At 42.8% G+C, this 144179-nt stretch overlaps 1 protein-coding gene across 2 annotated transcripts; it reads right to left on the bottom strand.

Moving 5' to 3' along the window:
- Positions 1 to 25785: 25785 nt before the first annotated feature.
- Positions 25786 to 86182, bottom strand: LOC139583765 (E3 ubiquitin-protein ligase RNF152-like). 2 transcript variants are annotated; one of them, XM_071415206.1, is made up of 2 exons: positions 85996 to 86182; positions 25786 to 31143 (listed from the first exon to the last, which is right to left on the bottom strand). In XM_071415206.1, the coding sequence occupies exon 2, from the start codon at positions 30678 to 30680 to the stop codon at positions 30045 to 30047; it is 636 nt and encodes a 211-aa protein (XP_071271307.1). In that variant the 5' UTR covers positions 30681 to 31143; positions 85996 to 86182; the 3' UTR covers positions 25786 to 30044. The 2 variants fall into 2 exon arrangements, with proteins under 2 accessions (XP_071271307.1, XP_071271309.1); XM_071415208.1 differs by lacking the exon at positions 85996 to 86182 and adding an exon at positions 52837 to 52966.
- Between the last annotated feature and the right edge of the window lie 57997 nt (positions 86183 to 144179).

The following is a 144179-nucleotide window of genomic DNA, read 5'->3' on the forward strand; positions in this document are numbered from 1 at the left end:
TTATTTTACATCTGTAGTTTTTTTTTAGGACAGACAAATCTGGTTTCTTATTATTTATTTTTGACTGTCCTTTTTGCCATTTATAAATGTGTTTTTTAATGTGTTCCTATGGGCTTTAGTAGTAAAGGCCTGTAAAAATATTTGATCAAATACCTAAATGACGTGGTCCCTATGACCATCTTAAAACAATTCCTTATGTCAGTTTAGCACTCCCCCCCCCCACGTCATAGACTCTAAATAATGAATGTGGATTATAACACAATACATCTAAAAAAAAAATTGATGTAACACATTCGTGTGTCTAGTTAGGGATGACACGTGTCACTTTTAACTTAATCACCTTGTTGAACATTTCACACAAATCATGTGTTAAATGTGCCAAGACAGTGATTGTTTTAAAAGTAAAACAACTTGCCATCCCTAACTAGACACACGTGTTAAAAAAATAATGCATATTTTCTAAGAGTATATTTGTGTCCCAAATTGCACCCTTAATAGCACATATTTTGGGACCATTATGCTGCCATAGAGGGCCCTGGTCAAAAATAGAGCACTATATAGTGAATACGGTGCCATATGGGAAGCAACAAGTGCTACCAAGCAGGCAGCGGCACTCACAGTTGATAAGGAAGCAATAAAGCAGTGAAAACATGGACCCCTTAATGTCTTTGCCTTCAAACAATGGTTTATGTGATTTCTGTGGTGTGTGTCTGGTCTTGTATGATGTGTGTGTGTGTGTGTGTGTGTGTGTGTGTGTGTGTGTGTGTGTGTTGTGTGAGGTCAGTGGCTGAGTGAACAGCTATCAGGAGTCTTTGAAGTTCTTTGTAAATGTCAGTTGTTATCTGGTGTTTGTATTTGAGCATATTTAACATGGTCTCATTACATGTCAATATAGTGACATTTCTCCATTGTAGTTATATGTCACATTGGCAGGAGTTGTTGAATATGTATGATGGTTCATGGCATATAGATACATTTTACCAATCTATCTTTGGAATATGGAAGATGTAGAGGAGAGTGCTTCTTGATATCTATTTGTTGAAAGCAGTGTTGGGTGACATTACGCAACGAGGTGAAAAAAAAGCAATATCAATATTTCAAAGAACATTTCTTATGCTATGTCAGGTTGCTGAAAAGATTAGAGGGTGGTGGGGGGGGGGGGGGGGGGGTTGCGTGTGGAAAGGACAAGGTTATTTTTTCTGATTGGGACTCTTGAGAAATTGAAGAATAAGAATGAGGTGAAACAGAATAAGTACATATTGACTTTCTATACAAAAATGATGGTTGGAGTGCCACACATCAATTACAACTCATGCATACAGTAGCTTGTATTTGTCTATAGGATACTTAGGGTGTTTCTCTGACCATTTATTGACTGACCGACCTATAGGCTACGTTCCGAATGACATCCTGTTACCTATATAGTGCACTACTTTTGATAAAGGGCCCATAGGGCTTTGGTTAAATGTAATGCACTATATAGGTAATAGGGACACACATATTGTTCCCTAGCTCTGCTCTACCTGCTGTGGTTTCCATTGAGACAGAACCGGTCTGTGACAGGGTCTGACAGATTACGTCCATATACAGTACACCCTTCTTTCCCCCCCGCCCCCCATCGGTACCCGATAACATCATAAATTATCGCCTGCCATGGACGAGGACCATCTACACTAACCAACACACATCCACTTATCCGCCAAAGATATGGCAGATTTTGGTATTTTGTATTTTATTTGGACCCCCCCTTTAGCTGTTGCGATAGCAGCTACTCTTCCTGTCATCCACAAAAAACATGAAACAGTACATAATAAAGAGCATTAACAGACAAGAACAGCTCAAGGCCAGAAGTACTTAAATGGAGCTGCTGGGTGATGTGGGTAGCTCAATAGTCCCAGCAGCTCCCCATATAACCCAAAGAAACAGGGAACTTTGGATAGTCAACAGGTTAAAAGTGAAAACGATAGAGCCAGGGCCAAGACGATAGTCATATTTACAGTAAATGTCTTGTGTAATATACTGAACTATACGTTTGCTGTACTTGCACAGTTTTTACAAACTTTTTCCTTTTGTAACTTAAAATAGATCATTCATTTTCAATGGCTATATTTGTAATTTCTATATTTAGTTATGGTAGAGTGATTATGTTCTGTATCCCACACATGGGTATCGGCACATTTATTTGATTTTCTTGTTTAATGAGAAAGGGTGATACCTAGTCAGTTGTAAAACTGCATTTTTATTTTATTTTTAGTTTACCTTTAATTTAACTAGGCAAGTCAGTTAAGAACAAATTCTTACTTCAATGAAGCCTAGGAACAGTGGGTTAACTTCTTTGGGGTAGGGGAGAGTATTTTCAGGTCCGGATGAAAAGCGTGCCTAGAGTAAACTGCCTGCTACTCAGGCCCAGATCCTAGGATATGCATATTATTAGTAGATCTGGATAGAAAACTCTCTGAAGTTTCTAAAACTGTTTGAATGATATCTGTGAGTATTACAGAACTCATATGGCAGGCAAAAACTAGAGAAAAAATCCAACCAGGAAGTGGGAAATCTGAGGTTTGCTCTTTGCTTATCCAAGATACAGTAGAAATGGGGTCATGTTGCACTTCCTAAGGTTTCCACTAGATGTCAACAGTCTATAGAACCTTGTTTGATGCTTCTACTGTGAAGTGGGGGCGAGTGAGAGGAGATTGAGTAAGGTCTCTCCCAGAGTGCCATGAGCTGACCATGCTCTGACCATGCACGTTCATGTGAGAGTTAGCTGCGTTCCATCGCATTTCTGGAGACAAAGGAATTCTCCGGTTGGAACATTATTGAAGATTTATGTTAAAAACATCCTGAAGATTGATTCTATACATCGTTTGACATGTTTCTACGGACTGTAACGGAACTTTTTGGACTTTTCGTCCGTACTTTCCGCTGGACTTGCACGCGCGTCGTGAGTTTAGATTGTGTACTGAACGCGGAGGAATTTGGACATAAATGATGGACATTATCGAACAAAACAAACATTTATTGTGGAACTGGGAATCCTGGGAGTGCATTCTGATGAAGATCATCAAAGGTAAGTGAATATTTATAATGCTATTTCTGACTTATGATGACTCCAACATGGCGGATATCTCTTTGGGTTGATTTGTCGTCTCGCCGTACTCAGATTATTGCATGGTTTGCTTTTTCCGTAAAGTTTTTTTGAAATCTGACACAGCGGTTGCATTAAGGAGACGTGCATCTAAAATTCAATGTGTAACACTTGTATTTTCATCAACATTTATGATGACTATTTCTGTAAATTGATGTGGCTCTCTGCAAAATCACCGGATGTTTTGGAACTACTGAACATAACGCGTCAATGTAAACTGAGATTTTTGGATATAAATATGAACTTTACCGAACAAAACATACATGTATTGTGTAACATTAAGTCCTATGAGTGTCATCTGATGAAGATCATCAAAGGTTAGTGATTCATTTTATCAATATTTCTGCTTTTTGTGACTTCTCTCTTTGGCTGAAAAAGTGGCTGTGTTATTCTGTGAATGGGCACTCACCTAACATAATCGTTTGGTTAGCTTTCGTCATATTTGAAATCGGACACTGTGGCTGGATTCACAACAAGTGTATCGTTAAAATGGTGTAAAAAACATTTATGTTGAGGATTTCTGTTGTTTTGAATTTGGCGCCCTGCAGTTTCACTGGCTGTTGACGAGGTGAGACGCTAGCGTCCCACATACTCTAGAGGGGTTAACTTCTCTAGGATAGGGGGCAGCATTTTCACGTTTGGATGAAAAGCATACTCAAATTCAACTGCCAGCTACTCATCCCCAGAAGATAAGATTTGCATATTGTTAGTAGATTTGGATAGAAAACACCCTGACATTTCTAAAACTGTTTGAATCATATCTGTGAGTATAACATAACTTATTTACCAGGCGAAACCCCGAGGACAAACCAATCAGATTTTTTTTTTTGAGGTCACTCTCTTTTCAATTATTTTTCATTGGGAAATGAACCTGCTTGCAGTTCCTACCTCTTCCACTGGATGTCAACAGTCTTGAGAAATTGGTTGTGGTTATTCCTTTGTTTAATGAAGAAGTACGGCCATCTTGAACAAGAGTCACATTAAGTGTCCTGCTAGATTGAAGCACGTGACCAGAAAGCTGACTATAGTTGGTTTTAATCCTGTATTGAACACAGATCATCCTGTCTACAATTTTATCGATTATTAACGTAAAAAAATACCTACAATTGTATTACAAAAGTAGTTTGACATTTTTGGGCAAAGTTTACAGGTAACCTTTGAGATATTTTGTAGTCACGTTTGAGCAATTTGGAAGTGTAATAAATGATGTTTTTATGTGACTTTAACCCATAGCTACAATGCTGACATAATGCCTTTTTACTAAAGTAGATTTTGTTGTAATACTTTGCTGCACCCCACAGATGAACTCGTTCTGCCTGTGCCAGATACTAACCACACTCCCACACACACACAGAGAGAGATGGCTGACACAAACCATTGATGAGCACTGATAAGGCAGGGGGGCGCTCTGACCTCAGGGGGGCGCTCTGACCTCAGGGGGGCGCCCGGACCTCAGGCGCCAGTTGCCGGGTGTCTGCATCAACATCTTGTCAATAGAGGAGACAACCCAGACCAGCATGGCACTCAACGAGCACGCGCATGCATACACACACACACACACACAAACCCCTGTTTCAGGCGGGAGTTCCACGAACAAAGAACATTACCATGAACCAATGAGACATTGATATCAGCCTGAAGGGGACGATCCTCCACTACCGACGACCAGTCAGCAGCACGAGCTGCCAGAATCTTCCTACGTCATTACCTGTATAAAATGTATTGGACACTATGTATGTGGACTCCTTTTTGATAGTTCGCTAGGAACTTGACAAACGGATCTGTGCAGCACGATTTGTCAGATATCATTTACCAATAATAAAACTGTCTTACTATATACCGATCCACCCTGTCCAGCGTTTTAACTTCGTCTCATTTCTCTAGTAACTGTTACATCAACTTTTGACAGAAGCGGTGTTTTTCTGGATCAAACGCGCCAAATAAATTGACATTTTGGATATATATCGACGGAATTAATTGAACAAAAGGACCATTTGTGATGTTTATGGGACATATTGGAGTGCCAACAACAGAAGCTCGTCAAAGGTAAGGCATTAATTATATTTTTATCTCTGCGTTTTGTGTCGCGCCTGCAGGGTTGAAATATGCTTATCTCTCTTTGTTTACAATGATGCTAACTCAGATAATAGCATTGTTTGCTTTCGCCGAAAAGCCTATTTGAATTCTGACATGTTGGCTGGATTCACAACCAGTGTAGCTTTAATTTGGTATCTTTCATGTGTGATTTAATGAAAGTTATATTTTTATAGTAATTTTTATAGTAATTAATTTGAATTTGGTGCTCTGCATTTTCTCTGGCTTTTTGCCAAGTGAGACAGTAGCGTCCCGCCTAAACTCAGATTTTTGGATATAAATATGAACTTTAGCGAACAAAACATACATGTATTGTGTAACATGAAGTCCTATGAGTGTCATCTGATGAAGATCATCAAAGGTTAGTGATTAATTGTATCTCTATTTCTGCTTTTTGTTACTCCTCTCTTTGGCTGGAAAAATGGCTGTGTTTTTCTGTGGCTATGTACTGACCTAACATAATCGTTTGGTGTGCTTTTGCCGTAAATCCTTTTTGAAATCAGACATGTTGGCTGGATTCACAACAAGTGTAGCTTTACTTTGGTGTCTTTCATGTGTGATTTCATGAAAGTTAGATTTTTATAGTAATATATTTTTATAATTTGGCACTCTGCATTTTTACTGGCTTTTGGCCAAGTGGGACGTCAGCATCCCACATATCCTAGAGAAGTTAACTGCCTTGTTCAGGGGTAGAATGACAGATTTGTACCTTGTCAGCTCGGGGATTTGATCTTGCAACCTTTCGGTTACTAGTCCAACAGTCTAACCACTAGGCTACGCTGCCGCCCCATGAAAGCATTCAACTGAAATGTGTCTTCCACATTTAAAAGGTAAGACATAGCTACTATACCTTGCTGTGATGTCACATTGGTTATTTAGACTGAATACAAATATAAGCACAACATGTAAAGTGTTGGTCTCATGTTTTATGAGTTGAAATAGAAAATCAGAAAAATCCATATGCACAAAAAGCATATTTCTCTCATTTTATGTACCCAAATATGTTTACACTCGTGTTAGTGAGCATTTCTCCTTTGCCAAGATAATGCATACACCTGACAGTCGTGGCAAGTCAAGAAGTTGATAAAACAGCATGATCATTACACAGGTGCACCTAGTGCTGGGGACAATAAAAGGCCACAGATGTCTCAAGTTTTGATAGCTCATGCAAGTAGCATGCTAACTGCCGTAATGTCCACCAGAGCTGTTGCACAAAAGTGTAATGTTCATTTCTCTACCATAAGCCGCCTCCAACGTTGTTTTAAAGATTTGGGAGGTACTTCCAACTGGGCTCACAACCGAAGACCGTGTGTAACCACGCCAGCCCAGGACCTCCACATTCAGTTTCTTGGCCTGCGGGATCATCTGAGACCAGCCACCCATACAGTTGATGAACTGTGGGTTTACACAATCAAATAATTTCTGCACAAATTGTCAGAAACCGTCTGATGTGTGCTTGTGGTCCTCAAGAGGGTCTTGACCTGACTGCAATTCGGCATCGCAACCGACTTCATTGGGCAAATGCTCTGATGGCCACTGGCCACTGGCACGCTGGAGTGTGTGCTCTTCATGGATGAATCCAGGTTTAACTGTACCCGGCAGACAACGTGTATGGTGTCGTGTGGGCAATCAGTTTGCTGATGTCAACATTGTGAACAGAGTGCCCTATAGTGGTGGTGGGGTTATGGTATGGAAAGGCATAAGCTACAGACAATGAACACAATTGCATTTTATCGATGGCAATGCACAGAGATACCGTGACAAGATCCTGAGGACCATTGTTGTGCCATTCATCTGCCGCCATTACCTCATGTTTCAGCATGATAATGCCCCATGTTGCAAGAATCTGTACACACGTGTACGATAGCGTGTTCCAGTTCCCGCCAATATCCAGCAACTTCGCACAGCCATTGAAGAGGAGTGGGACAACATTCCATAGGGCACAATCAACATCCTGATCATCTCTATGCGAAGGAGGTGTGTGGCACTGCATGAGGTAAATGGTGATCACACCAGATACTGTCTTTCTGATCCACACCCCTAACTCTTTTTACGGTATCTGTGACCAAGAGATGCATATCTGTAGTCCCAGTCATGTGAAATCCATAGACTAAGGCCTAATGAATTAATTTAAATTGACTGATTTCCTTATTTGAACTGTAACTCAGTAAAATCTTTGAAATTGTTGCATGTTGTGTTCATATTTTTGTTCAGTGTAGTTGTAATTATGTATGGAAGTGTTATAGCTACTATGGATTATTGTTTTCAATCCATGGTAGCATCTAAATTAGCTAGCTAGTGGCTAGAAAATATATATTTAAGTTATTACAGGTATCAATCGACATCGACACCTACCAAGTGTAGTGTGTTTCCAGCCCCACCGTTGTCGAGTATTGGAGCAGAATCCGATCAGTAAGCACAAACTTGAGCAAGGTATTTTTGACAATGTTGTCTGTTCCATCATTGTATTTCCCCTAGCTGGCCAAGAACAATAACGTTTTACCTAATTATAAAGTAGACATCTTATATTGCTAGGAATGTTTGTAGCTAAGAGGTTTAGGATAACGAACTACCAGGTTTTACATTAGTTTTGATGATGCATTCCAAAAGATTAGCCTAATGCAAACATTCATTGTTCATTCTGCCTAATAGCCTCCTTCTCCAATTATCGAAAAAGACTCGCTTCATGCTAAACTGAATGCATTTACGACTGATGGTCATCAAATACAATTCTGTCATAGTTGTTAAATGGTAAAATTGTATTCCAGATTAGGATTGATAGTGAATGTTTGATTTGTTGTCTATCTAGGTCTGCATCCAAGCTGGAGACCGTCCAGAACCACGTACTCGGTTTGCTTTCCCTCCTCCAGGTACAGAAGGCTCTACAATAACAAGTCATGAAGGTGGAGTGTCTATCCATTGAAAAACTGCAAAGGACTACACATACATCCCAAAACTTCAGAGAACAGTGCTGAGAAGAATGGGCTCTCAATTGGGGCTAACAAGGAGAATGATCCTGGGATTAGATTATGCAAGACTCCCTGAAGTGCCACCACCAGCAAAGATTGCGCTGCTACAACTTCGATTAGACGTCGCCACGCAACACAGGATGCAGTTATCATACCTTTGAGTGCAAAGTACTCAGATATGTTGAACGAGGGGGGCCTAAAATCAAACATAAATCATATGTAAATAAGTGAGAAACAAACTTGGGTGAAAAAATGTATATTTGTGCGTTATTTTATATAGGCATTGTTATTATTATTATTGGACTTTAGGAATGGTTTAAGAATGATTTACTAAACGATTCCCAGATATCTATGCTCTTGACGGTTTGCACTTCAAATTAGCAGACCTACAGGATGGTAGATATCCAGGAAGATGGATGAACTACCCTGGTGTAAATACAGTACAAACCAAGATGGTCCGATTACACAGATCAGGTCAAATAAAGGTTTACTAGGGAGATAAACAAGAATACAAGGTAGTCTCTAATCTCAAAATAACAGTGTAAGGAAAACATTCTGATGAAGTACTGAACTGGTAAAGGGGGATACCTAGTCAGTTCCACAACTGAATGCCTTCAACTGAAATGTGTCTTCTGCATTTAACCCAGAGGTGCGGGGGGGGGGGGGGCCTGAAATCAACATCTTCAGCGCCCTTTGCTCAGGGGCAGAACAACAGATTTTTACCTTGTCAGCTTGGGCATTCGATCTAGCTACCTTTCAGTTACTGGCCCAATGCTCCAACCACTAGAGTACTGAACTGATACCACCAAAATCTGTAAAATAACCTACTTTAAAAAACAATGTGTTTTAGGATCTGAACAGTACTTTTTTTTTAATAAATAAGCCAAGACTAACTAAACACTTATGTTTCTTAAACGCGGCAAGGCATTTAGAATTTCAATGAAAACATGTCAGTGTTTAGATAGTAAACACCAAAACATGTTTATGACCGCATAAAGCCAAGTGCTGCAGATGAAGGATCTTGAGGGGATGACTCTAGGGTTTGGATTGGAGTCTCAGGTAGACTTTCAGTATTTAGGCTGCTGTGGTGAAGGCATTGATTCTGGTGTGGTAGAGACTGCATTGGAGATGTAACCAGACAGACTGTCGAGTGTGATGGTGGCAAGGGGGTGGTGGACTTATGTGCGTTGGAGGCCCTTAAGGTGAAGGGAGACTTGCACGCGAGAGGAGGAAGAACATGGACACCCAGTAAGCAACTTTAAAAAGTTGATCCCGGCCAGGTACGTCCGGATGGAGGATGTCCACATGGAAAGGGATGAGCTGGCATGGGTGACAAAGGCGGACATGGTGACCAAGTAATTGGAGGGAAAAGGCAGGTGATAAAATGGTATGGAAATGCTGGAAGCATCTCCAGGCTGGCCAGTAAGAGAACAGGGACTTGGTGCAACGGCTGATAGGATGAAGTGGCGTGACGTGAATGGCAGGAATGGATGGTTCACAGGAAGTTTGTCGTGGAATAAGGAGGGCCTTTGGTTGGTATGGGTACTGCATGCAGGGCCAAGCCCCAGAATCTCTGAAATTGGAGATGGGACAGAGAATCAGCGATGGCATTAAATTGGCCGGATACTTGTGCAGCTCTGAGAAGGAACGAATGGGTGACGAAAAGCCAGGTTATACGTCTTAGGAAACTCCTAGGGCGGGAGGCAGATTGTACACATCATTAACAAGGGCCAACGAAAGGTCGGAATGAAGGAGTATAGACCATTCACACCCCCAGAGTGGCTGCTATGACATTTGGGTACAACTCACTAAAGGGTGAAGGAGGTGGCTGCAGGAGAGGAGGAGAGTTCGGGAGGCCATGTAGCAGCAAACCAACAACTGCTGTAGGAACCCCAGTACCCGATGGAAGGGGCAGCATCGGTAAACAGCTGTAAGTATTTAGGAGAAGAAACCGTCATCATAGAAAAAGGTGATACCGTTCCAATGACTTAGGAGAAAGCCGGTGCCAAAGCCGGAGCTCCGAGAGGCATGAGGGGTTGAAGACCACAGTGTGAAGCAGGGAAGGCACGGAGGAGGCCAGAGAGAGAAGGTAGGACAGGAAGGAGCGGCCTTGATGGCATAACTCAGGTGGCCCAGCAGTGAAAGCAGTTGACGTTTAGTGCAGGGGGGAGATTCCAAGTAATTTGACAGGAGGGAAATGCGCTGAAAGTTTGTTGAGAGGCAGGGAGCCCTGAAAGGAGACTGTGTCCAGCATGATCCCGAGAAATTTGAGGCGAGTGAAGGGGCCTTCTGTCATCTTCTCAGTGAAAAGGTACTTCAAGATGGCTGAAGGTGGAGAGGCAGGAGTGGATGAAGGGGCGCCAATAGTGAGCAAACCATCATTGAGCAAGATCCAACAGAGGGCCTCAGCTAAGGTGTCGAATATTTGAGGGCTGCTCTTGGATCCAAAAGTCAGGCGGACAGAGAAGTAGTACCGCCCCTCCCAGCAGACCCCGAAGAGATGTCGGGATTGAGGGGAAGCACCATGAAGGTGGACATGATGTCAGCCTTGGCAAGCCAGGCTGCGGACAGCACGTTTCCTGGGAGTGAGGGCATGATTGACAGTGTCATACTGCAAAAAGTCAGTACTGGGGATGGGGCTGTTGACACTGGAGACTGAAGATTTGTGGGGGGGTGGCGAGATGGATGATATGCTTCTTGCCAGAGTTCTTACGGGTGGCAATTCCGAGGGGACTGATGCGGTAGGTGGAGAATGGCGGAGAGGGGAAGGGGCCAATCATAAACCCCTGCTTCACCTCCTTAGCCAGGAGGGAGGAGATGATTTCTGACTTGTCTTGTGCAGAGTGAAGGTTGGAGCAGAAGTAAGGAGTAGAGATCAGGCCCGGGAGAAGAAAAAAAAATTCAGGGCATCAAGCAAATATTGGACAAATTAGTGGTCAGGGTGAAGATCCAAGTCCGCAGCCATGGCAGTGATGTTGATGGGGAGGTTGGCCAGCAATAATTTATTTTGAGTTGTTGAGGTGTGGGCGTGGGCACCACTACAAAATGTGCTGAGCTTGCATGTGGAAGCAATGCAGCCGTAGTTATTGAAATTGTTGCAGATCATGCATTCTCCGACGAAAAGCACAGATTGGCTATGGCGGTCCTTCCTCCCGGAGGAGGCAGAACATTGTCTAGAAGGAGGACGTGGTTTGTGCGGAACAGCAAGCAGAGGCAGGGCGGATGAAGGTTCAGGGGCCGCGGAGCACAGGGCAGACATGGTGTGCAGGGTGGGCAGCCACAGAAGTTGCGTGGGAGGAGTGGGACACTTTGCCAGCGATGATGCGACAGTAAAGCTCCACGTCTAGGGTGGCTACCGAGAACCTACGATGCTAGTCGTAAAAGATGTGTCCCTGAAACAGACAGCCAGATCCATGATGATGGATTGCTAGTCGTCCAACTCCTGAAGGCGAGAAGGACGGGCTGACCAAATTAAGTCTCTGTAGTGAGAGAAAGCTGAGCAAAATTCTGGGACAGTGAGAACCTTGAGGTGGTGAGGGTCAGTGGAGCGCAGGGGCACCTGGAAGAAGCCACAGTTGATGATACGGTGTAATGCCTGTGGAGAAGACGTAGTGAGGAGAGCAGCAAGATTTACATCTGCACCTTGTAGGATCTGCTGACGGAGAGGGGAAGAGAAGGGAGGCAGATTGAAGATCCGGGCGTTGGGTGGAGGATGAGCAGGGGTGGCCGTAGAGAGGGAGTGGTGGGCCAGAGGGCGGGGCTTGGATACCGTCGGCAGTGTAGACTGGAATAGAGAGGCAGTTGGTTTCCTGAACTGGGACAGGGTTGCAGCTTGGAGGGCAGCGGTCCCGTGGGAATGCTGGCAAAGAGACAAGGTGACATGAGAGAAAGAGTGGTGGCAGCGGGACCTGAAAGAAAGCGGTTGACACTGGCAGAGAGAGAGGGTGAGCTGCTACTGGATCAGCGGTCACGGGGCCAGCGGGATCTGAAGTGGGGAGGAGAGCCAGAGGCTGTGAAGATAGTGCAGGCAAGGTAGCCAGGAGACCAGAGCGGGCATCCGGAAAACCAGTTGCGACGCTGGCAGAGACAGAGCGTGAGAGGTGGGAGGGGGGGTAAGCAGTTTACTGAGAGAGAGGTGATCTCTGGCATAGAGAGTGGTTGAGACACTGCCTAGGCAGTGGTCACAGGGCCAGTAAGGCTGGAGAGATAAGTAGGAAAAAGAGGCAAGGAAGCCAAGGGGCCAGAGCAGACAAACAATGTGGGGAGGGCACTACTGGCAGAGGAGGAGACAAGGGCAGGGAGGGAGGGGTGGAGAGTGGGAAAAGCTGACGATAAGGTAGAAAAGGCGATGACAAAGTGAGAGATGGAAGGCCAGAGCCACGACATCCAGGAGTTTACTGGCTGCTTCTGGGTGGAAGCCATGTGCTTACCCCCCAGGGAACCCACATACAGGCAAAACAGCTCAGCCTTGTTGTCATTACTTCTTCTGTAGCCTGGAAATGGTCCAGTATGACAGCACTGGACGCCTGGATTTGGATGCCTTAGTGGTAGTAGCGGAAGCAGAGGGGAGAGCTTTTGTAGATGGGTGGGATGGTGGGGGACCAAGCCATCAACGCATGCGGAAAGGCTGGTGAGTTCCGGTGGGTAGGGCGGTCGAGAGATCAGCCTGGCCACGGCATTTTGGTTCTTAGTGAGGCCTGGAACGGTAACGGGGGACTGAGACAACGGACCGCAACAATCTGGTTTGAGATTGTGTGTCCCTGATAATGGAGAATGTTGAACTTCGTCTGAAAACACGTCTGAAAACATCTCAGAATCAGAGTCAATGAGCTCAATCTCCATTGTAAACAAAGTAAGTAAGCTAACTAAGTTAACGTTGAGTTTACTTAGTTAATCAATCGATGCTTGACACAAGGTCACTGATCAGTAAGGAACACCCCTCACCTGGTTGTGTAGGTGTAAATTGAAAGGAGAAACCAAAAACCATTAGACACTAGGCCCTCCATTGAATGAGTTTGACACCCGCCGATTAATTTAATGTGTTTAAATTTAAAGTACACCCTTTATGACCACATATTATGAACTCAGCAAAAAATAACCCTGTCTTTCAAAGATAATTTGTAAAAATCCAAATAACTTCACAGATCTTCACTGTAAAGGGTTTAAACACTGTTTCCCATGCTCGTTCAATGAACCATAAACAATTAATAAACATGTACCTGTGGAACGGTCGTTAAGACACTAACAGCTTACAGACAGTAGGCAATTAAGGTCACAGTTATGAAAACTTAGGCCACTAAAGAGGCCTTTCAACTGACTCTGAAAAACACCAAAAGAAAGATGCCCAGGGTCCCTGCTCACCTGCGTGAACGTGCCTTAGGCATGCTGCAAGGAGGCATGAGGACTGCAGATGTGGCCAGGGCAATAAATTGCAATGTCCATACTGTGAGATGCCTAAGACAGCGCTACAGGGAGACAGGACGGCAGCTGATCGTCCTTGCAGTGGCAGACCACGTGTAACAACACCTGCACAGGATCGGTACATCCGAACATCACACCTGCGGGAGAGGTACAGGATGGCAACAACAGCCCGAGTTACAACAGGAATGCACAATCCCTACATCAGTGCTCAGACTGTCCGCAATAGGCTGAGAAAGGCTGGACTGAGAGCTTGTAGGCCTATTGTAAGGCAGGTTCTCACCAGACATCACTGGCAACAATGTCACCTATGGGCACAAACCGACTGTCGCTGGACCAGACAGGACTGGCAAAAGTGCTCTTCACTGATGAGTCGCGGTTTTGTCTCACCAGGGGTGATGGTCGGATTCGCGTTTATCGTTGAAGGAATGAGTGTTACACCGAGGCCTGTACTCTGGAGCGGGATCGATTTGGAAGTGGAGGGTCTGTCATGGTCTGGGGCGGTGTGTTACAGCATCATCGGACTGAGCTTTTTGTCATTGCAGTTAATCTCAACGCTGTGCGTTACAGGGAAGAATTCCTCCTCCCTCATGTGGTACCTTTCCTGCAGGCTCATCCTGACATGACCCTCTAGCTTGACAATGCCACCAGCCATACTGCTTGTTCTGTGCATGATTTCCTGCAAGACAAGAATGTCAGTGTTCTGCCATGGCCAGCGAAGAGCCCGGATCTCAATCCCATTGAGGACGTCTGGGACCTGTTGGATCGGAGGGTGAGGGCTAGGGCCATTCCCCCCAGAAATGTCCGGGAACTTGCAGGTGCCTTGGTGGAAGAGTGGGGTAACATCTCACAGCAAGAACTGGCAAATCTGGGGCAGTCCATGAGGGGGAGATACACTGCAGTACTTAATGCAGCTGGTGGCCACACCAGATACTGACTGTTACTTTTGATTTTGACCCCTCCTTTGTACAGGGACACATTATTCCATTTCTGTTAGTCACATATCTTTAGAACTGTCTCAGTTTGTCTCAGTTGTTGAATCTTGTTATGTTCATACAAATATTTACACATGTTAAGTTTGCTGAAAATAAAAGCTGTTGACAGTGAGAGGACGTTTAATTTTTTGCTGAGTTCAGATTTCATTATGACTTTAGTTATGGCATAGTTGTCCTCAACATTATAGTCTGAAAGTCCTGGTTCATGGGCAACAACAAACCTGCAAGTCATATTAAACTGGTATATGCAGTGAATAGTAATTCCTGTCAGAATTCAGCCATTGGGAGCCTAGCCAACAATTATAATAATTTATCTCTAACAGCACACACAATGCTTGGCTATTATGTTAAATTAATTAAAAACTAGACTATCTTAACCTCCTAAAATGGAACAACCATCTCAGTAACGGGTGCAATAAATCCAACCCCTCACAGATTGGATGTAAAGTATATGATCAATTAATCAACCAATGTGCATGAGGAAAGATAGATATTAAAACAAACTATTCTAAAAATCTACTTGCAACACAGCATGCTGGTAAATATGATGATTTAGCCCCTCCCACATCATTTTCACTCTAAGAGGGTTAACGGAAATGATCTCTGCAAATCATATTGTGTGTTGTAAGGTGTGTGTGTATTTAGCAGTCTCAACAGTTGAGAAACAACATCATGGATTAAAAAGCTTTCTTGAATTATATGTCCTGTTCATTTGTGCTGAAATGTAGGTAAGGTGACAAACGTTCCTAATGCTGATCTGAATAAAAGGCATGGAAAGTCACATACATTTCTAATGATTAAATGCACTCTAAAAAGGACGATGGGGAAGTAAACACTTTTAAAATCTGAACACAGGAGATATATCGTAGGTGTTGTCCTGGTTGGAAACTGACTGGAAAAAGATGACTTTCATGTTTAATCTGGTATTCTAAACACCTGTGTTTAAGATTATATCACTTAATTGGCAAACCTAAATGCCTAAAGTTTAAGTTTTAAACAATGACATTTGTTTAGGTTATAAAGATGTCACGTCTTATGCTTTTACAGTGTACTTACAAATGTCACGTTGGCATGAAGGATCGGGAGACAGACACAGGAATGCATAATATTTTTTTACATTTAGCTCAAATTACAGTGTGCCGGGGACGAAGACCAAACAATCACGTAACAAAACACGGGGTTGAAACCCAAACAAAAGAGCGAGGAGTACCTTGAATAAATAACACACGCGCACGTCGGTGATTAACACATGGGACGAGACACGTAATCATATGCACAATCCACAAGGGCACAAAAGCCCAAAACACACATCACAGGTACTCACACTCACCAACAGACATAGTAACAATAATCAACAGCACCATGGGGAACAAAGGGCACATATATACAAATACAATCAGTGGGAATGGGGCCCAGATGTGTGCAATGAAGGTTCCAGAGGGATCCGTGACAACCAAATTGAATATTTTTTCTTAATTGGGATCCAAATGAAGAATAAAGTACAGTGTAGTCATGGAAAGTCTTCAACTGTTATGTAAATTTACTTGGTAATAAATACATAGAAGAGTGCAGTGGTGAAATGGCAGCAGAACTTGGAGCTGTCTCTGGTGGTACTGCTGGAAAGTAAATGGTATTGTCCATGTTGTTAGAAGCTTTCTTGTGAAAGTGCCAGAAGTTATTTTTATTGTCACATACAGCAGATAGGTGCAGTGAAATGTGTTATTTCACAGGTTCAACCATACTAGTACCCCTGGAGCAAATTAGGGTTAAGCGTTTTGCTCAAGGCCACATCGACTGATTTTTCACCTTGTCAGCTCGGATATTTGAAACAGTGACCTTTCGGGTACTGGCCCAAAGATCTAACCGCAAGGCTACCTGCCACCCTATACTGTGCTGTGCTGTCTTCTGTGCTGTACTGTGCTGTCATCTGGAGTGAGGACATCAGAGCTCTACAGCCTACTAGGAGTGAAGCCTTTGTATTGCCCTACAGGATCCGGATACTTGTCTCAAACATGCCAGTCACAACAGCTAGGTATCACCACTCTGTTCTTGTGCCAGTGGTCCATACTGCCAAACAACATACTGTCTTTATGCTGCATGGCTGTACTCCTTGTGATCGGTGCCTGGATCCTGCAGATCAGCCAAACGCCAACATGTAATTTCTGGTAGACCGGACAAGCTGCAAAATCCCTTCCTCCAGGCAAAAGGTTTCCATGCACCTCAGCACTTCCTCTCAAGGTCAGTGACCATCTCCTGGCAATTCAGGCAGGTGCACCAACGGGGCTGTCCTCAGTCTGGGATGTCTGGAGATCCTGTGATAGCTTCCCCTGAATGAGGACTGCGGCTCTTCAAAACTGGAATCCCACAGTGAAAACACATGTAAACAACATTGTTACTCAGGAATGTATTGTCATTTCCTGTACATGGTCTATTACAGAAGGTATGGCTGATAATGGTTTTCATGCAGAAGGGTCAAGTATTGTACTTCTACAATCAATAGGCTGCATAACATATTGATAAACAATGGAGCTAATGAAATAACCACTTGTATATACTAAATAAAATTCAGTACTTATTGATAAATATAAAATAAAATGTAATGTTGTCTATGATTGGGCTACATGGAACTCGTACCATTGTTGCACATTAATCAATGATTGTCTATTTCACAAAGGCCTTGTCCGTAATCCCAAATTTCCCGCAGCATAGACTGTTCAGAGAGGATGTTGCTGTACTACTTCATTCCCAGCCGACTACCCATGAGAGCGGTGGCTTCTGGGAAATCACGTTCAAATCTAGAAAAAATACTGCATTCTTGCCAGAGGGGTCTTCAAAACCCCCTGTACACACATAGTTATGCAGTGCAGCTTTAACTGGCTCCATGGCTCCATTGTGGTTGTTGATGTGTGTCATAAGTGAAAGGCCCTCTCCGTGCCTCTCTAAGCAGTGGACATGATTAGGGGCTAACACGCTCTCTCTCTCTCTCTCTCTCTCTCCCTTTTTCTGCCTCTCTCTCCCTCTGAGGGAAAGAGCTGTTTTAATGGAAGAAATGGAGGTGGTTAATTACCTTCCTGACAGAATGTCAATAAATATTTGAGGTGAAAAGAACAGAAAATGGAAGGATGTGAGCCAAGAAAAACATACTAATCAGACCTGTTTGTTTCACTAATTTGAATCCATAGTAAATAGCTAGTATATTTCGTTTTTCTTGGTTAAATTCAGAGAGAAAGGGGGTGGGGTTGTTATAATATAAGACCAGCTAGGCTCGACCGCCATACCGGAAATGTAGGCTGCATATTAAAAACACCTTGGATCTGCAATGTAATTGGTCATTAATCTAACACATCTAGGGTGTGTTGTATGGTTTTCAGCTTTTAACAAATTAATTGCAGGATTAATTGCAGGATTGACACAAAATGTGTTGAAAAATGTACACAAATCATGTTGTGCCAACAAGGTGATTGTGTTAAAAGTAACACAACATGCGTCGTCCCTAACTAGACACACGGATGTGTTAAAAAACATTTTTGATATGTTTTCTGAGTGTAGAAATGGGCGGGGTTTATGACTTTGTGGGTATAGAACAGATTGTTATAGAAGCTAGTGACGACCCTGAAGGATTACAGAACACAAATGTGCGCTGGGAGAGGAGTGCATCTCTTCTATGAATGTGGTAGTGTGTCTAGAGTTGTGATGATTTGAGTTTGCCCCCCAAAGTATTGGTTGTTATTATCTCGCCCTGTCCAGCCTGGCCTCAAAGACATAACATAGTAACGTACTGTGACACTCAAAATAGTATGATATGTGACGTTTGGAAATCTGTGACACTCAAATTAGTATGATATGTTACGTTTGGTACAGAGTAAGGATCTTAATTTAAGCCAGTTTGCTACAGCAGGTAACAATCCTGCAGCAACAGGAAATGTGAATTATTATGTGAATTATTAATGGACATTTCTTGTAGGGGTTGATCCATTTTCGTTATGGCAAATCAAGTCTAACATTTTAATGTGAAAATTACAAACTTTAGAAGCCTTTTTAAACCTTGAATATACCACAAGTTTGCATTTACTGCTGTGCAGGAAAATCCTCAGCAATAAAAATGTGATCAAATGAAGATCCTAAATCTGTATGGTTACAGAAGACAGAAGGTTACATGAAAGGGGGGAGGTTGTATAACGCAAGCGTCTAGCAACCCAAAGGTTGTGTGTTCCAATCACATCACAGACAACTTTAGCATTTTAGCTAATTAGCAACTTTGCCACTACTTACAACTTTTTACATACTTTGCAACTTCCTAGCATTTTAGCTAAACCTTTCCTTTTCCCTAACCTTAACCCCTACCCCTAACCTTAAGCCCTAACTCTAACCCCCTAGCCAGGGTTGGGGAGTAAGGGATCACAAAAAAAACTGAAGCTGTAATGCAACACGTTACCAGCAAAAAATATTGCAATCAGATTACAGATACTTTTGAAAAACTAGATGATTACTTCTAGGATTATTCAGAAATTCTGTTTGCGAAAAAATGATTTGACACCTTTCTGTTTTCTCATTAACATTCAAATCATCTTTGAAAAAAGACGCAAGTTTAAGTTTGTTCCACCTGAGCACAAGTCAGAGACCACTATGTTGACACACCAAATGCATTTGGTGGATCGCGGGGAAAAGAGCAGGAATAGGCTTTTGTAGGCTACAGTCCAAGTTATGTCTTCCAATAGTGTGACTGCTGTCAGCATCCAAAGATTATCCAGTTTAAATAAACGCTTGGAGGTAAGGATGACAGTAGTGGTGTATCCTACGAGCTATACGGATATCCCTTTTATTGATATCTGCTCAGCACATTGATGTGAATCACACTGCTGCTCTCTCAATTAGCTATTTGCGGCTTAAGGATTGTGGTTGTTAAGGATGGCTGTTCACTAATGTATGTGTATTTTAACCCAATAATGGTTGAATTGAAGCAGTTTGTAAACGTGAACAATAGGCCTATAGGAAATGCAGCACATGGCATGAATTTCTCACATAATAAAAACACTTTCTGTTCGTGCTCAAAGCATGCCACTCCACGAGAGCAGAATTTATGTTTCATCTTGAAGCATTGAACCCAATCAGTCCTCCATGCCAACAAAATCATAAACAACATAGTAGGCTAATAAGTCCTTAGATTTTAGGTTATGCCCAGGTAAAACTATTTGTCGAATGTATATTTTCATATTTCCAAGTCCTATTCTTGAAGATCAAGGGGTATTCAATTAATTGTAGTGACTGGACATCTAACAGACTGGTTTTTAATGTAAAGATATTGTATAGCCTAATCATAATATTATCTATAATAGAAAGCAATAGGTTACAAGAAGCCTACATACAGTAATCAACCCATAAAGTAAAATGTAACTTAGCTAGCTAACGTTAGCAACATACGGATTCCATATTCATCACATATTGTACGAAGAGCAAATATGTGAAGAGACACACACAGGCACAGTCACATGCATACACACACACATGATAACATACACACTACAGACACATGTATACATAGATTTTGTGTTGTAGATATATGGTGTCTTTGGTGAAATGGATATATGGTGAAATGGAGGATGAACATCCACAAATTAATACATACCAATGCGAAACGTGACATATCATACTAAATGGAGGGAGACAGATTAATATTTACTATGTTACGTCTATCCCTAAGTTGAGGTTGCACGGTCACATGTAACTAAAGTTGCATATTTATTCATGTTCAGATAAGAACTCACATTTGTATGTGTTAGCAATAGTACTTCTTTATATTCATGCTTGGATTGGGTCATTAAGTTCCTTAGTTTGCCCAAAAACCAGTTTGTAACATTTATACTGCAACTTAAAACATCTTGAGGGTCTCATGTTGGGTGTTCTAGAACAGTGGTTCCCAAACTTTTTATAGTCCCGTACCCCTTCAAACGTTCAACCTCCAGGTGCATACCCCCTCCAGCGCACTCTCAAATGTTGTTTTTTGCCATCAGTGTAAGCGTGCCACACACACACTCTAAGATACATTTATTAAACATAAGAATGAGTGTGAGTTTTTGTCACAACACGGCTCGTGGGAAGTGACACAAGCTAGGGTCTATTTTTCTCCACTTCCTGTCTGACTGACGTGCCCAAAGTAAACTGCGTGTTACCCAGGCCCAGAAACCAGGATGTGCATATAATTGGTATTATTGGATAGAAAACACTTTTAAGTTTGTAGAAATGTTAAAATAATGAACAAGACTATAACACAATTGATATGGTAGGAGAAAATCCAAAGAAAAACCAACCGGAATTATTTTTGTTTTGTGAGAGCCCATGCTCTTTCAATGGAAAACTATGGGTCCTATGCAATTCCAGCTCCCAGATTGCAATTCCTATGGCTTCCACTAGACGTCAGAAGTCTTTGTTAAAGGTTTCAGGCTTGTTTCTTCCCAAACGAGGAAGAATTTTGAGTTTTGGTTCTGGGAGTCAGAGTTGGAAATCAGTCTGTGCGCGCGCGACGAAGAGGTTGCGCACTTGCTAATTTTACTTTTCTATTGAACATACTTCTTTCTGTATGAAATATTATAGTTTAATTACATTTTAGGGTTGGTGAGGATTAAATATCTATTTATTCTATCTTATATCAGCTTTTAACTGATATAAGACACTTGTATGTACCTAGATGTTTAATATCCATAATTTTTAGGATTATTTATTTGAATTGCCGCCCTCCAATTTCACCGGAAGTTGTCGACAGGTGTCCCGTCGGGACGCCTAGCCCTATAGGATCAGGGCACAAATAATAACATTATAATAATCAATAAATATTATAAGAGAGTCCCTGTAATGCTAGATTCCGATCATTCAGGCGAGAAAAAACATCACCCAGATAGGCCAGTCGTGTGAGAAAGTGTGAAGTGAAAATGATGATGTCAGTAATGAAAACTTTAAGCTCGTCTCTCAATTTAAAAAAACGTGTCAATACTTTGCCCCTTGATAACCAGCACACTTCTGTATGTTGTAAAAGCGTTACATGGTCGCTAGCCATATCATTGCATAATGCAGAAAATACGCAAGAGTTCAGGGGCCTTACTTTAACAAAATTAACCATTTTCACTGTAGTGTTCAAAACGTCTTTCAAGCTGTCAGGCATTCCCTTGGCAGCAAGAGCCCCTCAGGGGATGCTGTAGTGTACACAAGTGGCGTCGGGAGCAACTGCTTGCACATGCGTTACCACTCCACTATGTCTCCCTGTCATGGCTTTAGCGCCATCAGTACAGATGCCAACACATCTTGACCACCAAAGTCCATTTGATGTCACAAAGCTGTTCAGTACTTTAAAAATATCCTCTCACGTTGTCCTGGTTTCCAGTGGTTTGCAGAAGAGGATGTCTTCCTTAATTGACCCCCCATAAATGTAAGGGACATATACCAGGAGTTGTGCCAGGCCCGCCACATCTGTTGACTCATCCAGCTGTAAGGCATATAATTCACTGGCTTGTATGCGAAGCGGTAATTGTTTCAAAACATCTCCTGTCATGTCTCTGATGTGTCGTGAACAATGTTGTTTGATGAAGCCATTGTCTGTAAAGTTTTTTTGGGCATTTTCCCCCAGCATTGTCCCAGCCATATCCGTGGCAGCAGGAAGAATTAAGTCATCCACAATAGTATGGGGCTTGCCTGTCCTAGCCACTCAGTAGCTCACCATATAAGATGCTTCTAGCTCCTTCATGTTAATGGTATCTGTTGCTTTTATACACGTCTTACTACTCAAAGTCGTCCTTATTCTTGCTCATAAAACTCCTGTCGCTTATTTTTCAAATTGTCATGTTTATTTTCTAAATGTCTGTGCAAGAGGGAAGGTTTCCCACGGGAGAGTAACGGTTAATGTGATTGGATGTTAATTATTTGACTAGGCTACCTGTATTTGACATTGTGTTGTTATTTCGCCGAACACTAGATGGTTACAAAAAAAATTGGGCAGTGAAACGAGGCTACTCAGGCAAGAAAAAAACCTCACCCAAATGTATAGCCCCGTTGGAAAATATAAATGTACTGTTTGAAAAAAGTGTGGAGATTGTTTGGGATAATCCATTCTAAAATGTCAGTGACATAATATTACATTTTGTGATCATTCAAATTCATTACACTATTTCCAATTACTATTATGTTTGTTGACTTGAAATAAATGTTTATTTTATCTCGCTTTGAGGTGCATTTGTTTCATGTGTGGATCCACTTGGATCCACGTTCAGTTCAATGTTTGCTAAGTGACTTGACTGTATGTACTGAATGGCACGTCCCCCCAAAACGTTTTTCAGAGTTCTTGAACAGACTTTGAGGTACGTTTGCTCTATTTGTTGGGTGTGGCTTGAAGCAATGAGTGACATATTTAAAGGGCAAAGGTGCATTTTGAACACACAACCCAACCCCTCCCCGTTTTTCAACTGGTTGTTCAGAACAGAATTGAATGTTGCACACTTTTTTTTGTATTTAACAGCCCTGCCATTGGTAGGCCTACGTCACAATTTCCGGTTTCAGGCTATTTAAACCATTTGAGCCATTTTATTCTGGTTGGTCAAGAGGGCTGGAAGTATTTAGACAACATGCTGCTGTTGCTTTAGATTTCAGGTATTAGTCTTGAGTCTTTCTGCAGTTTTTGCAGTGTTTGGGTGTTTTAACTTTGTATCCATTATCTTGCTACAGTAGCCTAAGTATTTTGGATCATTTTTGTTAATGTCGATTTTTTTGTCAATACATTTTGTTTTTAACTACAACCATTTTTCCATGGATTCCGTCATCACTTTTGCACTTTGGGCCTACACAAACTTTTTTTTTCACGCTACTCCGTCCGCTCTCCAACTGTATGCTCCAAAACCCAACTAACTAGGTTTCTGGGTCCGTTATTCTTAATAAGAGTATTATTTGGTTTAAAATAACAAGTATTTGTTGAAAAAATAAATGACTCAAAAAGACTGCAGGTGAATTTCAGACAGTTTATTTAATAGATCACTGAAACAGCTGTGTGTGTCTGTCGAACCTGACACAAACAGAAACTACTACTGGAAATTTACATCACTGACTGACAAACACACAGGCACAGACTTGACAACTCTTGGTCTTCTTCTCTCTCTGTCGTACACACTCATACATAACATGTGTTCTAGAGATAGAAAGGTGAATGTGTGGCAAATGGCACTGTCTTTTCTATATAGTGAGCTATATAGGGAATAAGGTGCCATTTGGGACGCACATTGCGTTTCTGACATAGGAGCAGCAGGCATGACTGGAAAAAACATTCCCTGTTAGTCTTCTTACCAAATTACCCATATTCAAATGCCACTTGGTGTGTCTGTTAAGTAAAATAGAGGGCACTTCAAATGATCAGAGCCATGAAATAAACACTGGAATAAAAAAAGTCTCCTATCCAACTTTAGGCTGGTATTCGATTGCTAATTTGGTCAATGCGACAATTTATGCGTCATTTCTGATTCTGCCGACATATGCAGTGTTTACCGTGAATGTGGTGTCCACGAACGTGGAACATTGCCTTAAAAATGTGCATTGCCGAAAAAGCATGATCGGACTGAATCGCAGCATAGCCCTTTCCTGCAGTCAAATGAGTTAGTGGCCTCATGGGTGGAATGTTATTAATATTTTTCATAATTCCATAATTAATAAACAATGATTTTTTAACTCTGAAAATCCAATGTTTCTATGTCAAAACGGGTTTTTATATTTTTCAGTCTTCTGTGATGTATATAAAGTGGAATACTGTGATGCAAACTCAAAATGTAATACATTTAAACTCTATGTCTGACATGGTACAGATGTCTTCTTTTTTAAGCCCACAACCATGTGTGTGAGGTGTATACTTTTGTTTCAAAGTAGATTTGTTTAAGACTACCAAGAAACACTCGGTGTGACCCTGATTTAGCCCACTGCAGTAAAAGGTTAAGGCTACAGGATGTAGTCCTTGGCTTTGTACATGGACTGTTGTTTAAAGTAAACAGTGTCCTCTGAAAATGATTCCAGTTTAAAAACAGGCTTACTGTAGCATGGAAAGAAACATATTAGCACTGTCCTTAATAGCACCCGCTATTCCTATGGGCCCTGGTCAAAAGTAGTGCACTATATACGGAATAGGGGTCAATTTGGGAAACAGAGTGATCTACCCAGGGACGCAGTCCAAAAATCCCCAAATCCCCATTCTAATGTTTCATAGCTTCATTGTGCACAGACACCTTTTAAACTATACTATTTGACATTCCTCTGTACCTTCATTTGCATATAAAACCATATCCTCTACTGACTCCATCCAAGCAAAATCACATCATGCATCTTTTAACAATGGATCTATTGGCAGTACAACACGCGTTTCAAACACATTTGAGTCCATCGGTTCAAATCATTTTACTTGGCTGTATGTATTAATACATAAAATAACACTGACCTAAAGCAGCGGTGGCTGGTGCCACTTTAAATCGGAGGACGGGCTCATTGTAATGGCTGGACTGGAATAAATAGAACGGCATCATACACATACCGTTCTAATAAAGAACAGGGCTCCGGGCAGCCGAGCGGAAATGGAGGAAAACTCGCCTCCCTGCGGACCTGGCATCCTTTCACTCCCTCCTCTCTACATTTTCCTCTTCTGTCTCTGCTGCTAAAGCCACTTTCTACCACTCTAAATTCCAAGCATCTGCCTCTAACCCTAGGAAGCTCTTTGCCACCTTCTCCTCCCTCCTGAATCCTCCTCCCCCTCCCCCCCCCTCCTCCCTCTCTGCAGACGACTTCGTCAACCATTTTGAAAAGAAGGTCGACGACATCCGATCCTCGTTTGCTAAGTCAAACGACACCGCTGGTTCTGCTCACACTGCCCTACCCTGTGCGTTGACCTCTTTCTCCCCTCTCTCTCCAGATGAAATCTCGCGTCTTGTGACGGCCGGCCGCCCAACAACCTGCCCGCTTGACCCTATCCCCTCCTCTCTTCTCCAGACCATTTCCGGAGACCTTCTCCCTTACCTCACCTCGCTCATCAACTCATCCTTGACCGCTGGCTACGTCCCTTCCGTCTTCAAGAGAGCGAGAGTTGCACCCCTTCTGAAAAAACCTACACTCGATCCCTCCGATGTCAACAACTACAGACCAGTATCCCTTCTTTCTTTTCTCTCCAAAACTCTTGAACGTGCCGTCCTTGGCCAGCTCTCCTGCTATCTCTCTCAGAATGACCTTCTTGATCCAAATCAGTCAGGTTTCAAGACTAGTCACTCAACTGAGACTGCTCTTCTCTGTATCACGGAGGCGCTCCGCACTGCTAAAGCTAACTCTCTCTCCTCTGCTCTCATCCTTCTAGACCTATCGGCTGCCTTCGATACTGTGAACCATCAGATCCTCCTCTCCACCCTCTCCGAGTTGGGCATCTCCGGCGCGGCCCACGCTTGGATTGCGTCCTACCTGACAGGTCGCTCCTACCAGGTGGCGTGGCGAGAATCTGTCTCCTCACCACGCGCTCTCACCACTGGTGTCCCCCAGGGCTCTGTTCTAGGCCCTCTCCTATTCTCGCTATACACCAAGTCACTTGGCTCTGTCATAACCTCACATGGTCTCTCCTATCACTGCTATGCAGACGACACACAATTAATCTTCTCCTTTCCCCCTTCTGATGACCAGGTGGCGAATCGCATCTCTGCATGTCTGGCAGACATATCAGTGTGGATGACGGATCACCACCTCAAGCTGAACCTCGGCAAGACGGAGCTGCTCTTCCTCCCGGGGAAGGACTGCCCGTTCCATGATCTCGCCATCACGGTTGACAACTCCATTGTGTCCTCCTCCCAGAGCGCTAAGAACCTTGGCGTGATCCTGGACAACACCCTGTCGTTCTCAACTAACATCAAGGCGGTGGCCCGTTCCTGTAGGTTCATGCTCTACAACATCCGCAGAGTACGACCCTGCCTCACACAGGAAGCGGCGCAGGTCCTAATCCAGGCACTTGTCATCTCCCGTCTGGATTACTGCAACTCGCTGTTGGCTGGGCTCCCTGCCTGTGCCATCAAACCCCTACAACTCATCCAGAACGCCGCAGCCCGTCTGGTGTTCAACCTTCCCAAGTTCTCTCACGTCACCCCGCTCCTCCGCTCTCTCCACTGGCTTCCAGTTGAAGCTCGCATCCGCTACAAGACCATGGTGCTTGCCTACGGAGCTGTGAGGGGAACGGCACCTCAGTACCTTCAGGCTCTGATCAGGCCCTACACCCAAACAAGGGCTCTGCGTTCATCCACCTCTGGCCTGCTCGCCTCCCTACCACTGAGGAAGTACAGTTCCCGCTCAGCCCAGTCAAAACTGTTCGCTGCTCTGGCACCCCAATGGTGGAACAAACTCCCTCACGACGCCAGGACAGCGGAGTCAATCACCACCTTCCGGAGACACCTGAAACCCCACCTCTTCAAGGAATACCTAGGATAAAGCAATCCTTCTGCCCCCCCCCCCTTAAAAGATTTAGATGCACTATTGTAAAGTGGCTGTTCCACTGGATGTCATTAGGTGAATGCACCAATTTGTAAGTCGCTCTGGATAAGAGCGTCTGCTAAATGACTTAAATGTAAATGTAAATGTAATAAATTCCATTCCAGTGTATGAGCCGTCCTCCCCTCACCACCTACCACTGACCTAAAGAAACCCTTTAGGGCCAGACAACTGCTTCCCAAATGGCATCCTATTTTGTAAATAGTCCACTACATTTGACCAGGGCCCATAGGACTCTGGTCAAAGGTAGTGCACTATAACATTATAGGGAATAGGGTGCCATTTTCGGTTGCACCCCTGTTATTACTGTATCGATCTACAGACAATGTAACTGGACTAGTCTGGTTTATTGGCACCATAAATTGACATACTTTAAAAAAATGAAATCTTCAGTGTTTGTCTGATATAACAATACTCAGCGTGGCATATATACTTTTAGATCATTCCTCAATATTCCCAGAAATCCTGGTTGGAACCAATCACAGCCAGGGAGGAAAAGGTTGTAGAAACGAGACATTCCAGTTGTTCTGGGGATTGGCTGTTCAGCTCTTACCTAAGGATAATTGTGGCTATCAAACTGAGATTTCTCACTCACTGACTGCCTTTTTAAGGAGTCCAATATTGAGTTACATTAGTGCCCATCACAGTGGCAGCCCATCAGGTCTGTTAGATTTTTTACAGGGTGGTGGGGATAGATAGAGCCTGTGACCAATGGCACCCTATTTCCTATATCGTGCACTATTGGGAAGCATACAGAATGCTTGGGCAGAGGTTCCATCTTGACCGTTGGTGGTTCCAGCACCAGTTTGATAGCAGCCAGACCCAGTGCAATTATCTGTAGGTAAGCTCTGATCAGCCAATCCCCACGAAACCTGGAATCTCTCATTTCTACAACCTCCTCCTCTCTGGCTGTGATTGGTTCCAACCAGGATTTCTGGAAATATTGGGGAATATTGGAAAAATGTACAGACTTCTGCAACCCTAACAAAGAGCCTAACAAACCCACTGTCTTAAGCACTGATCCTAGACCAGTCTGAACGCATCTTCACACTGTCCACCAAGGTTTCTAACTTGCTGCAATAAGAACTGATTCTAGACCAGGCTACTATTACAGACAGACAGAAGTAAACATGTAAACACAAATAGAAAGAAGGACCACAAGGATAAATACAATCCTTCTGTACACGGCTGCTATACAAAACAGTTCACCCTGTTTGTTTGTGATTACACTCAATTGCTTTAATACAGTAGATACCGGATCATAATCATTTTGTCATCAACAACAAAGACACTGTGTCCCACATTGCACCCTGCTCTCTATATAGTGCACTACGTTTGACCAGGTCACTATGGGCCCTGGTCAAAAGCAGTGCACTAGATAGGTGATAATGTGCCATTTGGAACACAAACATGAAGAAGAAGAAAATATGTATAACTCTTCATAAATCAATGCGATTAGCATTAAGACTTGGACCCTCAAGCCCGCCCACTCCTAACCCCTCCCAGCACCCTCACAGCCCCATATGAAGATCAAAGACAGTATTAGCATGAAGGGAGATCAGTGTGAGAGATAGAGAATGTGACTTGAGACCTGGTTATCACGGACGCCCACCCACATGCTCTCTCTCGCACCGATCTGCCCTTCATGTTAATACTGACCAGAGACCTCAATATTAAAAGCAACGACCATCTGTTCTCAGTGAAGGGCATTGGGGTTAGACAAATCATTGCAACACTACATCAATCATTATTACTTTAGGCTGGCTGGCTACTGAAGACATGTAGTATGTGCTTTCTATCAAATATAGGCTGGTTTATAAGTATATAATACAACACAGAGATCACATATTTCCCTGTTTTTCTTTTTAAAACATTATTGATCAAAATACCACCACATACATACAGTACTGCATTATATATTGGAGCAACACTAGGTAAGCATTCTGTTTTTAGACCATCAGAGAGATTCTGACAAAATGTGAAACACAGCAAGCGCTTCCCCAAAATGTCACCCTATTCCTACATAGTGCACTATATAATAAATAGGGTGCCATTTGGGACACAAACACAGCGAACAACCACCACCAGTATTGATTGATCAGTCCCTCTAGGAACAACCCTTGGCTAGAGGTGGTTTAGTGGATTCCACATACAGTAATTACTGGATTCACTGTCTGTTACGCCTCAGCACTGAGGTCAGAAATAAAGAAAGCAGACCTGGGTTTCAAATACTTGGAAAATCAATTGAAATACCTATCTGTTTAAAATGTCCTGGCTTAATAAACCAATAGAAAAGTCCCAAAACGTCATACCCCACCCATCTGGCACGCCAGGCAGACTTAACCAAATACTCAAGTATTTGAAAAGATTAGAATTTTTGTATTTGATCCCAGGTCTACCAAGAGGTCCAAACACTGTATATTGCAGCTCCAGCTGGAGATACTGTATGTGCTCAGTACTGACACCACCAGTCCCCAGGGGCACAGGGGTCCCCAAATTAGGTCCCCGGGTCCATAGGTCCACAGGATACCTCAAATTTCCACGAGAATTCCATGAGGCTGAGGCCCTCCTTCTGATGGGGGGGGGGGGGGGGGCAGTGTAATGGGGTTTGGGGAGTAGAGGGGTGCATCAAGTTGACGGAAAGGGGTGTGTGTTTTGTGTCTTCGGGAATATCTCCAAATCAATAATAGGAGCAAATGAGTTTCAGTCCCCAGTTTATTTGTAGCAACCCCCTCTCTCTCTGTCTCGGTCGGTTTGTTGTTTTCTTGGCCATCTATGATAGGTATAAAATCCTTTATCCTCATCATAATCCAAGCTGAGGAGGGTGGTGGAGCTACAGCAGGGGGGAGTGGGAGGGAACATGGTGATTGACATGATGTCTGGCCCCTCCCCTCAGCCACAGGAGATGACAGTAAAACGTTTGGAGATGCAGGACATGTTGTGGAGCACGATACCCAGGAGAAAGAGCAGGACACAGGCTACCAGGATCACTGTACACACCCCGGACCACGTGGAGCCCTTCCCCCCTCCACCACCTCCTCCCCCGGCTCCCCTCCTCTCTGCCTCCTCCAGGCCGTCGAGACTCATCCCCAGGGGCTGCAGCTCAGGCATGGCCACCACCGCCACATCCACCTTTTGCTGCCCGCTGCCACCTGGCAGGAACCGGCAGCCCAGTTCACCAGGCAACAGCGCCCTCTCCTTAGCGACGGGCAGGGGCAGCATGTAGCAGCCATTGCTAGGCAGGCGGATGAAGACGGGCGTGTGCTCGGAGGCGTGCGGGATGGCGATGACGGTAATGATGTCAGGGTCATCGGGGAGCTGGGAGACGGAGAGGCCGGCGGGGAGTTTGGTGACGCCACGGCACCAGGGGCAGCGGATCTCTTTCTGGCTGGACCTCATCTGGGTCAGGCACACAGAGCAGCACGTGTGTCTGCAGTCCAGCAGCTTGGGCCTCCTTCGCGGGCTGTAGTAGTTAAAACAGATCTGACACTCCAGGATGGAGTCCTGCGAGAGAGACCGAGTCTCCATTTTGTTATGGATTGTTATTATGGGTCCTTTATAGTAGCGTTCACGTTTCCGTTCACTTCACTTGTGAGAATGTCAGCAATCACGAGAATAGGCTGGTTTCACAAGGCTAGGTGCTTTATAGTTTCAGGAGAAGGGAGAGAACGTGCTCAATTATTATCCTCTTGCGTGAACAAGTGAAACGGTGCTTGTAACCCTTTGATGTAACTGGCTGTTTTTGTGCACTGCAACACAAACCAGGATGACAAAGAAGAATGCCTCTTATTATTTGACTGTAGTAGCAGGAAGCTAAATGATATCCAGACCATCTACAAGGCACTTGAATCCTCCTCAGAGCAAAGCTGTGCTGCTTGAGTTCATAGCCTCTGCTCGGTGTCCTTCCACCCACCTGGCCGTCTCAGTGTTGGTGTGATGTCTCAGTGTCGGTGTGATGTCACGGGATGATCGAGGTCACGTGGTGGTTCATCTGTGAAACAAGAGAGAAGACCGCAGTGTTAACGGGCTGAATAGATTCACGGGGCAGAGAGAATGTACAGTATGTGTGTGTATGTACAGAAGTGCGCATCAACACTGAGAGTGGAGCAGAAATAGGAGCAGGGGCATGGCCAGGGCAGTGTAGTGGGCCGCCAGGCACGTAGGCTTTGCGTGTGTCCCGAATGGCACCCCATTCCCTATACAGTGCACTACTTTTGACCAGAGCCCTATGGGGATTAGGGTGTAGCCTGTGTCCCCCTCAATCCCCCTGGGGCTGGCTCCTCAGCCTGGATCTCTCGCATTCATTTTCACACAGATATATCAGTTAGCTGCCCTGCCCCTATCAACGCTCTGCCTGCCCGCCTGGCTTTAACATCAAAAGGAATCTCACACACACACACACACACACACACACACACACACACACACACACACACACACACACACACACACACACACACACACACACACACACACACACACACACACACACACACACACACAGTTAGCTCTCATCAGACACACGACAGAGAAATAACTAACATTACAGAAACGTGTGAGGAAGCTCATACACGCCACATCATACAGAGCAAAGAGAAAGGAGGTCATCATGCCACAACCACACGTGATGGAAAGTGACATTATCATCATCATCCGTGACATATCCACATCAGACACAATAGGGTAACTCGGGGCACTAAGGCCAGCAGAGGAGATCTGATAGTGGGTGGGATATAAGCATTTTTCATAATATTGCTAATTATTTTTTATCTTCAGCCACAGTAGGAAAATAATTTTGGTCATCACACTGTACACAGAATGCATAAAATCAACATACGTATTAGTTAGCCACAGGCTCTGTGAATGTTTGTTCTCCCACTCTTCTTTTTACATAATCATATTAGCCATTTTAGTTAGGGCAATTCCATTGGAACAGAATTACGCCCAGACTCAAGATTTTTCACTTCAAATGTAAACCAAACAAAAAACACTGATGTCTAAGCTTAACAAACCACACAGCTCTATGCACAAGGACTACTTTAACAAGATGTTACCGTAATTCTGTTACCAAACGTTGCACACTTTTTCCAGATTTTTGTATTTATTTAATGTGTACCTTTTTCTAAGTAGTCAACCATGTGCAAAGAGCTCTATGGTTTGTTCAATTTTGAAATCAATGTTTTTTTTGTTTGGCATTCATTTTAAAGTAAAATAAAAAGTATTAGCATAATTCCGTTAATGTGGAATTGACCTTAATCCATGTAGAATCTCCGTTATGACACTCTCACATTTACAGGTGATTACGTTCTGATTACGTTCCTACTCTTTATTTTTCTGTGAGCTGGGAGTGTGAAATGGAGAGTTGGACTCAAAGCAAGGCAAGATGTTTCTTTCCTCTTCCATCTCTAAGCCCTATAGGGACACTGTAGCTTGTACGGTACTAGGCACATGTCTTAGTAACTGACTGACAGAGGGACAGTGACATGGAACAACCCGTGAAACCTTTTTATTTTCAAGGTGACCATAGATACTATTCATGTCAACAGTATTGTCAAATGATATCTTGTCAATTAAACTCCTCAGCTCTCACAGCTGTTTGCTCACACGTTGTAATGGACTTGCAGCCATAGTGAAGACATCCATGTGACATACCGGTTGTGTCCCAAATGGCTCCCTATTGTCTATGGGTCCTGGCCAAAAGTACTGCACTACTTAGGGAACAGGGTACCATGTCACTGTCCCTCACCCTTTTGGGACAGAAACATCTATTTCTTGTGTTAGGTTTCTAAATCCACTGTAAATGCGACACATTTGCAGCGTTTAGCGTCTCCACCACACACATCCGAAACTCACCCACTTCCTCCCTTCCCCTCTTTCCCTCTCTCCCTCTATCCCTCCCCAGGCAAAATGTATCTTTCTGTTTTGGTTCTGATGTGATACCCCCTTCACTCCTCACTCTCCGCTTGACCTAGTTTCTCTAAACCCTTCTGCATTCTCTACCACCATTTCAAAGTCAAGTAAAATGCAGTAATTTTAGTTACGGGGAAGAGAGAGAGGGGGAAGATACAGAGGGAGAGAGAAAGAGGGAGAGAAAGAAAGGGAGGCAGATGAAGAGAGAAAAAGAGAGCGAGAGAGAGACCTGCCTGATGGGTAAGACAACCAGGGGTATTAGTAAAAACCCTTCATAAGATAAGGATTAGCTTTGATCTGACAAAAATGCTTTGTGGCTCAATATTCCCATACACTCATTATTTCATGCTCCTCTCTTTCCCTCCTTCATAATTTACTCTCTTCCCCTCCATCCTCTGTCATTTACTCTCTCTAAATACATTTCTCGACTGTTAGTCTGTCTACCTTTCTTTAGGTGACTCCTCTCTCTCTCTCTTTCGCATTATAGCGTTGTGACCCATTTCAACATTTCACCTCGTGTGGGAGAGAAAACACACCTCACTGTCACTGAGCAGAACTATAGGAGGTACAGCAAATCTAATTCCTGAGCATCCTCTATAAAACACTTAAAAGCAACTGTGAATGAATTCAAAAAAGTCTTAATACAAGGTTTGGTCCGTCATATCATATGACCGTAGGAAGGGAATATGATTAAGTAATGATGGTGACTTCCCTACTGGCACCTCTATCCCTGTCCAGAGCCCCTTCGGCCCCCTGGGACCACCCGAAAGGACAGACACACTCCCTCCACTGAGCATAACTGGAACACACACACACGCACACACACACACACTCTGTCCCTTCAGTCTCCCCTGCCTCGCTCCACAGCACACACAATCAGCCGAAGGAAAAAGCTCACTCCTCCTTAAAGACAGCGGCTAAAAATAACCAAGGAAAGGACACACACACACTCCCAAAAATGATAAACTGGTTGGAGCAAGTCAGAGAGGGGGGTAAAAAGTAGCAGGGGAGTTGGAAGACAAAAGGGGGAGAGGAGAGAAAGGGAACAGAAACACAGGTTAACACCTGTCATTACAAATAAGAATTTGTTCTAAACTAACGTGCCTAGTTAAATAAAGGTTAAATAAAATCAATCAATAAAAATTACCTTCAGATACTGAGGACTAAGTCCGGGTCCCAAATGGCACCCTATTTCCTTATAGGCTCCAGTCAAAAGTAGTGCACTAAATAGGAAATAGGGTGTAATTTGGGATGTAGATAGACATTAGACATGCATCAAAACTAAATAGTTTCCTTTTCTGAAAGAAAGGCTGGCCTCCTACAAAATAACATACACTTTCACAAAAAGTCATGTACTATGTACATGTATGCATGAAAAGGCATTGATATTACACAACTTACACGGGTGGCCACTTACCAGTACTAAGGCTAAAAACTCTGGCACAGTCAGAAACAGTAACTGTGTAAATTGAAACTAGGGGTTAATTGACATTACATGGCATGAGGCTAGGTCTAGGACAAACCCTTGACTAAGTTGCCAAGTACTTTTACGCTCCACACTCACTCCTAGTTAATCCTCCACTCAACAATTAATCTCAATTAGACACATTTTTTATTATACATCGTAAGTGAAGCACACAGGCGAACAGAGAAGACCACATTTGCCCTTGAGAAAGGTGTATCTCGATGATGAAAAGTGTGTGTGTGTGCCGTGTGTGTCCAGAGGCCTGTGCAGCAGACTGCTGCAGGACACATTATGGTAATTTCCATCTTAAGGACCTAGTCCCCATCAGCAAACACACACACACACGCACACAGTCCCCATCCACAGACGTGCCTGCCAGGCAGCAGTACTATAAACTCTGGCCCACACACCCACATCAGCGTGACCAACAAACACACAATCCACTACCTCTCGGATACATCAGTAAGAGAGCTGAGGGGGGAGGTGTGTGAGTATGTGTGTCCATATGTGTGTGTGTGACCTGTAGAGGGAGGCGATCATACATCTCTCGAGGAGCTTGCATCTCAATCTCCAAAGCCAATATTTGACCACGTCCTTGGCTACCTTTCCTTTCTTATCAACAAACCATAGTGGAAAACTGGAGAGAATAGATCCAACACTAGGACCAGACTTACTGATTGAATTTCCCTGATCCTGAAACACAGACACCTCACATTGTTCTTAATCAATGTCTATCTAGCAGCTGGCTACATTATCATAGATACGGGTAACTGCCAAAATAAAGGAAACACGAACATAAAGTGTTGTAGCCCTTTACACTTGTACCTGTATACAGGTTGAAAATGGTTGATTTGGGCAATGACAAGTGCATAAATTGGAACGCAGTGGCTGTAAAGTAACATGCTATACATGACCTCAGGCTCTGTCTGTATCGGTTTTGACAAGAAGGAGGGATGGGGGAACAAGAAGATCCCCCATGCCTTCAGCTAATTGGGCAACTTTTGCAAATGTGTTGTTGTCTGAGTGCGAGAAATGCTGTACATGTATTTTGAAAGATGAGACATTGAGGATTATAATAAATACCGCTTTGATGTCATACAGGCAAGCCAAACATCCATGTGCACTTCACATTTACATCTCATAAAAATCATATCTATTGTCAAAGTGGAGGATCATTATGTTTGATGTACAGTACCAGTCAAAAGTCTGGACACACCTACTCATTCAAGGGTTGTTCTTTATTTTTACTATTTTCTACATTGTAGAATAACAGTGAAGACATCAAAACTATGAAATAACACATATGGAATCATGTAGTAACCAAAAAAGTGTTAAACAAATCAAAATATATTTTCTATTTGAGATTCTTCAAAGTAGCCACCCTTTGCCTTGATGACAGCTTTGCACACTCTTGGCAATTAACATCCCCCTACGCTCCTTTGAGACCCCTCTCTCAAGTCTCTGAGATCTCTTCTTCTAGCCATGGTAGCCAAAATAATGGGCAACTGGGCATTTTTATACATGACCCTAAGCATGATGGGATGTTAATTGCTTAATTAACTCATGAACCACACCAGTGTGGAAGCATCAGCTTTCAATATACTTTGTAGCCCTCATTTACTCAAGTGTTCCTTTATTTGGCAGCCTCTTATTTTTTTAACTCCATTGCTGGTTAGGACTTGTAAGTAGCATTTCACTGTAAGGACTACACCTGTTGCATTCGGGCGCATGTGACAAATACAATTTGAATTTGATTTGGGATATACACTGAGTGCACAAAACATTTGGAACACCTTGCTAATATTGAGTTGCCCTCCCTTCTGCCCTCAGAACAGCCAACATTTGTCAGGGCATGTACTGTTAAAAGCATTCCACAGGAAGGCTGGCCCATGTTGACTCCGATGCTTCCCACAGTTGTGTCAAGTTGGCTGGATGTTCTTTGGGTGGTGGACCATTCTTGATACAAACCCAGCAGCATTGCAGTTAAACAGGCGCACCTGGCACCTACTATCATACCCTGTTGAAAGGCACTTAAATATTTTTACTTGCCCATTCACCCTCTGAATGGCACACATACACAATCCATGTCTCAATTGTCTCAAGGCTTAAAAATCATTTTTTAAACTGGCGGATTTCATGGGGATTCCTTTAGTATGCTAATTCGATTTCAGCGAGGGCGCGGACATCGGCTCTAAGGGTGTAACCTTTCTCTTTCCCTTCATCAGTCGTGGCTGAACGATGACAACATTAACATACAGCTGGCTGGTTACACGATGTACCGGCAGGATAGAACAGTGGCATCTGGTAAGACAAGGGGCAGCAGTCTATGTATTTTGTAAACAACAGCTGGTGCACGATATCTAAGGACGTGTCGAGCTATTGCTCACCTGAGGAATCGGAGGAACTCTACCTGAGGTAGAGTATCTCATGATAAGCTGTAGACCACACTACCTATCGAGAGAGCTTTCATCTGTATTATTTGTAGCTGTTTACATACTACCACAGCTAGAGGCTGGCACTAAGATAGCATTGAATGAGCTGTATTCCGCCATAAGCAAGCAAGAAAACGCTCACCCAGAGAAGGCGCTCCTAGTAGCCGGGGACTTTCATGCAGGGAAACTTAAATCCATTTTACCAAATTTCTATCAGCAGGTTAAATGTACAAACAGAGGAAAAATAACTCTGGACCACCTATACCCCACACACAGAGATGCATAGGCTGGTCACAAAGCTCTCCCTCGCCCTCCATTTGGCAAGCAAAAATTAAAGCAGGAAGCACCAGTGACTAGATCAATAAAAAAGTGGTCAGAGGAAGCAGATGCTAAGCTACAGGACTGTTTTGCTAGCACAGAATGGAATATGTTCCGGGATTCCTCCGATGGCATTGAGGAGTACACCACATCAGTTATTGGCTTCATCAATAAGTGCATTGATGACGTCGTCCCCACAGTGACTGTACGTACATACCCCAACCAGAAGCCACAGATTACAGGCAGCATCCACACTGAGCTAAAGGCTAGAGCTGCCACTTTCAAGGAGCGGGACTCTGACCAGGAAGCTTATAAGAAATCCTGCTATGCCCTCCGACGAACCATCAAAGGGGCAAAGCGTCAATACAGGGCTAAGATCGAATCTTACTACACTAGCTCTGATGCTCATCGGATGTGGCAGGGCTTGCAAACCATTACAGACTACAAAGGGAAGCACAGCCGAGAGCAGCCCAGTGACATGAGCCTAACAGATGAGCAAAACTACTTCTATGCTCACTTCAAGGCAAATAACACTAAAACATGCATGAGAGCACCAGCTGTTCCGGAAGACTGTGTGATCACGCTCTCCGCAGCCGATGTGGGAAAGACCTTTAAACAGGTCAACATTCAAAAGGCCGCAGGACCGAATGGATTACCAGGACCTGTACTGCGAGCATGCACTGACAAGTGTCTTCACCGACATTTTTAACCTCTCCCTGTACGAGTCTGTAATACCAACATGTTTAAAGCAGACCACCATAGTCCCTGTGCCCAAGAACACTAAGGTAACCTGCCTAAATGACTACCGATCCGTATCACTCACATCTGTAGCCATGAAGTGCCTTGAAAGGCTGGTCATGGCTCACATCAACACCATCATCCCAGAAACCCTAGAACCACTTCAATTTGCATGCCGCTCCAACAGACCCACAGATGATGCAATCTCCATTGCACTCCACACTGTCCTTTCCCACCTGGACAAAATGAAAACCTATATGAGAATGCTTTTCATTGACTACAGCTCAGCGTTCAACACCATAGTGCTCTCAAAGCTCATCAATAAGCTAAGGTCCCTGGGACTAAACACCTCCTTCTGCAACTGGATCCTGGACTTCTTGACGAGCAGACCCAGGTGGTAATGGTAGGTTAACAACACATCCGCCGCGCTGATCCTCAACACAGGGGCCCCTCAGGGGTGCGTGCTCAGTCCCCTCCTGTACTCCCTGTTCACTCATGACCTCACGGCCAGGCATGACTCCAACACCATCATTAAATTTGCCGATGACACAACAGTGGTAGGCCTGATCACCGACAATGACGAGACAGCCTATAGGGAGGTCAGAGACCTGGCCGTGTGGTGCAAGGACAACAACCTCTCCCTCAATGTGATTAAGATAATGGAGATGATTGTGGACTACAGGAAAAGGAGGACCGAGCACGCCCCCATTCTCATCGAAGGGCTGCAGTGGAGCAGGTTGAGAACGTCAAGTTCCTTGGTGTCCACATCACCAACAAACTAACATGGTCCAAGCACACCAAAACAGTCATGACACCAAGACAAGCACGACAAAACCTATTCCCCCTCAGGAGACTGAAAATATTTGGCATGGGTCCTCAGATCCTCAAAAGGTTCTACAGCTGCACCATCGAGAGCATCCTGACTGGTTGCATCACTGCCTGGTATGGCAACTGCTCGGCCTCCGACCACAAGGCACTACAGAAGGTAGTGCGAACGGCCAAGCTTCCTGCCATTCAGGATCTCTATACCAGGCGGTGTCAGGGGAAGGCCCTCAAAGACTCCAGCCACCCTAGTCAAAGACTGTTCTCTCTGCTACCACACGGGAGGTTTCTAAACAGCTTCTACCCCCAAGCCATAAGACTCCTGAACATCTAGTCAAATGGCTACCCAGACTATTTGGAGCGGAATCAGTAGAATGGTATCAAATACATCAAACACATGGTTGACAGGTATTTGATGCCATTCCATTTGATCCTTTCCTGCCCTCAGAAGCCCCTACTGATCTACACTGAATGAAGTGGATATAACACGTGACATCAATAAGGGATTATCGCTTTCACCTGGTCAGTCTGTCATGGAAAGACCAGGTGTTCCTACTGTTTTGTACACTCAGTGTCTATACAGATATGATGACAGGAAGAAATACTGATGAAGTGACATCAATCAATTGAGAGAAGGGTCTTTCTGTGTTGTCTATGCATCCAAGAGCATAATACATGTTATCAACTGTGCTGTCCAAACAAATATCTATATTTTTTGTTAAATCAGACCAATTCAAAGCCCTTTATAGCATTATGTCTATTCATGTCTGCTCAGAATCGTAGCCTGCTGACTGTTCAAAATGCTTTCAGTCAAGACAGTGAGCTGGGTTGTGTGTTGTGCAGAGAAGTAAAACAAGGCAAGCTGGAGTCTAAATCCCCCTATAAAATAACTACTCATCTTTCTTCTCAAGGTCTCTCAGGTCAGGATTAAATCCGATCAGTGGTAGAGCCGCGTTATAGCAGGTTTGACATTTAAAGGTAATTTCCGAGATATGCAACATTCACTGTGAATGAGGTCTCCACGAACGTGGGAACATTGCCTTTGACAGGTGCATAGCTGACAAAGCATATCCGGATTGAATCCCAGCCTTAATGTTGTGAACTCTGTGAAATACATCCAGGTTTAGTATCCTTTCCTTGATGTCAGTCATAGCTTACAAGCAATCAAGATTGCCATTTTTGTATATCTTTGAAACGGAAATAAGAAATATCCTAGTAATATCTAACCAGATCCAACGGATGATACAATGTTTCTGTCTTCTACATGCAATGGCATCCACCTGTTCTATGATGAAATAACAGCGCAAAGCATCCTATTTATCAACAGCATTGCAATCCCTTTGTCTGATGATGAAAGGCAAGTTTAGACAGCACTGATGAGAAGTAGAGATAGTAGGTATATTATCTCTGTGATTAAAGGAACAGTTGAAAGGAGAGGATTGGTGACTCTATCTACTATCTGCCAGACATATTTACTGATTGTGGAGATGTGAAGGAAACTACAACTGAACCAAACAGCTTGGAAAAAGTTGATCCTATTAGAAATTAACTCACAGTTTTTGACTCAAATTTTGCTGACCGTTAAGCATGAACCATATCTGTTAAAAATGTGAATAAGGGTTGTAGTTTCCTTGTGTGTACACCACCATTTTTAACAAAGTGCATACATTCTGCTGCTAACCAGTGGGTATTCTACACACACACACACACACACACACACATACACACACACACTTCACTTAGGACTGGGAATGACATCATTCACACATCGGCAGGCAACGCAGCAATAGTGTATGTGAATGGGAACAGGAAGGGGATACCTAGTCAGTTGCACAACTGAATGCGTTCAACCAAAATATGTCTTCCGCATTTAACCCAACCCCTCTGAATCAGGCGTGTGTGCCCGTGCGCACGTGCACGCTTACAAACACTGAAAGAGACAGCTTGAGCTTCTTACCCCAAGCACAGCACTACAGTGCGAGAAGACGACATACACTCGATGCTCTACTAATGCTTGATCTCTCAATGTCTTTCTGACGCACTCCGCTATCAGACAGTCTTCAAACGCACACCGCTTTTAACACACACATTCACAAACTTTAGGTCTTCAAACACCCACACCACCCCCCCCCTTCAACACTTGTTTTCATTAACACATCATCTATTCTAGTGTTCAATAAGATCCCCGAGAGGCAAAACTTTCCTCAGCAAGTCAAGTCAAACAGATGATATCTAGAAACAGAGGGAAGCGAGTGGAGATCTAACTCATTGCTCAAAGACAAGAACTGTCACATTACTTGAGTGTAATGTTGCTGGCGGTTCATGGAAAGGAAGTGAAGATCTGTTATCGAGAGAGAGAGAGAGAATGGATATTGTAACACATTTTTAGAGTTGCCTGCCCTGAAACGGTTTCTTGTCACCTTATCAAGATCAACACCAGCTACTTTGTCATTATAATCATAGTAACAGTAACACATACTACAACTCTTAACCCTTCCGAGTCCCTCGTCAGTGTAAAACTATCATAGTGGGCAGAACTGGTTGAAATATGCCATTTCAACCAGGTTTTGCAGCAGAAAAGGTGCTATTTCAACCAGGTTTTGCCCACAGGGATATTTCAAGATCATACCGTAGTTAGATCATCTTTGAAATAACACTGCCAGAGATATCAAGCAATAGGGGTGCGCTGTTTTCACTTTGGAAAAAAACGTGCCCAATTTAAACGGCCTCGTACTCTATTCTAGATCATACAATATGCATATTATTATTACTATTGGATAGAAAACACTCAAGTTTCTAAAACTGTTTGAATTATATCTGTGAGTAAAACATTAACACATGTTTTAAATTTGGCAGCAAACTTCCAAATAGGAAGTGAAAAATCTGAAAACGAGGCTCTGTTTCAGGGCCTGCCTATTCAACTGTATTTTATTTATCGATATACATGCACTTCATACGCCTTCCACTAGATGTCAACAGGCAGTGGAAGGTGGAATGGGGTGTCTAGCTTGATCTGAGGTCGAACAAGATCTTTTGGAGTGACAGGTCTGCCATCTTGTCAGTTTTCCAAGGCGCACGAAGGAGCTCCACATTGTCTTCTGAAAAGCGTTCGGTTTACACGGCGAATATCTCCGGCTCTGATTTTATTTGATACATATTAGAAAAACATCATAAAGTAGGTTTTTTCAACTGAGTTTTATCAGTTTATTCAACGTTTATTGGGACTTTTGGAGTTTTCCGTTCTTTGCGCCAAGAGAGGATGGGAATGTTAGCAACCTTGGCTAGCATTGTGGCGCGAATTCGACAGAAGAAATGGACATTCTAAAACCAAACAACGATTTATTCTGGACCAAGGACTCCTTGCACAACATTCTGATGGAAGCTCAGCAAAAGTAAGAAAAAATGTATGATGTTATTTCGTATTTCTGTGGAATATGTAGAATCCAACAGGGCGGAGAATATGTGAGCGCTGTCTCACAATAATGTATTTTGTATGTTGTAGTAAAGTTATTTAAAAAAATCTAACACAGCGGTTGCATTAAGAACCAGTGTATCTTTCATTTGCCATACAACAAGTATTTTTATGTAAAGTTTATGATGAGTTCTTTGGTCAGATTAGGTGAGTGTCCAAAATATCTCCGGACATTCTGGGAAAATGTTGCTACGTATTCACAATGTATAACCACGATTTGCAGCTCTAAATATGCACATTTTCAAACAAAACATAAATGTATTGTATAACTTGATGTTATAAGACTGTCATCTGATGAAGTTGTCCAAAGGTTAGTGATTAATTTTATATTTATTGCTGGTTTTTGCGAAAGCTACCTTTGCGGTGAATAAATGCGGTTGTGTGTTTGGCTATTGTGGTAAGCTAATAGAAATACATATTGTGTTTTCGCTGTAAAACACTTAAAAAAATCAGAAATATTGGCTGGATTCACAAGATGTTTATCTTTCATTTGCTGTGCACCATGTATTTTTCATAAATGTTTTATGATGAGTATTTATGTATTTCACGTTGCTCTCTGTAATTATTCTGGCTGCTTTGATGCTATTTTTGATGGTGGCTGCAATGTAAAACTATGATTTATACCTCAAATATGCACATTTTCGAAATAACATAAATGTTTTGTATAACATGTTATAAGACTGTCATCTGATGAAGTTGTTTCTTGGTTAGTGACTAATTATATCTCTATTTTGTCGGTTTTGTGAAAGCTACCTATGCGGTGGAAACATGGTGAAAATATGCGGTTGTGTGTTTGGCTATTGTGGTTAGCTAATATAAATACATATTGTGTTTTCGCTGTAAAACATTTAAAAAATCGGAAGTGATGGCTGGATTCACAAGATGTTTATCTTTCATTTGCTGTATTGGACTTGTGATTTCATGAAAATTATATCACTGTCCCGTTAGGCTAGGCTATGCTAATCAGCTTTTTTGATGAGGAGGATCCCGGATCCGGGATGGGTATCACTGAAAGGTTAATCAAGATTATATATGTTGTCAAGGGACATGTATGGTGAAAGTAGAGGGCGTCCGCTTAAACAATCACATCAAATACTTCTATTTCCATTCAGGTCTCTCTATAACACACACACACACACGCACACGCACACGCACACGCACACACACACACACACACACACACACACACACACACACACACACACACACACACACACACACACACACACACACACACACACACACACACACACACACACACACCTCTGTTGCCAGACAGTGGAAAAGAGAAAAACAGCCAAACCTAGGCAGGCCTGAGAGTTTTAGTATAATCTCATATGAGAACCTTACCTGAGCAGCTTAGCTCTTCCCCAGGGCTGCAGAGAGCTGGTTTAAACAGCATCATGCATACGCTGACAACAGTCATATATAACTGTATCATGTAGACCCTGACTACTACTGCTATACACTGTACTGTGTATACCCTGAATACCGCTATAGGCAGTGCTGATACTGTGTTATATATGTATACTGTACTGTCTACTGTGCTAATACTCTCTCGCTCTCTTTACTGTAGCACAGCGACAGCAAAAGCACCATAGATCCTTGTGTTGTGAAACTGGTGCAGAGGTAGCTAGCTACTAGAGATAAAATCCATGCTCTGTGTACCGAATACTGAGCCTCCTATCATGTAAAGAGAGCCACCCATAGACATTATTTACTTAACAACTAGCCAGTTTACTAACCAATCAACAGCCAACCACCCAGAGATAATATAGTTAAAGGTAATGTCCCAAATGCCACCCTATATTCATAGAGCCCCATAGGGCTCTGGTCAAAAGTAGTGTACTACATAGAGCATAGATAGGGTCGCAGACAATTTGGGATGCAGACAAAGGCTTATCTTAGCTCAGAGGCAAACAATGGCAGGCTACAGCTATATCCCGTCATTAGTTACTAAGGAAGGGCCTTACCGTGGGCTTCAAAGACTTACACCTACGTTCCAAATGGCAATTTTTGTAGGGGTTGATACATTTTTCGTAATAGAAAATCATCAAATACACTACGAGTTTTACATTTCCTGCAATGTTTCTTTGCAACATGACCAGATGTACTGCACTATAAAGGGAATAGGGCGCCATTTAGGACGCAGCTACACCATCAATGGGGATCAACGGAATAGCAGCATTGATTGGTCATTAATCAGTCAATGCGACCGGATTGTTAGCTCACTGAGTGGATTATAAATGGCTATTTCAGTAGGAAAATCTCCCAGCTTGTCCCTGTGTGCATACAGACAAATACATTCTAAAACAGTCCTTAATTTCAAGGGGAAAAATGTGTCTATACTGCAGTATATTTCTTCTTCTAAGTTAAAATAGCTGATAATTCTTTGAGTATAAACCAATTATAAACCCTAATTCAAGAGTTTCATTTTCTCAGTAAGGCTCTCTTGACAAACATGAATCAAATCATGAGCTAACAACATTCAGCTTTCGCACATGCGTTCTGCCTTTACTTGGTACCACAGAAATAGATTTAAAGAGCACTGCTACTGTATATGGAATAGCTTGGATTACAGTAACTCTCTGCTCATAAATCTATTCATGTCTAGTATGACATTATGAGTGGATCATAGTTCTCTCTCTCTCTCTCTCTCTCTCATATATTGAGGTGAAGAAAGGAGAGAGATATTTCATCTGACTCGTTGGCGTGCAGCGGTGGACAGCTCTGGCTAGTGAAAACACAAACAGATCGATGAGATGATTGGCACCACACGACAATCCCGGCCCTTGGGCAGCCCAGACACTACATCTTCGTCCCAAATGGCATCATATTCCGTATGTAGTGCACTACTTGTGACCAGAGCCCTTTGGGAATAGGGTGCCATATGGGATGCAAACACTCACTGGCACTGACTGAAATTCATCCATCAATATGGGACACACTCATGCCCCCCCCCTCACCCCCTCTCTCATCTCAATCAACTTCACACAGACCATTATGTAGGCCAACTCACACACACAGTATCAAACACACACACGCTATTTAACACCCTCCTAGAACCTTGGGTACACATTCTATCCACCCTAGTACGTACATGAAAATACAGTGATGAAAGCTACGAAAACCACTTATATCTTTCCAGAGGGAACGGCCTCTGTAAGTGAAATGGAAAAACGTAGAAAAAGGCTAACATTGATATATAGTGACAATAAATTAGCTTTGCTAGCGCATTAAATCCTCCACCTTCTGGGACCCTGCAGCTATTAATTCCTTTTTGAGGACAGTCAGCTATCAAGCGTTTTTCTTCCTTTTCATTCCCACTGGAAACATTCCCAGATGTTGGCAAGTCAACAGCCTTTAATATTCCTCTACCCCCTCATCGCATCTCGTATCCCCCCTTGTTTCTGGCAAACTCAAACGCTGAAAAATGAGCGCCGTCTATTCTTCTCTTCTGACAGATGAGGTGGCCTTTGTGATGTACGTGATTTCTCCAAACTGCACGACAACAGGCACAAAGCAGCAACGTCAAAGCAATGCGCTTCCTGACAGATATCCCAGCAAAACTCTGAAGAAATGACCAACCCAAACAGGTAAGAAATTCGAACTCTCGCGGACAATACTGATTCGGTTCTACACAAAGATCAAGTCCATCCTCACCTCCTCGTTCGGGAATGAGTAAGCCCGCTCTAAGGGCAAACTGCAGCAGATTGTCCTATCTGCTAAGAGGTTCATCAGCTGCCACCTGCCCTCCATCGAGGTCCTGCACGACTCCAGGGAAAGGAAGCGTACAGGAAAGATCATTCCTGACCCCTTCAACCCCCTCTTCCAAAAACTCCCTTCTGGGAAACAGTTCAGGGCCCAGTTTCCCAAAAGCATAATAAGGCTAAGTTCATTGTTAGATGAAGTATTCTATATGCAGCCATGACAGAAAGATAAATGTGGTCAGAGACCCACTAAAGCAGCACCGCACCCTCAAGATTTTGAGCCTGCCTGGCAGAGTTGGTCCTAACAGAGCCAAAGCCTCCAGATGGGTGAGCATAATATACAAGGAATTTCTCAAAGCTGCTAATGAGAACCTTGACTACCTTAAACCTAGCCGGTGGGGATTCCGGTGGGGTGCCCCAACCCAGGTAGTGGCAGTGCTGGCAACACTAGCTGCACTAACCAATGGGGAGGGGGTCACACTCTGACAAGGGGGAAAATTATTGTGGCCCTGGTGGCACAACATAATTAAAGGTCTGACTGCACAGAGATGCTTGGGAAAATGGTCACAATGGGGGACCAGCGTGTGTGTGTTTCAGGAGAAAGGGGTGTATCTGAGCTCCATCAGCTAGGACATTGGTTAATCAAATCTCCCCATTCTTGCTCAATTTTGCATGCCTTCTCAAACAGCTACAACTGAATAGGCATTCGCACATCAAGTCCTTTAGGCTCGGGGATGGAACAACTGAGCTTGTTGTTGTTTGTGGAGGAAGGGTGGGGAGTGTGTGTGTGTGTGTGTGTGTGTGTGTGTGTGTGTGTGTGTGTGTGTGTGTGTGTGTGTGTGTGTGTGTGTGTGTGTGTGTGTGTGTGTATCCCACACCTGTTGCTATGGGGTAAAGATGTTAGGGACAATATAGGATGAATCACAATAATTGTTTTCTAAAATAATAATTGCTTGCCAAAAATGTAATTTTTGTAATGGCAATCCTGGTTATTGGTAGCAATCCTTCACATGAACTGCCTACATTATTACGCATATTGTTCATTAATTGTGGAAATTAAGATAAGCAAGATTTTTTGAATGTACACTACCAGTCAAAATTTAAGAGCACCTACTCATTCAAGGGTTTTTCTTTATTTTTACTATTTTCTGACATCAAAACTATAAAATAACACATTTGGATTCATGTAGTAACCAAAAAAGTGTTAAACAAATCAAAATATATTTTATACTTGAGATTCTTCAAAGTAGACACCCTTTGCCTTGATGACAGCTCTGCACACGCTTTGCATTCTTTCAACCAGCTTCACCTGGAATGCTTTTCCAATAGTCTTGAAGGAGTTCCCACATACGCTTAGCACTTTTGGGCTGCTTTTCCTTCACTCTGCTGTCCGACTCATCCAAAACCATCTCAATTTGGTTGAGGTCGGGGGATTGTGGAGGCCAGGTCATCTGATGCAGCACTCCATTGCCTAGTTAGATAAAGGTTCAATAAAATTTTTAAAAACTATCCTTTTTGGTAAAATAGCCCTTACACAGCCTGGAGGTGTTTTGGGTCATTGTCCTGTTGACAAACAAATGATAGTCCCACTAAGTCCAAACCAGATTTGATGGCAGAATGCTGTGGTAGCCATGCTGGTTAAGTGTGAATTCTAAATTCTAAATAAATCACAGACAGTGTCAACAGCAAAGCACCCCCACACCATAACACCTCCCCTCCATGCTTTATGGTGGGAAAAACACATGCAGAGATCATCCGTTCACCCACATGGCGTCTCACTAAGACACAGTTGTGGGAACCAAAAATCTTAAATTTGGACTCATTTCAACCGGTCTAATGTCCATTGCTCGTGTTTCTTGGCTCAAGCAAGTCTCTTCTTATTATTGGTGTCCTTTAGTAGTGGTTTCTTTGCAGCAATTCGACCACGAAGGCCTGATTCACACTGTGTCCTCTGAACGGTTGATGTTGAGATGTCTGTTAATTGAACTCTGTGAAGCATTTATTTGCCCTGCAATTTCTGAGGCTGTTAACTCTAATGAACGTATCCTCTGCAACAGAGGTAACTATGGGTCTTACATTCCTGTGGCGTTCCTCATGAGAGCCAGTTTCATCATAGCGCTTGATGGTTTTTGTGACTGCACTTGAAGAAACTTTCAAAGTTCTTGAAATGTCCCGTATTGACATGACTTAAAGTAATGATGGACTGTCCTTTCTCTTTGCTTATTTGAGCTGTTCTTTCCATAAAATAATAGACTTGGTCTTTTATCAAATAGGGCTATCTTCTGTATACACCCCTACCTTGTCACAACACAACTGATTGGCTCAAACGCATAAAGAAGGAAATAAATTCCACAAATTAACTTTTAAGAAGGCACACCTGTTAATTGAAATGCATTCCAGGTGACTACCTCATGAAGCTGGTTGAGAGAATGCCAAGAGTGTGGAAAGCTGTCATCAAGGCAAAGGGTGGCAATTTGAAGAATATAAAATATATATTGATTTGTTTAACACTTTTTTGGTTATTTCATGATTCCATATGTGTTATTTCATAGTTTTGATGTCTTCACAATTATTCTACAATGTAGAAAATAGTAAAAATAAAGAAAAACCCTTGAATGAGTAGTTGTTCTAAAACGTTTGACCGGTGGTGTATCTGTTTAAAATAACTGTATATAATACAATTGAGGTGAGGCTGTTGGAAATGCTTTTGGCAGTTAATGTGCTTCTGTTCTGTGGGTGGCACTGTGTGCTATTTTTTCAGGATAGGTTCCAGGTCTCTTAGGGGCCCTGGGATCCGGGGGGACCGGGGTGGTCTGCCGGTCACTGGGACGACAACCCAACTTGGGATAGGTGTAGGTTTTAGCGGGTGGAATGGTGGAGAAAAATTTGAGGTTTACTTAGTAACAATGCAAATATCATGGTACAGCTACAGTTGAAGTCGGACGTTTACATACACCTTAGCCAAATACATTTAAACTCAGTTTTTCACAATTCTTGACATTTAATCCTAGTAAAAAATCCCTGTCTTAGGTCAGTTAGGATCACCACTGTATATTAAGAATGTGAAATGTCAGAATAATAGTAGAGAGACTGATTTATTTAAGTTTTTATTTCTTTCATCACATTCCCAGTGGGTCATAAGTTTACATACACTCAATTAGTATTTGGTAGCATTGCCTTTAAATTGCTTAACTTGGGTCAAACATATTCGGGTAGCCTTCCACAAGCTTCCCACAATAAGTTGGGTGAATTCCTCCTGACAGAGGCCTGCTTGCTCACACACGCTTTTTCAGTTCTGCCCACATATTTTCTACAGGATTGAGGTTAGGGCTTCATGATGGCCACTCCAATACCTTGACTTTGTTGTTCTTAAGCCATTTTGCCACAACTTTGTAAGTATGCTTGGAGTTATTGTCTATTTGGAAGACCCTTTCACGACCAAGCTTTAACTTCCTGACTGATGTCTTGAGATGTTGCTTCAATATATCCACATAATTTTCCATTCTTATGATGTTATCTATTTTGTGAGTGCACCAATCTCTCCTGCAGCAAAGCACCCCCACAACATGATGCTGCCACCCCCGTGCTTCACGGTTGGGATGGTGTTCTTCGGCTTGCAAACATCCCCCTTTTTCCTCAAAACCTAACGATGGTCATTATGGCCAAACAGTTCTATTTTTGTTTCATCAGACCAGAGGACATTTCTCCAAAAAGTATGATCTTTGTCCCCATGTGCCGTGGGAAACCGTAGTCTGGCTTTAATATGGCGGTTTCGGAGCAGTGGCTTCTTCCTTGCTGAGTGGCCTTTCAGGTTACGTCGATATAGGACTCGTTTTACTGTGGATATAGATACTTTTGTACCTGTTTTCTCCAGCATCTTCACATGTTCCTTTGCTGTTGTTCTGGGATTGATTTGCACTTTTCGCACCAAAGTACGTTCATCTCTAGGAGACAGAACACGTCTCCTTCCTGAGCGGTATGACAGCTACGTGGTCCCATGGTGTTTATACTTGCGTACTATTGTTTGTCCAGATGAACGTGGTACCTTCAGGCATTTCGAAATTGCTCCTAAGGATGAACCAGACTTGCGGAGATCTACATTTTTTTTCTGAGGTATTGGCTGATTTCTTTTGATTTTCCCATGATGTCAAGCAAGGAGGCGCTGAGTTTGGAGGTAGGCCTTGAAATACATCCACAGGTACACCTTCAATTGATTCAAATGATGTCAATTAGCCTATCAGAAGTTTCTAAAGCCATGATATAATTTTCTGCAATTTTCCAAGCTTTTTAAAGGCACAGTCAACTTAGTGTATGTAAACTCCTGACCCACTGGAATTGTGATACAGTGAATGATAAGTTAAATAATCTGTCTGTAAACAATTGTTGGAAAAATTACTTGTGTCATGCACAAAGTAGATGTCCTAACCGACTTGCCAAAACTATAGTTTGTTAACAAGAAATGTGTGGAGTGGTTGAAAAACGAGTTTTAATGACTGCAACCTAAGTGTATGTAAACTTTCGACTTCAGCAGTAGGTACATGGTTGCAAAGGGCATCAGTGTCATAACAGCGCGATTTGCCAAGGCAGGATACTCTGAGCGCGGCCCAATCCAGAAATCTGGCAGTGGCTTGTGATTAAAATACATTTTCAAAGAACTGCTTGTTGCAATTTCGATGAGGCTCACTTGTTCAGATATCAGTAAGTGGACTGGAGGCAGGGCATGAACGGGATAACAAATCCAGTTGTTTGTGTCATCCGTTTTGGGAAAGTACCTACGTAATTGCGCAGCCATCTCACTCGGGTGCTTCGCTATATCACATTTGACATTGTCCGTAAGCCTGAGTTCATTTGCACACAAAGAATCATACAATGATGTAAAGACCTGTCTGTTGTCCAGAGAACAGCTCCAACTTCTTAATCACAGCCTCAATTTTGTCCCGCACATTGAACATAGTTGCGGAGAGTCATCAGGCGAGAAAAAACATCACCCAGATAGGCCAGTCACGTGAGAAACTCGGGCATCATGCACGCGGTCAGACAAGTGAAAATGATGATCAGTCAAGAAAACTTTAAGCTCGTCTCTCAATTCAAAAAATCATATCAATACTTTGCCCCTTGATAACCAGCACACTTCTTTCTGTATGTTGTAAAAGCGGTACATAGTCGTTGCCCATATCATTGCATAGCGCAGAAAATACGAGAGTTCAGGGGCCTTGCTTTAACAAAGATAACCATTTTCACTGTAGTGTCCAAAAAGTCTGTCAGGCATTCCCTTAGCAGCAAGAGCTTCGGGAGCAACTGCTTGCACGCGCGTTACCACTCCACTATATCTCCCTGTCATGGCCATCAGTATAGATACTAACACATCTTGACCACCAAAGTCCATTTGATGTCACAAAGCTGGGTTCCAGTGGTTTGCAGAAGAGGATGTCTTCCTTAATTGACCGCCCCATAAACGTAACGGACATATACCAGGAGCTGTGCCAGGCCCACCACGTCTGTTGACTCATCCAGCTGTAACACATAGAATTCACTGGCTTATATGTGAAGCATTAATTGTTTCAAAACATATCCTGATATGTCACTGATGCGTCATGAAACAGTGTTGTTTGATCAAGGCATTGTCTGTATAGTTTTTTTGGCCTTTTCCCCCAGCACTGATCCAACATCCGTGTCTGTTGTTTGGTGCTTTCCAGGGCAAGGGGGCAGTAGCTCTTCGGCTGCATCAGATTCACAACTGTCAGTGTCCATGCCAGCTTTCCAGGGCAAGGGGGCAGTAGCTCTTCGGCTGCATCAGATTCACAACTGTCAGTGTCCATGCCAGCTGGGCTAACAACAAATGTAGAATTACTGATGCTAGCATTGGATGTGCTCGTGGAAGCAAAACAACTTGTGTCGTCGACAGGTGTAGGTGTAGTACTGCTGTTAGTAGCAGCAGTGCACTATAGAGAGAATATAGTGCCATTTTGAAAGCAACCACAGCAGCATCAGTCTGAATGGACCCTAATGAATGTAACGGCGAATGTTCTGTTTCCACTGTACGCTACCCTTCGTTCACACACACACTTCCGCAGTGTGAGAGACAGAAATCAGCATAGTAACAAAAGCATTTAGTGGGCTAATCAATGGGAATGACACACTATGAGCTGGTCTTTAAAGAGCCAGGCAAAAACACATTAAGAGGAGTCAATAAAACACACACCGCAGCCCACACACAGTCAATGAAAGACACATAGAGGACCTATAGAATGCACAGTCAGCAAAGCCAATCAATGTGGAGCAGCGGCACACACATAATCAGAGAGGGGGAAGTCATACTATGTCAGTCAGGTACACACACACACACACGTCATACATCCCAGTCCAGCTGCTGTCTGTCACAATAGAAACACGCCTAATTATATCCTAGCTATGTCTCTCTTGGGGATATAACACAGGAGATATATATTCAAATCGAAGGTTGAATCTGAAAACTGAACCTGGGGTCAGAGGACTCCAGATAACCTCAATTTCTCCTGGCGTTTGGAGCAGTCGTTGTCATGGTAACAAGACACCCCCAAAAATTCAGATTGATCAATTCTATGACTTATTAACCAAAATAAAATAGGTATATCCTCTTTAGTAAAAGCCCCATGTACTCCAATGTTAAAAAAAAAAAAATCTGTATGTGTTACAAACAGGGTTAAGAACTTGTACAGAAAGCTGATGGTTATCTGCAGATTCTTTGGGTGGTCAGCTACAACCACAGATGGAGCGGAGCAGGCAGATTGGTTTACTATTTATTCGAACGCAAATGGCAATAGAAATATATACTCACACAGGAAGATGATAAGAAGGAACACCCTGATAGATATGCTATCCTTTGTGAGACAGCGGTGCATCTGTAGCTGTATGATATGAGGCGATGAGACGACGGTGGTTAGTGCTTTGGTGGACGGGAAGGAGGAATCGAGAGATAAAAAAAACACCCGCTCTCTCTCTTTCTCTCTCACTCTCTCATTCTCTCTCAATTCAATGTACAATTCAATTCTCTCTCTCACTCTCCTTTCTCTGCCCCCCAACCTCTATCTCTCTCTCTCTCTTTCCCTATGCCTCCCCCTCCCCCCCCCTTCGTTCTCCCCCTCCCTGTGTCTTTTTCTCTCATTCTCTGTCTATAAATCCTGATCTATACTATCCCTGGTGCCTTACACAATGCCTTGAGAATGTATTCACACCCCAGACTTTTTCCACACTTTGGTGTGTTACAGCCTGAATTTAAAATGGATTCAATAGAGATGTCACTGGCCTACACACCATACCCCATAATGTCAAGCAGTATTATGTTTGACAAATGTTTACAAAAGCTGAAATGTCTTGAGTCAATTAGTATTCAACCCCTTTTTTTATGACAAGCCTAAATAAATAAGTTCAGGAATAAAAACCTGCTTAACAAGTCACATGCATGGACTCTGTGTGCAATAATAGTGTTTAACATAATGTTAGAATGGCTCTGTAAGGTCCCAGAGATTCTATAAGGTCCCTCAGTCGAGCAGGTAACGTCAAACACAGATTCAACCAAAAAGACTATGGAGGTTTTCCAATGCCTCGCAAAGAAGGGCACCTATTGGTAGATTGGCAATTCCGTTGCCGGAGTGGAAGGAAACTGTTCAGGGATTTCAACGTGAGACCAATGGTGACTTTAAAACAGTTACAGAGTAGAATGGCTGTGATAGGAGAAAACTGAGGACGGATCCACAATATTATAGTTACTTCACAATACTAACCTAATTGACAGAGTGAAAAGAAGGAAGACTATACAGAATAAAACATATTCCAAAACATGCATCCTGTTTGCAACAAGGCAATAAAATAAAGTACTGCAAAGAATGTGTCCATAAAGACCAATCTGAAAGCCACACCCCCAATAGACCACATCTCCTGAAAATAACCTATGGATTATATAAAAAAAGACCCATATGCTGGGTCAACCCAGCATGAAAGTGAATAAAAACCCAATTGAGGGTTAAATTATCCCATGTTTGGATAATCCAAATGCGTGACCTGTTGGGGGCGTGGCATTCATATAGTTCATTTTTGGCCAACCGTGAGAGTAAATGTCATTCATGTTCATCATGTTAAGTTTGTTCACTGCAGTTCTCAATTTTCCTTCAAAAGATCTGCACAGTATGTTTCTTAATACAAAATGAATAACATTTCAATATTACAACTATACCAACATTGGGCTATGCCTTGCCACTTTTTTTTTTTTTAAATAGACAAGTCTTTTATTAGCATGATATGACCATTCACTAGTGTAGCACATTCAGTTTCAATGTTTTGGCACCGGTAATAGTATACCACATATTACAGTGTGCATTGATACTGCATGTGTATTCACACAGCCATTCTTACTTTTCTCCACCTTTCTAAAACGTTTTTGTAAAAACATTTCGTTATTTCAGAAGAAAAACATGACAAATAATTCCAACAGGTGTCACGACTTCAACCGAGGCAGGCTCTCCTTCCCGTTCGGGTGGCGCTCGGCGGTCTTCGTCACCGGCCTACTAGCTGCCACTGACTCTTTTTCCTCCCCCTCCTTATGTGTTTATTTGTTACACCTGTGTTTAGGTGATTGTTAATTAGTGTGGCTTTATTAGTCAGCCAGCCCGTACGCTTCCTTGTGCGGGATTGTTCATTTGTACTTTTGGATTCGGGAGTGGATGTATGTATTGTGGACTGGGTTTTGTCTTCCGTGTTTGGACGTTTGTTTATGACACCCAGTAAGTCCGTATTGGACATTTGTTTGCAGGTTGTGCATTACAAAGAAAGCACCGTATTGAAGCTCTGTTGTTCCTGCGTCTGACTTCACACCCCCCCGACACCCAGAGCGTTACAACAGGACATTTGTGCACACTTACAAATGTATACCCTCATGGTACAAAGAGAACATTAAAATCAGTAAACTATCTAATTATCATTATGGGCCAAATTCTTACTTACATGCACATAGCCTTAATTGTTCTCTCACAATTTAAAAAGTTGTAAACTGTTCTTGTACTGTAAACAAACAAAAAAATATATAAACATAATGAAATGCAAGCCTTGTAAGTAAAATTGACAAATATCTCTGGTGCACACATATTTTGTGAATCTTCAAGTGTGATGTGTGAACTGAACAACTCTAGCAAAACTTTTTCCAGCTATTTTTTGGGGTGATGAAGAAGTCCATGCTGGCCAGTGCGAGCCAGGACAGCTCAGCCGCAAGGTCCTCTGCTAGGGGACTCTCTACTAGGCAAAGTCCTGAGGAGTTACCATGGGTTTCACTGGACAACTTGAAGTAGACACCAAAGGCATCAGTGCTTAGGCACATCGAAACTCCTGAGAGAATGAGAAGCTTTCTTCCAGCGCAGTCCATGACCAATGCTGCTACAGCAGCGAACACCACCTGGATTGCTGCTACTACCACCGTAGCAACGTTGCTGTTCTTAAAATGGGCTTCCTAAAAGATATTCTCAGCATAGAACATGATGGCGTTGATACTGGTGAGCTGTTGGAAGAGGATCAACATGATGCCCACTCCAAGGGGTTTGTAAACTCCCGGGTCCTTAAGCTCATGCCTAGACACTTGTGTACAGTTAATTTACACTACAAAAAGTGTTAGGGTCAATTTTAACATGGGTTGACAACAGAATAGATTAACCAGAATGACATTTACTCTCATGGTTGGCCAAAAATAACTATCTGAAAGCCACACCACTACTAAGTATTCTGATCTGACCTGGGGGATCATAGCTCAATAACCCAGCATCAACAACCCAACCTAAAGAAAACAATGGGTTGTTGTGACCCAACTGCCTGGGTCAATGTGTTCTGTCCAATATTTACCCAAATTGGGTTGTTTTTAACCCAGCATTTCTTTACCCAGCAGTTTATCTGCAAACAAGTTAGCTAGCTTGTTGGCTTCGTCTGATCTGTTTTTGTTAATGGCAGCTACAGTGGGGAGAACAAGTATTTGATACACTGCCGATTTTGCAGGTTTTCCTACTTACAAAGCATGTAGAGGTCTGTAATTATTATCATAGGTACACTTCAACTATGAGAGACGGAATCTAAAACAAAAATCCAGAAAATCACATTGTATGATTTTTAAGTAATTAATTTGCATTTTATTGCATGACATAAGTATTTGATACATCAGAAAAGCAGAACTTAATATTTGGTACAGAAACCTTTGTTTGCAATTACAGAGATCATACGTTTCCTGTAGTTCTTGACTAGGTTTGCACACACTGCAGCAGGGATTTTGGCCCACTCCTCCCTACAGATCTTCTCCAGATCCTTCAGGTTTCGGGGCTGTCGCTGGGCAATACGGACTTTCAGCTCCCTCCAAAGATTTTCTATTGGGTTCAGGTCTGGAGACTGGCTAGGCCACTCCAGGACCTTGAGATGCTTCTTACGGAGCCACTCCTTAGTTGCCATGGCTGTGTGCTTCGTGTCGTTGTCATGCTGGAAGACCCAGCCACGACCCATCTTCAATGCTCTTACTGAGGGAAGGAGGTTGTTGGCCAAGATCTCGCGATACATGGCCCCATCCATCCTCCCCTCAATACGGTGCAGTCGTCCTGTCCCCTTTGCAGAAAAGCATCCCCAAAGAATGATGTTTCCACCTCCATGCTTCACGGTTGGGATGGTGTTCTTGGGGTTGTACTCATACTTCTTCTTCCTCCAAACACGGCGAGTGGAGTTAGACCAAAAAGCTCTATTTTTGTCTCATCAGACCACATGACCTTCTCCCATTCCTCCTCTGGATCATCCAGATGGTCATTGGCAAACTTCAGACAGGCCTGGACATGCACTGGCTTAAGCAGGGGGACCTTGCGTGCGCTGCAGGATTTTAATCCATGACGGCGTAGTGTGTTACTAATGGTTTTCTTTGAGACTGTGGTCCCAGCTCTCTTCAGGTCATTGACCAGGTCCTGCCGTGTAGTTCTGGGCTGATCCCTCACCTTCCTCATGATCATTGATGCCCCACGAGGTGAAATCTTGCATGGAGCCCCAGACCGAGGGTGATTGACCGTCATCTTGAACTTCTTCCATTTTCTAATAATTGCGCCAACAGTTGTTTCCTTCTCACCAAGCTGCTTGCCTATTGTCCTGTAGCCCATCCCAGCCTTGTGCAGGTCTACAATTTTATCCCTGATGTCCTTACACAGCTCTCTGGTCTTGGCCATTGTGGAGAGGTTGGAATCTGTTTGATTGAGTGTGTGGACAGGTGTCTTTTATACAGGTAACGAGTTCAAACAGGTGCAGTTAATACAGGTAATGAGTGGAGAACAGGAGGGCTTCTTAAAGAAAAACTAACAGGTCTGTGAGAGCCGGAATTCTTACTGGTTGGTAGGTGATCAAATACTTATGTCATGCAATAAAATGCAAATTAATTATTTAAAAATCATACAATGTGATTTTCTGGATTTTTGTTTTAGATTCCGTCTCTCACAGTTGAAGTGTACCTATGATAAAAATTACAGACCTCTACATGCTTTGTAAGTAGGAAAACCTGCAAAATCGGCAGTGTATCAAATACTTGTTCTCCCCACTGTATAATGTTAGCATACAAGTGACTTTCACTTCCTCTCCAGCACTGGGGCAGCAGGGTCATTCGACGAGGTGGGATTTAACGCAAAAACAAACATTGCCCAGGAGGTCAGCCCAAGGTGGCTCAGGGCTCAACCCCCTTGTTTTCGTTCAAAGTGAAAACACTAGTGATGTTACGCTTGATACCAGAGCTCTGAGGCATGCGTCGAAGTCGCTAAGCAGTTTCCTTCGAAGAAGTGTGCCGATTCCTGTATCACTTTATCAGAAGCATGTGAACAATGACGTTTGAAGCTTTATTTCGTTGAATAACCAACTGATTGGTTTGGAATTGGTTTAGTAGAGGGAAAAAAGGCTACTTATTATTGACGTCATCAATAATAAGTTGGCTTCTCTAAATTATTTTCAAGACAATTGGCCGGAAAGCCTCAATGCTTCAGGAAGCTTCATTTCCCCATCACTAGAAAACCCTACAGAAAAAGTTTGACAACATAGGGCTGCAAAGAACCTGTGGATTCCTGCTTTAACTGCAACAACATCCTCAGTAATGGTTACAGAAACTGTGACTGTAAGTTGCTTTGAATATGAGCGTCTGCCGAAACAAGGCCAAATTTGATCAAAATTAAAAGTCATTTGAGGGTGGAGCTCACTAGAATTATACTCAGCAGTGTGCTTCACAAGTGTTCATGTTTACATTTATATTTTGGGCATTTAGCAACATTTACATTTTGTCCAGAGCGATTTTACAGTCAGCATTAATTTAAGGTTGATTAAAAAAAACACATGTCAGTGAATTGAACTAAGGTATATAAACAAGAACATATAACAGTCATAGCAAGTAAAAAGATCATGTTACTGTAACCAAGAATGTTAGTGTAGTTAAGCGGGCTACTTAGAAAATACAAATTAAACTGTAAATTCTAGATATACAGTATGTTGCATTAGTCAGGCGTTACAGTAATATGCTGTAAATTTGTGTTTCAGTAAAGGTCCTGTAAATCTACAGAAATGTACTGGCTTCTGTGCTGCAAGTATTTTACTGTAAATGTACAGTAACCTACTGGCTACTGTGCTGCCAGTAATTTACTGTAAAAAATTACAGGAAATGTTTTACAGTGTATGTAGGGAATGGGGTGTCATTTGGGACACAGAAATGTTAAGACAAGCCAGACATGGCTTATTCTACGTCCCTGGCCTTTTCCTTTCCACAGCAAATTTTCTCCCTTTCTCTCAGCTCTCCCTTTCTGCTGCTCTTTCTCTTTCATTCATTTCCTCCCTCTCTTGCTCCATCTCTTTCTTGTCATCTGCATTGTCTAATAGGCTTTGGTTCTACAGCCCAGCTGTCTGTAGTGATTAGACGGAATGGAAAGGGGAGGGAGAGAAGAGAGAGAAAAAGACCCTGTAGCAGAATGATTGTTGGACTTGGGATCTGTGGGAAGGAATTCTATCACAAAACCAAGGTACATTTGATTTCCCTATCCTGCTAGATCTAGGCCTATTTGTGCCCCAGCCAACTCCTCAATCGTCCTTGTCTTTCTGGCTACATGTTTGGAATGACAATCAACACCAGAAGAGTTAGCTGAACCACATAGGTCGTGTCTACACTTGACACTAACATGCGACTTCTGCTATCAGAATAAGAAGATCAAATTGAAAAGATGGGTCTCGATGCACAAAAGTCAGTTTGTGGTCTGATTGTGTTCAGATCTGGCTGACCTCTTCAGGAGATGTTCAGGGGTGCATTGTGTGAGGATTTCTCCTCAGTCTGGATGCAAACAGGCTACGGAAAGATCATACAGTGGATGACATCATCAGCACTCCTCCCACAAGTCTCCAGAAAACTTGTGTTTTGGGACCGAGAGGCACCTTTTCATTATAACGTTGGAGGTAATACAATCCTAGCGTGTGAGGAACATGTTCGCTGGCCTCAAACTCTAGCCAGCTAGCTAATATTTAGAAAAACTTTTTGGGGTTTGGCTACAGTTATGCTAACCCGTTTGCAATCCCTTTAGCGTTGCTTGTTAGCTTGCTGGCAAGCTACAGATGTTTGCTGGCTTGTTAGAGCTACAGCAGTTAGCTACTGCCATCAATTGTTGTTGTGTTATTATCATATTTTACCTCTTCCACCGTTTGTAGAATGCATACTGGCATTTGAATACAATACGGGAAAAGGGAATCCGGACACACTGTGGACACATGTAAATGTACAGTTGAAGTCGGAAGTTTACATACACCTTAGCCAAATACATTTGAACTCAGTTTTTAACAATTCCTGACATTTAATCCTAGTACAAATTCCTTGTCTTAGGTCAGTTAGGATCAACAATTTAATTTAAGAATGTGAAATGTCAGAATAATAGTAGAGAGAAGGATTTATTTCAGCTTTTATTTATTTCATCACATTCCCAGTGGGTCAGAAGTTTACATACACTCAATTAGTATTTGGTAGCATTCCATTTAAATTGTTTAACTTGGGTCAAACATTTCGGGTAGCCTGCACAAGCTTCCCACAATAAGTTGGGTGAATTTTGGCCCATTCCTCCTGACAGAGCTGGTGGAACTGCGTCAGGTTTGTAGGCCTCCTTGCTCGCACACGCTTTTTCAGTTCTGCCCACAAAATGTCTATAGGATTGAGGTCAGTGCTTTGTGATGGCCACTCCAATACCTAACTCTGTTTTCCTTAAGCCATTTTGCTACAACTTTGGAAGTACGCTTGGGGTCATTGTCCATTTGAAAGACCCATTTGCTACCAAGCTTTAACATCCTGACTGATGTCTTGAGATGTTGCTTCAATATATCTACATGAATTTCATCCTCATGATACCATCTATTTTGTGAAGTGCAACAGTCCCTCCTGCAGCAAAGCACCCCCACAACATGATGCTGCCATCCCCCCGTGCTTCACGGTTGGGATGGTGTTCTTAGGCTTGCAAGCCTCCCCCTTTTTCCTCCAAACCTAACGATGGTCATTATGGCCAAACAGTTCTATTTTTGTTTCATCAGACCAGAGGACATTTCTCCAAAAAGTACAATCTTTGTCCACATGTGCAGTTGCAAACCGTAGTCTGGCTTTTTTATGGCAGTTTTGGAGCAGTGGCTTCTTCCTTGCTGAGCAGCCTTTCAGGTTATGTTGATATAGGTCTTGTTTTACTGTGGATATAGATACTTTTGTACCTGTTTCCTCCAGCATCTTCACAAGGTCCTTTGCTGTTGTTCTTGGATTTATTTGCACTTTTCGCACCAAAGTACGTTCATCTCTAGGAGACAGAACACGTCTCCTTCCTGAGCGGTATGATGGCTGCGTGGTCGCATGATGTTTATACTTGTGTACTATTGTTTGTACAGATGAACGTGGTACCTTCAGGCATTTGGAAATTGCTCCCAAGGATGAATCAGACTTGTGGAAGTCTACAATTTTTTTCTGAGGTCTGGCTGATTTCTTTTGATTTTCCCATGATGTAAAGCAAAATGGCACTGATTCTGAAGGTAGGCCTTGTAATACATCAACAGTTACACCTCAGATGATGTCAATTAGCCTATCAGAAGCTTCTAAAGCCATGACATAATTTCCTAGGCTTTTACAAGCTGTTTAAAGGCACAGTCAACTTAGTGTATGTAAACTTCTGACCCACTGGAATTGTGATACAGTGAATGATAAGTTAAATAATCTGTCTGTAAACAATTGTTGGAAAATGACTTGTGTCATGCACAAAGTGGATGTCCTAACCGACTTGCTAAAACTATAGTTTGTTAACAAGACATTTGTGGAGTGGTTGAAAACGAGTTTTAATGACTCCAAGTGTATGTAGACTTCAACTGTAGGTGTAGATGCTTGACGCATTCAGAATTCCATGATCAGAACTCTATGATCAGATTACTAGAGCTTCATGAACTGTCAAGACACGGCCAGACAGATCTGGCTAGCCTCGATCTAACATTTCTCGGCTCTTGCTACCTAGAGCTCAATGATTTCGAAACTTCTGTGAAGTGCAGTTGGAATTTTTGAATTTTTTCATCCCCTACTGATCGTCTGTCTGGAGGTAGAGAGAGAGGGTGGGGTAGATAAATAGAGAAGGGGGGGTAGATAAATAGAGAGAGAGCGTACAGGGAGACAGAGAGAGAGAAAAAGAGAGACAAAGAGAGATTGAAAAAGGGCACAGCACACACACCTTGTACATACAGGTAAGCCTAATTGTTCATCTCCAAAACCATTACAGTGCTGTCCAGGCACTAAAGCAATTAATTACTGAATTATACCACTCTAGTTGCTGCCTGCTGCACAATGAATGCAATAGGCCCTGGGGTGCTCTCCTCATTACCAGGTATACACTTTCCCAGTGTGTGTCCCAAATGGCACCCTATTCACTATGTAGTGCATTATTTTTCACCGGGGCCCATAGTACTATGGTCAGAAGTAGGGCACTATGTAGAGAATAAGGTGCCATTTGGGACACAGACACTGTCCTGTACCAGGGAGGGAAGGAAAAGCTTTTAATAATAACATTTAGTATTCAGATTAAACTGCTATATAAATTTATATGCAGCTGTAACCAGAATGACAGGGGCTGTGTCTCAAATGACACCCTATTCACTATATACTGCAGAATATAGGGAATGTAGTGCCATTTGGGATAGAGATATGTGTTAGATATTAGATTACAGTCCACTTAATTCTAATTGCGTGTGTGCATGGCTCACAAGCTTTACAATACACTCTTAGAAAAGGGTTCCCTTTTTGGTTCCAGATAGAACTCTTTTGGGTTCCATGTAGAACCCTCTGGGGAAAGATTTTTTCCAAAGAACCCAAAAGGGTTCTACCTCGAGCAAATAAAGGGATCTTCAAAGGCTTCTCCTAAGAGGATAGCCGGAGAACACTTTTAGGTTTTAGATGGCAATATCTTTCCAAGAGTGTACATACAAATAAAGGAAACAACACCATAAAGTATCTTAAAATCGGGGGTTGGTCCACCACGAGCCAACAGAACAGAATAGCTTCAATGCGCCTTGGCATAGATTATACAGCGCATTGGGAAAGCATTCAGACCCCTTGACTTTTCCACATTTTGTTACGTTACAGCCTTATCCTAAAATGTATTATATTAAATGTTTTCCTAATCAATCTACACACAATACCCCATAATGATGAAACAATTTTTTTTGCAAATGTATTAAAAAAAATAATCAGAAAAAACATATTTACATATGTATTCAGACACTTTGCTATGAGACTCAAAATTGAGCTCAGGTGCATCCTGTTTCCATTGACCATCCTTGAGATGTTTCTACAACATGATTGCATCCACCTGTGGTAAATTCAATTGACTGGACATGATTTGGAAAGGCACACACGAGTCTATATAAGGTCCCACAGATGACTTTGCATGTTGGAGAAAAAAATCAAGCCATGAGGTCAAAGGAATTGACTGTAGAGCTTTGAGACACGATTGTGACGAGGCACAGATCTGCGAAGCATACCAAAACATTTCTGCAGCATTGAAGGTCCCCAAGAACACAGTGGCCTCCATTGATTTTAAATGGAAGAAGTATGAACTTCTAAGACTCTCCAGAATTGCTGTGTTGATGGGAGAACCTTCCAGAAGGACAACCATCCACAAATCAGGCCTTTATGGTAGAATGGCCAGACAGAAGCCACTACTCAGTAAAAGGCACATGACAGCCCGCTTTGAGTTTGCCAAAAGGCAACTAAAGGACTCTCTTACCATGATAAAGAAGATTCTCTGGTCTAATGAAACCGAGATTGAACTCTTTGGCCTGAATGCCAAGCGTCACTTCTGGATAAAACGTTGCACCATCCCTACGGTGAAGCATGGTGGTGGCAGCATCATGCTGTGGGGATGTTTTTCAGCGACAGGGACTGGGAAACTAGTTAGGATCGAAGGAAAGATGAACAGACCAAAGTACAGTGAGAGATCATTGATGAATACCTGCTCTAGAGCGCTCAGGACCTCACACTGTGAAGAAGAATCACCTTACAACAGGACAACGGCCTTAAGCACACAGCCAAGACAACGCAGTGGCTTCGGGACAAGTCTCTGAATGTCCTTGAGTGGTCCAGCCAGAGCCCGAACTTGAACCCAATTGAACATCTCTGGAGAGACAAATAGCTGTGCAGCGACACTGTCCATCTAACCTGACAGAGCGTAAGAGGATCTGCAGAGAAGAATGGTAGAAACTCCCCAAATACAGGTGTGCCAAGCTTGTAGCATGATGTCAAGCAAAGAGGCAGTGAGTTTGAAGGTAGGCCTTGAAATACATCCACAGGTACACCTCCAATTGACTCAAATGATGTCAATTAGCCTATCAGAAGCTTCTAAAGCCATGACATCATTTTCTGTAATTTTCCAAGCTGTTTAAAGGCACAGTCGCTCTTCGTGTATGTAAGCTTCTGACCCACTGGAATTGTGATACAGTGAATTATAAGTGAAATATTCTGTCTGTAAACAATTGGAAAAATTACTTGTGTCATGCACAAAGTAGATGTCCTAACCGAACCAAAAGTATAGTTTGTTAACAAGAAAAATGTGTGGAGTGGTTGAAAAAATTGTTTTTATGACGCCAACCTAAGTGTATGTAAACTTCCAACTTCAACTGTAAATGCTATATTTCCATAATTCTTTTACCTGTTTTTGCTTTTTCGTTATGGAGTATTGTGTGTAGATTGATGAGGGAAACATTTTTTTTTTTATTACATTTTAGAATAAGGCTGTGACGTACCAAAATGAGGAAAAAGTCAAGTGGTCTGAATACTTTCCAAAGGCATTGTACATGTGTCTGGGATTCTATTGGAGGGATGCGACATCATTCTTCCACCAGAAATGTCATAATTTGGTATTTTGATGATGGTGCTGGTAAACTCTAAAATACACTGTGGTAGGTATTAGATTCCAGTCCAAATCATTATAAATGCATTTGTACACGGCTCACAAGCCTTACATAAAAATAAACGACCTACAGGTAACTGCCCAAAAAAACGAAAAACAATCAAAATGTCAACTTTTATTGGCATGAGTCTTTGCCTGGAGGCAGAACTGAGTGATTTCCGCTAGATAGGCTGATTGCAAAGTCAAAATTAGCTCAATCGTAAAATTCATGAAAACAAAAATGTACTTTTTGGTCTTAATTGAAGGTTAGGGTAAGGCTTTACAACTAGAAGTGTGGCTTAGTTTAGCGTTAAGGTTAGGGTTAGGTTTAAAATCAAATTTTATGACTTTGTGGCTGTGCCAGCGAGTGACCACTGTGCCAAGCTGCCTCCAGAACAAGATTCATGACGAAAAACGTCTCTTCATAGAGCGTTGGGCCACCATGAGTTGCCAGAGCAGCTTCAATGTAGCTTGGAATAGATTCTACAAGTGTCTGGAACTTTATTTGAAGTATTCGACACCATTCTTCCACCAAAAATGTCATAATTTGGTGTTTTGTTGATGGAGGTGAAAAACACTGGGTGTTTCTCAAAATGCATACTATCGTACTCCGAAGACACAAAACTGAGCACAGAGGGCACTTCTCGAATGCATACTCCGCTTGTAAATATTTTGACGCAAACTTCAACGGAAAGTATGCAAAGAAATATGACGCAACATTTCTTGAAATCAATGCGTGCTGTGTACATGCTGTATTCATTTTTGCATGTTTACCTGCCTATGTTGGCCATTCCTATTGGAGATATTAAATGGGGGAAATAATTGGGTTTTAAGAAAATAAGGTCTGAGGTTAACAGGCTTGGGATATCTTATATGTTTTATTCTTTGAGATATTATCAGTCAGTTAACATCCTTTAGGAATTATGAAGCCTTTCTGTGCTCAAAATACAGTGCCCTCAGTAATTATTGGGACAATGAAGCATTTTTTCTTCTTTTGACTCTATACTCCAAAAGTTTGGATTTTAAATTAAACACTGACTATGAGGTTTAAGAGCAGATTGTCAGCTTTAATGACGGTATTTTCATCCATATCAGGTTAACCGTTCAGAAATTACAACACTTTTTGTATATAATCCCCCCATTTTAGGGGAGCAAAAGTATTGGGACAAATTCACATACAGTACCAGTCAAAAGTTTGGACACAGAGAATGCCAAGGGTGTGCAAAGCTGTCATCAAGGCAAAGGGTGGCTAATTTGAAGAATCTAAAAACTTTCTGAGTTGGGTTACTACATGATTCCATATGTGTTATTTCATACGGTTGATGTCTTCACAATTATTCTACAGTGTAGAAAATAGTAAAAAAAAAAGAAAAACCCTTGAATGAGTAGGTATGTCCAAACTTTAGTGGTACTGTACATGTACACATGCACACACACAGGCACACACTTCCCTCTCGGGATAACAACCTGTTGACAACTCCCCTAACCCCACCCCTCGTTTCCAGCCTCACAGACTCAGTCAGTCCTACCCAGCAAGAAACCCTACCCTGTTTGACTCCAGCTCAACCATGCCACCACCACAGCAAGACAATTCTTCGGTAGGGGAAATAACTTTCAGATTCATTCCCCGGGTCAAATCTGAAAGTAAAATGAGATGCCTATGGCTAGGCAGGCAGAGGGAGGAAAGAGAGAAAAAATAACATATCTAGCTACCTGGCCAGCGAACAGAGGGCAGGAGGGAGAAACAAAACAGGACCCCACTTACATCCCAATTTATAAATCCCTCCTTCATGCATAAGTTCGTTTACATCCTAACTGGCACCCTATTTCCTATTTGTTTTCTTTTGTCAAAAGTAGTGTACTTGCTCTGGTTAAAAGCAGAGCACTTCATAGGGAATAGTGTGCATTTTTGGAAGGGCCCCTAACCTCCAGAAGACTATATGCTAAATTTACCGTGCACTCTTAGAAGTAAAGGTGCCTGGAATAACCTTTTGGGTGGCCACACCGGCAGAACCTTTCCAATTGAAAAGGATCCTTGAGTAACCCCTCAGAAAAGGCTTTTGAGGAACCCCGGTGTAAAGGTTCAAACTGCAAACTAGCCGACAACAAAAGCTAGCTAGTTTGACCGTGGGAAAACTACGCCTCGCTCTTGCGCAGTGACCTGTTGCCATTCAACAAGGAAGAATTTTGTTAAAATGGCCCCGCTCATTAAGTCAAAACGTGATTGGTTGATTCCACTGTCACTCCAAAAATGTTGCCCTAATACAGTTGAATGGCAGATGCCTTTATCTGGCTTCTGATGGCCTAGCCAATGGCTGACTTTGCTAGCCAGATTTATCTCCCCGGAGACCAGCAATGAAAAATCCTGATTGGTTACTTTTTTAACTCTTTTGTGTTAACCCTTTCCTTTCCAACAAAAACTGAAGAGATTAAATCAGAACATAATTTGTAATAAAATAATAATATAATCCTAATTTATATAAATCCTTAGCCCTTCTCTGAAGGTGTAGAAGGCCCATTGTTCCCCACTGTGCTCTATTTTTACCATAGTATTATTTTTTTCAGTTTTCTAAATGTCTAAAGAATCCATAAGTTGTCCTGAAATGTGAAGACAGAAATACTGGACAGTTTTTACTTTTATAATGGTGGTGATTTGACAAAATTACAATCATGTCCTGAATTGGACTCGCATTTTTCTGGTCTCGGTCTTGACTCTGACCCCTTGTCACACATCCCGTTCTCGGTCTTGACTCGATATGTTCCTGTCTTGGTCTTGAATCGGTCTTGGTTTAGGTGGTCTCAAACACACCACTGCTACGAAGCAAGTGACAAATAACGTTTGATTTGATGTGATGTGAGAGTGAGTGCCTGTCAGGCAGACTGAGGTTGCATCCAAAATGGCACCCTACTCCCTACGTAGTGCACTAGAAAGAGAGAAAGAGAGAAGGAGAGAGAGCAAGGGTGAAATAAAATAAGCCATTGTGAACTACGGTTGATGAGTCTATTGGCTGCAGTTCATCATCTGGTCAATAAAAAGGGCATGGGTCGACATGTGCAGTGTCACATTAACGACTGTACCTAGTAAACGACACTGCATGAGTGCCAAATGCCATCCTATTACCTTTATAGTGCACTCGTTTTGACTAGACCCCTATGAGTCCTGGTAAAAAATAGTGACCTATAATGGAATTAGGGTGCCATTTGGGAAGCAGAAATTATGCTCTCTGAGGGGTCATATCTCTCTTCTCTGTCACAACATCATTCTATAGTTTGATGCTCTAGAGATATTACACTGTAACCATCAATCTTACTTTGACAGGCATTTATCACCCTCTCTCTGTCTTTCTCATTTCTCTCGCTCATCTCTCTCTCTCTCTCTGGGCTTCAAATATCTCTTCTTACTTTCCAGTTCCTCTTTGGCATATACTGTAATCGACAGTGACTCTTCAGAAGTGAAATATGTTCCAGTCAACATGAACATTCAATTATCATATGACAAATTCCTCATTGACAGCTACGTACTAGCTTCAAGGTCTGTTTCTCCAACCGTTGTATGTTAACCGTCCTCCTTACATCACACACTCCATCCATCAATCGTTTCTGGATCATTTGACAAATAATGTTTCCCGAACAAAAATAAAAGCCTCTTCCTTCAAGGTAATGATGATGATCATTAGAGCAACCCAATCAACGCTAAAATCCTTCCATTTTGAGTCCTTTATACTGGTTTCCTAACCTGGTCCCAGATCAGTTTGTTCTCTTGCCAACTCCATTGTTTGGCATGAAAATAAGTGACAATGGGTTGGCATGATGGTACACACAGATTTTCCCATATGGCCCAAATATAGATGGGGATGACAGGACAACGTCGATTTCTACCACTGTCTGTCCTGAGAGTTGTCCGGACTTTTCTGAGTATGTGTTAAAACAAGCAGGAAACACCATCCTGAGGCGTTTTAGTATTGATAAGAACGATGAGCAGTGTCAGTGGCCAGACTGACTGACTGCCTGACTGTCTGGTCTGACGAAGGAGGAAAATAAGTCACCCCTGAAAGAGCCTGGAGAGCTCCAGGGAACCACTCAGTTCACCACACACACTGTTCACCTCTGTACTCTCTACACACTCTGTTGGAGATCACCATTCATCTACCAAACACACAATAGAGGCTGGTAAGGGGGAGATGGCCCCTAGTAGTGGCTGAAGTGAAATGGATGGAACGCTATCAAACCATTCCATTCATTCACCAGCCACAACTGCCACCGCATTATCTCACACACACTGGCTAACTACCCACTCATCAGCAATCCCTCAAGGTCGAAGATGATCTCTTCTTCACCGTTCTTTTAGATGGCTTGATTCTGGGGGGGTTGTACACACTATACTACAATAACAAGGTCTGTTCAATACAAACCAAAATGTAACAGAAGACCACGTGTGCTGTGAAGCCATGCTGTGCTGTGTGCTGAAACTTTTCTATGAAAACAACCGTGAGTGTGATTATGCGTTCTTTCACCTTTCAATGTTGTGATGGGTTAGCTGCAGCTAACTGCTAAAATAATCACTGCCTTCTCTCGTTGTCTTCAAGTGAGTATATGTAACTTTTTGGGAGACTTGAACAAATTCTCCTAGATAAGTTATATGGTTATAGATCTATCATTCTACTTGAAAGCAAGTCTAAGAATTGGTAGATCTGTTCTATGTGCGCTATTTCTATGCGTCACGTTCTCATGTTTTGTTTTTTCATCTTTTACCTTCAGTTTTTTACACCAGCTTCAAACAGCTGAAACAACAATATTTTTGGTAATGGAAAAAATATTTCACAGCGGATTAGATGGTACAATGATTCTCTACACTATACTAGCTTATTTTCTCACATAAACTGAAATTAGGCAGACTATTAGCGTTTTAGCAACCAGGAAATTGCGGAGCCATTTCTGCATAGTGTGACTTTAATGGCTGGTTTGAAGCATAGTAAATCACTTTCATCTGACAAAAATGGATGCATTCACCGTCGCCATTAGACACTACGTCCCAAATTGCACCATATTCCCAATTTAGTGCACTACTTTTGATCAGGTCGCATTGGGTTCACATAGGGCTGTAGACAAAAAGTAGTGCACCATGTAGGGAATACGGTGCCATTTCAAACACAGCCCCAATTTAGAATACATCCAGGAAGCTAGAAATAACAGAATTTATCAACAGGAAGAGATGTCGTCTAAAACAAGAACACCTGGAAGATGGTGAGTGATCTAATTTGAAGACATTGCAGCAAAACTAGTAGGTGAACGAAAGAAAAACAGCATTTAAATACTGGAGATCAAGGAAAGCCTCGGAAATGCATTTAAAACTGTCATTAAGGATAGATGGCCTAGTCTATGCATCTAAAATGCTAGTAACTGAAGGGTTGCTGGTTCGGGACAAAATCTATCAATGTGCCCTTGAGCCAGGCAATTAACCCTAATTTGTTTCCAAGGGTGCCGTACTATCTGGTGTATGTGACTAGAGCCTGGGATCTGGTTAAAAGTAGTGCACTATATAGGGAATAGGGTGCCATTTGGGACGCTGCCCGGTGTATCAATATGCCTGTGTGTTTGTATGCATGGAAAGCTCATTTTAGATAGGGCGGGAAAACAAAATGAATGTCGGGGAGAGACTCAAAGAATCAAACACATATCCACCAATATCTGCTCACTAACAGGTTGTGGACCTGGACTATCACTTCTAAAAATGCCCCTAAATTCCTCAATATCACCTAAATTCAAATAAGTGCCAAAAAGTACATGAAGGAAAACATGAAACGACACCAGTACAGTCCCCTGGGCCATTCAGCCTCAATTTGTGTCTCGATAATCAAAACCGGGCGGGTAACCTGTGGTCTCTTACTATGAAAGTTCTCCATCTGAATATCACAATTGAAATCTTCCCTTCTCTCTTTATTATTTTTGTGCTGAGAAAGGAGACGTAACATAACAGGGCCAAATATCTTACACCCTGTTTCATTCCGCCTGTTCACCCTACCTCTGCAAAATAAATTTCACTCATTTTTCAGATGGAAGATACAAAGACGTTCCATCATTATAGAAGGTCATTGCTGGCACCCCATCAATTGTCTGATTTTTTTATTTTTTATATGCATAAAACACAGTTATTACAAACAGCTCTCACAGAGGGGAAGGAGATGAGAACCATGATGAATCACAAAGTCATCAGGTACAGAGAGAAAGAGAGAAGGAGGGGGGAGAGAGAAAGAAAAGAGAGGGAGAGCAAGATAGAGATAGAGAGATGGGTCAGCATGATGTGGAAGATAAAGTGACAGGGTATATGTGTCAACTCCAACATCTAGACTGGTAACGGTCCATAGTAACCCAGGCTAAATATAATTATAGCATGAAAAAAACAGAACACACAAACTATCTATCTTGCAGATTCACAGATGACTGGTACAAACACATTTTCAAACAGGTTGCATGTGTTTGATTTTACAAGAGAACCAGAGGGAGTCATACTATGCATTAATAAGAACAGAACATAAATGAAAGCCAAACACAGCATATGGTCTTATTGAACATTCAAGAGTTGCAGTGTGATAAGTTGTGCACAGTGGCCAAGATCCAATAGACTGCCTCTGCACTGGGTGAACTACCAATATAATATCCGTAGGTAGGTAGCCTGTAGCACCAACTTTATGTCTGCATCCCAAATGTCACCCTACTCCCTTTATAGTCCACTACTTTTGACCAGGGCCCTTTTGGACACAGGCTATCCCCTATATTTTACCTGTTAGAAGTTTTAACTCTTTGGTTAAAAGAGACAGCCATTTCTCTCATGCTTGTGTGAACAGGCACCTCTGTGTTGTGCTTCTTTTGCGATCCTCTTTAAGTTCTTGTTGTTAAGGGTGCTAGCATGCCAACTGCAGATCATCACCAAGCTTAAGACCTTACCACTTCCTCAGTACTGCGGGTAGTTTGCATCCTGCTTCTGAGCTGCTGAGGCTTGATGCAATCAGTGTGAGATTAAAGGCAGTGCAGAGAGCATGTGGGAGGAAGTACTGTACGTTTGGTTTTTACTTGGTCAGAACAGAACAGGAACAATAACATAGCAACAACACAGCTGTGATGAAGCCTTTATCTGTATGCACTTCAGCCTAGTCCTTATGTAATGTGGCTTGTGTTGCTTGTTTAACAGTATAGCTTCCACAATCACAAGTACACTATTGGGATTGATCTTGCGTCTTCTGCCTCGCAAACACACACGACCGCCCTCTTGACAACGTCTTACCCAGTTATGATACCGGAAAAAATTAAATTCCATGGTGCGGGTGGAGGCATTTCAAGCTGAAGGTTTAGGTTACCAACACAACTCGTCATTACACCTTCAAAATATTAGCGTACAGAATGGGAGATGGAAGAAGCATTACTTGGAACATTTCTGCCCAGTCAGTCTATGGCACAGAGTCCATGAGCAACTACAAAAAAAACAATTAGGTGTTTGTGAGTCTAAGACCACTGAAACGGTGAACATGGTGCCATTGGCCCAGCAGAACTCAGTCAATATGGTAAAAATCCAGACACAAATTAGCCTGGATTCGGCACAGACCTCTCTCTCTCCCAACAGATGGGACCCAATTAGCCAGCTGACTCCAGGAAAAACACTTGGGCAGCCAGCCACATGGAGCGTAGAGCCAGGATGCAAATTAATAGAGGGGGGAGGGGATGAAGAGAGGAGGAAAGAGAGGACCTGAGAAAGCCATCTTGGGAAAGTAGAAATTAATTAGGGGGACAGCAGAGGTGGAGGAGCAGTTTTGGAAAACGTAACAAAGAGAAAGAGAGCGAGAGAGGAGGGAGAGAGAGAGCGAGAGAGAGGGTGGGTGATGAGAAAGAAAGAGGTGAAAGTGTTGTATTGAAGACAGGAGAGGAGAAGCAAGAGGAGGGGAGAAAGTGAGGATGGATGGATCCCAAGAGATCTTAGACAAACACACACCTGAAGGGTGTGAACGTAGAAGGATGTATGATTGTAGTAACTCCCGGCATTGAATCTTTCTCTATTTATTCATAAGATTATCCAACTGTAAAATCAACAGAGGCATATTCATTTTGAAACCCATATGTAGTTAGTATTCTATAATAGTCATATTTCCTCCTTCCAACCCATTGATTAAATTAGTGTGGGTGTCAATCACTGATCCATTGATAGTGGAGAAAAATACAAAAAGGTACTCCCACTGCCTCAGCTACTATGTATTGTCATGTTTTCACGCAAAACGTATAGCTGCATCTTGTCTTTAGAAAGGTCACTAGGCAAAAACATTGACCAAATTGCCATGTCCACTTTTGTGAACATACACAAATACAGACCAGCATCATTCTTGCCTCACAGTCTTTAAATGTTTTATTGGAAAATACTTGCAAACACAGTTAAAAGAAAGATGCATACCATACACCTATTCATGTTTATCCTAAAGAAAGTAGGTTGAACTAAAATTCCACATCCTTGCACATTCAGCGACACCTCCAGAACTGGATCATCAAACACCTGTCAGGTGGATGCAGCTTCGGTCACATCTAGAGGAAAGCTTTAACCTTTTCTGCCGCCACAATCACAGCTTCCAGACTGATTTCAAATGTCTCTCCCACTCACCTTAAAAGCAGGTAGAAAACCTCCCCAAAATAACCTGCCATAGAGCATTAAACTCCAAATGACAATTTTCAAAGCCTCAGATCTGTCAAAAGCTCTCCTCTCTCGTCCTCTGTCTCTCTTCTTATTTTCTCTTCCTCTCTCTTCCTCTCTCTCTCTCAACTTCAAGGCTGCATTGACTTTGTTGCTATCCCCAGAATCATTCTCCGAAAGCAGCACAAAACCTTACTTAAAATAGTAGAACATTGACAAATCAGATGAAATAAAACACAACGTAAACACAACTGTAGCTAAATTTGTTGAAGCTTAATCAAGCTACTGGGTGATCATTCACAGAAAACTGTGGTTTAAATGAAAGGGAGAGATTTAAAGAAACATATACTGTATCTTCACCTAATACTTAACTGGAGTGGATCTTTAGAGGGGCAATATGCGATGGGAAATACAACAAAATGGTCATCACACCCTTTAATTTGATAAACAGCCGAGGGAGGGGCTAAATACATGTTGAAAGTGAAATTCTCCACAGAAATGTGGCCTCTCTCTGCCATGACATCTGGTTTTGTAAACCACCTCTTGTTCTGCTGTCCTTGTTACTTCTGATTATGCTTACAAGTCAATTCCCTCCATGGTTCTTATATACAGTTTGTAGGAGTATCCTTTACCGTTTAACCTCTATTTTAGGACCCGTGTAGGTATCAAAACAAATATTTAAAAATGATTTGATGAAATATAGAAACACATTGAATAGCACGTTCATAAATGGCAGAAACACAAATAAGGAATAAGGTTTTGAAGCGTCTGTCCTATATCTAGGAGATATTACACATATTTAACCCCCTTTTTGGGGGGGCACAAAACAACTTCCACACTTCCATTCCTTTTTTTTTTTACCTGTACTGAGTTACCTTCAGACAAGTCGTAGAACAGAACGGAGAACACCATCGTGTTCGTGAGAGTCTCATCTTTCCATAGAGGGGTCATATTAGTTCGGACGCTACAGACGTTTTTGTTAAAAGACAGATTTTCAGGATGTCTCCTGGTCTTACTAACAGCCCTGTAGCTCTGCCACTTTCAAATCAATCAATCAATCAAATGTTATTTGTCACATACACATGGTTAGCAGATGTTAATGCGAGTGTAGTGAAATGCTTGTGCTTCTAGTTCCGACAATGCAGTAATAACCAACAAGTAATCTAACCTAACAATTCCACAACTACTACCTTATACACACAAGTGTAAAGGGATAAAAATTATGTACATAAAGATATATGAATGAGTGATGGTACAGAACGGCATAGGCAAGATGCAGTAGATGGTATAGTGTACAGTCTATACATATGAGATGAGTAATGTAGGGTATGTAAACATAAAGTGGCATAGTTTAAAGTGGCTAGTGATACATGTATTACATAAAGATGGCAAGATGCAGTGGATGATATACAGTACAGTATATACATATACATATGAGATGAGTAATGTAGGGTATGTAAACATTATATTAAGTGGCATTGTTTAAAGTGGCTAGTGATACATTTTTACATAATTTCCATCAATTCCCATTATTAAAGTGGCTGGAGTTGAGTCAGTATGTTGGCAGCGGCCACTAAATGTTAGTGGTGGCTGTTTAACAGTCTGATGGCCTTGAGATAGAAGCTGTTTTTCAGTCTCTCGGTCCCTGCTTTGATGCACCTGTACTGACCTCGCCTTCTGGATGATAGCGGGGTGAACAGGCAGTGGCTCGGGTGGTTGTTGTCCTTGATGATCTTTATGGCCTTCCTGTGACATCGGGTGGTGTAGGTGTCCTGGAGGGCAGGTAGTTTGCCCCCGGTGATGCGTTGTGCAGACCTCACTACCCTCTGGAGAGCCTTACGGTTGTGGGCGGAGCAGTTGCCGTACCAGGGGGTGATACAGCCCGACAGGATGCTCTCGATTGTGCATCTGTAGAAGTTTGTGAGTGCTTTTGGTGACAAGCCGAATTTCTTCAGCCTCCTGAGGTTGAAGAGGCGCTGCTGCGCCTTCTTCACAACGCTGTCTGTGTGGGTGGACAAATTCAGTTTGTCCGTGATGTGTACACCGAGGAACTTAAAACTTTCCACCTTCTCCACTACTGTCCCGTCGATGTGGATAGGGGGGTGCTCCCTCTGCTGTTTCCTGAAGTCCACAATCATCTCCTTTGTTTTGTTGACGTTGAGTGTGAGGTTATTTTCCTGACACCACACTCCGAGGGCCCTCACCTCCTCACTGTAGGCCGTCTCGTCGTTGTTGGTAATCAAGCCTACCACTGTAGTGTCGTCCGCAAACTTGATGATTGAGTTGGAGGCGTGCATGGCCACGCAGTCGTGGGTGAACAGGGAGTACAGGAGAGGGCTCAGAACGCACCCTTGTGGGGCCCCAGTGTTGAGGATCAGCGGGATGGAGATGTTGTTACCTACCCTCACCACCTGGGGGCGGCCCGTCAGGAAGTCCAGGACCCAGTTGCACAGGGCGGGGTCGAGACCCAGGGTCTCGAGCTTGATGACGAGTTTGGAGGGTACTATGGTGTTAAATGCTGAGCTGTAGTCGATGAACAGCATTCTCACATATGTATTCTTCTTGTCCAGATGGGTTAGGGCAGTGTGCAGTGTGGTTGCGATTGCGTCGTCTGTGGACCTATTGGGTCGGTAAGCAAATTGGAGTGGGTCTAGGGTGTCAGGTAGGGTGGAGGTGATATGGTCCTTGACTAGTCTCTCAAAGCACTTCATGATGACGGAAGTGAGTGCTACGGGGCGGTAGTCGTTTAGCTCAGTTACCTTAGCTTTCCTGGGAACAGGAACAATGGTGGCCATCTTGAAGCATGTGGGAACAGCAGACTGGGATAAGGATTGATTGAATATGTCCTTAAACACACCAGCCAGCTGGTCTGCGCATGCTCTGAGGACGCGGCTGGGAATGCCGTCTGGGCCTGCAGCCTTGCGAGGGTTAACACGTTTAAATGTTTTACTCACCTCGACTGCAGTGAAGGAGAGCCCACAGGTTTTGGTAGCGGGCCGTGTCAGTGGCACTGTATTGTCCTCAAAGCGAGCAAAAAAGTTATTTAGTCTGTCTGGGAGCAAGACATCCTGGTCCACGACGGGGCTGGTTTTCTTTTTGTAATCCGTGATTGACTGTATACCCTGCCACATACCTCTTGTGTCTGAGCTGTTGAATTGCGACTCTACTTTGTCTCTCTACTTTGTCTCTTTCCACCGCAGATGTGGAAGGCCGACATAGGCGGATGGGGTGGATTGAGCCCATACAAAAATACAGATATTTCTAGCTTAAACAGGCTTTCAATTATTCAGTATAATTTTTTCAAAGCAGTACAGGCTAAAAGCCATGAAAGCCAAGCTCAAGGCTGCCTAAATAGGGAATGGGACATTCCCTCTGGTCCATACAGAAGGCTAGAATACAACAAATCCCAAACCACAGTATTCCTGCTATTTACAATATAATATGTTAAAGTATATTTTACCTCAAAGTGCACATATCACTCAGCATGCATATCAATAAATGATACGAAGATAAAAACTTTGTGTGTGGTGCGGGTGTGGTTTTACTATCCTTGCGGGTCCCAGAGGTCCTAAAGAAGTGGTTACAACTAGGGTTTGGAGTTAAGGTTAGGTTAAGGGGTTAGGGTAAATAGGATTTTTAATGGGAATACATTTTTGTCTCCAAAAGGATAACAAAACAAATGTGTGTGTTGGTGATGTGCGAGTTATCCTCACGGCTATATCCAGGGGGGTTGAATAACGAGAAAACAATACCTAAAAATCCATAAATGTATCATTCTTGTGCAATTTATATCTATAGGCTGCATTTTTTTTTTTACTCTCATAATTTATCTGCCATTAGTGTGTAAGCCTAAACTTTAGGGCCTAACTTTACAAACGGCAAATATCCTATACGCCAATCACCAAATGATTTTGGAAACCGGCAGAAAAAGTGGCTGATGATCCACTGAGGCAAAGAGGACAATATCGGAGTACACTTCAATAAGGCAAAAGCTGCGAAATGGAGAGTTGAAAATAAAGAGAAGGGATGAGGATGGTGATAGCAGTGCCTACACTCTTAGAGATGATTATTTATTTTTTTAAACACATCCGCGTGTCTAGTTAGGGAGGACATGTTGACCGAACATGATTTGTGTACATTGTGAATCAATTCCTGCAATTAATGTTAAAAGCTGACAACCATACAACACACTCAAGATGTGTTAGATTATTGACCAATCACATTGCTGATCCGAAGTCATCGTGGATCTACACTCTAAGAACAGATGTATTAAAAACAACACGTTGTGTTATTTTAACACAATCATCGTTTTGGCACATTTAACACATGATTTTTGTACATTTTTCAACACAGTGATTATGTGAAAGTAATACAATATGTCATCCCGAACTAAACACACCGATGTGTTAAAAAATGTGTGTTTTTCTTTTTTACACATAGTGTGTTCTAATCCACTTTAACATTCTGTAAATGTAACACAGTGAGTGCTCCATATACAAAATCTTACATTCTGTACATGCAAAATATCCTTCATGAAAGACATCAAACATTTTAGTGCCAGTTAGATATGCAGTCCAGAGAAATTAACTCAGACAATTTTATAGATGAGATACAGGAGAGCAGCCTCAATAAGGTAGCCATTTATTCCTTGTCAGAGGCAAACATTAAAAATCTATCATACTCCAGGTAAAGTGGTAAAACACTTCCACTGACAGGTGGCCAAAAATATCGAACTGAATGCCACCCCACCACTAAGCCACACCTCCAATTGAATAAACCTCTACCATATACCAGTTAAACTGGTACGACACTTCTACTCACAGGTGGCCAAGAGGCGATAACTGAAAGCCAAGCCCCCACTAAGCCACGCCTCCAATATAATTTCCCAGTGTGCCTTGCCTTTGAGGGAATTGTAGTATTACCACCCATGACTAGTTAGTCATGTTAGTGAATCAGACATGGTTATTGAATTTGTTTCTATTCAAACCTGTGGTTATCACCAATTGAGTTTCTAGGTTCCGGAAGTTCCAAATTAAGCAGCAGCAGCTGAAAAGATGAGCTCCTACAAATATTGAAATTTAAATGTTTTTTTAGAGTAAAGTACATCGAAAAAAATCAAAAGAAAACTGCAAACTGAATAGGAGACCAAACAAGCAGCAAACAAAGAAGAAAGGCTTTTGAAAAAGTAACAATTTTTCATAAAATTATACCGTTTTCTTAGCTAGCTAAGTTGTTTACCTGTTGCTAGGCAGTTGCTAGGGACATTCCTGAAAAGAAGCTAGCTAGCTAACAAGGAGTGTCTAGTTGGCAGAAGAGAAGAAGGGACAAAGAAGGGATAAAGTGGGACAAAATAAGGACAGAAGAAAAGGGAAAGGGGACATTAAGGTGAAGGTTAAGCAGTCCTCTAAAGACACAAAAGACAATAATACAAGAAACAACACTTCTATTGCCTCTCCCTCTACGATACGCACTTCCGGTTTGGTTTGGAGCGAGTAGTTGCATTCCGCTTTGCTCCACAGGTAGTATTACAGGTAGTATTACATTTCATTTCATTACAGTACAACAGTTTGATTTGTTTGATCTTAGCTGGCTACATAGCCGTCTTTGTATCCAAGATAATTGTGTAGTCTAGAGTAATTGTCGAGGTTACCTAGCCAGTTAGAGGTTACCTAGCCAGCTACACTTTCAAACAAAGTCAACAACGCAGCCACTGCTAGCTAGCCTATTTCACCAGCCAGCAGTACTATATCATTTTAGTCAATAAGATTTTTTGCAACGTAAGCTTAACTTTCTGAACATTCGAGACGTGTAGTCCACTTGTCATTCCAATCTCCTTTGCATTAGCGTAGCCTCTTCTGTAGCCTGTCAACTATGTGTCTGTCTATCCCTGTTCTCTCCTCTCTGCACAGACCATACAAACGCTTCACACCGCGTGGCCGCTGCTACTCTAACCTGGTGGTCCCAGCGCGCACGACCCACGTGGAGTTCCAGGTCTCAGGCAGCCTCTGGAACTGCCGATCTGCGGCCAACAAGGCAGAGTTCATCTCAGCCTATGCTTCCCTCCAGTCCCTCGACTTCTTGGCACTGACGGAAACATGGATTACCACTGATAACACTGCTACTCCTACTGCTCTCTCCTCGTCTGCCCACGTGTTCTCGCACACCCCGAGAGCTTCTGGTCAGCGGGGTGGTGGCACTGGGATCCTCATCTCTCCCAAGTGGACATTCTCTCTTTCTCCCCTGACCCATCTGTATATCGCCTCCTTTGAATTCCATGCTGTCACAGTTACCAGCCCTTTCAAGCTTAACATCCTTATCATTTATCGCCCTCCAGGTTCCCTTGGAGAGTTCATCAATGAGCTTGACGCCCTGATAAGTTCCTTTCCTGAGGATGGCTCACCTCTCACAGTTCTGGGTGACTTTAACCTCCCCACGTCTACCTTTGACTCATTCCTCTCTGCCTCCTTCTTTCCACTCCTCTCCTCTTTTGACCTCACCCTCTCACCTTCCCCCCCTACTCACAAGGCAGGCAATACGCTTGACCTCATCTTTACTAGATGCTGTTCTTCCACTAATCTCATTGCAACTCCCCTCCAAGTCTCCGACCACTACCTTGTATCCTTTTCCCTCTCGCTCTCATCCAACACTTCCCACACTGCCCCTACTCGGATGGTATCGCGCCGTCCCAACCTTCGCTCTCTCTCCCCCGCTACTCTCTCCTCTTCCATCCTATCATCTCTTCCCTCTGCTCAAACCTTCTCCAACCTATCTCCTGATTCTGCCTCCTCAACCCTCCTCTCCTCCCTTTCTGCATCCTTTGACTCTCTATGTCCCCTATCCTCCAGGCCGGCTCGGTCCTCCCCTCCTGCTCCGTGGCTCGACGACTCATTGCGAGCTCACAGAACAGGGCTCCGGGCAGCCGAGCGGAAATGGAGGAAAACTCGCCTCCCTGCGGACCTGGCATCCTTTCACTCCCTCCTCTCTACATTCTCCTCTTCTGTCTCTGCTGCTAAAGCCAATTTCTACCACTCTAAATTCCAAGCATCTGCCTCTAACCCTAGGAAGCTCTTTGCCACCTTCTCCTCCCTCCTGAATCCTCCTCCCTCCTGAATCCTCCTCCCCCTCCTCCCCCCTCCTCCCTCTCTGCTGATGACTTCGTCAACCATTTTGAAAAGAAGGTCGACGACATCCGATCCTCGTTTGCTAAGTCAAACGACACCGCTGGTTCTGCTCACACTGCCCTACCCTGTGCTTTGACCTCTTTCTCCCCTCTCTCTCCAGATGAAATCTCGCGTCTTGTGACGGCCGGCCGCCCAACAACCTGCCCGCTTGACCCTATCCCCTCCTCTCTTCTCCAGACCATTTCCGGAGACCTTCTCCCTTACCTCACCTCGCTCATCAACTCATCCTTGACCGCTGGCTACGTCCCTTCCGTCTTCAAGAGAGCGAGAGTTGCACCCCTTCTGAAAAAACCTACACTCGATCCCTCCGATGTCAACAACTACAGACCAGTATCCCTTCTTTCTTTTCTCTCCAAAACTCTTGAACGTGCCGTCCTTGGCCAGCTCTCCTGCTATCTCTCTCAGAATGACCTTCTTGATCCAAATCAGTCAGGTTTCAAGACTAGTCATTCAACTGAGACTGCTCTTCTCTGTGTCACGGAGGCGCTCCGCACTGCTAAAGCTAACTCTCTCTCCTCTGCTCTCATCCTTCTAGACCTATCGGCTGCCTTTGATACTGTGAACCATCAGATCCTCCTCTCCACCCTCTCCGAGCTGGGCATCTCCGGCGCGGCCCACGCTTGGATTGCGTCCTACCTGACAGGTCGCTCCTACCAGGTGGCGTGGCGAGAATCTGTCTCCGCACCACGTGCTCTCACCACTGGTGTCCCCCAGGGCTCTGTTCTAGGCCCTCTCCTATTCTCGCTATACACCAAGTCACTTGGCTCTGTCATATCCTCACATGGTCTCTCCTATCATTGCTATGCAGACGACACACAATTAATCTTCTCCTTTCCCCCCTCTGATAACCAGGTGGTGAATCGCATCTCTGCATGTCTGGCAGACATATCAGTGTGGATGACGGATCACCACCTCAAGCTGAACCTCGGCAAGACGGAGCTGCTCTTCCTCCCGGGGAAGGACTGCCCGTTCCATGATCTCGCCATCACGGTTGACAACTCCATTGTGTCCTCCTCCCAGAGTGCTAAGAACCTTGGCGTGATCCTGGACAACACCCTGTCGTTCTCAACTAACATCAAGGCGGTGACCCGTTCCTGTAGGTTCATGCTCTACAACATTCGCAGAGTACGACCCTGCCTCACGCAGGAAGCGGCGCAGGTCCTAATCCAGGCACTTGTCATCTCCCGTCTGGATTACTGCAACTCGCTGTTGGCTGGGCTCCCTGCCTGTGCCATTAAACCCCTACAACTCATCCAGAACGCCGCAGCCCGTCTGGTGTTCAACTTTCCCAAGTTCTTTCACGTCACCCCGCTCCTCCGCTCTCTCCACTGGCTTCCAGTTGAAGCTCGCATCCGCTACAAGACCATGGTGCTTGCCTACGGAGCTGTGAGGGGAACGGCACCTCCGTACCTTCAGGCTCTGATCAGGCCCTACACCCAAACAAGGGCACTGCGTTCATCCACCTCTGGCCTGCTCGCCTCCCTACCTCTGAGGAAGTACAGTTCCCGCTCAGCCCAGTCAAAACTGTTCGCTGCTCTGGCACCCCAATGGTGGAACAAACTCCCTCACGACGCCAGGTCAGCGGAGTCAATCACCACCTTCCGGAGACACCTGAAACCCCACTTCTTTAAGGAATACCTAGGATAGGATAAAGTAATCCTTCTAACCCCCCCCCCCTTAAAAGAGTTAGATGCACTATTGTAAAGTGGTTGTTCCACTGGATATCATAAGGTGAATGCACCAATTTGTAAGTCGCTCTGGATAAGAGCGTCTGCTAAATGACTTAAATGTAAATGTAAATGTAAATGTAGGTGAGTGGTTTCATTCAAATCTTGTAAGGCCTTACTTTTAAAACTAGATTAGCTGATACAGTGGCCTGAAACTATTGGTTTTACAGGCCACATCTGGTCTGCAAGTAGCATTGGAGAACTCTAGTATCTTTAATGGAAAATGTGGTTGAAGGAGTCCAGGTTTCCTGAATATTCCCTCCAGTTTCCATGAAGCTTTCAACTGGGATATCTGAAAATCATGGGAACTTTGGGAACATTACCAGATTTTTGCAAACCCGCCTGCAAGTCACATTATGCAAAGTGATGTATAATTCCTATTGGAATCCAGCCAGCGTTAGAACAGCCAACAGTTGGGATTTTTATTCCCCTGCAACCTGCATTCAGAATGACTGCCAGGGTTAGGAACATTGGGAGGAGACTACGCATTCCATTTAGACTGGAACAATGATTTCAGTAACAAATGCAAAAACGAACTGATTGGATTAGTTTAGAAAAAATGTATTTTATTTATCTTAGCGTAGCATAAGATTAATGACTCAAACAATGTACATGCAAAAGCACAGATATAAAAAACTATTTTTCTAAATCAACCTGCAGTAGAACATGCTGGGAAATATGATATGATAACGGTTACGGTAGAAATTTGCCTAAATGTCCTAACTTCTTGAAAACTCGTCTGAGACACATTATATTTTTAGAAAATCAAGGCTACAATGTTGCCGTTCAGATAAATAATACGTTTACATTGTTTCGTGTTTCATATTCCTTCTGCTGGCTGGCTGAGAATCACTGCAGGTTGTCAGTTGTCACTTCACTTTTCAAGATGTGTGAAGGCCAGGGTGTGAGGCCACAGCATAGACACATGTTGACTTCGGATCCGCAATTTGATTGGTCAATAATATAACATCTAGGGTGTGTTGTATGTTTTTCAGCTTTTAACACATTATTTGCAGGAATCGACACAAAATGTGTTGAAAAATGTACATAAAATGTACACAAATCACAGTGATTGTGTTTAAAGTAGCACATGCCGTCCAAAGCTAGACACAAGGACGTGTTAAAAAATGCAATACAAATTCTAAGAGTGTATGTTATGTGTGACGATTGTGAGGCGTTATGCAAATTCGACAGTCACAAGACAGGACTTCAAATAGGCCTATGGCATGTCAAGTGAACTGTAGCCTACTGTTCAGATGGGTTAAATGGAAACTGAAATGTGGACACTGACTGTAGGTCTATAACCTATTGCATTTTCTCCCCGGTCCCTAAACGTCTTTGCTCCCCGAAATAAGCAGAGACCACAGAGAAAACTTAACTGATGTCAACTAAATTGGAGAATTAATTCTATCATCTATTACATTATTCTGGTGAGCAAGGGTTTATTTAGTCATCTAGGGCAACATATAATGACAGAAGAGAAGCTGCATGTATCTAATTATAGACAAGTTGACTAACAAATAGCCTACCAAAAATGTCAGAGATTATAAGCAGAAACATCTAAATTGATCACATTCCTGAAAGTATTCAGACCCCTTGACTTTTTCCACATTTTGTTACGATGCAGCCTTATTCGAAAATGTATTAACAAAAAATATATATAATCAGTCTACACACAATACCCCATAATGACAAATCAAAAACAGGTTTTTAGACATTTTAGCACTTTTATTAAAAATAAAAAACACAGAAATACCTTATTTACATAAGTATTCAAACACTTTGCTATGAGACTCGAAACTGAACGCAGGTACCCGTTTCCATTGAACATCCTTGAGATGTTTCTACGACTTGATCGGAGTCCATCGGTGTTAAATTCAATTGATTGGACATGATTCGGAAAGGCACACACATGCAGGTCTAACAGTTGACAGTGCATTTCAGAGCAAAAACCAAGGCATGAGGTCAAAGGAATTGTCCGTAGAGCTCGGAGACAGGCTTGTGTCGAGGGTATTAGAAATGTAGGGTACTAAAAATGTTCTGCAGCATTGAAGGTCCCCAAGAACACAGTGGCCTCCAAAATTCTTAAATGGAAGAAGTTTGGAACCACCAAGACTCTTCCTAGAGCTGGCCACCCGGCCAAACTGAGCAATCGGGGGAGGAGGGCCTTTGTCAGGGAGGGGACCAAAAACCCAATGGTCACTCTGACAGAGCTCCAGAGTTCCTCTGTGGAGATGGGAGAACCTTCCAGAAGAACAACCATCTCTGCAGCACTCATCCAATCAGGCCTTTATAGTAGAGTGGCCCGACGGAAGCCACTCCTCAGTAAAAGGCACATGACAGCCCGCTTTGAGTTTGCCAAAAGGCACCTAAAGGACTCTCAGACCATGATAAACAAGATTCTCTGGTCTGATGAAACCAAGATTTAACTCTTTAGCCTGAATGCCAAGCGTCACATCTGGAGGAAACCTGGCACCATCCCTATGGTGAAGCATGGTGGTGGCAGTATCATGCTGTGGGGATGTTTTTCAGTGGCAGGGATTGAGAGACTAGTTAGGATCAGGGGAAAGATGAACAGAGCAAAGTACAGAGAGTTCCTTGATGAAAACCTGCTCCTGAGCGCTCAGGACCTCAGACTGGGGCGAAGGTTCACCTTCCAACAGGACAATGACCCTAAGCACACGGCCAAGACAACGCAGGAGTGGCTTCGGGACAAGTCTCTGAATGTCCTTGATTGGCCCAACCAGAGCCCAAACTTGGACCCGATCTAACATTTCTGGAGAGACCTGAACATAGCTGTGCAGCGACGCTCCCCATCCAACCTGACAGAGCTTGAGAGGATCTGCAGAGAAGAATGGGAGAAACTCCCCAAATACAGGTGTGCCAAGCTTGTAGGGTCATACTCAAGAAGACTCAAGGCTGTAATCGCTCCCAACAGTGCTTCAAGAAGTACTGAATAAAGGGTCTGAATACTTATGTAAATGTATATTTTCAGTTTTTATTTCTAAAAACCTGTTTTCGCTTTGGTATTATGGGTGTGGTGTGTAGATTGATGAGACAAAAGCAATTTAGTACATTTTAGAAGAAGGCTGTAACATAACAAAATGTGGAAGTCAAGGGGTCTGAATACTTTTCAAATACACTGTATAGGCTTAGTCAGGCGGTTGCAGATGGGTTATTAGCAATTGCGGGTGGGTGCGGGTGAACAAACAGCTGACCCGCGCATCATTGTCGGTGTGTGTAAAGAAAGGAGTGTAAGCTCTTTGCCCTCCAAAGACTAGATAAAAGTTAGAAACACTTAGGCCTACACATTGCAAGGGACAACATTCTTTCTCTTTTCTCTCTGTCTGCGAAATGAGGATATAGAGCGGAGTGGGCTCTGAAGTCAAATAGCCTACAAGCAACTACAAAAAGACTGTAAATCAACTGCATAACACAATTATTACATCAAATTATGAACAGGGTAGAACATTCGAATTAGTTGTTAGCGTTCTAAAAAAAAAACCGATTGATTTAGTTTCATTTTGACCTCACCTATCAATGCATTGCATTATAAACGTATGTGTAAACAAAATTGAAATCTACGCAAAAAAACGTAAAGTTTGAAATCTAGGTAAATTATTTGTGGGAAAAAATAAAGATGTCTGTCCATCAGAGGGCAATCAATGTTTTATTTTCGCAATCGGTCTGATAACGTATGGTTAACATTTCCTTTAACATTATTATCGGAGAAAGGACAATGTACCAAGCCAACAGAGCGCTGCAGGCTCGAGACAGAGCGTATGATATTTCTTCCTAACATTGTCTCACCTAGCCGAATGTTGATAGCCTACGCATTGCAACATTTGTAGACATATTCGATAAATAAGTTTATATTGTTTACAGAATCAATATAGCCTACCATACATTACAATATGCACGACAACAATATAATCTCAATCTCACCTTTAATATCCGCTGTTTGTCATGTATGCATTTAGTAGCCTACAGCAGCAATCCACATTCGGCTTCAGTATCTGTTTGATAGTTTTGTCTGTCTGTACCTGGGCTCTGTCTCCTCCGAACGAGCATAGACTAGATCGGACTGGCAGCGATTGCGAAATTCTGGCGACTTCACGGAGTGGTGACAGCAAAGACCGTTTAGTATGTGGTTACCCAACTAGCAGATTTGGTTCCTTAGAAGTTGTGGGGACGTATGTTTTTGGTCTTACATTGTTTGTGGTAACGAAGCCATATGTTTCCTGACTGGTAAAACTGAATATTTCTTTTAACTTATTTTTTAAAATTTAATCTGGGAACAGAAGTGAAAATTCACCTGTTCTGGGAATGTTTATTTTTAGGATACAGGGTGGTTCCTTGAACGTTTTCCTGGGAGGTTTGAGAACAGAAATTATAAGCTATTTGTAAGGTTTTTAAATAACTTCCATAAACCTTTCACTGAATGTTTCAATAAAACTTTGAAAAACACTGCTAGCTTATTTGGAGTTTTCTCTTTTTAACTTCAAGCACAGATTGAACACATGCAATTTCATTTCCTTAGGCATTAATAATGCCGAACCCATTTGTTTTGACAGAGTATCTGTGAGATTCAAACCTATAATTTTCAGTTTTCTAGCCATGGAATTAGTCCACTGCTCCAGGATGGAGCTAGCATGCATTGTAAATTTAGTCTATTCAAACAGACCCCATTTAAGAGGAAACATGCACTCAGGTGTGGCCAATTAGTGGGCGCGGCCAACATACCTGAACACACTTAACAAAATAGATGACAGAGAGAGTTTTGTTCATACTGAGAACAGAATGTATGTTTTTAAATGACATTTGTAGAATATTCTTTGAACGTTACAACATTTTTCTTGTGGTTTTTATAGAAACTTGTCTTCACTTTCTCAGAACAGGTTGAGGACATGACTTTATATAGAACCATGAGGAAACCTGTTGGAAACGTTTTGCTAAAGTACTGAAATTCGCACAGAAGAACATTGTTTCTTAACGTTCTTGGAGCAATTTCAGAACATGACTTTAAACAGACCATGGGGAAAACGTATAGGAAATGGTATGCGAAAGTAGCCTACTGAAAATCCCACAGAAGAACATTGTTTCTTAATGTTCTCTGAACTATTTGAGACCATTCCCAATGTCAAACCAGTTGTAAAACATTCTTAGATCATTACCAAATGTAAAATACATGTATCCATGTTTGAACTTTTAGGAAACGTTATGTTAAAGTAATGAAATACAAAGAAAATATTTCAAGTTCCTTAAATGTGCTGAGAATGTTCCAAAGCCAAGCAACTATCCCGCACCATTCCCAGAATGCTTTAGGACGGTTGTATGCAAAACAGTGGCTGCTGGTGTGGAGGAGCTGTAAGAGGACAGGCTGCAATAAATGGAACAGAGTCAAACATTCCATTAATTCCATTCCAGCAATTACAATAAGCCCATCCTCCTGTAGCCCCTCCCACCAGCTTCCACTGATGCAAAATAACCATAGGCCAACCACGCTCTAAGAAACATATGGTTCTCAGAACGTTATGTGGTAGCTGGGAACAATGTGGCCGTATTCTTCCTACTAAACCAAATTAAGACCCTCCCACCGCGCTATTCTCAATTTTAATAGATCGATCAACCTTCTGAAAGATTGATACGCCCTCTGATAGCCAATTACTGCTACTCGATCTACTTTATGACCAATACCGTTCTGTTTAATTCTTAGGAAATGTGAAAAAATAAACATTTTGTTCAGCACCTCCGATGTGTAGCGAGAGCCACCTTGTGTGACACAAGGTAGGGAGGTGGTCCTTTGCCTGGCTTTTTATCAATGTTCTTCCCATTTGTCAGTTTCTTGTTTACAATGAATTTCTTTATTCTTGACTTCACTTTATTTTAAATTATAATACCTGACCTTCATCTAAGTGAGACAATGGTTCAGTCAGAGTTTATGATACATTTCCTGCATAGGCATACTTTACATTCCTAGTGAAAGTAGTGAAACACTGTAACACTGGGTTGAGTGGGGAAAATGGTTTTAATTGGTAGTCATTGTTAATAAAAACATTACAGCTGTGGGAATGAATGCCTGATGTGTCTGGGAAATGAACCAACAAACATCTCTGTGAGGTCCACTGCTGAACCCATGACATCACTCCCTCTGGACTTTCCTGTTCGTAACACTGCAGTGGAAAGCTGTTGTTTGATATATTTGCTTAAAATTATGAAGGATAATGTAATTTTAATGCATTGTGCATCAATCAAGGCTATGTAATGGCCATCTACCCGTGAGCCTGTAAATGAGTGATGTTGTTGAAGGGGCTAAGGGAGTTTGGGACATATAATGGAATATTGGCTTGTGTCCCAAATGGTATCTTATGCCTTATTTAGTGCATTATTTTCAGTCCAATGGGCCCTGGTCAAAATGGGTGCACTATAAAGGAAATAGGGTACCATTTGGGATGTGACGCTTATGGAAGATTGAGTTAATGAAAATGGATAGGGCTCTGAAATGAAAATGTTGACTTTGTTACTCAAATTTAGTGGCTCCATAGGGATACCTAGCAGCAGTGGATCACTAGATTACATACTTGGCTTGGATAGGGCATGAGAAGGTGTGTGTGTGTGTGTGTGTCAGTGGAGGCTCCTCAGTTGTGGAAGGGGAGGACCATCCTCCTCAGTGAATTAAAAAAGTTATAATTTTTAGATAAAAATATACAAAAAATATTTGCATGTTACCAAATGTTTGATTAAAACACAATGTGTTGCAATGAAGGTCTACAGTAGCTTCAGCAGCACTCTGTAGGGTAGCACCATGTTGTAGCCAGAGGACAGCTACCTTCTGTCCTCCTCTGGGTACATTGACTTCAATACAAAACCTAGGAGGCTCATGGTTCTCACCCCCTTCCATAGACTTAGAAAGTAATTACGACAACTTTCGGAGGACGTCCTCCAACCTATCAGAGCTCTTGCAGCATGAACTGACATGTTGTCCACTCAATCAAAAGATCAGAGAATGATTTTAGTACTGAAAGCGTAAGCTACTGCTAGCTAGCACTGCAGTGTATAAAATGTGGTGAGTAGTTGACTGAAAGAGAGAGAAAGACAATAGTTAATTCATTCAAAAATTAAGAAGAAGCAAGAGAGAGAGAGAGAGAGATAGCTATATTTGGTTGTATATTTTTTTTAACTTTCACTTTCACTTAGCTAGTGAATGCGCTAGCTAGTTTAGCCTACTCAAACACCCGGGTCAAACAGAGAGGGATGCTAAGTTAGCTAACTAGCTATCCAACATCGGAACTCTTCCAAATCAAGGTAACCTTTTTGTTTTATTAATTTATTGCCACCGGGACCCTCCGTTGTAACTGCTAAATGGCTTTCTGACTGTACACTGTACTGCATGATTGTAGTGGGTTTACTAACGTGTTAGTTCTAGTAGCTATGTTGACTATGACGAGACCGCAATGTAGGCTGTGTGTAGCAGTTATCGTCATGATATGAAGGTTTGGCTTGGAAAGGTTTTTTGCCTGGTCACAGACAGGTGATATGTTGTGCACTGAAGTCCACAAGCGAAGGGAAAAGGTGAGAGGAGGAGACTGAGTAGATAGTTGCAAGAAGCAATTACATATACAATGAGCAAAGTGATCATGCTGTTTTTATGTGGCTGCTATGAAAGTGAACTGTTTGCATGTGATCAGGAGTGTATTCATTCCACCAATTCTGTAGAAAAACATTTCTTAAACGCAAGCAAACAGAACTAAACGTGGATAAAAATAACTGAATTTGTCCAATAGAAACTCACATTTGCAACTGTTGGACTAATGATTACACCCTACATCAGCTAGATTCAGGCAAGAGTGTGCAAGGCAGTATTGAATGTGTCACTGTCTTTCACCATGATTACAAAAAATTATTTTGACCTGTGAGCCTTCTTTTAAACTTTCATTCATAGGCTAGGTTGTAGGAACCTCACGATGGGTACATGGAAAATTAGAGTATCATTGTGGTTGCCTGAACCTATCGATAATACATTGACCTAGGTGAATGGAATATGAAAGACAGTCATCCAATATGCTGTAATAGAAATAAGGCCATGCTCAAAGCATTTTTTATCATCCTCCCTCATCTTAAACGGCACTGACCACTACTGGTGTGTGTGTGTGTGTGTTTCGTGAATGCCTTTCGTGAACTAACACTCGCACTTTACTTTTTCCCCCTTTACTAGCTCAGATTTTTCTGATAGCAACTTTATTTATTTCCACCATCATTTCTCATGTAATTAATTTTTTCAAAACAAAACGATCTCACCATGTCAAACTAACAAATGATCTGTCGGCATTTATACAATTGTACCGAAACTTCCTGTTTCCATCACAGCTGTCGTGATTTCTTTTTATATGGTATGACTTTACTCGCATAACAACTGTGGATGAAGACGTGGTTTATAACTGAGATATGTGAATGTCCCACCTATCTTTCTTAAGATGAATGTAACTGTATGCCACTCTGGATAAGAGTGTCTGTTAAATGACTCAAATCTATATGTGCTAGCAGTAATTTTCACGATTCTCTTCCATCTTTTACACTCACATTTCACTACTGAGACTCGTGGCACCCATCTATATAAATCAACTTAATTTTTCCGCAAATAACCGAAAGCACTGAAGCAATTCTTTATTCCAATCTCTCTTCCTTTGTCTCCCCTGTCTGTACCATAAAATAACACAACAACGTTGAGATGCAAGCAACCACAAATGTGTTCAGGTTCATCCACACAACCCCATCCTTGTTTGCATCGTAAATGGCACCCTATTCCCTGTATATTGCACTTTGGGCCCTAGTAAAAAGTATTGCACTACATAGGGAATATGGTGCCATTTAGGACGCAAGCCTCCTCATCCACCCACATGCTCTAGCTGTGCCGATGGTGATGAATTAAAACAACCACATGCACTGTGACATTCCAGTCAGATAGTCTGACATGCCAGTCTCCAGCCCAGTCCAACATCGTGACAATTATCTAGCCATTGCAGGCTTAGTTGGCATTCTGAGGATTCTTTCTCTCTCCATCTCTCTCTCTCTCTGTTAATCTCTCACTCTTCCTCTTTTTCCTTATTTTTTCCTCGTGGCCCTCACACCGGCCAATTCCATATTTAGTGCACTACTTTTGGCTAGGGCCCAAAGAATAGGGTGCCATTTGGCCTACGACAATATTATAGATAGAAATGTCACCCATTTTCATTCATGGTTATCTGTCTTATTGCGCTGTAATGTTGAGTTCCATGTAAGTCATACTTGAAAAGCACATTTGTCAAACTGTAATATCATAGTCTTTTTGTGAGAATGTCCCTAGGGTGCCTCGCAAATGGCACCCTATCCCCTACACTATATCAGTGGTATTCAAAGTGGCCAAAATATAACAAATACAATTAAAATAACAACTTATTTTAGGAACAAAACATTTAGTACAGATTATTGTATGGGACAATATACAAACATTTCTGAGAAAGATAATTTGGAGAAAAAAAATTGTGTCGAGTAAATGTTTTTATAGGTTTCTTGAAATGAATTGAAGGTTATTTGTTGATGTAAAAATTGAGAAGTCAAAATTCAGGCTAAATAAATTGGGATTAACGCTGAAAAACGGAACACCGCACACTGTCCTATACACTGAGGGTACAACACATCAGGAACACTTTCCTAATTTTGAGTTGCACCCCCTTTTGCCCTCAGAACAGCCTCAATTATTTTGGGGCTTGGACTCTACAAGGTGCCGAAAGCATTCCACAGTGCCAATTTGGTTGGTGCACCATTATTGATACACACAGGAAACTGTTGAGGGTGAAAAACTCAGCAGCATTGCAATTCTTGACACTCAAATCTGTGCTCCTGGCACCTACTACCATACCCTGTTCAAAGGCACTTAAATCTTTTGTCATGCCCATTCACCCTCTGAATGACACACACACACAATTGGGAGTCCCATAGGGTGGTGCACAATTGTCCCAGCGTCGTCCGGGTTGTAAATAAGAATTTGTTCTTAACTGACTTGCCTAGTTAAATAAAGGTTACATTGGGGAAAAAACGAAAACAATAAAAAAGATGGGGACATGACAGATCTTTCAGAAACAGCACTCTGAGAGGTTCACCGATTAGTCTAATTGAATGGATGAGCTGAGCTTCACTCTCTTTTCTGTCTGCTTGATTCTCAGAACCAGGGGAACTGAACGGTGGTTGTAATACTTCTTCTCTCTCTCTGGGACTGTTTCCCAAATGGCCATACAGCTCTGGTCAGAAGTAGTGCACTATATAGGGAATAGGGTGCAATTTGGGATGTATGCTCACACTACTAGCTAGCTGCCTGTGCAAAGTAGGTTTAATCCTGACCCCCTGTTCCCCCTGTTCCCCTGTTCCAATCTCTGGGGGGTGGACATGTTGTAAGAGCTGGTAGGGACAGATTTTTTTTCTTTAAATTGGTCATTGTCCATGTTGACTATGAACATAATATCTGGATATTCAGTCTGGCTTGTGATTTGAGGCGACTCATGTGGATGAGAGGATGAGATGAGGACACTGATTGACAAATTACATATGTTTTTAATTACACTGCTACATACGGGCATTACATCTAGACATATACTCTTACCAGAGAGAGATGGAGAGAGAGAAATAGAGAGAGAGACCAACAGAGAGAGATGGAGAGAGACAGAGAGATGGAAAGAGAGAGAGAGGAAAACAACTGTAAAATGGCTGAGTTCCCTGTGGAACCTCTGAAGTAGGCTCCACATCACTTGAGGATGTTGGTTGACTGGTTGTCAGTACGCATCATCCAGACAGTGCAGCTACAGAACAATAGGCAATTAGAACGCTCCTGTGGAATCAAACTCAGAGAGATAGAGAGAGACAGACAGACACAGAGCTCTGACTATTTATAGGGGAGTCACATAGTTTTAAGATTCAAACTGTAGGATTCGGTTAAAATAATCCTTAAAATTGGTCTTCCTCATCCCTTCTCAGTCAGTGTAATAGTGTAGTTGTGATGGTGTCATTTTTTTGTTGATATTCTATATGAATCTTTTAGTCTCATTTGCTTCAATTACATATTGGGGTTTGTCCCATTGGCAGCATGCGTCTGTGGTCTTGATTCATCCATGCCTAAATTACGAAAAGAAGGGGGAAAAGCCATCTACTATCCATCACTTCCTACTAGTATCCCTCACTACAATGGATTGTCTGTAGACAGCCTTGGCCCTGGCCCGAGTGACACAATGCACACTGACAGACGTCTGCTCCAGTCAAAGAGACGTTCGGAGACGCGAGCTGCCACTGACTGATCTTTGTCAGTTCATACACACACACACACACACACACGCACACACGCACACACGCACACACACGCACACAGCGACTCTGTAATGATACCCCGTGTATTTAGCCAAGTTATAATTACTCATTGTGTATTTATTTCTTGTGTTATTATTTTTCTACTGTTTCTAATTAAGTACGCATTTCACTGTTAGTATACACCTGTTTGTTTATGAAGCATGAGACAAATAAAAGTTGATTTTATTTCATTGAATTTGACACACACACACGCACACACACACGCACGCACGCACACACACACACACACACACCAACTTTACATTTACAACAGAGCTTCTGACTCCTCACTACATCTTTACCACTACTGACCACAGTCTTCTTTTCTATATGCATCCCAAATGACACCCTACTCCCTACATAGTGCACTACTTTTGACCAGAACCCTGTGGGCTCTGTGCCCTGGTTAAAAGTAGTGCATTTTGTAGGGAGTATAGTGCCATTTGGCAGGCATCCTTCTCACCTCAATCACTGCCCCCCCCCCCCCCCTCCCTCTCCTGTTTGTCCCTCCCCATACCCCCTCTCAATTGAATCCCCTAGATGAGGAGGAGATAAGATCCAAGGTGACCCTGCTCTGAATTATCCTGCTGGCACGGCTGTATCATTGGAGACACATTGTGACATGGGTTGCGTCCCTCATGGCACCCAATTCCCCACATTGTGCACTACTTTTGACCAGAGCCCTACAGGCCCTGGTCAAAGGAAGTGCACTATATAGGGAATAGGGTGTCATTGGGAGTTTGCCATGAAGATTGGGTTTATCTCAGGTAAATAGCCCCATCTCAGCCCTAAGTGGTGGTCCGGCTGAGCTCTGCTCTCAAATGGATGTTTGTCAATGAGAGGTAATCGTGTTAAGGAAAGAGCCTTCCCTCGGCTACAGAGCTATATGGAGAGCCTCAATCAGGCTACAGGTTATATTATAGCCTCTGTGGACGGAGCTGATGTACTTAGCTACACTGTAAAGGGGGTACCATGAATTTGACAGTAATTTACAGGCAGCTCGAGGCAAGTCAAATTCTGTATGTAATATTACAGTACACCGTAAAATTGACAGTATTATACTGTGAAAAAGTAAATGCTACTGTCACGTTCTGACCTTAGTTCCTTTTTTATGTCTTTATTTTAGTTTGGTCAGGGCGTGAGTTGGGGTGGGCATTCTATGTTGTTTTTCTATGTTTTGTTCTGTATGTTATATTTCTATGTGTTTGGCCTAGTATGGTTCTCAATCAGAGGCAGGTGTCAGTCGTTGTCTCTGATTGGGAGCCATATTTAGGTAGCCTGTTTTCTATTTTGTTTGTTTCCTGTGTTAGTACCATACGGTACTGTTTTCGGTTTTCATTTATTCTCGTTCTTTTGTATTCATTCTCTATTAAATGATATTATGGATACGTACCACGCTGCATTTTGGTCTCCCTCTCCTTCCACCAACGAAAGCCGCTACAGTGATCGGGATAAAATCATGAATGGATGGGGAGGGGCTTGTATTTCAGATTTTACTGTACTTACAAGGGATTGGTGCAAACAGGTTGGCTGCTAGGTAAAGTGTTTACACATTACAGCATATTACAGCATATGAATGAATATTTGGTGTTTGATGTCACTTGCACTTCTAGAGGCCTTAATTACTAACCGGCAGCGACTACAGGGCAAAACAGACCAAACGTACATGGGAAAATGCTCAACCAAGGTTTAAGATTAGCTGCCACTCCAGTCTGTCTCTTATACATTTTTTAATTGATGTGGCACTATAACCATATAGGAGTTAAATTGGTACAGCATTCTCACACAAGGATGTAACAACTATAGCCTCTTACAAAAAAATATGCTAATGAGCCAGAAACAACAATACTATGCATCCACTAGTAAACAAAAGGTTTTTGCAGCTCCAAGGATATGGTACCGTACTGTATTCTGTGGGGTGGAATTTCAGCACCATTCGAAATACAGGCAATTTTCCCACAATGCGTCATTTAATTTATGCTGCAGTAACACGTTTCATCGTTTTTTTACTGTCGATAATACCTTTTCCTTCACAGTGTAGCTATGTGGATGTGTCTACCTGTATAGTGCACTACTTTTGACCACAGCCCATAGGTCTCTGGTAAAAACTAGTGCACTAAATTGTATCGGGAATAGAGTGCCATTTGGGGACGAAGCCTATAGCCTGTTTAGACAAAGCAGATGTACTTAGCTAGCTATACTATTGGTCTGATATTGTTGGAGAGGCCAACTTCTGTATCTTTAGGGAAGGCAGACGCCCGTTCGGTTGTCAATTTGAGGACATTTTGACATATATTCAGAATGGCATTATTACATTATCAACTGATTGTAGTTCTTCACTACAATTTCTATATGCCATAGAGGAGGCTCCTATAGCGTTATGTCAGATGAGCTTTAATCAAGTTCCTAACACACCTTGGAGTGTCATTGGGTGTTGGGCGTGTTGCCTTTCAGATCTCCAAGATGCATCCCAAATGGAACGCTATTCCCATATACAGCCCTTTGGGCTCTAGTCAGAAGTAGTTCACTATATAGGGAATAGGGTGCCATTTTGGACACAACCTCATACAGACAACATGAGAGGTTAATTATGAAGTGTTTCCTGAGGGGAGTCTCCTGAGAAATATGTAAATCAACCAGCTTCTGTCTCCTCCCATTTCACTGAACAGTATCTCGCTCTGTGGACACACACTTCCTCCTCATAATGTACCTCCCCCCTCTCCCTCTCTCTTACCCCCCCCTCTCCACCCCTTCTCTCTCTCTGGCTGCGTTTCAAACTCAAAGTAGACAACCCTCATGACATCACATCCAAGTGTACCTTAAATGTCCCTTGCCAAAGCAAGGGAGAGTGATGATCAGAGAGGCAACATCCTTGTTGGAAATCTTGAAGTTGAGCTTAAAAACAACCAACCTTTGTCACACCCTGATCTGTTTCACCTGTCTTTGTGCTTGTCTCCACTCCCCTCCAGGGGTCGCCCATCTTCCCCATTATCCCCAGTGTATTTATAACTGTGTTCTCTGTTTGTCTGTTGCCAGTTTCACCCTTTGAGAGTTCCCTGGGTTATCAGCCCCCACTCTTCCCTGAGCAAGAGGTCGGCATACCTTCGGCCCAGATGTTTGTCCGCTGCGTTCGTCGTACCGGGAAGAGAGCCCGGTCGGACCTTCTCAATACCATCTCCAGGTATCAACGACAAGCAGACCGCCACCGGATCCCGGCTCCCCGGTATTGTCTCGGGCAGAAGGTATGGCTGTCCACCTGGGATCTGCCCTTCCGGATGGAGTCCCGCAAACTTTCCCCCTGGTTTATCAGCCCTTTCCCCGTCTCTAAGGTCATTAGCCCCTCAGCTGTTCATCTTCTGTTGCCCGGTAACCTCCGTATACATCCCACTTTTCATGTGTCTAGAATCAAACCCGTTTTACAGCCCCTTGTCTCCTGTTTCCAGGCCCACCTCTTTCGCCCGTCTCATCGACGGCCAACCGGTGTACACAGTGAGGCATCTCCTGAAGGTTCGACCTCGGAAGGGGATTCCAGTACCTGGTTGACTGGGAGGGTTATGGCCCGGAGGAGAGGTGCTGGGTCCCTGCTGGGTCCCAGGTGTTGGGTCCCAGGCCTCATCACTGATTTCCAACACCGGCGCCCCAGTTAATCAGGTATGCGCCCAGGTAGGACACCAAGTGGCGCCCTTAGAGGGGGCGTACTGTCACACCCTGATCTGTTTCACCTGTCTTTGTGCTTGTCTCCACCCCCTCCAGGTGTCACCCATCTTCCCCATTTTTCCCAGTGTATTTATACCTGTGTTCTCTGTTTTGTCTGTTGCCAGTTCGTTCTGTTCGTCAAGCCTACCAGCGTTTTCCCCCTTGCTCCTGTCTGTTTCTCGCTTCTGTTTTCTAGTTTTGACCATTCTGCCTGCCTGCCGTTCTGTGTTTTTTCACTCCACACTGGATTATTGACATCTGCCTTCCCTGACCCTGAGACTGCCTGACATTCTCTACCTTTTGGACTCTGCCTGCCCTTGACCTGTCGTTTTGCCTGACCCCTGTTTTAGTAATAAACTTTTGTTACTTTGACACTGTCTGCATCTGGGTCTTCCCTAAGTGATACCTGAAGCTATTAATGTACCTAGTTCGCTAAAGTATCTAGCTAGCACTCCTGTCTTGTAGCTAGCTTGTAGCTAGCTACAGTTACCCATAGCTGGCTAGCTAGTTTTATAGTTCGGTAATTTATTCCAATACATTTCAGAATTGCAAAAAATATGTTTATGAATCTAGCAATGTTTTATAGGCTAAGACTAAACCAATTTGCCAACACTAAAATCAATGAATATATATATATTTTTTAGCAAGCTAGCTTCATACTTTTCTGACTTGTTGAAAATGCAGCCTTGTTGATTACATTTGACACTTCACGGCTACCAGAGTTTGACATGTGACTACAGTTTGCATTGAATTGTGGGTCATATCAACCTTGCAAGCGACCAAAGTTGTTCACTTGCTGCCTCAAGCTAAATTGTGGGCCGAGGGGGCAACATTAGTGAATTGGACCTCCACTGAAGATTGCAATCAAACTGCATCCGGTTTCGAAGGGGATTCCCCAGAGGAAAAGTGGATCGCAAAGGCTGATGGGGTAAAAATAACGTGTTTGGACTGCAGCCTCTCTATCTCTCCAGGCTCAACCATCTTAACTAATTCCCTCTGCTTAGGCCGGACCTAATCCTAAACCATAAAATAACAGTTACCGTAACCTTTACCCCAAATTCCTAACCCTAAACCTAAAGCTTAAAATAGTATTGTTCCTTGTGGGGACAGGCAAAATGTCCCCACTTGTGAGGACTTCTGGTCCCCACAAGGATAGTAAAAACAAACACACACACCACCAGCTCCCTACATTAACCTATCTATTACCATTATGGGCATTGCACAACAACGATGTTGTGTTTCTGTGCAAATTGCATTCTGGTACAGTACATCTGGTTCAGGTTTTTAGCAATTTACAGGGGAACAAGGTAGTTTTTATACCTTTTGAAGCTCCTCAATTACATGTGTTTGTAATCTCACTCTTCCTGAATTTGGTGAACATTCACATTCCTCCCTGCTGTGTTTCTTTGGGTAAAAAGCCCTTTGCGCTGCTTCCCAAATGTCACCCTACTCCCTATAGTGCACTACTTTTGACCAGAGCTCATATCAGAGCCCTGTGGGTCCTGGTCAAAAGAAATGCACTACAGCATATATGGAATAGGGTGCCATTTGGAAGGTACACATAACCATTGGCTGAGCTCAGGCTGGAAAACCTCAGCTAGGCTAACTACCTCTAGGTGAGGTGTATGTGTGTGCCTGCATTTGTGATTACATATGGGTGGGGGTAAGCTGATCCTAAAGCAGCACTGAGCAGAGGCAGAGCAGCAAAAACGACCAACCCACTCAACCAAAGGTAGCTTTTATTTTCACTAAAAAGGAAATTTATGTTTCTAACCAACAGGAAAATATGTTATCACTACACAGTACATGATTTGTTTGGCCGATTTCCCAGAGAGACCTAGTATGCTTATATACAGTAACAGTCAAAAGTTTGGACACACCTACTCATTCAAGGGGTTTTCTTTATTTTTACTATTTTCTACATTGTAAAATAATAGTGAAGACATCAAAACTATGAAATAGCACATATGGAATCAAGTAGTAACCAAAAGTGTAAAGCAAATAAATATATTTTAGGTTCTTCAATGTAGCCACCCTTTGCCTTGACAGCTTTGCATACTCTTGGCATTCTCTCAATCAGTTTCACCTAGAAGGCTTTTCCAACAGTCTTGAAAGAGTTCCCACATATGCTGAGCACTTGTTGGCTGCTTTTCTTCACTCTGCGGTCCAACTCATCCCAAGCCATCTCATTTGGGTGATTGTGGAGGCCAGGTCACCAAACCATCACACCTCCTCCTCCATGCTTCACGGTGGGAAACACACATGTGGAGATCATCTGTTCACCCACACGGCGTCTCACAAAAAATCTCAAATTTGGACTCTTCAGTCCAAAATGATTTCAAGATTTTCAAAGATTTCTATTGCTTGTGTTTCTTGGCCTAAGCAAGTCCCTTCTTCTTATTGGTGTCCTATAGTAGTGGTTTCTTAGCAGCAATTCAACCACGAATATCTGATTCACGCAGTCTCCTCTGAACAGTTGACGTTGAGATGTGTCTGTGTCTTGAACTTTGAAGGATTTATGTGGGCTACAATTTCTGAGGATGGTAACTCTAACTTATTCTCTGCAGCAGAGGTAACTCTGGGTCTTCCTTTCCTGTGGCGGTCCTCATGAGAACCAGTTTTATCATATCGCTTGATGGTTTTTGCTACTTCATTGACTGACCTTCATGTCATAAAATATGAACTGTCGTTTATCTTTGCTATTTTGAGCTGTTCTTTCCATAATATGAACTTGGACTTTTACCAAAAAGCGCTATCTTCTGTATACCACCCTACCTTGACACAACAACTGATTGGCTCAAATTAAGAGAAAGAAATTCCACAAATTAACTTTTAAGAATGCACACCTTAACAAGGCACAATTTAAATGCATTCCAGGTGACTACCTGGTTGAGCTGGTTGAGAGAATGCCAACAGTGTGCAAAGCTGTCATCAAAGCAAACCTGGCTACCTTGAACAATCTCCAATATAAAATATATTTTCATTTGTTTAACACTTTTTGGTTACTACATTATTCCATATGTGTTATTTCATAGTTTTGATGTCTTCACTATTATTCTACAATGTAGAAAATATTAAACATAAAGAAAAACCCTTGAATGAGTAGGTGTGTCTAAACTTTTGACTGGTACTGTTTTTTTTTTTTGGGGGGGGGGTGCTTGCCTGTTTTGCATGTTATTTTGGCATTAATACATGTCACATATCAGTTTGCAAACAATATTTAAAAAAGATATATCACTGAGTTAATAAAGCTACATACAACATGGTCTGTTTTTTGTTATCTTGAGTAAGGCAGCTCAAAAATGCAGGTGTTTCAGCCTAGCACAGTGCTTTCTGTTGGTGATGGGGCAAGCCAGCAGAAAAGATGAGTGTTGCGCCGTGATTGGCTCAGTGTTCTGTCACTCATGGGGACACTACGTCGCCGCCAAGTCTAAGGGTAGACCTAGAAAATTCTAGCCCCTTGGGTGCTGCCATAGAGTTACATTAGTGCCCATCCAAGAAGGCTCAAGGTCATTGGCCACAGATAAAATGACGTCAAATCACGTCATATCTACAGTAGCTTTGATTGGACTCAAAATCTTAGCTAGCAGTCATCATCATGAATCAAGTCAACAATCTACTGGCAAATCCTTTTTAATCCTTGTCATATGAAGAGAAATAATGAAGAGAAATTATAGATAAAACATATCGGTGCTCATCGGCCATTGGACATAAACTGTCACGCCCTGATCTGTTTCACCTGTCATTGTGCTTGTCTCCACCCTCCTCCAGGTGTCACCCATCTTCCCCATTATCCCTGGGTACTTATATCTGTGTTCTCTGTTTGTCTGTTGCCAGATCGTCTTGTTTGTCAAGTCAACCAGCGGTTTGTCTTAGCTCCTGCTTTTCCCCAGTCTCTTTTTTCTTGCTTTCCTGGTTTTGACCTTTGCCTGTCCTGAATCTGAGCCCGCCTGCCTGACCACTCAGCCTGACCCTGACCCTGAGCCTGCCTGCTGTCCTGTGTCTTTGCCCCTACTCTGGATTACCGACCTCTGCCTGACCTGAGCCTGCCTGCCGTCCTGTGCCTTTGCCACTACTCTGGATTATCGACCCCTGCCCGCCTTGACCTATCGTTTGCCTGCCCCTGTTGCTGTAATAAACATTGTTACTCCAACACAGTCTGCATTTGGGTCTTACCTGAAACATGATAATAAACATTACAAGACAAGTTGGAAATCGGAAATTCAATAATGAGTGGTTTGGAAGTAATCAGTGACAGTGGCTAACTGCAAGCATTGCAAAGAAATCACTAGCCTGCTATTCAGTGGAGTGGCTGTGTGGTCCCAAATCTGGGATTAAGGGGCTCTTTTCCAAATTTAATGAAGCATGATTTGTGCCTCGCTCAAAACAACTGTTAACTCGGAACTGCGAAAACTTGTCTTCAGTGAGTTCAAGACAACTGGGAAGTTGGGAATAAACAACTGGGAAAATACGTTTTGAACGGTCATCCAACTCGGAATTGTAAATCCGGCCTCTTTCTAGAGCTACGACCTGAAGATCAATGATTCAACCTTGTTTTTTTCAGAGTTCCCAGTTGTTTTGAAAGCACCATAAATCCAGAGAATGCCAGACTTTGATGACAAAATTTGCCCACGAAGGACTACAGCACCACCTTCCTGTTCAAGTGAGCGCAGCACAACAAGGTGAGTCCAAAATGTATTGTATGCTGCTGCATAAATGATGTAACATGCCAGGGAGATATGTATACTGTGTCTAAGAAAGTTATACTAAGTGTATGTTGTGTAGTAAGATGTTAGTAACCCATGTGCCTCACCCTAATAATTTGATCTATTTACCCCTATTTCTTTTCTCCTACTGTTCGGACTGTTCTACTGAAGCCTATAACCTGTTTTAAAGAAATGTAGTCATCGAATACTGTAAGAGTTTTCATTGTCTGCTTATATGCCCCCTTTATTTATCCTATGGTTCTTATGTTCTGAATTATGTCGCTGCACATTTCAAAAGTGCTAAACAAATAGTAATATTGACTACGTCCGTCCTAGCTCGCTCATTAATGTCTTAATCGAAATTACGGATTGCCTCTTATCCGCTTGTCGTCCCCTTATGCCATGGTTTGTACATCTCAATTGTCATTAGAAACAACATTTGTTTATTAAGCAAGTCAGCCAAATCAGGTATGTTTTTTTTTAAAGGAAGTAAATGAGGCTGAATTAACTGTTTCGCTGCCAGACAAGGCTCCCGCTGCTAGCCAGGTGTAGCAGTGATAAGATGTTGGGACTGCTGTTGAGACAGCTTTTTGTTGTGGGCACCGTTTGTCACCGTTATAGTGCAATTAATTTATTGTTTAATGTTGTGTAGTGGCTTTGCTGTCATGCATCCCACTTTTTTTTTTTTTCCCACCAACATTGACATGCCACAAATTCAATTGCCATTGTGTATGTATCCTGTAATACAATGTCTCCTTCTGAAGGTAGGTAATACATTGTAACATGAAATCCATTTAAAAAACCAATAGGACCTTGTTTCCCAGTTGGGATGCCACTTAAGCATTATGATAATCATACCAGAAGCACCGGCATTTACTGGCCAACTGAGTGATTCCCAAACAAACACGTAAAGATAGCGTTTGCTAAGCGCATCGTTAGACCATTTGTCGATACTGATGGGATCGAAAGAAAGGTAGCGATGCTTTTGGATCAGGTTTCTCCCTTCAAATCGTGCCATAGCATTAGAATGACATTTTATTCTAAATGCATACCCTATAATAATGCACTAAATCAAGATTTGGCACACCATTGCACACATGTTGTTGCACATCATGAAATATATTGAGGCAAAAATTACAGTAGCCTAGAATTAGCAAAATATAATTTAATTGAATGAACATAGAATTCATTTGAATTAAAATAAAAATAGATTTTATCTCCATGCCTATGTAGCCCATAATGTATTTATCTTTTGCTCTTTTCATTTGAAGCATAGTTTTTTTCTTCGCTTCTTTGTGACAATTTAACGGACATTTGCAACTTTGTGTTTATAGTCAACTTCTGTTTGACGTTATTGGTCACAAAGAGACAGATAAACCTCTTGATTCTGTGTTTAGCGGAGATCTTCTGTATTTAAAGTGACGTGGAAGGGCAAAAAAAGCACTACCGACGCACTTAGCTGTTCAACGAGTAGTCTGGGGCCGTTGGTAAATAACAAACTTTTTCAAGTGCGACTTTGGGTAACGATGGTTTTGGGAAAAAGCTTGGCTAGTAAAGACACATTGTAAGATGGTTGTAACGATTATCTTAATGCTACGAATGCTCTGGGAAACGAGGCAGAGAGCTTTTCTCTCCCTCTCCGTATCTCACTCTCTCTCTCCATCTCTCTACACCTTTCCCCCCCCCCGTCTCTCCGTTTCTGACCAATTCTGACTGAGTTATAAGTCTACAGGTCTGAGAGGGACAGAGGAACACTTCATAAAAACATGGGTCATTTGTTAAACAAAAGACATTAAAGAGCAAAAGCCCCAAGACAGAACAACCGCCAAACGAGGGAAGGAAGTACTGATCTATCTCCTCTGCAATCACCTCAGCAGTAGAAATGCTGAGCACGCAGCTACACAGAGCATGCGTCCCAAATGGCACCCTATTCTCTATATGGTGAACTGCTTTTGATATGGCTCTGGTCAAAAGTAGTACACTAGGCAGAGAATAGGCTGCCATTTGGGACGTAGACAGAGCCCCTCCACCACCTCCATTGAGCCTGGTTCCCTACATAATGAACAAGTAGACATGGTGAAGTTCATGTCGTCTGGCTCCCTGAGGGCTGCTTTGCCATTACAGTACATGATGCTCCAGGCCTTTCTACATGATCCTCTACTTCACAGCCCAAAGGTTCAAGCTCAGATTTTTCAGCTGCGGCCATTTTTGTTTTAGGATGGGAAGATTTGACTTTTAACAATGAAGAAGCACTTATATCAACTTCCACTGTTCTCCATGCTGAGTTGCCTCTTCACTACTAGACTAGTAGGAAAACTATATGGATAGATGATCTCCTATCATTTCAGATGTGTTGTTGTTTTTGCTGTTGGTGTCGTTGTTATTGTTGTCATTCTGGACAAGGCACTCTCTCTCCCTAGTCTAGGACATCTGAGAGGGGTTGTAGGTTGTGGCACTTCAGGAAAGTGTGTGTCTGATAGCACACACATGCGCGCACCGACACACACACATACACAGGTTGTAGGTCGGGGCTCTTCAGCAAAGTGTGCGTCCATTATCCTGAATCATCCCATGTGAAAGACTTACACCCTGTAAGTCCCAAATGAAACCAAGTTCCATATATACTGCACTACTTTTGAAAAGGGCCCATAACGCCGGTCAAAAGTAGTGCACTATATAGGGAGTAGTGTACCATTTGGGACGCACATACTTACACCCTTGCCATTCAAAAGAGGGCACTAATCCATGGCTTTTTAATGTGACCTTTTCAACGCGTCCTACTGGTGTGAATGTTTTGAAAATGAAAATGTGTAGAAAATTGGGATGATTCTCGTTTTCCTTCTCTCTCTTGAACCTGTGAAGACCTTGACGTTTTCCTGAGGGTTGTAAATCATTGAAAGTTTGCAGCTTAAAAAGCTACAGGATGGTAACATTGGTGACGTCCAAGTCAAATTTAAATCAACATGAAAAATCCAACCCAATATACACTCTCCCATTACCTATGAATTTTGAATTGGACAGACAATGGAGCTCTCGGGACTCAGGGGTGCAATCCTCAACCCTGCAATCGTCTATTCCGATCCCACTTCTTCATCTCTGACGCACACACACACACACAGAAGAAGAAGGCCCCACCCAACAGCATGACAGAATCACCCTAAATATTTAAGGAGCAAGGATAGATGTTCTTAAACCTCCTGTGTGTTTTACACTTACCACCGCACACCACACACACGCCTGCAGCAACACAGGGTGTGTCCTAAATGGCATCCTATTCCCTATATAGTGCACTACTTTTGACCAGTGCCATTTGGGAGTGAACCTTTGTGACCCTCAATGTGACTGTAGGATATGTCTTGAAAGTTTGAGGGGATGAACTGTAGCACCCTCTACAGCTACTGTGATTATTATATGACCCTGCTGGTCATCTATGAACGTTTAACCATCTTGAAGAACGATCTGTACACTTAGAATCTCTACCCGGCCCAGCCAGAAGACGACTGACCACCCCTCAGAGCCTGGTTCCTCTCTAGATCTAGATCTCTCCAGGGAGTTTTTATACTGCTTCTACATCTGCGTTAATTGCTGTATGACACTCACCCAATCAGGGTTGGAGTTAGCTGTTTTTTGGTGCTCTGCTTTGTGAAATCATGTGTGAAAGGGAATATCTAGTCAGTTGCACAACTGAATGCATTCAACCGAAATGTGTCTTCCGTATTTAACCCAACCCCTCTGAATCAGAGAGGTGCGGGGGGCTGCCTTAATCAACATCAACGGCACCCGGGGAGCAGTTGTTTTTGGGGGTTAACTGCTTTGCTCAAGGGCAGAACAGGAGATTTTTTTCACATTACTAGCTCTGCGATTCAAACCAGCAGCCTTTCAGTTACTGGCCCAACGCTTTAAATCTCTAGGCTACCTGTGGCATGCATACAGACAGTGTTATGTCCTAAATGGCATGGTATTTCCTATATAGTGCACTACTTTTGAGCCCTATGGCCTAAAAAGTAGTGCACTCTAGAGAGGATAGGGAGCAATTTGGGAGGTAACTTTTTAGGCTACTTTTTAGGTTCCTCTGTTATTCAACCAGGAGCGTCAGACAGACAGTCTAATAATGTCTAGTCCCTCATTCTTGAGAGCCAAACACTGGAGTTCGACAACCGATCCCTGAGCAGTGTGCTTGACCTCCATGCCCCCATAAAAACACATTCGCTCGCTCAGCTCCCTGGTTTACTCCAGACCTAAGAAACATGAAATCCACTGGACACATCCTGGAGCGGTGTCTCAGAAACTTGGGCATCACTGTCCACAAAATGGCCTTTCAAGAGCACCAAATGGCATATTCCAAGACCCAGAAAGATGCATGGTCGCCGTTCCACTCAAACCTCCATATACATCCTGGAAACTCAAAGCACCCGTTTTCCACTATAAACCTTGTTTTTGAAACCACAGTCCCCCACCAAGACAACGAAATAACAGTGTAACAGCTTAATTTACTTTTTTCAAACAAAGGTCAGCAACATCAGATTCCTCATCTCCAGCTCTACTACTTTGTCTCCTCCCGTCCTCTACCATCCACGGACACCACCTCAACCTCTCTCCTGCTTCTACTCAAGGTTGGACTACTGCAAAGCACTCTTCATTGAGGAGTATAACACCTCAGTCACCGGCTTCATCAATAAGTACAATGACGACGTCGTCACCACAGTGACCGTACGTACATATCCCAACCAGAAGCCAAGTCACGCCCTGATCTGTCTCACCTGTTCCTGTGATTGTCTCCACCCCCTCCAGGTGTCGCTTATTTTTCCCAGTGTATTTATCCCTGTGTTTCCTGTCTCTCTGTGCCAGTTCGTCTTGTATGTTTTCAAGTCAACCAACATTTTTCCCGTTCTCCTGCTTTTTGCATTCTCCTTATTCTAGTCCTTCCGGTTTTGACCCTTGCCTGTTTTCTGGACTTTGTACCCGCCTGCCTGACCATTCTGCCTGCCTTGACCACGAGCCTGTCTGCCACTCTGTACCTCATGGACTCTGATCTGGTTTTGACCTTTTTGCCTGTCCATGACCATTCTCTTGCCTACCCCTTTGGATTAATAAACATTGTAAGACTCCAACTATCTGCCTCCTGTGTTTGCATCTGGGTCTCTCCTTGTGCCTTGATAGTACGAACTGGCCATGACAGACCCAGCAGACTTGGACCAGCTCCGCCAAGCTGTCTCCCTGCAGGGGGCCACCATTGGGAGACATCAGGAGTCTTTTGGAAGGGCTTAGTTCCTTGACGGAACACCACGACCATGGGTTAAAGGCTATTATGGAGTAAGCTCAGAGACTGCCACCTCTATCAAACGCCAATCACCCAGTCATTTTTTCCCTATCTGTGGTGAGTTTGTACAGCCTATCCCGACTCCCCGTGAACCCTGCTGACCTCCTCCAGAGCGATATTTGGGGAATCCTGGTACCTGCCGGGGTTTTCTTTCTCAGTGCTCGCTTATTTTTGAGCTACAGCTATCTTAGTTTTCTTCAGACCGATCGAAGATAGTGTATATAATTACGTTAACCTCTCTAGGGTATGTGGGACGGTAGCGTCTCACCTCGTCATCAGCCAGTGAAACTGCAGGGCGCCAAATTCAAAACAACAGAAATCCCATAATTAAAATTCCTCAAACATGCATGTATTTTACAACATTTTAAAGATAGACTTGTTGTAAATCCAGCCACAGTGTCCGATTTCAAAAAGGCTTTACGACGAAAGCAAACCAAACAATTATGTTAGGTCAGAGCCAAGTCACAGAAAAACACTGCAATTTTTCCAGCCAAAGAGAGGAGTCACAAAAAACAGAAATAGAGATAAAATGAATCACTAACCTTTCATGATCTTCATCAGATGACACTCATTGGACTTCATTTTACACAATACATGTATGTTTTGCTCGGTAAAGTTCATATTTATATCAAAAAATCGGAGTTTACATTATGTTCAGTAGTTCCAACACATACAGTGATTTTGCAGAGAGCCACATCAATATACAGAAATACGCATAATAAACATTGCTAAAAGATACAACTGTTATGCATGGAATTTTAGATCAACTTCTCCTTAATGCAACCGCTGTGTCAGATTTCCCAAAAACTTTACGGAAAAGCAAACCATGCAATAATCTGAGTACGGCGCTCAGACGACAAATCAACCCAAAGAGATATCCGCCATGTTGTGCAGTCAACAGAAGTCAGAAATAACATTATGAACATTCACTTACCTTTGATGATCTTCATCAGAATGCACTCCCAGGATTCCCAGTTCCACAATAAATGTTGTTTTGTTTGATAATGTCCATAATTTATTTCCAAATTCCTCCTTGTTGTTCGCACGTTCAGTGCACAATCTAAACTCACGACGCGCGTGCAAGTCCAGCGGAAAGTACGGACGAAAAGTCCAAAAAGTTCCGTTACAGTCCGTAGAAACATGTCAAACGATGTATAGAATCAATCTTTAGGATGTTTTTAACATAAATCTTCAATAATGTTCCAACCAGAGAATTCCTTTGTCTTCAGAAATGCGATGGAACGCAGCTAACTCTCACATGCATGGTCAGCGCATGGTCAGCTCGTGGTACTCTGGGAGAGACCTTACTCAATCTCCTCTCATTCGCCCCCACTTCACAGTAGAAGCATCAAACAAGGTTCTAAAGACTTTTGACATCTAGTGGAAGCCTTAGGAAGTGAAACATGACCCCATGTCCACTGTATCTTGGATAAGCAAAGAGTTGAAAACCTACAAACCTCAGATTTCCCAAATTCCTGATTGGATTTTTTCTCAGGTTTTTGCCTGCCATATGTGTTCTGTTATACTCACGGACATCATTCAAACAGTTTCAGAAACGTCAGAGTGTTTTCTATCCAAATCTACTAATAATATGCATATCCTAGGATCTGGGCCTGAGTAGCAGGCAGTTTACACTGGGCATGCTTTTCATCCGGACGTGAAAATACTGCCCCCTACCCCAAAGAAGTTCAAATCCAAATAACTTCACATATCTTCATTGTAAAGGGTTTAAACACTGTTTCCCATGCTTGTTCAATGAACCATGAACAATTAATGAACATGCACCTGTGGAACAGTCGTTAAGACACTAACAGCTTACAGACGGTACGCCATTAAGGTCACAGTTATGAAAAGTTAGGACACTAAAGAGGCCTTTCACCTGACTCTGAAAAACACCAAAAGAAAGATGCCCAGGGTCCCTGCTCATCTGCGTAAACGTGCCTTAGGCATGCTGCAAGGAGGTATGAGGACTGCAGATGTGGCCAGGGCAATAAATTGCGATGTTAGTACTGTGAGACGCCAAAGACAGTGCTACAGGGAGACAGGATGGACAGCTGATCGTCCTCGCAGTGGCAGACCACGTGTAACAACACCTGCACAGGGTCGGTACATCCGAACATCACACCTGCGGGACAGGTACAGGATGGCAACAACAACTGCCCGAGTTACACCAGGAATGCACAATCTCTCCATCAGAATTCAGACTGTCCGCAATAGGCTGAGAGAGGCTGTCCTCACCAGACATCACCGGCAACAACGCCGCCTATGGGCACTAACCCACTAGCCCGCCGCTGGACCAGACAGGACTTGATAAAAATGCTCTTCTCTGACGAGTCGCGGTTTTGTCTCACCAGGGGTGTTGTTTGGATTTGCGTTTATTGTCGAAGGAATGAGGGTTAGGATTCCATTTTCACTCCCTGAATTTAAAGTATGTAAGGGAAATTGACCCCAACTCTGTCAAAGTACGTGTGTATGGTGGCGGAGAGCTGTAGTTTATGGCTTGCAAATCTTTAGTCAAGGAGATGTAATGACTGAGACAGTTTTGTTTGGCTATGCATGTTGTCAATCTTTTCCATCCATGTTTTCAATTAATTTCAGGACTTGTGAAAAGGCACATTTCAGTTTACTGTCTGCATTATTCACTAGTAAAGGAAGTGGGGATTTATACAAAAATTACTCCATTGCCACACTAATCTGTAACGGATGGCTCATGTCCCCACGCTGGCTCTCCGAGATTGGTTTCACGTGTTGGCAAGCTGTAAATTCTGTAATCGTGTCAAGCTCCGTCCAAAAGCCCACGTCACTGTTTCCTGTGAAGTGATATCGTGTCATTTTGGCATACATGTCTATGTTGACGTGATATTGGTATTGATATTGATATTACTTTATGTTGTCACGGGCCTTTGCATTAAAACAGATCCGTTTTTGTTGACTTCATGGTTAACTCTCATTGTCCACCTTGTCATGAACAATGAAATCTCCAACATAATCCTAACCATGTTCAATTCAGGAAACTGCCATTTCCATTTTCTATGAAAAGCAACGTGTGGCTTGCAATAATTAAATATACTGTATGTTCATTCTATAGCCCCTCTTTTGAGCTATATTTACTAATAAATCAATAATTATTGCACATCACAGGGCCACGCCCAATGTTCCCTCTAATTTTTTGGGGCACTTATCAAATTTTAGGTATTGTGAGCGGAAACTTGAACAATGTGAGAATTTTGTGCAACTTCCGGCGCACATTTACAGTGAACACTGAGGCTGTACACTGACAGTTTTAGACAGTAGCCAATAGGTGATTTGAGCATAATGTAGGCCTACAAACAAACCCAATGGAGCAAATCCCATAACATTTTCACATGGAAATAGTAGCTTTTGTTTTCTATGATGTAGCCTATTTGTGATGTTCAATGCAGGCCTACATTACATGAGACTTTTAAAACGTTTTCTACATTATGAAGGGCTTGATATGAATTAATATTTTTTTACTTGGTCTTTTTTACTTGGGCCAAATGGGTGACAGTGAATTGCATTGTATGATGCAATAAACCACTTGACAAAATACAATAAATTATTATTACCATACAGAGAATTCGACAATGTAGCCTACCTGTCTCACTTGGCTTATTTACATGTTCAAGCCTGCCTCAAACTACAACATTGCCCATTTAATTAAGACCTAAGCTTTTTACCTGACTGGCTTTTTAAAGACAGCTTGAAATGTAGCTTACACATTTTGTGCACTTGTAGGAAGCAGTAACTCGCAATAGCTGACCTATACTATAACTGTACTAATAACTCGCTAACTATAGCAAAGAATATCAACAAATGTGCACAAGTGCCTGCTCTGCGCTCTGATCTAAATTGATCTGAAAAGCGCGTTCACTCGCGGGTGATTGAAAGATTGCTTGTTGGCAACACACGCCATTTGAATTCTACTCTGTTGTGCTCTGGCTCTGCCTACAACAAAATCAGACTCAATCTGCAAAGTTAGATTTGTTTTGGTTTGTTGCATTGAAAAAGGGCTGACATAATATTGATTCGATCACAGAAAAAACGTTGATCTATATAGTGCCAACTAATGGGGCCTCAATGAAGTTCAATCTCTTGCGTCTCTGCGGGGCATGGCATTTCTTCTACGCGGCAGTCCTGGGTGAGGTGTGCGGCGCACGCGCGCAGTTTAGAGGGAACATTGGCCACGCCATCGCTTGACTTTTTCCTGATGCCTACGCTATCTACCCCTGTCCAAAGCACAGGCCTAAAGTTCTCATAAATGGTCACTAGAGGGCGGCTAACACCCGAGTGAACATGCATGTGTATACCCCTGGATTCCTAGTTTCTTCAACCGCCAGAGTCAAGAAACCAGTGATGCTAAACTATCAATCAATTAATTAACAGGGTTTTCTTTATTATATGCATTTTGTTATGTTGTTTACAGGGCTCACTTGAAAAAGAGACCTGGGTCTCAATGTTAATTCCCTGTGTAAATAAGGATATATAAATTCAATAAATAAATACCAAAATCTAATTCTTCACGGGTGTGCATCTTTTTAAGTTTTGAGAAGCATCTCATGTTTAAATAAAGTGTCAACCATGAGTTTATACCTCTTGTTTTCGTACCTCGATACATCAGATGTGGTGGGTTGGTTTCAGGTTTGCCATTGCATTCCCAATGGTAGGGAAACCAATGAATTACAGACAGTTTTAATTTCCCAAAGTCTTTTTGGAGATTACCTCTGTTGCTTAATTCCCAACCTTGCTTTCTTTTAAAATGCAAGAGGCATTGCCCACGAGGCCTTAGTAAATTGTGGATGGTAAACAGCTCATGCTGAGATTTTGCTGGATTTTGACAGCTTCCTTGTGTGAACCTGTAACTAATGTGCTTTGATTAGCTTCATGTGGTCTTTGCCTCATAAACCATTTTTTTATTTTTTATGTCCTGATATTTATAGAATAGCCTTTTCAACCTTTTTATTCATATACAGGAGTTCAATTACATCGTTTTTAAAGTTCTCTCATCTTTAGTCTCTGACCACCTAGCTATTGAGAAATGTAAGCTCCAGGACACACTTCCAGGAAAATATACCTTTTATCCAACGCTATTTTAGATTTCTTTTAGCTTCATGCTGCAAACAAGTGGAAAAGGAAACCATTGATATGCCTGTGACAGTTTGAAAGACATTTTAGCTCAAGTAATGAGGCTGCTTGATTTGTGTTTTAAGTTGGCCTCACAAGAAGGTCATGTGATTTATATTTGCTTATTGGTTAATTGCCTTGGACTTGCGGGCAAATTCAGTGACCTTGCGGTGATTTTGAGGAGACGTTTTATTCTGACCCAATGTTTTTTACTAAGCAATAATGCATGGAGCATTCTTTCAGATCCTAGTGGGGGCGCATATTGGCAGTCACACACACAGAAACCATTTAAGAGATGGGGCATAAATAGCCCACTTTTCTAAAGCTTCCATCATTCTCATGGGTTGAATAATCCAAAGTAGTTGCCATTATCTGCAGCTCATTCAACACTGAGTTCTACTCTTATTACTGATTGTGTCTTTTTTTTTTTTACAAATATATTGCGGCCTCCCGAGTGGTGCAGCGGTCTAAGGCACTGCATCACAGTGCTAGCTGCATCACTACAGAGCCTGATTTGATCCCAGGCTGTGTCGCAGCTGGCCTCGACCGGGAGACCTATGAGGCGGCACACAATTGGCCCAGCGTTGTCTGGGTTAGGGGAGGGTTTGGCCATCCGGGTTGTCCTTGTCCCATCACTCTCTAGCGACTCCTGTGGGGGTCCAGGCGCAGTGCACGCTGACACGGTAGCCAGGTGTACAGTGTTTCCTCTGACACATTGGTGTGGCTGGCTTCCGGGTTAAGCAACCGTTGTGTCAAGAAGCAGTGCGGCTTGGCGGGGTCGTGTTTCGGGAGAGACGCATGGCTCTTGACCGTCACCTCTCCTGAGTCCGTATGGGAGTTGCAGCGATGGGACAAGACTGTAACTACCAATTGGATATCCCCCAAAAATATATATACTGTATATGTGTATTGCACTGGTGAGGAGAGCTTGCAAGTAAGCATGTCACTGTACTGTTCACACCATGTATCCTGTGCATGAGACCAATAAAATCTGTTTCAGTTAGCCACAGTCCATTTTTTTAACTTGCTGAGTTTTTAAATCCATTTCCGCACAAGGTGAGGAAGGATAAAAAGTGAGTCTGTCATTGTTCTTCAGCTGACGGCATGCCCTTCTCCTTGAGCTCTATATAGAGTGAGTGGGTTTGGTTGTTGTGAGCCTCTCCCCACACACCCTGTGGTTATTAAAGAGCACTTAATGCGGTGTTGAGCATTAATCTGAGGAGTGAGGATAGTAGTTAGAGCATTAATCTGAGGAGTGATGATAGTAGTTAGAGCATGAATCTGAGGAGTGATGATAGTTGTTAGAGCATGAATCTGAGGAGTGATGATAGTAGTTAGAGCATGAATCTGAGGAGTGATGATAGTAGTTAGAGCATGAATCTGAGGAGTGATGATAGTTGTTAGAGCATGAATCTGAGGAGTGATGATAGTAGTTAGAGCATGAATCTGAGGAGTGATGATAGTAGTTAGAGCATGAATCTGAGGAGTGATGATAGTAGTTAGAGCATGAATCTGAGGAGTGATGATAGTAGTTAGAGCATGAATCTGAGGAGTGATGATAGTAGTTAGAGCATGAATCTGAGGAGTGATGATAGTAGTTAGAGCATTAATCTGAGGAGTGATGATAGTAGTTAGAGCATGAATCTGAGGAGTGATGATAGTAGTTAGAGCATGAATCTGAGGAGTGATGATAGTAGTTCGATAATTAATCTGAGGAGTGATGATAGTAGTTAGAGCATTAACCTGAGGAGTGAGTTCCGGAGTTCCAAATTAAGCAGCAGCAGCTGAAAAGATGAGCTCCTACAAATATTGAAATTTAAATGTTTTTTTAGAGTAAAGTACATCGAAAAAAAATCAAAAGAAAACTGCAAACTGAATAGGAGACCAAACAAGCAGCAAACAAAGAAGAAAGGCTTTTGAAAAAGTAACAATTTTTCATAAAATTATACCGTTTTCTTAGCTAGCTAAGTTGTTTACCTGTTGCTAGGCAGTTGCTAGGGACATTCCTGGAAGAAGCTAGCTAGCTAACAAGGAGTGTCTAGTTGGCAGAAGAGAAGAAGGGACAAAGAAGGGACAAAGTGGGACAAAATAAGGATAGAAGAAAAGGGAAAGGGGACATTAAGGTGAAGCAGTCCTCTAAAGACACAAAAGACAATAATACAAGAAACAACACTTCTATTGCCTCTCCCTCTACGATACGCACTTCCGGGTTGGAGCGAGTAGTTGCATTCCGCTTTGCTCCACAGGTAGTATTACATTTCATTTCATTACAGTACAACAGTTTGATTTGTTTGATCTTAGCTGGCTACATAGCCGTCTTTGTATCCAAGATAATTGTGTAGTCTAGAGTAATTGTCGAGGTTACCTAGCCAGTTAGAGGTTACCTAGCCAGCTACACTTTCAAACAAAGTCAACAACGCAGCCACTGCTAGCTAGCCTATTTCACCAGCCAGCAGTACTATATCATTTTAGTCAATAAGATTTTTTGCAACGTAAGCTTAACTTTCTGAACATTCGAGACGTGTAGTCCACTTGTCATTCCAATCTCCTTTGCATTAGCGTAGCCTCTTCTGTAGCCTGTCAACTATGTGTCTGTCTATCCCTGTTCTCTCCTCTCTGCACAGACCATACAAACGCTTCATACCGCGTGGCCGCTGCTACTCTAACCTGGTGGTCCCAGCGCGCACGACCCACGTGGAGTTCCAGGTCTCAGGCAGCCTCTGGAACTGCCGATCTGCGGCCAACAAGGCAGAGTTCATCTCAGCCTATGCTTCCCTCCAGTCCCTCGACTTCTTGGCACTGACGGAAACATGGATTACCACTGATAACACTGCTACTCCTACTGCTCTCTCCTCGTCTGCCCACGTGTTCTCGCACACCCCGAGAGCTTCTGGTCAGCGGGGTGGTGGCACTGGGATCCTCATCTCTCCCAAGTGGACATTCTCTCTTTCTCCCCTGACCCATCTGTCTATCGCCTCCTTTGAATTCCATGCTGTCACAGTTACCAGCCCTTTCAAGCTTAACATCCTTATCATTTATCGCCCTCCAGGTTCCCTTGGAGAGTTCATCAATGAGCTTGACGCCCTGATAAGTTCCTTTCCTGAGGATGGCTCACCTCTCACAGTTCTGGGTGACTTTAACCTCCCCACGTCTACCTTTGACTCATTCCTCTCTGCCTCCTTCTTTCCACTCCTCTCCTCTTTTGACCTCACCCTCTCACCTTCCCCCCCTACTCACAAGGCAGGCAATACGCTTGACCTCATCTTTACTAGATGCTGTTCTTCCACTAATCTCATTGCAACTCCCCTCCAAGTCTCCGACCACTACCTTGTATCCTTTTCCCTCTCGCTCTCATCCAACACTTCCCACACTGCCCCTACTCGGATGGTATCGCGCCGTCCCAACCTTCGCTCTCTCTCCCCCGCTACTCTCTCCTCTTCCATCCTATCATCTCTTCCCTCTGCTCAAACCTTCTCCAACCTATCTCCTGATTCTGCCTCCTCAACCCTCCTCTCCTCCCTTTCTGCATCCTTTGACTCTCTATGTCCCCTATCCTCCAGGCCGGCTCGGTCCTCCCCTCCTGCTCCGTGGCTCGACGACTCATTGCGAGCTCACAGAACAGGGCTCCGGCCAGCCGAGCGGAAATGGAGGAAAACTCGCCTCCCTGCGGACCTGGCATCCTTTCACTCCCTCCTCTCTACATTCTCCTCTTCTGTCTCTGCTGCTAAAGCCAATTTCTACCACTCTAAATTCCAAGCATCTGCCTCTAACCCTAGGAAGCTCTTTGCCACCTTCTCCTCCCTCCTGAATCCTCCTCCCCCTCCTCCCCCCTCCTCCCTCTCTGCTGATGACTTCGTCAACCATTTTGAAAAGAAGGTCGACGACATCCGATCCTCGTTTGCTAAGTCAAACGACACCGCTGGTTCTGCTCACACTGCCCTACCCTGTGCTTTGACCTCTTTCTCCCCTCTCTCTCCAGATGAAATCTCGCGTCTTGTGACGGCCGGCCGCCCAACAACCTGCCCGCTTGACCCTATCCCCTCCTCTCTTCTCCAGACCATTTCCGGAGACCTTCTCCCTTACCTCACCTCGCTCATCAACTCATCCTTGACCGCTGGCTACGTCCCTTCCGTCTTCAAGAGAGCGAGAGTTGCACCCCTTCTGAAAAAACCTACACTCGATCCCTCCGATGTCAACAACTACAGACCAGTATCCCTTCTTTCTTTTCTCTCCAAAACTCTTGAACGTGCCGTCCTTGGCCAGCTCTCCTGCTATCTCTCTCAGAATGACCTTCTTGATCCAAATCAGTCAGGTTTCAAGACTAGTCATTCAACTGAGACTGCTCTTCTCTGTGTCACGGAGGCGCTCCGCACTGCTAAAGCTAACTCTCTCTCCTCTGCTCTCATCCTTCTAGACCTATCGGCTGCCTTTGATACTGTGAACCATCAGATCCTCCTCTCCACCCACTCCGAGCTGGGCATCTCCGGCGCGGCCCACGCTTGGATTGCGTCCTACCTGACAGGTCGCTCCTACCAGGTGGCGTGGCGAGAATCTGTCTCCGCACCACGTGCTCTCACCACTGGTGTCCCCCAGGGCTCTGTTCTAGGCCCTCTCCTATTCTCGCTATACACCAAGTCACTTGGCTCTGTCATATCCTCACATGGTCTCTCCTATCATTGCTATGCAGACGACACACAATTAATCTTCTCCTTTCCCCCCTCTGATAACCAGGTGGTGAATCGCATCTCTGCATGTCTGGCAGACATATCAGTGTGGATGACGGATCACCACCTCAAGCTGAACCTCGGCAAGACGGAGCTGCTCTTCCTCCCGGGGAAGGACTGCCCGTTCCATGATCTCGCCATCACGGTTGACAACTCCATTGTGTCCTCCTCCCAGAGTGCTAAGAACCTTGGCGTGATCCTGGACAACACCCTGTCGTTCTCAACTAACATCAAGGCGGTGACCCGTTCCTGTAGGTTCATGCTCTACAACATTCGCAGAGTACGACCCTGCCTCACGCAGGAAGCGGCGCAGGTCCTAATCCAGGCACTTGTCATCTCCCGTCTGGATTACTGCAACTCGCTGTTGGCTGGGCTCCCTGCCTGTGCCATTAAACCCCTACAACTCATCCAGAACGCCGCAGCCCGTCTGGTGTTCAACTTTCCCAAGTTCTCTCACGTCACCCCGCTCCTCCGCTCTCTCCACTGGCTTCCAGTTGAAGCTCGCATCCGCTACAAGACCATGGTGCTTGCCTACGGAGCTGTGAGGGGAACGGCACCTCCGTACCTTCAGGCTCTGATCAGGCCCTACACCCAAACAAGGGCACTGCGTTCATCCACCTCTGGCCTGCTCGCCTCCCTACCTCTGAGGAAGTACAGTTCCCGCTCAGCCCAGTCAAAACTGTTCGCTGCTCTGGCACCCCAATGGTGGAACAAACTCCCTCACGACGCCAGGTCAGCGGAGTCAATCACCACCTTCCGGAGACACCTGAAACCCCACCTCTTTAAGGAATACCTAGGATAGGATAAAGTAATCCTTCTAATCCCCCCCCCCCCTTAAAAGAGTTAGATGCACTATTGTAAAGTGGTTGTTCCACTGGATATCATAAGGTGAATGCACCAATTTGTAAGTCGCTCTGGATAAGAGCGTCTGCTAAATGACTTAAATGTAAATGTAATGTTAAATGAGTGATGATAGTAGTTAGAGCATTAATCTGAGGAGTGATGATAGTAGTTAGAGCATGAATCTGAGGAGTGATGATACTAGTTAGAGAATTAATCTGAGGAGTGAGGAGAGTCACACATTTTTTGTTGCTCTTATATTTTGGTAGGTTTTTGTATGTATTTCTTCTGCTGTGACACATATTTGAGTCTATGGCTATTTGTACACACCAGCCTGGGAAGATGGTTTTGATTTCACACTGCTTTACAGATACAGTGAACCCATCTGGTATTGCCTCTTTAGATTTATAAGGAAGGCATATTGGAGAGACGCACACCACCAAGACGTATTAACTTGGAACTAAACAACCTTCTTTAACACGTAAAGTTACCAGAGAATTTGTGGAATGGAAGTTTTGGGCAGGAATGAAAAGCAGATGCACTCAGGCACCAAGGGAGGATTTTAGAATATTTGAGGTACAGAGGGACTAGGGTCCTTGCTCCACAGAAGGATTAAACATTTCAAATGTTATCATTGGGGCTTAATTTCTTTGCAGCAAATGAAAGCTGATTTTAAGTGACATCTGAGAACGCAAGTAATCGTCAACATGTGCCCTTCATTAGTAGGGCCCTCCGTACTGAAAGTGTTGAGGTTTCTAGGAAAATTCCATTCTTGTTGTGTTGAAGTTACCCAAGCTAATTTGAAGTGTGAAATATAGTAAACATTTTTCCTGGAGTGCTTATTTTGATTGGGCTGCAGTGGCTATAGTTAAGTAAACATTAACACTTCTGAGTTTCTGCTGCAATGAGCTCATTTTGGGCTTAATCAAACAAAACCAGTATTCATTTTCTCTGTTTTAGTTAGTTAGTGCAGAGTTATGGAACATATGTTTTCAATTTATTCCTTAAAATAACTCTTTCTGCATGAGGTGGGACCTTGTGAGCAAAAAGTCACTTGTTATTATTCAATTGGCCCAGTGCTGACATGCACAACAGTTGCAGCTGTGGTCAATGGTTTTGTGGGTTAATTTCATGCTGCTATTGCATAGTACAGTGGGGTTGGATGGTTTGTGTGTGTCTCATGTTGGAGTACATTTTCTGTTGCCGTGGTATAGAGACGGAAATGTTTTGTGCTGAGACGACAGAGTGAATATCCCCATCACATGTTAGTGTGCTTCTGACTTATATTCTCTCACGTGCACACACACACACACACACACACACACACACACACACACACACACACACACACACACACACTGGGCCACTATCCCAGCGACCAGGGTATGACTTCATCGCCTCTGCTGTCTCTGGCATAATGCACATCACTGGCCCTGAGGTTAGTATATTTTCTCTCCCCAAGATATACATCTTCACAGGTTAATGAAGATACACAATTTCGGCCAAAATGTACACATGAGATCACAATTCATTATTAGACTCATGATTAGGGCCTTCTACATCAAACTTCTCAAGCCATGTGTTAAACAATCATCTTTTCATGTCTGAATCACGAAGTAATCATATAAATACCACAAATAAAGCTTCTAAGGATGTGAATTGTCTATGTTCTCTCATTAATTGGACCTGTGTGGTCCTGTGGGGCTCAGTTAGTAGGGTTTGATTCCCGCTGGGTTCACCCATACGAAAATGTGTATGCACTATTGTAAGTTTCTTTGTATAAAAGTGTCTGCTAAATGCATATAATATATCATCATTTCTATGACTTCTGAATTATACTAATGATTGCTGGACTTGAAATAAACAGTTAAAGATGTCGGTAAAGTTGTCAAAAATGTCTTAAGTTTCCTTCTTTTTTTACCTGCTTTGTTGTCCAGGATGGGGACCCAGTCAGGCCGGGTGTAACAATGACCAACCTGGCCACAGGACTCTAGAACCCACAGAGCCATCGTGGCAGCCCTGCTGCAGAGACACAGGACAGGAGGAGGTGTTCACATCGACTGCAACCTGCATTCCACCCACAGCAACCTGCTTTCCACTTGAATCCGGTCCCTTAAATTGTAATTGATCCTTTTCCCCTGGAAATGTCAAGGTGCTCAAAACAACGCTGTGTTAAACGATCAGCCCCAAAATGCTAGCTTTCGGAGCTATAGCATGAACTATGTTGACGCTAATCTGTTCAAGAGCGCGAGCCCAATGAATATTGCTGACATCAGTGGTTGACTTTTGTATGGTGTTATTGTACTGGATGTTCTCTTAGAACTAAGACAACAGTGTTTCCAATTGAACTGTTGGTTTCTCATGGCGGAAAGAATCCATTCCCACTAAGCGTATAATTTGAGCCGTACAATCCTCAAGATCCAAACCAAAAAGTGATACTTGAGAACATAGAGAAATAATCTCTCCGTGAGTAAGAAATGCTTTTTATAAGTGTTTACCATCTGACCCCATTGCTTTATTTCCTTGGATGGTTAAGAGCTCTGTCTGACCTCAACACTTTCTATTTGCCAAACTGTTGGTTGTTCTTAACCTTCAGTTAAACTTTTCAGTTATGAAATTATGGTGTATGTCATATTTTGTAAGAATGTTTTTTTGTTGTTGTTGTAGTTAATACATCCATAATATTTCATGTTTTATAGAAAATGAATGACCTATTTCTCCCCACAGTCAACTCTTATGCAGCTAATCAGTAAGAATTGGCCATGACCAACCATCGGTCAACTGTGTTTTTTTAGCGCCAACAAGCTTTCTGTTCTTATAGTTGCTGAGCAGAACTTGGTTTTGCTTTTAGGAGCACACTCCATTAGACCCAGTCGCCACAGTGCCTGAGACTTGCATACACGAGACCTGATTCAGGGGCTATCAATAGTGATTCTGTCTCCTTTTAAGAGCGGAGACCAGACAGTTGCGGCGCCAAGAACGTAATTCCATTGAAATCAATGGAGTGCGAAGAACGGGCACGTTTACATATCGGCCCGGCACTTTCGTCTCTCCTGACATCATGTTGCCATGTTCCCTCAGACAGGGCGAGTTCAAAGCTGGATCACGTTAGGCTCTTTGGCTGCGTATTAATCGGAGGGATGACACTGTTGCTTTTGCAGAATGGTTTATGTCATGCTCTTCGTTTCGCTTACGTCGTAACATGGGACCCATGTGACAATGAAGCCCCACTTGGGTAAATTGATAAGGCATGCAGAGTAATGTGTCTTAGACGCAGGCCTTGTTTAAATAGAACGTGGTTCTTTTTCTAAATTCCACAAGAAGGGTGGATTCAATTTAGGCCTAACTGCCAGGCACTCATTGAACTAATTTTTCAACTGGCTTGCCATAGCCTCAGGGCATCGTTACAAGACACATTTTGATGGCAATAGTTCCTGAACTCAGGAGGCCCCACTGAACTTAAGGACCCCAATCCCTCGAATGCGAGTAGCCTCACTTGCACTTTGAGGTAAAGAGGACATTTGAGATTCACTAAAGCTCCACAAATAAATGTCCTCCTGAAAGAGTGCAGGAGCCACATCCCTTCATCTTTAAGAAATAGATCCCTTTTCCTCCCACCAACACTTGAAACATTCCAGTGTAACATTTATATTGTCTTATCGTGGCACGTCAAGGTAAAAGTAAAGCTCAACAAATATTATCTGCTGATTGGAGATGGATTGAACCAAAATACAAACTTAAGGGGTCCTTCAAAATCTCTTTAAATGAACCGACCCTAATTCACCCCTTTATCACACCAGATCTGATGCCCTCGTTCTGTGTCAAACATTACTTGGCCAGAAACTGTTAAGTCCTACATCTCTACATCAACGGTAGGTTTTCCACAAACACTTATCAGAGGTAAGAGATGGGGTATAAACATGGAAGGCACGTATCACATTATGTTAATAAATGTATGTTGGAAAGCTTTGAAACGATCAGATGCTAGAGCCAATGTATGATCTACACAAAGTCTAAAAACTGCAGTATGCCTCATCTGTGTAACAGGTCATTAAAATGTATAATATTCTTTTATAAAATATTTCTGCTTTATAAATATATAATTTTATTTAATTTACACACAATATTACATAACGTCAAAGTGGAATTTTGTTTGTAGACATTTTTTTAAATTGAAATATCTTGAGTCAATAAGCATTGTTAAGATGGCGCCGAAGAGGATTTCTGACGTTTTACATGCCCATAACCAATTGTGTTGTTTGTAACATATTTTGTACTTCATTTTGCTGATACTGTCTCTTATGACGTAAAATAACTTCTGGAATTCAGAATTGGGATTACTCATCATGAACTGGAAGAAGCTTTTTCCTTTAACGAGTCCGACGAGAAAGATATACTGCTCCCACCGGATCCCTGTCATTTGCTTGAAGAAAAGACGGAGGAAAAGAGCACGCAGATCGGGCTGCCTTTTGAGAATCCGTAGGCGAGCGAGTAAACTCCCATTACCATCAATTATACTTGCTAACATGCAATCACTGGGAAATTAAATTGGTGACCTACGATTACAATTATCCTACCAACGGGACATTAAGAACTGTAATATCTTGTTTTTTACTGAGTCTTGGCTGACCGACGACATGGATAATATAAAGATGGAGGGATTTTCAATTAAGCAGAACAGAGAAGTTACGTCTGGTAAGACGAGGGGTGAATCTTTTTGTCAATAACAGCTGGTGCGCGATGTCTAATATTAAAGAGGTCTCGAGGTATTGCTCGCCTGAGGTAGAATACCTTATGATAAGCTGTAGACCACACTATCTACCAAGAGAGTTCTCATCTATATTATTTGTAGCCGTCTATTTACCACCACAGACCGATGCTGGCACTAAGACCGCACTCAACCAACTGTGTAAGGCCATAAACAAATGAGAAAATGCTCACCCAGAAGCAGCGCTCCTAGTGGCTGGGGACTTTAATGCAGGCAAACTTAAATCAGTTTGACCAAATTTTTACCAGCATGTCACATGTGCAACCAGAGGGGGAAACAACTTTACTCCACACACAGAGATGCATACAAAGCTCTCCCCCGCCCTCCATTTGTCAAATCTGACCATAATACTATCCTCCTGATTACTGCTTACAAGCAAAAACTAAAGCAGGAAGTACCAGTGTTACGCTGTTTTGCTAACACAGACTGGAATATGTTCCGGGATTCATCCAATGGCATTGAGGAGTATACCACCTCATTCATCGTCTTCATCAATAAGTGCATCGACAACGTGGTTTCACAGCGACCGTATGTACCCCAACCAGAAGCCGTGGATTACAGGCAACATCCGCACTGAGCTAAAGGCTAGAGCTGCCACTTTCAAGGAGCGGGAAACTAATCCGGACGCTTGTAAGAAATCCTATAGAAATCCTATACCCTCAGACGAACCATCAATCAAGGAAAGTGTCAATACAGGATTAAGATTGAATCCTACAACACCTGCTCTGACGCTCGTCGCATGTGGCAGGGCTTGAAAACTATTACGGGCTACAAAGGGAAACCCAGACACGACCTGCCCAGTGACGCGAGCCTACCAGACGAGCTAAATGCCTTATATGCTCACTTCGAGGCTTGCAACACTGAAGCATGCACGAGAGCACTAGCTGTTCTGGATGACAATGTTATAACGCTCTCGGTAGCCGATGTGAGCAACATGCCTACCACTTTAAAGATGTAAAATATTTGTTATTGTCAAACAAACAAGAAATAAGACAAAAAAACGGAAAACTTGAGGGTGATTAACTATTCACCCGCCCAAGTCAATACTTTGCGGAGCCACCTTTAACAGCAATTAAAGTTGCAAGCCTCTTGGGGTATGTCTGTATAAGCTTGGCACATCTAGCCACTGGGATTTTTACCCGAACAAGGCAAAACTGCTCCAGCTCCTTCATGTTGGATGGGTTCCTCTGTTGTACAGCAATCTAAGTCATACCACAGATTCTCAATTGGATTGAGGTCTGGGCTTTGACTAGGCCATTTCAAGACATTTACATTTTTCCTCTTTAACCACTCGAGTGTTGCTTTAGCAGTATGCTTAGGGTCATTGTCCTGCTGGAGGGTGAACCCCCATACCTGTCTCAAATCTCTGGAAGACTGAAACAGGTTTCCCTCAAGAATTCCCCTGTATTTAGCGCCATCCATCATTCCTTCAATTCTGACCAGTTTCCCAGTGCCTGCCGATGAAAAACATCCCCACAGCATGATACTGCCACCACCATGCTTCACTGTGGGGATGGTGTTCTCGGGGTTATGAGAGGTCTTGGGTTTGCATCAGACATAGCGTTTTGCTTGATGTCCAATAAGCTACATTTTAGTCTCATCTGACCAGAGTACCTTCCATATGTTTGGGGAGTCTCCCACATGGCTTTTGGCGATAACCAAACATGTTTGCTTATTTTTTTCTTTAAGCAATGGCTTTTTTTCTGGCCACTCTTCCGTAAAGCCCAGCTCTGTGGAGTGTACACCTGGACACATACGTCAATCTCCGCTGTGGAGCTTTGCAGCTCCTTTAGGGTTATCTTTGGTCTCTTTGTTGCCTCTGATTAATGCCCTCCTTGCCTGGTCTGTGAGTGTTGGTGGGCGACCCTCTCTTGGCAGGTTTGTTGTGCTGCCATATTCTTTCCATATTTTAATAATGGATTGAAATGGTGCTTTGTGGGATGTTCAAAGTTTCTGATATTTTTTTATAACCCATCTGTACTCCTGTACTTCTCCAAAACTTTGTCCCTGACCTGTTTGGAGAGCTCCTTGGTCTTCATGGTGCCGCTTGCTTGGTGGTGCACCTTGCTTATTTGTGTTGCAGACTCTGGGGCCTTTCAGAGCAGGTGTATATATACTGAGATCAGGTGACAGATCATGTGACACTTAGATTGCACACAGGTGGACTTTATTTAAACCTATTCAGGCTAGGGTCTATTTTTCTCCACTTCCTGTCTGACTGACGTGCCCAAAGTAAACTGCCTGTTGCTCAGGCCTTGAAGCCAGGATATGCATATAATTGGTACCGTTGGAAAGAAGACACTCTGAAGTTTGTAGAAATGTTAAAGTAATGTAGGAGGCTATAACATAAAATATATGGTAGGAGAAACCAGAGGAAGATTTTTAAAAAGTAAGTGAATATTTAATCGCTATTTGTGAATTTATGAACCTGTGCCAGTGGAAAAATATTTTTGCGTGGGGCGCCGTCCTCAAACAATCGCATGGCATGCTTCTGCTGTAAAGCCTACTGTAAATCGGACAGTGCAGTTAGATTAACAAGAATGTAAGCTTTTAACTGATATAAAACACTTGTATGCACCTAAATATTTAATATCCCAAAATGTTATGATTATTTATTTGAATTGCGCACCCTCCAATTTCGCCGGAAGTTGTCCACAGCTGTCCTGCTAGAGGGACTCCTTTCCCGTAAACTAGATATGCAACTTCTGGAGGTAATTAGTTGCACAATATCTATTTTAGGGGCTTCATAGCAAAAGGGGTGAATACATATGCACGCACCACTTTTCCATTTTTCAGAATGTTTTGAGACAAGTCATTTTTTTCATTAAATTCACCAATTTGGACTATTTTGTGTATGTCCATTATATGAAATTCAAATAAAATTCAATTTAAATTACAGGTTGTAATGCAACAAAATAGGAAAAACACCAAGGGGGATGAATAGTTTTGCAAGGCGGTGTCAGAGGAAAGCCCATAAAATTGTCAGAGACTCCAGTCACCCAAGTCATAGACTGTTTTCTCTGCTATTTCACGGCAAGAGGTACCGGAGTGCCAAGTCTAGAACCAAAAGGCTCCTTAATAGCTTCTACCCCCAAGCTATAAGACTGCTGAACAATTATTAAAATGTCCACCGGACTATTACATTGATCCCCCTCCATTAGTTTTGTACACTGCTGCTACTCGCTGTTTATTATCTATGCATAGTCACTTCACCCCTACCTACAGTGGGGCAAAAAAGTATTTAGTCAGCCACCAATTGTGCAAGTTCTCCCACTTAAAAAGATGAGAGAGGCCTGTAATTTTCATCATAGGTACACTTCAACTATGACAGACAAAATGAGGAAAAAAAATCCAGAAAATCACATTGTAGGATTTTTTATGATTTTATTTGCAAATTATGGTGGAAAATAAGTATTTGGTCAATAACAAAAGTTTATCTCAATACTTTGTTATATACCCTTTGTTGGCAATGACAGAGGTCAAACGTTTTCTGTAAGTCTTCACAAGGTTTTCACACACTGTTGCTGCTATTTTGGCCCATTCCTCCATGCAGATCTCCTCTAGAGCAGTGATGTTTTGGGGCTGTTGCTGGGCAACACGGACTTTCAACTCCCTCCAAAGATTTTCTATGGGGTTGAGATCTGGAGACTGGCTAGGCCACTCCAGGACCTTGAAATGCTTCTTACGAAGCCACTCCTTCGTTGCCCGGGCGGTGTGTTTGGGATCATTGTCATGCTGAAAGACCCAGCCACATTTCATCTTCAATGCCCTTGCTGATGGAAGGAGGTTTTCACTCAAAATCTCACGATACATGGCCCCATTCATTCTTTCCTTTACACGGATCAGTCGTCCTGGTCCCTTTGCAGAAAAACAGCCCCAAAGCATGATGTTTCCACCCCCATGCTTCACAGTAGGTATGGTGTTCTTTGGTTGTTGCTTGTTTGTAGGTGACCAAATACTTATTTTCCACCATAATTTGCTAATAAATTCATTAACAATCCTACAATGTGATTTTCTGGTTTTTTTTTTTCTAATTTTGTCTGTCATAGTTGAAGTGTACCTATGATGAAAATTACAGGCCTCTCTCATCTTTTTAAGTGGGAGAACTTGCACAATTGGTGGCTGACTAAATACTTTTTTGCCCCACTGTACATGTACAAATGACCTCTAACCTGTACCCCCGCACACTGACTTTGTAACGGTACCCCCTTTATATAGCCTCGTTATTGTTATTGTGTTACTTTTTATAATTATTTACTTCAGTTTATCTGGTAAATATTTACTTAACTGGTTAAGGGCTTGTAAGTAAGTAAGCTAAGGTCTACACATGTTGTATTCGGCACATGTGACAAATAACATTTGATTTGATTCAACCCCTTTGTTATGGCAAGCCTAAATAAGTTCAGTGGTAAAATTGTGCTTAACTTATCGCATAATAAGTTGCATGGACTCATTGTATGTTCAATAATAGTGTTTAACATGATTCTTGAATGAGTACTCCATCTCCGTACTCCACACTTAGAATTATCGGTAAGGTCCCTCAATCGAGTAGTGAATTTCAAGCACAAAGACCAGGGAGGTTTTTAAATGCCTCACAAAGAAGGGCAGATTGGTATATGTGTACAAATACAAATATGTTCAAAGGAATATTCCTTTGAACATGGTGAAGTTGTTAACAAAGCTTTGGATAGCGTATCAATACACCCAGTCACTACAAAGATACAGGCATACTTCCTAACTCAGTGGCAAGAGAGGAATGAAACTGCTCAGGGATTTCACCGGGCCAATGGTGATTTTAAAACAGTTATAGAATTGAGTTGTGATGAGAATGGAGCAACAACATTTTAGTTACTCCACCTTACTAACCTAAATGACAGAGTGAAAAGAAGGAAGTCTGTACAGAATTTTGAAAAGTATTCAAAAAACATGCATCCTTTTTGCAACAAGGCACTTAATGACTTTTTTAAAAAATGGGCAAAGAATTATTTATTTTTTGTCCTGAATACATAGTGTTTGTTATGTTTGGGACAAATCCAACACAACACATAATAGAGTACTACTCTGCATCATGTTATGGGTATTCTTGTTGTCGGCAAAGACTAGGGATTTTTTTTTAGGATAAAAGAAACGAAATACAGCTATAAGCACAGGCAAAACCCTAGAGGAAACATGGTTCATTCTGCTTTCCAACAGACACTGGGAGACTAACTCACCTTTCAGCAGTACAATAACCTAAAACACAAGGCAAATGCTATTGTACAATCAAGGTGTGCAAAGTTATTAGAGGTACCCAAAAATACTTACAGCTGTAATCACTGCCAAATGTGCTTCTACAAAGTTTTGACTCAGGGATGTGAATATGTCATGGATCCCTCTGGAACTTTCATTAAGCACACCTGGCCCCTAATCCCACTGATTGTATTTATATATATGTGCCCTTTGTTCACCATGGTGCTTTCGATTATTGTTACAATGTCCCGTTGGTGCGTGTGAGTACCTGTGCTGAGTGTTTTGGCTTTCGTGCCATTGTGGATTGCGTAGATGATTACAGGTCTCGTCCCGTGTGTTAATCACTGTTTGTGCGCTTGTGTAAATTAGATATTTCTGTGTATAATTTTCAATACATTTACAAAAATGCCTAAAAACATGTTGTCAGTTTGTCGTTATGGGGCATTGTGTGTAAATGGATTAAATATATTTAAATCCATTTTGTATTCAGGTTGTAACACAACAAAATGTGGAATAAGGGGTAAAAATATAATTCAAAGTGGTTTTAATGGAACCTTCTCTTCTGATTGTTTAAACTTTTCAATCAAACTTCAACAAAACAGTTTTTCCAGCATTTTCATCCATTTCTGAATTTCCTTCACTCATTTGTTGTCATTTCCACACTGTACCACAATTGTTTTGTCTTTGTATGCCTCTATTTTGTGAAAAAGTCACTTTTCCTTTATCAGTTAAATTATTCTGCTTTATGACCATGCATTTTCAGTTGATTCAATGGCAGTTCTCACTTTCACCACAAGGGCCCTCGTACCGATTTCTAAGGGGCTTTTGGCACCAACACAGCCTCACAGGAACTGTTCATGGCACAAAAGGACATGTGAACAAGCTCTTGCTAGGTAATTAGGAGCTCTCAGCTGTTAGTAGTCTCTTACTGGCGGTAAGAGCAGATGATTGTCATACTTCTTTGAGTTTCATCACTCAGTTATTACATTTATATTACATTTTAATAAACCAAACATGGAAATATCATTAGTAAAAATCTAAACTGGTCTGTGCATCAATACCCGTATATAGTAAAATATGGTCTACTGCCCAGTCTTAGACCCTGTGTCCCTTGGATGATACCAATTCGCACATAGGATGTGGTTTTGGGAGGGAGCTCCAATTACACAATTGTTTATATCCCTTGGTTGTGATTCAGGGAATTCTTCCTTTGAACAATTATTTTTCTAACCCTCGTACATTCCTATGCTCATTTCTCTCACTGTGGTATTTTGATGTACTGTTATTCTTCCAAAAGACAGAGAGTTGTGGCATGTTTGTGTCCCTGTCCCCTGATATCTTGGGGCGGTGTTATGTGTGGCTTGTGGTCGGTGCATAATGTCACATCTGAGGCTTTTAGGTCATGGTCGCTGTGGTTGACCCCTGGGCTGCCTGAGATGAATATGTTCACCCCGAGTACCCCTCCCCTCCATGTCCCAGTATGCATTCCTCCCTGATCTATTGTGGCCACAGTTATCTAACCCCAGAGCAATTTGATGGTGGCTGGATACAAACAAGAGCATAAAGTCATGAGATGGCCAATTCAGATGATCTTTTCTTCTCAGTACTTTGGCCAAAAGAGTTGCCAGATGCAAAATTATCAGACTAATATAAATCACATATTTTCCTTTATTTAACTAGGCAAGTCAGTTAAGAACAAATTCTTATTTACAATGACAGCCTAGGAACAGTTCTGTTCTGCCCCTGAACTGCCTTGTTCAGGGGCAGAACAGATTTTTACCTTGTCAGCTCGGGGATTTGATCTAGCAACCCAAGACATTTCATCTGTTCCTAAGCAGTCCTTAAAAAAAACAGACAAAGAGATCAAAATGATGGCTAAAATAATTGTTATTTTAATATTTATGCATTTGAGGTATTTCCATGAGTGATGTGATGGACACATTTTAATTTGAAATGAGACGTTTCTGCAGTTGGCTGTTAAAGATCAATGCGTATACATCAGTGGGCAGAATTTGTCACATGACGTCTTAATGATTGTATGGTTATAAACACGTTTTCTGGTTGAGAACATTTAAGTAATTTAGGAGATGCTCTTATCCAGAGCAACTTACAGTAGTGTGTGCATACATTTTCACACTTTCGAAGAGGTCATATTACCAGATTAAATCCAACAGATCTCTTTTACAACCAGGTAAAAACCAGATTACAATCAAGCCTAAAATTGCATCTTTTTTGTTTCTAAAAATACAAAAAATCATTATACAACATTTCATAGCTGAGAATTAATCAAGGATTCTAATATTTTAGCTAGGCAAGAAGGTTTAGAAATAGGTCAATGTTTATATTATTTTTTATTATTTAGGTCACCACCTTTGTTAAGTACATGAGCCGCATTCCAAACCTTGGGGATAGTACCAGATATAATTGTTAGGTTAAAAATATGTGTTAATTATTCAGCAATCCGAGGGGCAGAGAGCTACAGCAAAAACGGATCACGCATATTAGCTCCAGTGGATTTAATAAAAATCTATCTTAAGCAAGGCATCTAGCATATCATCAATAGTAAATTGTTGAAATAAAAATAAAGATACACTAGAAGTTGATGGGTTAACCGTCGAGTCTGCTAGAGGCTGGCAGAGCAGTGAATTGACTGACCAGGGTCAAATACACCACCGTTTCATTCAAATAAAAATCCTGCTGAGATGATAAAATTATGATAAAAAGCTTATCCTATTCTTCTTAGTTATGATGCCAGAGTCAGACAGAACTTGTTTAACCAGGGGAGAAGAGGAATGTCTACGCTTTAGTGCATTTAATGTTTTCCACATTTTTGAAAGATCAGAGTCAGAGATAGAGCTTAAAAAGTAGCTTGATTTGCTTTCTTAACTGAGATACACTGTATATACAGTGTATGTGGACACACCTTGAAATTAGTGGAGTCGGCTATTTCAGCCACACCCGTTTCTGACAGGTGTATAAAATCGAGCACATCGCCATGCAATCTCTGTAGACAAACATTGGTAATAGAATGGCCTTGCTGAAGAGCTCAGTGACTTTCAATGTGGCACCAACACAGGATGCCACCTTTCCAACAACTCAGTTTGTCAAATTTCTGCCCTGCTAGAGCTGCCTTGGTCAACTGTAAGTGCTGTTATTGTGAAGTGGACATGTCTAGGAGCAACAAAGGCTCAGCCGCCAAGTGGTAAGCCACACAAGCTCATTCCCATAAGAGCTAACAGGCATAGGGTCATCTGCAGCTATTTGTTGAGTGAGCTGAGATTTTGCCAAGGTCCTTGGCCAACCACGTGAAAGCAGAGCAGACTGAACATTTGACAGGCCTCCCTCAAGTCGCTGGATGCAGGGGCTGGGGCGAGAACTGGAGCAGAGCTCAGTCCACCCGGATGGAGCTCCCGCCAAAAGAGTGGGGCTGATGCAGGGGACCATGGTGGCTGCCAGTGCTCCATTCTGGGTGTGCACAGGAGTTCTTGGTGTGGCTCCTGTTTCTGGGATTGGGGTGCCAGAGGTGTCCCATGCTAGTCCTGGGGATGGGAGTAGGGAGGTTAACCAAAACTAGCACAGGAATGAGGTTGTCAGGGGAATTGAGGAGGGTGGTGTGGGGGAAGTGTGGCTGGTGAAGCTCCAAACTCTCAGTATATATAGGCTGATGATGTGACTGATATATGGTGTGGACTGCATCATGTGGTGCGCTACCCACAACAGTGTTTTGCCAGACCCTAGGGTAGTGGTCGGTGCTGTGTAGAGCTGGGCTGAGTTGAGGTGGGCCTGGTCTGGTAGAGCTGTGCTGAGGCCGGCCGGGTCTGGATGAGCTGCAATGTGATGGGACGGGTCTGGTAGACATGTGCTGTGATAGACCGGGTCTGGTTGAGCTCTGCTATGATGTGCCAGGTCTGGTAGTGCTGTGCTGAGGCAGGCCGGGTCTAGTAGAGCTGTGCTATGATGGGCTGGGTCTGGTTGTGCTGTGATGGGCCGGGTCTGGTTGAGCTATGCTGAGGTGTGCTGAGTCTGGTAGAGCTGTGCTGAGGTGGGCCTGACTTCTGAAGGGAATACCTGAAGGGAATAACTGAATACCTGTTTCAGTCTTCCAGAGATTTGAGACTGGGACGGAGGTTCACCTTCCAGCAGGACAATGACCATAAGCATACTGCTAAAGCAACACTTGAATGGTTTAAGGGGAAACATTTAAATGTCTTGGAATGGTCTAGTCAAAGCCCAGACCTCAATCCAATTAAGAGTCTGTGGTATTACTTAGAGTGCTGTACACCAGCGGAACCCAGCCAATCAACGCTACAGTAGGCCTACAGCAAACAAGCCATTTGCAGGGCCTGCCATCATTCACTTTGAACTGGACTGTGTGTTTACAGGCAGTTGCAACGCCATGACGTTATATCATTAGAACGCATTCGCAAAAGCCACATAATACACTTGAATGGATGTCTGCAAATATGTAGCTAAATACCATGGGAGTCATGAGTATTCATTACAGAACACCTTACTTAAAAACGGAATGGATTCAGCGGAGCTACAGAGGCGCCTAACCCAGCAAGAGGAGCATATAGAGGAAATTTGCCATGTTCTCCGCCAGCCTATCCCTACTCCTCCGATGCCAGGTATCGTAACCCATAGCTCTCCTTCATTCATACCCATGCCTGTCAAATATGACGCTTCACCTGGGAAATGTCAGGGATTTCTGATGCAATGCAGCAAATACATTGAGCACAACCCCACTAACTTCGCCACCGACAAGAGCAGGGTGGATTTTGTTGTGTCTTCACTCACAGGCAAAGCCCTGGAATGGGCCACCGCCATATGGACTGCCAACAGCACAGAACTCAGATCCGAGACCCATTTCCACACCCTCTTCAAAGAGGTATTTGATCACTCTCCCTCTGGTCGTCCTATAGGAGACCTCCTCACAGAACATCATCAAGGACGCAATTCAGCTGCCGAGTATGCCCTGGAGTTCCGCACCATGGATGCAAGGAGTGGATGGAATGAGGCTGCTTTACTTACTGTCTACCAAAGAGGGCTCAACTGGGTACTTCAGGCGGAGCTGGTCTGTAGAGGTGACCTTCCGGATTTAAGTCAATACATTTGTATGTCCATCTCCATCGACCACCTCATCGCCAAAGACCTCTGCCACCCAGGAACCCGAAACCTTCTCTTTCCATGATTCTGTTATTCCGTCCGAGTCTTCCAGAGCCCATGCAGTTGGGCCATGCTCCTCTCCCGTGTATCGAACGTGAAAAGCGAATCCAAGAAGGGCTCTGCCTATACGGTGGAGGGAAAGATAATCTACTCATTCATTGCCCGGTTCGCCCCCACGGATAGATAAGAAGGGTCCCCCCGCTGCCATGCAGGTAGACGTGTCCTTATTTGTAAATATCTCCCAGAAGCAATTCTCCGTCCCAGTATTGATAATCGTGAAGGGGGTTACCAAGTCCGTAGAAGGCTTGATAGATTCGGGAGCAGCAGGTAATTTTGTCGATCACCAGCTAGTACAAGAGCTTAACATTGATCTAACACCTGTCACACCTCCCTTAAGGATTAACACCCTGGACGGGCAGCCATTGGGCACGAGCTTCATCACGGACCAAACACAGTGTCACCCTCCAGATTGGAGTCTTCCACACCGAAACCATTCAACTCATGGAACTCTCATCCTTCTAAATGCCACTCATCCTCGGACAACCCTAGCTTTGTTGTCACTACCCTGCCATCTCGTGGCAACAAATTGAACTACTGTACTGGTCTTCTACCTGCTTCTCCAGTTGTCTCAGCCGACCCTGCAGAGCCACCACCATTGAGGAATCTGCCTCGGCAGTGCCACCCACCATACCATCTGAATACGTCCAGTACAGCAATGTCTTCAGCAAAATCAAGACCTCCACTCTACTACCACATCGCCCAGGAGACTGTGCTATTGACTTACTCCCTGGAATCTCCCCACCGAAGGGCCGTGTTTACCCCCTATCTATCCCGGAAAATGAGGCAATGGAGAACTACAATGATGAATCACGCAAACGGTTTCATTCATCCTTGATTTTCCCCGGGTGCATCCAGCTTCTTCGTTGGAAAAAAGGACGGTGGTTTCCGTCCATGTATCGATTATCGTTTCCTGAATGACGTCACGGTCAAGAACCATTTCCCTCTGATCCGAGCGACACTTGAACAAGTGGGCCGCGACATCTATACTAAACTCGACCTGCGAAGTGCATATAACCTTGTCCGCATACGTGAAGGCGACTAATGGAAGATGGCCTTTATCACCGCTAGAGGGCGCTACGAATACCTGATCATGCCCTACGGCCTTAAACGCCCCTGCCATCTTCCAAACCTTTATGAACAAGGTTTTCCAGGATATGATCAACCGCTTTCTCATCGTCTACATTGATGACATCCTGATTTACTCCTACTCCCTGAAGGAGCACATACAGCAGGTGCAAAATCAATGGCTCCTTGACCAAAATCGTTTATGTGAAGACTGAAAAGAGTGCCTCCCATGTAGCCTCGGTAAACTTCCTCGGCTTCGTACTGACACCTGGAGGGGTCAGCATGGATGAGAACAAAGTCACCGCCTTCAGTACCTGGCCCAAACCCACCACCGTTAAGGACCTCCGTTTTATTGGGTTCTGCAACTTCTATTGCCGGTTCATTCGGAACTTCAGTACTACGGCCACTCGCCTCATTGCCCTTACCAGCCAAAAGACCCTTCAATGGACTGATACCGCCTTGACTGCATTTAACAACTTGAAATGCCTCTTCACCACAGCTCCTGTCCTTCGCTAACCTGATCTGACCCTTCCTTTCACCCTGGAGGTGGATGCTTCCGAAGTAGCAGCCATACTCTCTCAGCGGGTGGGAACACCTCCCAAATCACATCCTTGTGCCTTCTTCTCCAGGAAGTTATCCCCCGCTGAAAGGAATTACAATGTGGGGAACAAGGAATTCCTTGCCATCAAGCTGGCCCTTGAGGAGTGGCGCCGCTGGTTGGAGGGCACACAACATCCCTTTCTTGTCCTAACAGATCATCATAATCTGGAATATATCAGATGGGCCAAGAGGTTAAACTCCAGATAAGCCCGCTGGGCTCTCTTCTTCACACAATTCCATTTTCATGTTACTTACAACCCTGGAAAGAAAAACGTAAAAGCTGATGCTCTCTCCCGCCAGTTTGACCTTCTGACCAGTAACTCAGACCCTAAATGCCTTCCTCGTTCCTCTTGCATTGTGGGACCGGTAGAGTGGGAGATTCACGCTGCCATACAAGAAGCCTTAACCTCAGACCCGGCTCCTCCTGAGACACCAACTGGGAAGAGTTACGTACCAGCAGCGGTTAGACCCAAGTCACAAGTCCTTGGGGTCAGGACATCCTGGAATTACATGAACCACTGAACTTCTATCCTGGAAGTTCTGGTGGTCCTCACTGGCATCCGGCGTAAGGGATTACGTACTCTCCTGTCCAGTCTGCGCCTAAACCAAAAGCCCTCATCTCCCTTCCAGGAAGCTTCAACCTTTGCCAATCCCTCATAGACCCTGGTCCCACATAGCTGTTGACTTCATCACAGACCTTCCGGAATCCTCTGGTAACACCCATCCTTGTCATAGTAGACCGTTTTTCAAAAATATGTCTGTTTCTTCAACGCCATGGAATCTGCGGAGTGTATGTTCCAGCAGGTGTTCCATCTGTATGGGATTCCGGAAGACGTCGTCTCTGACCGCGGGACCCAGTTTGTCTCCCGGGTTAGGCGAGCCTTCTTTGACCAACTGGGGGTCGCCCTCAGCCTCTCCTCCGGGTACCATCCCCAGTCCAATGGGCAGACGGAACGCCTGAACCAAGAAATAGGGAGGTACCTCGACCAACAATGTTCTGCTTCTCCACACGACTGGAGTCGGTGATCTGGGCCGAATACGCTCAGAACTCACTCATCCCTCGGCCTTACTCCGTTTCAGTGTGTCCTTGGTTACCAACCCACCGATGCAGGAAGCCTCGCCCCCACTGTTGGACGTCAGAGGGGAACCTGCCTAACCCATACGGGCCATCCTTGATTCCAAACGCCTGAGAGGTTGCATCCACTACCTAGTGGACTGGGAAGGTTATGGGCCTGAAGACCGGTCCTGGGTCCCCGTCCAAGACACCCTCGACCCAGAAATGATTCAAGCATTTCACCATAACCGTCCGGATCGTCCCGCTCCCCGTCGACCCCCAAACAAACACATTGAACATCAGCTTCGACGCAGAATGTCGGGTCAGTCCACGACCTCATTGAACCAGCCTGCCGTAACTCGCCCCAGAGGTAGGCATCCGCCTCTGCTCCCCCGCCCGATTGCTCTTTTTCCTTGTGTTTTGGAACATAGCCCTGTCTTTCATTTTTGTTCATTGATTTCACCTGTGTTCGCTTCTCACCTGGTCTCACCAGCTCCCTATTTAGTTCCTTTTTTTTAATGGTTATGAGGTATTGTTTGTTTTTGACTGCCTACCTGTGTTTGACCATTGCCTGCCTGTGACCACGATTCCTGCGTTCTGCGAAGGCTTAATAAAACATCTCTGTGCGTTAATCTACACCTTTTTCTCCCTGAGTATTCATTACACTATCATTCCCTATATGCACATCAAAAACAAGATCAACAACTAATGCTTGCCAGAGCAAGATGAGGTAAAATCTAACGAATGAACATTACATAAACCCTCTCAAACTTTTTCAGCTAGTTGGCTGTCAAAACTGCGATGATAAACTGTGGGGAATAGCTTGCTCGTCCTTCTTCAGCTTCCCAACCAAGCACACAAGCTAAGTGGCGAAAGTTGGCTAGCTTGCTACTTCCAGACACAAATGAGAGAACTCCGCACTGACCCTTTTACTTGCCCTAGCAGAGCTGGTTAGGTTGTTTACATGTTGAATAGTTGCAAGATGGCAGACTGAACACAGCTATGTAGACCACCTCAAGATATAAACGTAATATTCAATATCGGTAAGTTAGACTAAATATTAGCACAACACAAACTGGTAGCTAATAACCTTCAATCTGGATAACACAAAACAAATCATAAGACTAGAGAAATTTATCGACAAATATTACGAAAACAAGCAACACCCAAACAAGACGGAGAGTAAGATGGGAACCTATTTCAAAGCGAAAACGTGACTCTTCTATAGACACAGACGATTTAATATTTTCACCACCGGGAATGGTACAGGTCAAAACCGATCTGTTAAAATGACAAACTGGGCATACTTGAACTAGTCAGTAAAGATATAAGTTGAAGGCAAGCCTCGAGATGAGTGACGAAAAAGCTGCGACATTGGAGAAGACACAAACAAGCTAAAAGGGACAGTCAATAAGATTGAAACCAAAGTTAATGAACTTAAAAAGGAGAACATCGTTCTGAGAGAAGCCTTACTCTAGATCCATTAGAGAGAATCTGGTACTTACAGGTATCCAAGAGGAAGACGTTCCTGAAAATGTAATTAGAGAGTTCCTCCTTACAGCGCTTCAGATCCCACGCAAAGCTATCAACAAAATCCAACTCGAACATGTACACTGCTTCAGACAGAGAGTGCAGAGGTATGCCAAATCGTTGCCAAATTTCCTTTCTTTAAAGATAAAATAATAGTTAAAAGCCTGGGTTAAAGACTTGCTGGCACAAAAATAGGCATGAATTACCAGTTCCCGAAGGAAATTGCAGAACTGTGCATAGTTCTGTATCCAATTTTCGAGGAAAATGGATTGAAAGGGAAACGCGTAGCTCTCGTGGTCGATAAACTGTATATTGATAACCAGTTGTTCAGAGACACAAAGACTACTCCATGGCTATTTAAAAAATTACAACTTTCTCATAGAGGCAAATAATGAAACACAATTCTAGCACCTTAATGGATTGTAATAATACAACAACAAAAATATAGCATTTCTATCCATCTTCAAAAATAATAATTGGAAGACAAAAAGCACAAATTCAACATGGTGGAGATAAAAACTCAGTAAAAAGAAGGCACCATCCATGTGTGGATGATGTGTGTTTTTTGGTGTTTGGGAAAGTGTGGCGTTGAGTGGGAAAGGAAATGGTTGCATATCCCAGAAACAATGCATTTCTGTGAGCAGGGGTTGTGAGAGAGCGTTCAATGTTGTGCAGATGAGGGATATACATTTTATAATGAATTATACATATAATAAATAATATTGTATTTTCAGTTGTTTGAAGCAAAAACAAAACTTATGAATGGGAAGCATAGAAAATAGCGCACGTATACTGAACCAAAATATAAATGCAACAGGCAACAATTTCAAAGATTTTACTGAGTTACAATTCATATGAGGAAATCTGTCAATGAAAACACATTTATTAGGCCCTAAACTATGGATTTCACATGCCTGACAATACAGATATGCTTTTGTTGGTCGCAGGTACTTAAAAAAATGGGCCTCAGGATCTCGTCGCGGTATGTCTGTGCATTCAAATTGCCATTGATAAAATGCAATTGTGTTCCTTGTCCGTAGCTAATGGCTGTCCATACCACAACCCCACCGCCACTGTGAGGCACTCTGTTCACAATGTTTACATCAACAAACGGCTCGCCCACACAACCACATATGCATGGTCTGCTGTTGTGAGTCTGGTCGGATTTATTGCCAAATTCTCAAAAATTACGTTGGAGTTGGCTTATAGTAGAGAATTACAGCTCTGGTGGACAATCCTACGGTCAGCATGCCAATTGCACACTCCCTCAAAACATGAGAGATCAGTGGAATCGTGTTGTGTGACAAATCTGCACATTTTAGAGTGGCCTTTTATTGTCCCCAGGAGAACAAAACCTTGAGACGTCCTTAAAGCTGCAATATGTAACTTTTTGGGTGACCCGACCAATGTGCATTGCATTCGGAAAGTATTCTGATCCCCTTGACTTTTTCCACATTTTGTTACGCTATAGCCTTATTATAAAATGGAATAAATAGTTGTTGTTTTTCTCATCAATCTACACAAAATACCACAGAATGACAAATCATAAAAACAGGTTGTTTCGAAAAACTGATATCACATTTACATAACTATTCAGACCCTTTAATCAGTACTTTGTTAAATCACCTTTGGCGGAGAGTACAGCCTCAAGTCTTCCTGGCGCGACAAGCTTGGCACACATATTTTGGTATTTTATACCATAATCTATTGCAAAAGCAGCAGCTACTCTTCCTGGTGTCCACAAAAAACATAATACAGAATGGCATAATACAGAACATCAAGACAAGAACAGCTCAAGGACAGAACTACATACATTTTTTAAAGAGGCCCACGTAGCCTACATATCAATGCATACACACAAACTATCTAGGTCAAATAGGGGAGAGGCGTTGTGCCGAGAGGTGTTGCTTTATCTGTATTTTTAAACCAGGTTTTCTGTTTATTTGAGCAATATGAGATGGAAGGAAGTTCCATGCAATTATGGCACTACGTAATACTGTACGCTTTCTTGAATTTGTTCTGGATTTGGGGACTGTGAAAAGACCCCTGGTGGCATGTCTGGTGGGATAAGTGTGTGTGTGTCAGAGCTGTGTGTAAGTTGACTATGCAAACAATTTGGGATTTTCAACACATTCATTTTTCTTAAAAAAGAAGTGACGCAGTCAGTCTCTCCTCAACTCTTAGCCAAGAGAGACTGGCATGCATAGTATTTATATCAGCCCTCTGATTACAATGAAGAGCAGAACGTGCCGCTCTGTTCTGGGCCAGCTGCAGCTTAATTGAGGTATTTCCTTGCAGTACTGGACCACACGACTGGACAATAATCAAGATTAGACAAAACTAAAGCCCGCAAAACTTGCTTTTTGGAGTGTGGTGTCAAAAAAGCAGGGCATCTCTTGATTACGGCCAGACCTCTCCCAATCTTTACAATCATTGAATCTATATGTTTTGACCATGACAGTTTACAAGTCGCCTCAACTTGTTCAACAGCCACACCATTCATTACCAGATTCAGCTGAGGTCTAGAACTTAACTTCTTATGGCTGCAGGGGCAGTATTGAGTAGCTTGGATGAAAGGTGCCCATTTCAAACGGCCTGCTCCTTAGTCATAGTTCCTAATATTTGCATATTATTCAAACTCCAAAGTTTCTAAAACTGTTTGAATTATTTCTCTGAGATTAACAGAACTCATATTGGCAGGCAAAATCCTGAGTTGAAATCAAAACCGTAAATCAGAAATCTGAGATTGTTGAATACAGACAGAGTCCCAAAAGAAGTCCAATTGACGTATGACTGGGGTTGCACTGCCTAGGGGTTCCACTAGATTTCAGCAATCAATAGAAATTCCAATGAGACTTCTATGGTGTTGTGGGAGAGAATGAGAGCAGAATCAGTCAGGTGTCCATCAAGCACCCATTTCCTGATCATGCATTTTCTTCATGCAAGTCACTTGCGTTCCATGGCTCACGTAGACAAGAAGGAATACTCCGGTTGGAACTTTATTGAAGCTATATGTTAAAAACATCCTAATGATTGATTCAGTACTTAGTTTGAAATGTTTCTTCGACCGGTAATATCACATCAATTGGTCATAAATATCGGATTTTTTCGAACAAAACAAACTTTTATTGTGGACCTGGAGTTCCTGCTCTGCTTTCTGATCGAAACCAACAAAGGTAATGAAATATTTATAATATATTTTGTTGTTTATAGTGACGCTATCTGTGCAGCTGTGACATGCTAATTTGAGCGCCGTCTCAGATTATAGCTTGCAGTTATTTTTCCTTAAAGTTTTTTTTAAATCTGACATATCGGTTGCATTAAGGAGAGGTATATCTATAAGTCAATGTGTATAACTTGTATTATCATCTATATTTATGATGAGTATTCATGTTGAAACGATGGGCTATGCAAAGTCACTTGATGTTTTTGCCACTAGTGAATCTAGTCGCCTCAATGTAAACTCAGATTTTTTATATAAATATGAATTGAATCAAACAAAACACGCATCTATTGTGTAACATGAAGTCCTATGAGTGTCATCTGATGAAAATAATCGAAGGTTAGTGATTCGTTCTATCTCTATTTTGGTTTTTGTGAAGCTATCATTAGCTGGGAAAAATGGCTATGATTATTTTTAGTTTTGTGGTGACCCAACATAATCGTTTGTAGTGCTTTCGCTGAAAAGCCTATTTGAAATCGGACACATTGGTGGGATTAACAACAAGATTACCTTTAAAATGATATAAAACACATGTATGTTTGAGGATTTTTAATTATGAGATTTATGGTTTTTGAATTTGGCGCCCTGCACTTGGACTGGCTGTTGTCATATTGATCCCGATTTAGGGCTTGCAGCCATATTAAGGAATGATTTGTACCAAATACAGTGCCTTGCAAAAGTGTTCATCCCCCTTGGCATTTTTCCTATTTTGTTGCATTACAACCTGTAATTTAAATAGATTTTTATATGGATTTCATGTACTGGACATACACGAAATAGTCCAAATCTTTAATTCATATCGCAGATTCTCAATTGGATTGAGGTCTGGGCTTTGACTAGGCCATTCCGAGACATTTAAATGTTTCCCCTTAAACCACTCGAATGTTGCTTCATCAGTATGCTTAGGGTCATTGTCCTGCTGGAAGGTGAACCTCCATCCCAGTCTCAAATCTCTTGAAGACTGAAACAGGTCTACCCTCAAGAATTTCTTTGTATTTAGCTCTATCCATCATTCCTTCAATTCTGACCAGTTTCCCAGTCCCTGCCGATGAAAAACATACCCGTCCCGTGTGGCTCGGGACGGGTATGTTTGTGGTCCCGTGTGGCTCAGTTGGTAGAGCATGGCGCTTGCAACGGCAGGGTTGTGGGTTCATTCCCCACGGGGGGACCAGGATGAATATGTATGAACTTTCCAATTTGTAAGTCGCTCTGGATAAGAGCGTCTGCTAAATGACTTAAATGTAAATGTAATACCCACAGCATGATGCCGCCACCACCATGCTTCACTGTGGGCTGGTGTTCTCTGGGTGATGAGAGGTGTTGGGTTTGCGCCAGACATAGCATTTTCCTTGATGGCCAAAAAGCTACATTTTAGTCTCATCTGACCAGAGTACCTTATTCCATTTGTCTGGGGAGTCTCCTGCATGCCTTTTGGTGAACACCAAATGTGTTTGCTTATTTTTTTCTTGAAGCAATGGCTTTTTTCTGGACACTCTTCTGTAAAGCCCAGCTCTTTGGAGTGTACGGCTTAAAGTGGTCCTATGGACAGATACTCTAGTCTCCGCTGTGGAGCTTTGCAGCTCCTTCAGAGTTATCTTTGGTCTCTTTATTGCTTCTCTGATTAATGCCTTTCTTGCCTGGTCTGTGAGTGTTGGTGGGCAGCCCACTCTTGGTAGGTCTTTTCTGTTGTACAAATAGTTGCCTTGACTCTCCCTTCATGACGTTTTTATGCTCTAAAGTAGCGGATCGGACTAACACGTAGATCAAGTTTTAGGGTTTTGTTAATATTTGCTGTGTTCTGTCCATGAAAATGTTTAAAATGTGTATTTTGACACGTTTCCCTAATCACTTATACTAGTCTTGATATGTATTATGGATAGTTTTAATGATCTAAGGAAAATAGTTGTATTGAACTGGAATGTTCAAAGTTTCTGATTTTTTTTAATAACCCAACCCTGTTCTGTACTTCTCCACAACTTTGTCCCTGACCGGTTTGGAGAGCTCCTTGGTCTTCATTGTGCCACTTGCACAATGGTGTCCCTTGCTTAGTAGTGTTGCAAACTCTGGGGCCTTTCAGAACAGGTGTATATATACTGAGATCATGTGACAGATCACGTGACACTTAGATTGCACACAGGTGGACTTTATTTAACTAATTATGTGACTTCTGAAGGTAATTGGTTGCACCAGATCTTATTTAGGGGCTTCATAGCAAAGGTTGTACTGCAACAAATAGGAAAAATGCCGAAAGGTGTGAATACTTTTGCAAGGCACTGTAGGTCTGCTGTTAGAACCAGTAAAGGTCGCTTTACCACTCTTGGGTAGCGGAATTACTTTGGCTTCCCTCCAGGCCTGAGGAGAAAGACTTTCCTCTAGGCATAGATAAAACATATGACAGATAGGAGTGGCTATAGAGTCAGCTACCATCCTTAGTAGTGTTCAATCTAAGTTGTCAATGCCAGGATGTTTATCATTATTGATCGATAACAATATTTTTTCCACCTCTCCCACACTAACTTTACAAAATTCAAACTTGCAATGCTTTTCTTTCATTATTAGTTTTTTATGCTTGAATACAATTTCTCACTGTTTGTTGTTGGTATTTCCTGCCTGAGTTTGCTCACTTTGCCAATGAAATAACCATTCAAATAATTGGCAACATCAAATGGTTTTGTGATGAATAAGCCATCTGATTTGCTTAAAGATGGAGTTGAATTTGAATTAAAAACGGGGCAGAAAGACAAAGTACTCTTCCATCATTCCTCCATCATTCCTTATATAATTGATTTTGGCTTCAAAGTACAGTTTCTTCTTCTTTTTGTTTTGTTTAGTCACATTTGTTTCTCAATTTGCAGTAAGTAAGTCAGATGTACATCTAGACTTATTAGCCATTCCTTTTTCCCAATCTCTTTCATACAGTTTTTCAATTACTCATCAAACCATGGAGCCTTAACAGTTCTAACAGTCAGTTTCTTAATAGGTGCATGTTTATCAATAATTGGAAGAAGCAATTTCATAAATTAATCAAGTGCAGCTTCTGGATGCTTCTCATTAATCACATCAGACCAACAAATATTTTTAACATCATCCACATAAGAGTCACAGCAAAGTTTTTTGTATGATCTCTTATTCACTATTTTAAGCCCAGCTGTTGGAACTTTGGCTTTCCTGGATATAGCCACTATATTGTGATCACTGCATCCAATGGGTACGGATACAGCTTCAGAACAAAGTTCTACAGTATTAGTAAAAATGTGATCGATACATGTGGATAATCTTGTTCCTGTAGTGTTTGTAAACACCCTGGTAGGTAATAACCTGAACCAGATTACAAGCACTGGTTACAGTAAGACGCTTCCTCTTGAGCAGACCGCTTGATGAAAATCAATTCCTTCAACGTCATGGTTTGGTTTTTGCTCTGCACTGTCAACTGTGGGACTGTATGTGACCCGTTTCAGGAAACTAGGCGTATGTAGCGGGTCACTACTTCACATGAGAGCCATTTGAACATAATCTTTTTTTGAATAAAACGTTTTTTTGGGGGGCTAACGTTACTTGTATGATCTTATCATTCATATTTCAGAGCCATTTGCTTGGCTAGTTATAGCCTAATGTTAGCGTCATGAGTTGGGA

This window comes from Salvelinus alpinus, chromosome 8 (assembly GCF_045679555.1).
Source record: "Salvelinus alpinus chromosome 8, SLU_Salpinus.1, whole genome shotgun sequence".
Lineage (NCBI taxonomy): Eukaryota > Metazoa > Chordata > Actinopteri > Salmoniformes > Salmonidae > Salvelinus > Salvelinus alpinus.

Bases quoted from the DNA above. Each gene is read 5' to 3' on its own strand.
- LOC139583765 (XM_071415206.1), bottom strand. From the start codon at position 30,680: ATGGAGACTCGGTCTCTCTCGCAGGACTCCATCCTGGAGTGTCAGATC.